The sequence below is a fragment of the Meleagris gallopavo genome, chromosome 2 (genome assembly GCF_905368555.1).
Source record: "Meleagris gallopavo chromosome 2, MGAL_WU_HG_1.1, whole genome shotgun sequence".
Classification (NCBI taxonomy): Eukaryota; Metazoa; Chordata; class Aves; order Galliformes; family Phasianidae; genus Meleagris; species Meleagris gallopavo.
Window position 1 is genome coordinate 76,346,596 of NC_139405.1, and position 144,179 is coordinate 76,490,774.

The following is a 144,179-nucleotide window of genomic DNA, read 5'->3' on the forward strand; positions in this document are numbered from 1 at the left end:
GGTAACCCACTGTTTCATAGCTGCTATGGTGATGTTGTTGCTGAAATGCTCAACTTGCTGTGCTCACATCTGCTGTTTAGTCTCCATAAATATTCAGTTAGCATCAATGTATGTCAGTGTGTGCAGTTCAATCCAATGAAGGAATCTAATGACAAATACTTGTTTAATATGCGCTTCTATGTCAGACACCATTCTGTCAGACTGCTCCTCTTCTGCCATCTGTTGCATGGCAACAAAATATAATGGAATATTGGTGGGAAGGCTCAACATCTGCTGCCGTACCACCAATATCCATCTCTGAAGATGTGGACCAGTGTAATAAAGCAGGAAGCATTACTTTCTAAGCAGTAATATAAGGACGCATTACTGATAAGACAATCATGGTAATATTTTGTGGAAGGACATTTGGGGAAGAACGGAGAATTAGGACAAATAGATTACCTTCTTTCTCTTACAGTTTTGCTGTTTTCCATTTACAAAACTACATGCAAAAACTCTTTTGCATCATTTTGAAGATTTTGGAGGCTCAGGCTTTGTAGTTGAAGGAAAAGTATTGCTCTTGACTTTTAAAAGTGTATTAATGTTTTTCTTCTACCTCATTCTTTGGAAAGCTATTTAAATTTAGAAAGTATCACATGGAAACAGAAAAATTATTTTGAAATTGTTTTTCAGGTCTCAGTGTTGTTGTGAACATACTCAATATTGGTTAAATCCAACACTTTTTAACATATTAAAGTGACATGGCATGCCATGACATTGTGGCATGGACATGGATGTCTACATATAACCATAACTCTGGCAGAGCATAGGCAAATACTGTACCATGTAATGAAGACTAAAGATGTGTGGAAAAAAGTGCTGAGGTGAAAGTCAGGAAGATGTAACTTAAACAGATGATTTCTACAAGGTTCTCCAGATTAAAAAAAAAAAAAAAAAAAAAAAAGTTGCCATTTTGCCACACATTACATCTTAATTCTAACTCCACAGCTCCCATAATCAAAATTACCTACATTTGTCCTAAACATGTCTGGAACATTATATATTCGAATCATGATTATATGATGAATATTTGATTTATGTTCATTGTATACTTGGGGAAAGTATTACAGATTCAAAATGCACCTAATAGCAATTTAACTTACTGAAGACTTAAATGAGTGTGCCAGGAATGTGAAATATGACCTAATGGTGGCCAAAGGGAAAAATCAAAGACTTAAGAAGTTTTACAACATGAAGTATATGATTTTAAAAATGAATGGGCTGGAGAACTTCTCTCAGAAAATTGAATTTTTCAGGACTTAATTAGTTCGCTTCATTCTTTCAAAAACTACCATTTCAGCTTTTTAATGAGGGCTTAGAGTTCCCTTGTGTATTCTGGGCCTATTTGTTTACCCACAGAGAGGATCATGAGCTTGGCATGAAGAGTCACTTGCAATATGAACAGGCAAGTAAAGCGACATACATCAATAATGCAGAATGTGAGCATCAGAGAGAAGTATTACTTGTTGCTCTGCGTTCAATTTGTGGAGGCAGGAATAACAATGATGCCATCATTTAGAGTGGATTGTCAGACATTCACAGAATGGCCAGGGTTGGAAGGGACCTCAAGGATCATCAATCTCCAACCCCCCTGCCACATGCAGGGCCACCTATCTCCCCATTTAATACTAGACCAGGCAGCCCAGGGCCCCATCCAATCTGGCTTTGAACCCCTCTAGGGATGGGGCATCCACAACCTCTCTGGGCAGCCTGTTCCAGCACCTCATCACTCTCATAGTAAAGAACTGACCCCCGATATCCAACCTAAATCTTCCCATCCGTCATCTTAAAACCATTTCCCCTTGTCCTACTGCTATCTACCTTTTCAAAGAGTCGATTCCCCTCCTGTCTGTAGGCTCCCTTTAGGCATACTGAAAGGCTGCAATGAGGTCACCCCGCAGCCTTCTTTTCTCCAGGCTGAACAAATCTAGCTTCCTCAGCCTGTCTTCATAGGGGAGGTGCTCCAGTCCCCTGATCATCTTCGTGGCTCTCCTCTGGACCCTCTCTAACAGCTCCCTGTCTTTCTTGTACTGGGCTCCACGCTTGGACGCAGTACTCCAGATGGGGCCTCACAAGAGGAGAGTAGAGAGGGACAATCACCTCCCTGTCCCTGCTGGCCACCCCTCTTTTGATGGAGCCCAGGATACCATTTGCTTTCTGAGCTGCAAGAGCACACTGCTGGCTCATGTTAAGCTTTTCATCCATCAAGACCCCCAGGTCCTTCTCTGTGGGGCTGCTCTAAAGGACCACTCCTTCCAGTCTGTATGGATGCCTGGGATTCCTCCGGCCCAAGTGCAAAACCTTGCACTTTGCTGTGTTGAATCTCATTAGGTTCACCTGGGCCCATCTTTCAAGCCTGTTGAGGTCCCTCAATTGAAATTGATGAATCTTCTTGAAGATGTGTGAATGAGAATATACAGTGGGCAGGCTGAAGGCAGGCTTTTCTGCATATGGACTTAGAATGAGAGGCACATATGTAACAGTGAGAAGGTGAAGAAAAGCAATCAGATATGGCTGAGTAGTGACTGTCTGAAGATGATGTTTTGTATTAGTAGAAAAAGACCTACTGAACAGATGTTAAAGTAAAAATAGGTTAGAAACATAGCAGGAGGGGAAATATTCTTCCCAGTAACAAGCTAGATTGTTTCTTCAGATTGTTTTATATGCAAGAGAGGACATGAGGCAGAAATTTCTGCAGCAGAGAGATCAGATATTTGAGTGAGAGGACAAGATGTGGGATGTTAAGAGACAAGTCAGCGAGAAGTGATCAGAGTGAGAGAGAGAGGAATAAAAATGATTGTGGCTAAAGCCAAAAGGCATCACTGTAGTCGCAATGATATAAAAATTAAGAGCAATAGTTTATGTAGATCCATTTACCTTTCAAGGCTTTTTTTCTGTTTTCCAACATTGGAATTTCATCCAGATGAATCCGCAGGGGTTGCTGTATCTGTATGATAGCAATTTCTTCAATAAAGTTTGAATTTGATGAAAGACAAAATAATCTGTCATTTTAATTTCCAGCGTTTCCTGAAGATTGACAGAATCTCCATCCATTCAGATTTTTCTGGAAGGCTTGGAAGGTTGTCACACCTGGATAAGTTTATTGCATTTCTGAAAGTAGTCAAATCAACCATCATATGCACAATGCGTATCATAGCTGCCGAGAGGAGGAAGCAAGTTTTTTTTTTCCCATGTGTCTGTACCCCCTAAATAAGATCTTCTCTATTACTTTTAAGAGTGACAAATGCTCCATGGCAGTCCACAGAGTGCAGAATAAAACCCAAATAACTTACTATCACTCCACTCAAAAAAGCCTGAGGGATTTCAAGACCCTGAAACCTTGAATCTCAAAGTCTTCTCAGACCTACTATACCTAAGCCCTACCTTGCTCAGGACACAGCTTTGAATACCCTCTACTGACAGTGCTCTCCCATCTCCTTTCAGTCCTCTTCATCCTGCCTTGTCCTCCAGTCATTTCCCTTTCTCTGATCTCTATCAGATGGCTTCATAATTCTGCACATCACATGTTGCTGTCGTGCCTGCCTGTTTCCCCAGCTCCTCCAGAACTCAGAGTGTCTCAAGCCCATGACTTCACCTCCCCACCATATATCCACAGATCACCAGCACCTACAGCTGACTTTCTGTTGTCTGCCTCTCCTTTCAGATAACACTTTAAAATCAAATATTCTCCTGAATTCAAAGAACAGGATAAGAGGACATGTCAAAAAAACAAACAAACAAACAAAAACAGGCAAAAAAACCACCCATCCCAATCACTGTACATATGGTAGCCCCAGCCTTTGCTTAAAAAATGTATCCTTTGATTCTTAACCATGCTTTAACCATAACTTCCTTGTTTCTGTGAAACACAAGGAAGAAGAAACCACTGAATGACTCTGTTATCAAGGCTTGTTTTGCTCAAAGATTGACACACTTCAGGCTTTGAGAGATTACAGCATACAGAGAACAAAATCAGCAGGGAGGGTGCCGTTGCCATGGGAATGTGGTTAGCAGGGTATGTCCAAATTATTCCAGTAGGCAAATCAGTATTGTGAAGAATAGAAGAGACAAAATATGGAATCTGAACCTATCCAATGGAGATAGCTCTCTTTCTCATTCAAGTGTACAATCTGATCCTGTGAGCTAAGCAGCTACCTTCCCAAGGATCTGCCACGCCACCTCAGGATGCTCATCCTGTCCTGGTGTATCATGCACTAGCTCTGAACTCAGCCTGCACTTACAGAGTTACCCGATTTTCCAGAGCCATTCCTAGGCTCTGTGTCACCAGAGCCCTGTAATTGTCCAGCTCACGCTATCTCAGAAAGGCCAATACAAGACAGGGTCACTACTGTGAGAGGCCTGACCCCTTGTTTCTTCAAAAGAAATCAGAATAAGAGTATTCCCAGGTTTCATCCAAACCATGACCTGTCAGGCAGTCTGTTTCTGTCTACTGGTCATCAATATAAGATTGTCTTAATGAAGAAACACAAGCATTATGAGACTGTTACTCCTCCACTTTGAAAAACTAGACCCAAGCTGCTTTGTTTTCAGAAGTGAGATAAAGAATAATCCTTTTTAGAAATATACCCAAGCTTAATATAAAAAATCCAGATGAATTAAATCTGCAGTCTTCTGTGGTAAAGTCCTCCCATACCTTATTACCTTCCCAACTTAGGGGAACAAGGCTTCTTGTTCAGTTTAGGTTTGACTGTCAAAATCAGTCTCCTCACTACTGTATATCGTTATGATTTTGTCAACAAGTCTGAAAGTCCATTGTCTCAGAGGAGTGAAGCTATCACAGTCATTTACAGATAAAAACCCAGTCTTTGATGTAGCTTGGACCTGAGCCATTAATTGTGTCAGAAATTAGCGTTGTGTCATGAGAATGACTCTGGAAGTTGATGGGAAACCACCAGATAAATTTGAATATGAAATGTTGTACATATGGTAGCCTGAGACATAGAGATAACATATGTCTCCTTTCTATATCGTCTAGAGCCTGAGTATATTATATACATTTAGTTCAAGACACATAAACCACAGACACCCAGCTTCAGAGAGAGATTGGACTTTGCTCCTACCTGACAGGAAGGGATTTCTTTTGTAGGAGAGGTTCTGATACTAACAGTGCCTGGTCTAAGGAGCTCAACAAAGTTTGGATTTGTCTTCAGACCAGAGTTCTCCTCCAGGAGTTTGTCCAAGTCCATCCATGTAAGAGTGGCCATTGTTGAGGAGGTGGAGTAAAACTTTGACTCCCCAACCCCACCTACCTCATTCCTTCAAGTGGAGTTCCTCTTCATAGTCAGCCCAACTGAGCTGAACCTGAGCATGTTCATCCAGAGAAGTGAGCAGAAACCAGGGCAGAAACTGAGATGCAAAGGGCAGTAGGGCAAGGAGAGAGTGGCTGATGAAATTTTAGCACTGAGATGGTAAAAATACCTATGTGATCATTTTACAGTATTAGGGAATATCAAGCAGAAGAAAGTGTCCATAGGGAGAAACCCACAGAGCCCTCAACAGAGGAGGGAGAAGAGATTAAATCAGAAAATAACCTGAAGGCCGGGAATGGCTGCTGACTGTTGATCTCTCTAAACAGTCTTTGAATCAGGCTTCTATGCAAGCACTGTACTTTTTAACTTCCAAGGTCTTCCTTACTTCTAAATTCTAAACTGACAAGGTTGCAGAATGGATCCAAATGATTGAACAGGGACTTGGTCTTTCTCTAGCTATGGATGTATTGATTGCTGTGCTGAAAAATCAATCCTTAATCCAAAAAACATTTTCTGGGAAGTGTGCAGAGCAGAGAAACAGAGAACAACGACTACAGAATGGCTGGGATACCAAGCGATGTCTGAGGAACTGATTAACAAAATACTTCACTAAAAGCTTAGTGAACTAGTCAATAATCTAGGAACTTCTTATCTGATAAGCATGTCTTGGGGGATTTGAGGGGATTAGCAAGAAAGTTTATTGTAGCACATGTAATCTATTTTTGATTTCCAGAAAAATTGGGAGGTATGGGAAATTTTGAGAAAGAAAGAGTAAATACAGTAGTACTCATCCAAAGAGGAAGAATGACTTTAGCTATTATTGTCCCATGGGAAAAATTTTTAAATGCCTACAGATAATGGACTCCTGAGCAATAACAGAGCCTGTTATACAGAACAACTTTTGATAGATATACTTGACCATTAGAGGAAGGAAAACAGCAGCTATCATACTTGGAAATATGTGTTTGGACCCCATGTTTTTCAAAGTAATAAAGCTGTCTAGGGCATATCTAGCTCTCATGGCGACTGAAGACTTGACAAAGGGTAGCAGATAAATTCAGTAAAATGGCAAAGTATAGATGATAAGGAAAGCGTCTAAAGAGTTCGAACCAAAAGAACAAAGCACTCTACATTAACTTATTTGAATAGTCAATGGGCACACATTTTCAGCCTGCAGGAAAAGCCAAGTAATTCAGTTTAGCACTGACCACAATGAATGTGAAGGTCCCCCCATGAATGATGGTAGGTCCAGACTTGTAAAATACTTTCCTTCATGATTTAGGGAAGTGAGATAGAAATATTTTATAAGAAAGAACTGAAAAGGTTATGACTGCATGAGGCTCTCTGCAGTACGGATGTAAAGAAAACAGGAGAAGAGAGCAGATGTTTGGAGGTCAGGGAAATTTCTGGGAATCAGATATCTGTAGAGGTAGCCACCAGGCAAGGAAAGTTGAGCTCCTGTTAATGACCTCCAAACATCTGCTCTGCTCACTCCCCTGTTTAGTTTCCACTATGATTTGGAGGTTGTCTTATGCAACCGTGATTTGTCATCGACAGTTTAGGAGGCTTGGCTGACTTCCAGTCTCTGTTTCAAGTGGATGTCTCTGCTATGAAATTTTTGCTGTATTCTTTGCAAATGGTTACCAATATCCAATCTCATCTTTCTTGAAATAACAATGAATTGTGCTCCTGCATCTGTTTCCTTCTCCTTGTATTATAACTTTTCTCTAAAAAAAGTTTTCCTAATATCTTAATCTAGTAAAGCAGTATACTCCTGGAAAGGTAGGTTTTACTTTTGAAAGTTAGACAGACTGTCTGACCCAAAGCTCATTTCACTACAATGACCACCAACTCAACTCTGAAATTATCTCAGACTGCTCTCTTGTACTGCTCACTCATTTGAACATAGTGAAGCTTTACATTATAAAGCAGTGTAAGGCTCACTGTCCTCTGTTAGTTGTGACTTCTGCATTTTTTTCTGCAGGAAGAAAAAAAAGAAAAGGGAAAAGGAAAAGAAGAAGAAGAAGAAGAAGATGAAGAAAAAGAAAGAAGAAGGAAGAAAAAGAAGAAGAAAAAGAAGAGAAAGAAAAAGAAAAAAAAGGAAGGAAAAAGAAAAAGAAAAAAAAAAAGAAAAAAAAAAAAAAGAAAAAGAAAAAGAAAAAGAAAAAGAAAAAGAAAAAGAAAAAGAAAAAGAAAAAGAAAAAGAAAAAGAAAAAGAAAAAGAAAAAGAAAAAGAAAAAAGAAAAAGAAAAACTGCTCAATCTTTTCAATGTGTAATATTTAATTTTATACTGGTAGAAATTAGTAAAATGGTGGAAGAGAGGTGGTTTTTCTTTAGTGGTTTAGCAAAGCCTCGTCAGTCAAGGGATTGGCTCTGTGAAGTATTGCAATGACTTGTTTGAATAAAATGTCCCTCAGCTGACTGGGAATGGGCAGGCAGGTTTGGTAAATTGGTCTGGTTCTGAGGCAAGCTGGGCTTTTTTTCTACTTTCTTTTATATAAAGAAGGAAACGGAACATCAGCTATGTCTGTTTTTAGCCTAAATTACTTTCTATGCCTAAACAAGAGGAAAACTCAGTAGCAGTCAGATGGAGATTAGATGTGAGGAGACAGTCGCATAAAATTGCAATAGGAGAGCACAAAGCAGTAACAACCCTTTGGAAGATTCAATTGCAGTGAAAGCTTGTTCCGTGTGAGTAAAGCTATACAAACTCAATTTTCCATAAAATATTGCCCTTTATCCCTTCATATATGGGACATCCCTTCATCTAAGTGACATGACTTAGTGGGCATGGTGGTGATGGGTTGATGGTTGGACTAGACTCACAACTACTTCTCTTCCTAGAGAAGTGGCAGCATGTACTGTAGCAGGTTCAAGGCTAATGCATCGGGCCACACATGCCCACTGCAGTCTGATTTCTGTTTACTTGTGTCTTGGCAGAAGCAGTAACTAAGACCTCTCTCTTCTGTTTAGCTGTAACATCTACAATGTTTTAGGGCACCTGAGATCTCTAAAAGAGTTCTTTGGAGGAACCGTCATCCTTGGAGCATCAGATTAGTGACGGGCACAAGTAGATGCTAAGAATTATGTGTAGGTAAGCACAACATACTTACCTACGTGGTAACATTCATGTGAACATCCTAGGCAGTTCAGCTAAATATGTTTGTATATTACATAAGAGAACATACGCAGCCGGAATAAGAGTATATCTTATTATTCTGTATGTTTAGAAACCAGAAGCATAAACTGTTTTCACTTTAGTTTTTAATTGGCCGTTTAACAGTGAGAGAATTTCAATGTTCATCATATAAGGGCATAGTCAGGATGGCCGAGCGGTCTAAGGCGCTGCGTTCAGGTCGCAGTCTCCCCTGGAGGCGTGGGTTCGAATCCCACTTCTGACAGCTCACTGTACTTTTGAAAGCATGCTTGCATATCATCCTGAACAGCCTGCTCTGGGCTATTCTGCTTGAACAGGGGCTCACACTCAGGGCACCTTTCAGACCTTCTGAGAGGTCCCCTACTCCTGCATACCTCAACCATCCTGGGATTGATAAGACTTAAAGGTAGGGAAGATTCAGTTGAAGTTATACATGTCAGGCTCCAGATAGTCCAGCTGAAATCAAACAATTGACTCTTGTTATAACCTTAGATGGTATTAAACCTTGATTAATCTTAACCATGATTCAGAATGTTTTAAGTTACAACCCTCATCATCTCCCAACGAAGAGCCAGCCTTCAAGAGACTCTGGAGAGGTGGCACAGAAATTACTCACCTGAGTGGTTAATGTCACCCTGGCGACCTGTTTTAGTGTGGGGTGTGATACTGGCTGGAAGAGCATCTTTCCATTTACAGCTTAGACTAGACAGCTCATGTTCACACAGGTATAAAGCAAAAACTGTTAAACTATCCAATAGATTTCCTGAAGGAAATTCTATAAAATGCTGCCATTCTCTGCAATGTATTTAGAAAATGTCATCTTGTATGCAGTAAGCAGTGCTGAGTTAAACAAAACCTGTGGAACATAGAGAAAGGCAAATTATAGAGTCATAAAATCATACGAGATGAAAGGGACCCTTAAATATTATCTGGCCCAACTCACCTACAAAGAACAGGGACACTCATAGCTCTATCAGGTAGCTCAAAGCGACGTCCACTTTGACCTTGGATGTTTCCAGGAACAGGGCATCCACCACCTCTCTAGGCAACCTGTTCCAGTGCCTTACCACCCTTACTGTAAAATACATTTTTCTTATTATAAAAACCACTTACTTTGGATATCTTATACGCAAAGAATTGTTTCTGAGAGAGATTCAGAGCTCTGTGTCACTGGGTCAATCACCTTCCTGTATAATCTTTTAAGCAAAAGATCGTGGCATGGAATTATTGTGAGAAGTGCCAAATTTTATATGCTTTGAAGGCTGGATGGTACAGCAATCTTCTCTTCTTCATTAACAATGTCAAATCTTGCCAGAAATGACTGCTGTGCAAATGGAGAACACTCTTTGCTATGCTAAAATTAGCTAGAATAGGGTGTTTCCTAATCAAATCTTGTCTTGGATTGCCAAATGATGTATAGCTGTTTGTGTTGCAGATAACGCTCCAGTGGGGACTACGCTTAAATCCCTCAAAACTCATATTGAGCAAGACCTCTGGCTGAACTTTAACTTTGTGCTCAGAAGTGCGAGACTGGTGCTATAAGCCACCCAGATCTGCATCAAACACTGTGACTCTAATTGCACACTTAGCTAACAAAGATCAACTTAGATTAAGTGAGCAATAAATTCCTAGCTGTACAAAATGAACGAAACTACATTTCAGATTAGCATAATCTGTATGTGGGGCCACTTGCAGAGGTAATGATGGCAGCAAAGGAACAAAGTGGCTATCTAAACATTGGTAGGATCTTAGTACCTCTTGCATTTGCGTGCAACAGATGTTTCCCTGAGTTGGTCAGTTGTATTGTATAAGCTATAAAATGAAGACAAGAGGCTTAACAAATGATTGGCACAGACCCAACACTTAAATCAGCTTCAAGTAGTATGAGAAATGATGCCGCTTTGAGGGCAACTATAAGGAAAATCTGTTCTGATGGAGTGTACCTATTCCACTTTGGCTGATTGCTGTTTGAACTCCCCCTGCTTACAAGTACATCAGGGAGTATATATTTCAAAAAAACATTGCACGGCATTGTTAAGCACACTGCATGTATTTATACTGTCTAAACGTTTGAAGTTACAAGCCACATATGAGTTTCTAATTTCTTTCCATTTTTAATATGCCCCATTGGAAAATGTCAGTGCATCCACACGTTGCACTTGCAGTGCCATTCCGAACCTCTGTAACCTTTGCAATACATATCAGAGTCAGAGGCTGGAGTCTCTGAAACCTCAAGAGCTGAATGTTTATGGAAATCACCCTATGTCCTCTCTGTTCTTTTCTACAAAGAACAGAGATCTACAAAGCCTCTCTCACCAGGCTGCCATGGAGTCCTGGCTCATTTCTATGCACAGGTCAGTTAAAGCATGCTCCCCTGGTCTGAGGATTCCTGTGGTGGAGATCTCTGAGAAGGGTTACACAGTTGGATCTAAGAATTGCACTAATTTCCTCCAGCTATCTGGTCATCTGGAGAGGAAGGAACAACAAAGGGGTCCCCATGCATTTCAAAATGCATCTTTTCCTCCTGTTGAGGAGAGGCCCTAGTACCCAGAAGCGCTTCCTTTCTTGAATCTCTTTCAGAAAAAAAAGGCTGTTCCTTACACCTCTGGAACCCAGGGGTTCCAGACAACCTGGGTTGCCTGCTGTCCTTAAGGAAGGACAGAGCGTTACTTCTGGTGCCATGTGACAGAATTATACCTCCAGAGAGCTCTCTGCAAATGTCATCATTTTAAATTATAATGGTTTAATGCTATGCATGTGTTCAGTCACACCTCACACCCTGCACTCGAACCACTGCCATTTTTAAAGTATTTGCATAGAGCAGGAATCTCCTCAGACACCTCTCCATGCTCCCACCCAAAAAAAATTTTAATACAAACAGAATAAGATTGAAAATTGGAACATCGAAGAACCCCAAACAGATTTTGTGTATTCTCATATAGTGATTTTTTTTTTCTTTGAGTGAGATCTGTCAGCCTTTAAGACTGGACTTTAATGCAACAACAGTCTCTAGGTCCTAATAGAGCTCTCACTTGTAACAATACAAGCCATCAGAAGTGTTTCATTCTCGTGACCTAATCCTTTCACTCATAATTGCTTTTATAAACTATTACTTACTGTATTATTTATAATACAGTTATAAAAGTTATAAACTATTATTTGCTGTATTATTTGCTATCTTGCTTATTGCTATTTTGCTTTTAATAGAGCTCTCAGATCCAAGACAGTGGAATAAATAACCTTTGTGGTCAAGCAAACCTACTGTGTAAGTAGTAAGTAGTTTTTTGCAAGAGTTTGAAGTTGAGACAAAGCTCCTTCAGAACACATTGCAAAACTTGTTGTCTCTCAAAATTTGCATGTATGAAAATTCAAGTGCATAGAGCATTTCCTTCACATTCCTGCAACAAAGGAAGAAAGCATGAAAAAGACACCACAAGGCATATTAAACATCTGGGAAAACATATAGAGGCTGCAGAGACAGGCAAAGAAAGCTCTAGGTGACATGAATGGAGCAGTGTCTTTGAGTTGCTTTAATGAATGGGTCAGGTATTTCCTTTCTTATGAGGAATAAGGATTAATTAAAAAGCCTTCACTTTTTCTTGGTAAACAAATGTATTTCTTATTTAAACTCCAAATGAGGAAATGCAAACCTTCCCTGGCGGATGCCTACACATTCACAAAACACCCTAGGTGATGTACTTTTCTTCCTCAGCCATGGTTGGAAGATCAGATGCCATAGCAGCATGCTCTAAAAGCTCATGGAAATGTCACAGATGTAGAATGAAAATGAGCGCAACAGATACTACCTCTATAACTCTGTTATTCAAAAGAATCGTGGACAGTAAGGCCAGATAAAACCTGTTTTATCCACAGGTCCCATCTTCTTCTGCTTGGCATCAAAAACAGAGCTTCACATTCAGTTGTAAGATAAATGACCAATGTGGGTTGGAATTATGGCTTCCGCAAATATTTTGATGATTACTCGTAGTTCCAGAAAAAGCATGGTGAGATAAAAACAGGGGTATGGTGGCAGTGCTGGTTAAGAGAGCTCAATGTACTTCCAAAAACATGTAGCAAGCCTGGCAACAGATTAGAAACCAAGGCCACCCCCAGTCATCCCTGCTGTAAATAGGATTCTGCTAACCTGAACTGGGGAATCAAAGGCAGTAGCACAGAATGCTAGCCATGCTCGTGCTCTGCTGATCAAGGAAAACAACATCCATTTATCCTGCCTGCCCTGTAGACACTGGTCCTGGATAATGTCCCTAGCGTCACCTGGGTAGGTGACACTGATTGCCAAAGTGCCTTAAATGCAAGTTATGTGGTATATTATAACCACATCATGATAAGTAAAGAATCAGTGCAAAATGCTCTTACTGTAGTGTCATCAAAGAGCATTGTCTGCTCTCAAGCTCCAAGTATGTGTATTTATATCCTGAAAGGATATAAGTATTTTATTACCCAAAGATCTATCACCTCCTTATTATTCCCACACAGATTCCTTCTTCCATTGATTCACAGGTAACTGATATTGAGGACATTACTTTCCTCCAAATGCTTGGGAAAGGAGGAGTTAATACATCACGGAAAATAACTTTGTGTGAAAGACATTCATTTTTATGAATCTGGCTCTGAGACTCTTTCTCTCATTTTAAAATTACTATCACAGCCAGACTGTGCATCAAAAGATCCCTCTTAGCAGAATATATGATCTCAAAAATGAATATCTGTTAGATTGTTCATACAGAGTGCTCTGAGAAATAACTTCTCACAGATGGAAAGCTATAAAAAGGGTGTTCTGCTATCTTGTTGTTTGAATCAATCTCAGAACATATGAAATATTGATATTGAATCAAGCTGTACCTGGTTCCCCTTGAACAAATTCTTCCAAGTGCTTGACCTCTGTTCTAGTACTGTTTCATTTTAGGCTGGAGTCCAATGGAAAAAGAAGAAAACGCACCCTTTTGTCCATGAGCAGAGGCAAATCAGGAGTGACGTGCTGTTTTCTAACCAATCTATGTGATATTTTATGCTATCTTTGAAGAGAATCATTATAGTAAAGTGTAATGACATGAATGGTCCCACACATGAACATTTACTTGGTGTGAAGTGTTTTCACTGTTCTCCCTACAGAGTAAATATGTCTTGACAAGGAGAGATTGTATAGAAAACACTGCTGACATTTTTAGGTGACAGAATAATGAAAATAAATGCTCGTTACTGATGGCTTTTACTGGAGAAGATTCTCTACTGACAGTAACGTTCGCACTGAAAAATCTCAACATCATCAGCAGAGAGGTCTATCTGTGAACAGGGAGTCTTGCTCTTGAAGTCTCTTCATGCACCACTTCAGTCCTGGCTCGGTTTCCGAAGTGTGCTGTTAAGGATGTTTTCAAGCACAGTGCCTGTAAATCACTACTGAGGACACACCAGAAGTACCCTTTCCTGGAAAATTTACACTGCTTCCTCCATGTGTCCCTAACTTTCCAAATTACTGTAGTTCAGAGCCAAAGACCCATTTCTTAACAGAGGGATCATTTAACCATTTGCAGAAAGAATCTAGCACTGTCCTCAAAGATCCCTGCTTACCAAACACAGCCTGCTGCCTTGTCCTTTTGATTTCAAGTGACAGTTTCGAGTGTGAGTTGTTCTGAACAGCAACTCAACACCTAACATCTCAGAGTCTACTTTTAAGCTAAGGGACACCCTAGAAGAACAGATGGAGAACCAGAGCATCAGTGGATGAAAACTTCTGCTGTCTACCACAGAGCTTGGGATCATGGGGATCTTTATACCTCGCTCTTTTTCCATCTTTATTTTTTAATAAGCAAGTAACTTATAGGGAGCAACTTGTCCCAGTCTTGCTTAGTTCAGCTCAGTATAGTAAATCGTTTACAGGTTTATTACTTTTATTTCCCATACTTTTATTTTCTTCATATTTATTATCCCTCACATAATAAATATTTTATCAAGTTAGTCATAGTGACTGAATTGAAAAAGTGCTGTGACAAGTTCTACAGATGAACATCACAAAAGTGCTGTTTTATCACAATGGGATATTCCATGTAAGTGTTAGTATACATTGGTCCTTCCCACAGGACTGTGGTGAGCTGAAGGGTGCACTGTGAGGGCACTGTGGCCATTTCTCTCAGTACAGCCTTGTCTAGTTCAGGACTCATCAGTCTGCAAGATGCTCATAAAACTTGACACAAAAATGGATGATGCTCCTGCAACCCTCAATGATGGCAACAGCAGAGCTGGTCACAACAGGTCTACGTGTCTATGTAGCTCCACTTTGGCTGATGGACCACTGAAAGCAAAAGAAAGGACTGCTGGCCACCATTCACCATGATAGGTGGCCATGAGGGCTGTCAAGAGTCATCTAGGCCTATCCCCAAGGAGAAGCCTGTGAGCAAGTCGTTTGCACTCCTGTTAGATAAAAGTCAGAATCTAGAATCAAAGAATTATGGCTGGAAAGACCACTAAAATCATCTAGCTCAACTGTCACCTCACCCCCACCATGCCCACTAAACATGTCCCTCTGATGAAGGGACACCTGAGATATGGAGAGATGAAGGGCTGCAGCTTTTCCAAGGACAGTCAGAAACTTTGAAACCCAGTCTTTGGGCTCTACCACACAGCCATGGGGTCACACTTGAAAACAATGCACTGAGTGGGTCCTGGGTATGGTCAGAACTCCTCTCTGTCTTTCATGACAGACAGCTTTGCAGAAGGAGAAAACAGGAGATAGAGCAAAACCAAAATAATAGGAAATCAGATGCAAAGGGAGCCTGCTCTTTCTTTTCTTCCCATGGAAATACAAGGGAGAGATTAGGAATAGCAGAGAGGGAGCATTCAGTACTGACTTCTTACTCTCTTCAGTTGTTCTTAGTATTACTGTTTGCATGAAAAACATCTCTTGCAGTTCCTGTGCAGGGGGATCTTTTACCTTTATGTCACAGTTTTGCTGCTTTGTCTGAGCACGCAGGCAACAGCCTTTGGGACTGATGGTCCAGTTGTGCCCAGGCAAGCCTTGGGAGTCACAAGATGCACTGGAGCTAAGAGCATATTTCCCTATAGGCAACAAAGAAGGAAAGTTGACTTTAGAGATTACTGACATCCCAGATGGGCTGGCTTCCTGACTCAGTGCCCTGAAAATACAGGGAGAACATCATGGCTTCATTATGTGCCCATATTTGACATTTATGCTTCCAGTGGTTTTCATTGGACTGTAACCTAAGATTAATCTGTCTTTCAAAATACTAAATTAAATGTGTGATCCAACTCCTCTCAACAATCCCATTGGAAATAGGGACTGCAGTCCCAGCCAGGAAGGTAACACCACCTGCTTATCAAAATAACTTCAGGAGACCACTAAACAGACAGAAAGGAAGAGAGGGAAGTCCAGAGCTGTTCTCCTGCAGCCGAGCCATTCTCAGAAGCCTGGAGGGCCTGGAAAAGCAGTGGATGAATCTCCTCCCTTTCCCCAGACATCTGTGGCTGCCAAGGCTGTTACCTGCTCCGGCACTGCTAAGGGAGCAGGGGACGTGCCCTGCAGCTCAGGGCAGCTCTCAGCTCCCCTGGGCTGCGAGTTCACATCCACACGGCTAGAAAAGGATGTGAAATCCAGCCTCACTGAGCTGTCTGGAAACAGAGCTGTCTGGAAAAGTATTAAGGAAGGGCCTTAAAACCTGTCCACTGCATCAGGTTTACATTAAGACAGGTATGTCGCAGGCAAGCCCAAATTCACAGCTTGCACAGATAACATGCCTCATGCTAAAAGCTAGTCCCGGTGCTGCTGGGCTCTCCTCTCCACTCCAGGTTCCACCAGGGCTTCTTGGAGCAGGTGGCAGCCATTTGGTCTGCAAAGAGTGGTGTGTTCAGCCTGCTAAGGAATGAGTCATACATTGTCATAGATAGTCTTCTTCTTCCTGATGACATGCAGGTAGGCAGTAATTCCTCTGCCTGGTACCATGATGGGAGCCTTGGTGATGACCCCATAGCAGTGCCCACAGGGAATGTTTTCCCACCCATGTATTAAAACATCTCCAGTGTAGACACTTCCATACCCTCTTGTGAACACTTTGCTTTTGTTCTTTCTTATTTTGCTTCCCCTCATCTAAAAGAAGTTACTCAAACTGAGAACATATTGTTGCTCCTTGTGTGGAAAAACATAACATAGCAACTTGTCTTAGCTTTCTAATAGTTTCACGATGTGCTTTTAAACAATGTCAAACTTGTTCAAGGCTCGTGACATTTGAAGTTGGCAAGTAAATCAGTGTTCATTTTCTTTCAAAAGCAAAACTTTTTAGAAATAAAATGATTGCATAAATACTTGTCCTTTTTTTTTTCCTGCTTTCTTAAGAAAAAAACACCCATCACAACATGAAGTGCTGTGTATGCAGGATTATTTTTATTTTGTATGTATGTTGCAGTGCTCAACATTTTAATTGCCACTTCCTCAATAAAACTATTGGAAATCTTCCATCTTGCCATTAGCACTTACAAAATAACTGTTAACAATATGTTATCCAGACACAGAAACTTTATAATTAACATTGGACTAGTCTTCAAAGTCTAGTGACTAAAATATATCCTATAAAATTACTGGACTTCATTCAATGCTATTCTGCTGTTTTAATGTTCAATAAATGTGTTGAGGGGAGATATTTGGCAACACGAGTTAGTAACTCTGGCAGGGAGAGTGATTACAATAGGGTTTGCTCTCTGCTGTATGGCAAAAGCACCAATGCTGTACGAGGCTGCAGCGCAAATGCTGAAAGTTTGCTGCTGGTGTGAAATAATGTAGCTCCCAGACACACTGCTGTGCAATCCTTCAATGCTGCACTCCTCCCTTGTCATCTGACAAGGAGTTGGACAGTTTTCACATGAGCAATAAAACACAACAGGCAGTGTATTTCTGGACGACTACAGCACAACACTGGTAGTGTCAGAAGTCAGGAGGCTGAAGGCCAAGCGTCTCAACTACAGGAGAAATACAAGATTGGCTCTGAAGCATCTTAATGCTATCCTGAAATGGAATTTCTGCAGTACATTAAATCAAGAGAAACACTTAAACCTATGCTTTTAACACAGACATGGACATGACATCATTGGCAGCTAATTAAAACTTCTTGCAGCCAGAACTTACCCGCAGCCCTAGCAGGCCATTCAGCTGCTAGAGACTTCGGAGAACAGGATGAAAAGGTCTGGAATGTACTTTCTTTTGGATTAAAACACAAAAAAAAGTATCGTAAGAGTTTTGCAGGATCGTGGTAATTTAAAGCAGCATCTCCAAATAATCCAGCCATGCAAAGCTCTTACCCCATAGGAAACATTTGAAAAAAAACTTTCTGCCTACTTTTTGAGACAAACAAGACTAATGGACCAGTATACATGTGGATACAGCCTTGGAATTTATTTTTACTAGGATATACATCTGAATCAAGCCAATAGCACAGTTGTGTTCAATACATTTGATACCCTTAAGCAGTATTAGTCACTGTCCGAGTATACTTCCAGTTCTTTATAAATATGAAATACTTGGCATGCCAGGTGGTGATTATGCTGGAAGTTGCTGTAGACAGGAGTCAGGCTGCCCATGGCTCTCACCTCACAAGAAAAGATCAGGAGTCAGGAACAAAATTGTTGAACTCTCCGGGCTCCATGGGGGGCACCAAGTATCTTGTGTAAAGCTGAATGCAAGGACATAAGTGCTCCAAGGGACCATTGCCAGATGCCACTCAGTTCACTAAGGTGTCCTGGGTGAGCCAGGAGCAGATAGCTGGGGAGTAAGGGTACGCAGCTCTAGTAGACCAGTAGTTTCTCATCTGAGGAAATGAGAATAAAGAAAGATACTTAGGTAAATAGTATAAATATTAATACAATCTCGCTAAATCTAAAAAGAGAAAGTACATAGGCAAAAAAACAGAAGTACCTGGCTTTCCAGACCGTTTCACTAACTCTTTGTAGTCAGATAGCAAGCAATGTAGGAGATACAAATGCAGCATCTGTAGCAGAATTTTCTTCAGAAAAGAATCTCTAGAAGAAGCTGTTTCCTTTCACTCCCTCTTCTCTGCTCACAGGTCATTTGGTGAGGCCACAGGTCAGAGCAAGGGCTTTACTGCAAGAAGAGTGCCAGGGAAAGGCTTTCATCTTCTGCTCTTATTGCACACATCACCATTTCCCTTCTGTCAACAATTCGGACACCCGGTCAGACCAGTTATTTTCAAATTATTTGTCACTGTCTGAGGAGGTTTAGTCTCTTCGCGAAATGTGATTTTTCAGATCTGTCACAAGCAGGAACAGTCATTTGAGCAAATGGCTGTGCTGCTGAGGGGGCCTATCTAAGCACAGAAAAGTCCACTAGGATGTTGTGCAAACTCGTATCACCCGAAGCTTTATGTTCATTGAATCAGTGGTCTCATTTTGTTCAGCAATAATATTATAGTCTAACAATACACTTTTGATAGCAAGCCACAGATCCTTGAAAGGGTGGTTGAGTTGTGCCAGTATAACCAATATACTATAACAGTCAGGACTCAGATAAAAGACATTGAAACATTTTAAAGGAAAAAGTCCTTTGCTGATTGTCAGGCATTCAGGTAAGGAGAGCCACAGGGTTTTGGAAGGCATCTTTTCTGCATGCTTTTTGCCATTCACCATACAGTCATCAATCATAAGATCAGAGAAAAGAGTTGTGTAAGAAACTAAGATCTTTTCTAATCAATTCATCTCAGCCACAGTAGGGCGTATAACTATACGTACATCGTTCTTTGAATTTGATTTCCTAACATGTTCTTGGGCCATTGGTGATTGGGCAGCACAATTTCCCCAGAAACTGTCTCAGTGATTCTTTATTTATTGCAATAATGACAATATTCTTAACATTCTGCTACCTAGGGAAATACTTCCCTGTTTAAATTACTTTTCCTTTTATGCACAAAGGACAGAAGAATTTCTTTTCTTTCTTCTTGCTGCCATCTTCATGCATGTGATGACTGCTATTGAAAATCCTTTTTATTCTGCTGCAGACTAAACAAGTAAAATTCCTTCATACATTGCTTGTAAAATATAATGTTAGACCTTTGATCATACAGATCTCCCCTGGTCTCCATCTATCTGTCCACGTCTTTTGGAGTGCAACACCTAATGTTTACCCACACTAGATATTAGGAACATGTCCTAAAGTCTCAGAGGTGATATTTCTGTACACACACACAGTACAACTGCCTTCTTCTCAGGTCTGATATTGAGAAACAGGGAGAAGAAATAGGAATCTTTCATGCTGTAACCAAGTTAGTCTCTTTTTTAAGACAAAACATTTCTGTGACCATCATGCAATAAGACCATTTCCACCTTAAAATATATTTATTTTTTTTTAAGATTTCTTTGCTCACATAAATTGAATGCAAATGAGGCACAAAGTAACAGATTCAGAAAAATATTCTTAAAACACATGGAGGTACAGTCTAACTTTGTGTTAACAGAGACATTCTTTCTTAGGACAACATGAGATGGTAAATTATTCTTCAAGTTTGATCAGAATGGTGACAGATACTCATTAAACTGGTGATGGATGGATATCATCTTATTTTGATGATTTAAGAAACGTCAAGCAGCAATTTACAAATAAAGCACAATACCTCTCATGCTGCTCTAATGGAGAGAAAAAAAAACAACAAAACAACCCATAATAAAAAATACAAATAACAAGCTGCCATGCACACAAACTGTCCTCAACATATAGACCTATCTTGGGCCTATGAAAGTGGTTTTGACCCTTAACTGTTTTTTTCCAATTGTATTAGTCATCCTAACAAAAGAGGCTACTTCTGTCCATACATGTTGTTTCTCTGGTAGTTTTCACTACAATATTTGCTGCCATAAACCCCTAGGAATTCACAGATCACTTTGTGTCTCTGTCTATCACTCTCCAAAAAAAAAAAAGAAAAAAAAGGTGAGATGAAATCATACCCCACTGCAGAGCTGTATGACTGCGCACAAGAGTAGCTGAGGACTGCCATTGGATTAGCTGACAGGTTGGTGCAGCACAGTGTAGTGCTAGTAAGGGATGCAACCTTGTGTCTCAGAGCTTTGCTGACACCAGAGCCCAGCGCTGCACTGGTGCAGTTGCACTAGTGTTGGTCCTGCAGAGAGAGCCTTCCCAGCACTCCCTGCTGCTCCATTGCAAGCCACAGATATGTCCCAAACTGCCTGGGAGACTCCAGTTCCTTAGGTGCATTGTGGCTTTGGAAAAACATAATCCCTATTCACAAGCAGGAGAAAATCACCAAGTGATTTGTTACAAATTATTTGCCATGCTCTAAGAATAACCAACTTATTTCATTTAAAAGAGGGCAAAGAGGTTCTCTGCGAGCTCATGAGAACTTTTCCCCAAGGAAAATTTCATAATGGTTAATATAAGCAGAACTACAGTAGTGCATATGGTTAACAGCTGCTTTAACATGATATGGCATAACAACTATCTGGAAATCATTAGCCTTACTTTTTTTTTAGTATTTGGATAATTAGCTAACAGACAGAACTATTTCATTTTATCAGATAATGCATAGATATGTACTTTTTTCTTTATTATTTACAGTATCTATAGTCCCTTTTCTCAAAATAATGCATGAAATGATTGCTGAGTGGATGAAAAAAATGATAGGTCTCTATAGATATTTAACAGCTATTTAGATATTTCCAAAACACTGAAACATTCATGGCTTCCAAAGAAGACTTTCCTTTAAGGAAATTAAAACATAAAACTGTATTACTGTTAAGATTGCTTAGAGACTAACAAAAGCCTGGAAGACAGACATTTACATACATATAAATTTAGTTCTATAAATTAAACCATAAAGCAGATTTCTCAGGGATTTTGATAATGTAGATCGTCTTTTGATTCAAGGATTTTCTGGTGTGCTTTTGTTGCTCTTCACAACTGCCACTTGCTCTCTCTTTTATATGCCCTTAACAATTCTGTTGAAAATACACCTACCTTTTACATTAAACAGTGACACTAGGAAAGTTTTTAGATCTCATAATGTTAAACAAAGCCAAAATTGAAGAGGAAGAAAGATCAGCACCAAATAAGAAGACAAAAAAAATCCTTCTGGCTTTGTGTTGATCTGCAGAAAGTTAGAACCCACTGTCATTTTACATGAAGAAATGCAGAAACATGTACACAGCCAACCAATTATATGAAAGTAACCTGAAAAACAGAATAATTAAACCAGCCAACAACTATAATTTGTTAACATTTGTTGTCCAGAAGTTGAGTTGCACATTCAAACTTCACTCAGTCTTCAGAAGAACTAAATTATAATAACAATATGATTACAAAAAAATCTTTGTTAGGAAGAAAATACAGTCAAAGAAATCATCTACAATTGAGACTATAAGTAAGTAGCAGAAATTAATACTTAAAAATTGTATGACTAGATTTTTTGTCACTTTCCATGAGTCCAGATAGAAGGGGGTTAAGGAACAACGATGAAAAGTTTTCCATGCTGCTTCCCAGGGAATTAGCATGTGCACCTGTACTTCCTTGAGGACTGCACAAAATTCATGCTGAATACTCATAGAAAGCTAAACTTATGCCTTGATGCAGGTGCATCTCATGTTCTTTGAAATGAGGAGGTGGAATGCTCTTAATGGTTTGGGAATTAAGCTTTGGGAGTGGGAAGGGTGAAGGGACATGACTATGATACAAGTGGTTACCCAGCTGCCTGAAAATAAGCCTAAGTGTAGTTTGACCCAATTGGCTTTTCTGTGTCTGGTACTAATTGCAGTCTCACTGTAGCTGTCCCATAGCTTATTTTCACCTTTTGAACCTCATGTATTCACCAAAGCACAGATTTCTTTACACCAGAAAACAGAGTGGTAAATGGTAATCCTGCTATGGATATTGAAGCAGAGGTGTGTTCTTGCTTTATGAAGATAAATTGCATTTCAACGGTAGGAAATATTTGTAATATACTGCTGCCTGAATCTGTTATATCATGACTTTTCTAAGACATGCTCTCACAGAAGTCAGAGACAAAAGACTTACTAGATATCAGTAGCTTTTCCACAAACTGACTGCTGCTACTAATTAACTGTGTGTTAATGAGTGCAACATGCTTTCTAGAGTACAAATAATGTGTTTGGTTATTTGTAGGAAATTCAGCAACAAACCTGCCATACTCAAAACCTTTGATAAGCTACCTAAATGATGCCTATCTATAGCCTTGTGGGATAGTATCATCAGTAAAGGTATCTGATGGCATTTCTACAAGTATGATTTCTACACGGTTCATGTTCAACATGAGTAATAACTACAATTCCTCTAGGGTCATGGAGTAGGCATACCTGATGGTTTTTGTCAGCAGAGGCTTCTGTAACACAGATGAAGAGCTCAATTAGTTGAGCTTAATTGGAGCCATTTTTGGAACATATGCAACATATGAAACATTGAATTTGCTTCTAGTTTTGGTTCCATGAGAGACAAAGAACTGAAAAATTCCAGTTTCCTCAGAAATGTTATGTGCTGAGACATCCCTCCTAAATCACCATATAGCAGGGTATACTCGAGGTTCTTACAATCTTGCACAATAGTGGATGCTTGGCACTTCAATCACAAAAGGACAGTTAATTGCATTTTGTCTTCTTCAGATTTGACCCACGATCCTTTTAGAGGCAGAAGAAAATCATCCTGTGACTGAGAGGGACCTTTCAAGATCAGTCTTACAGTTGAGCATTCTTCTCCTTGGGGAGAACACCAGGACAGATTTGCAGTATGTACCACCAACTGCCATAAGCAAGTAAGCACAACCTGTGAACCAGATCCTCAGCCTCGCCAGTGAGTTTACAGGAGTGTGATGTGAGCCTTCAGATGCGTTACTATTGCTGCCATCTTTGCTCACAAGTAGACAAACAGGCATTCACATATGATATGTCGCTGGAGAATGATGCAGTAAACAAGTTTGTAGGAATCTTGTGAGTATGGAAGGATAGGAACTCTTACTAAGAGAGAAGGTTTTTTTACCTCACTTGCCCTTTTTCTCTCTTATATGACAATAGCTAAAGTAAATCTGCACAACAATAGAGTCAAATTTCTAATCACAAACTAATGTCTCTGTTCTCAGCACATTGGCTGGGAAAAAAAAATCAGTTCCCTTTCCCATTGTTGGCTTGTGACCGAGTTCCATGTGGGTCTAATACTGCAATCCTCATTCAAATAAGAAGAGATTTATCAAAGTGAGGATCGGGACTTTTGTCTATAAAATCAGCTGGTTCCTGTTAGAAGATTCATTCAATCATGATGACATTTGTGATATCTCCACCAAAATCAGCAAAACTCGTTCCTTTGGTTTTGCAAGTTTCATCTCATTGTATCTTATCAAAGTCTTTTTGTTGCTTGGACCAAAGACTGTAAAAAATTATCAGAAAAGGATTCTGGAACTGCTCAAGACTACTGATTTCATGCGGGGGATGGGATGAGCACATAGAAATCTCCTTCTATTTGAAACCTGAAACAAATGTAACACAATAAACTTGTCTTCAATGTAACAGTAAATTTAATGAGCCTTAGAACAATTCAGTCCCAACAATAAAACACAGGATCATGCAAATGACCCTAATAGTAACAGACAAGTCTGAAGAACAAGTACTGCATCTATCTGACAATAATTTTAAGAAGATGAAAAATGAAATCAAATTAGAAAACAAACTTTAATTGAAAGCTAACAATGCACTTTATAATTTAAATATTTCTAAAATAAAAGATGCAAGAAAATTCTAAGTATCCTACCATACTATTCAAACAAGGTTTTTTTTTTTGTTTTGTTTTTTTTGTTTGTTTGTTTGTTTTCAGTATTGCAAAGTTTCATGGGAATGCTCCTCATGATTAACTTCCTATTTATCATTTCTCTTCTGTGATTTTCTCCCGGGAAATGCAGAGATGACAATAAAAAGAAAATAATGGCTCAGTGAAAGAAAAAGAGAGAAAATGTTATTTAATTTGAATCTCAGTTCAGGTACTCTTCATTTGTGAAAAACCCATTGCAGTTCCTAGGTGCTGTTAAATCCTGAATCTCCCAGTCCATGTTTGAAGTATTCCAGCAAAGTTTTTAGAATTACATTTGCCAAAGAATAAATAATATCTCCACTTTAGGAAACCTAATTTGTTTCCTAAAACCTTCCCCAAGAAAAAGGAGAATATTACTCCTCGTCTTTACCAGTTCCTGAGTACACATTTAAATCATGACCTAATTAATTTATTTTAGATTTTTAAAATGTGAAGGTCTGCTTAATAAACTCAGAGTAGTTGGGATACAGTTGTTTCATCTAGTTATTAGTTATAGCTTAAGATAAAACAATGATGGCAAATTATGTCTGAGTTTTATACCGAGTTTTATACTGTGTACTTACTAAATCTCTCCTCTATTTATGATCTTATCCAATAATATGTAAGAAAAGCATTGTTGCACTATATATTGCACTATATATGCACTATATATTCCACACAAATACAGCCAGATAGATTACATATGAATAGTACATTTGTGCTCTCCTTTCACAGGAGAAGCAGTTACTTTTGTAATGTGAAGCACTCAACCATTTCATTTTCTTAATTTCATTTGATACAAGAGAGGATGTCACTTTTTTTTTTTCCCCACAGCAAAGATGTAAATCTTCTCTTGTAGGTTTTTTCCATTATATCTAACAACAAAGCTGATGCTACTCAGCCCTCTCTTTGCAGAAATAGAAAAGCTCTCGCTTGCTACTGACTATTGGCCACATTAGACCATGACCTTTGGAAATGGTTCAGCATTAGCAGTCTTACTGGTTTTTATTGATGTGTATTAATAATTAGGACCTGACTTTTTCATGCATATCTTGCAGAATTCTTCCTGTCCTGAATAGGCTGTCCACAGGCTTGAGAAAGTTATTTTATTCTCAGATGCAGAGGCTGGTGCAAACTCCTCTCCAAAGGCGATGGGACATCTCTTGGCTGTGAGCAAGAGCACGTAGCCTTCAGTTTCCCTGCAGGCTTTCCTCTTAACTGCTGCCCACTAGTAGGTTTTACTTTCTTCATTTTTTGCCGTGTAGCTGTTTCTCCCTCCTTACCCCCCTCCTTCCCCCCTAGTTCCCTTTCAAGCCCATTGCTTTTCCCCATAGGACTTATTAAGCCATCAAGGGTTTATATTTAGTTCTGGAAGAAGTCAGAGGGTATGTGTCTGCTCCCACCTCCGGTGATGTAAGGCTAACCCCAGGGTTTGCACTTTCAGCCAAACCTAGTGCTTGGTGGAGGAAGACTCAGTGCACTGACTTTCCCATGCCCTCAGAGTTTGTCTGTCAAGACTGCAAAAATTTCAATCCAAGTATCTTTCCCGGTGCCAACTGCTACAGTAAATAATAAAAGCAAATTCACAATGGTCATTTCTTTCTTTAACCTTATACATTTAGGCTCAGATTTTAGCCAACATGAGTCAGAGCAGCCCCATTGGTCATGGCAAGGCTGTGCCAGGTTATGTCACCTGAGGACCTGGCACCTGCTTTCTCTTGAAGTTCACAAGAAGATTTTCAGCCAAAGAGCTTCATATTTCCTTTCCAACACCACTGCTTTTTCCAGCAATGAGAGAAGAGTGCTCATAAAATATGTAGTCATGTTATTATTATGGTACAGTAATGCTAATATTATAGTAGTACCCAGAGAGCTGGAACGAGGTACCATCAAATTATATACTGAGCAAATACAGCCATGGGCCTCGGCCAAAGAATCAGCAAGCCAAGCGCAGGACCAGTCACAGCATCAAGCATCACCATGCAATGATGGTGCACCAAGCAGGAGGAGAACCCAGGCACTACAAGGGTGGATGCACACTCGCCATTCCTGTTCTCAAATACCCATCCCCTCATGATCTGAAAGTGGTTTTTCACTATCCATCTCACAACCTAAAGGAAACTGCAGGAAAAGAAAAAAACAACAAAATTTTACAGAATGCATCATAAGACTGAGAGTGAGACAAGAAAGTTGCCATGTTTCTTAGAGAAGAAATGAGAAAATACCTGATCTGTGTACTGTCCTGGACTTAGTCGGTTTGTTTTTCAAGAGAAGTAGTCTACTCATAAGCTGACCAATCCAGAGATTTTTAATGGATTAGAATAAACAATAACCTTTATACTCCCTGTTAGCGTGCTGAGCTTACCCTTTCAAATTCAGAAAGGAGAGAGAAGGTACAGGCTTTGAATTTCTGGCTCTTGGATATGCCTTTGCAAATTCTACAGTCCCTTGCAAGCAAGAGGCTGAGTGATAAAGGAAATATCACCAAACAGCTAACCTGGAGGAAACTTTCCATGTTTCAGATACATTACCTGTTGGAAAGAGAGGATTCCACTATTTCTTTGTTCATGTCAAGGATTCAAAAAAAAAAAGAGAAAGAAAAAGAAAAACTTTGTTAGCCTTAACATAAATGTTAAATATTTATGTAAGCATGAAAAAACTGTTGTTACTTTTTCAATTTGTTTACCAGAGAACCAATTATTCATAATTAAAATTTACTATTTATTGGTACTCTTTAAACACTACACTTCAACTGATAGGGCATTTCTCAAGCAAAATTTCAGTAAAAGTTTGCTGTTTGCTCCCTGCCTTGGGGTACCATGAGGTTCTCTCCACTCTGCCATTCTGTGAGGTACTCTACAGACGCACAGTGTTTCATAGACCTTATTTCAAAGACTTCTAAAAATGACGTTCACAGTTTCTGGACTGGATTCTCTTTTAGTTTAGATTGGCAACCCCACATTGACTTCAGTGGAAGTCTGGTAATTTACACCAACTGCAAATTTGGATCTCTATTTCTTCTTCTCTTTTATTTCTGAGGACAGATTGGTTTATTTTAAAAGTTGGCTGCTGACTAGAAATGTGTGAAATAACTTTTTTTTCCTGCATAAATATTTTTAAACAATATTTTCAAGGATTTTGCAATGAGTTACATGAAGCTGGCAAAGCTCTGATACCCCCTTCATCTTGTGCAAACAGAATTATGTGAAGAACAGGCCTATGGGACATTAACATGTTCAATCAAAAAGAACATTAAAAAGCAATTTTTTTTAATTTTTTTTTTTTTTTTCCCAGAGACCCATAACCTTTCCTCATCCTGGCCCCTGGAGTGACATTCCACTACCAGAGATTTTACCTGAATTATCCTGACTAACCCTAATAGACTTTTTATACCTTGTCTAGGACCAACTGGCCAATTTATTCCTTGTGTTTGCCATCACTTTAATGAATAATTAATCTCATGTTGTAAGTCCCTCCACCTATAAAGCCTACTCCAAATTCAATTAAATTTGTAAGAGTAGGCACAAGGCCATCTAGAACTTTTTTTCCCTTAATTTTAATAGGTTTTGGCCTAGAAGATTGGTCCTCTACCTTGGTAGTTTCTCCCACATAATGTAGGCTTTTCTCATTCCTCAGTTTTTAGAATTACCTTGAGATCTTCCTAGCAGTAAGAACTGATTTAGCTATACACCTCCCCAAAAATTTGAAATTTGATGGAGCTTCTAAAGCATTTCTGATTATAGAAATATCTATTTCTATAGAAATACCATGCTGTAAATGGTTTCTGTATCCTTCTTAGTACTGTGAAAGGCTGAAAGTCAAAGAATGAAGTTTAAAAACTTGGTAAGAAAATCTTGGGGCATCTGGTCTTTGAAGGATAATTCAGCTAATGCTACAGGAATCCCTTTCCTTTTCCAAAGCTGTCCCTCACACAGCTCTGCCCTTGCTCTTGGCGTCCTCTCTCCCATCCAAGGTTATCACCAGTGTCCTCTTCCATGCAATACCCCACTTGTCCCCTGTTGACTACTCCTATTCCAAACTCTCAGCTGTATGCTAATATCATCAAAGCAAAAGATAATTATTTGGGCAACAGAAAGACACAGACACTACCAAATGCATGCACACATGTGGGACAACTTCGTTCCCACTTTTGAGTTTGAACCCTTCTTCATCTGAAGGGTTTCAAAATCCAAGGCCATTGGCATGCAAGGCTGAGTGGAAGAGAAGAAGAGCTGCTCAGGCCCTGGTACTAGGAGCCACTGAAGTTCTTTAGTCATTAGGTTGTTCATGACTCCTCTTGGAGCTGCATTCTTCACCCCTCCACTTGACAGCAGCTTACACTGTCGTGTGACCCTTCCCACCCAGGTTCCTGCTGGCCAGCCTAACTGATGTTGAGCCCCGAGGCTTCATTCTAGTTCCTCTCTCTTGCACCCCTTTGACACACATGAGCACACATATAAGCACAGTTTCAAGTTCTCCGCAGCATGGGCTGACTGGGAAGAGAGGTAGAGAGCACGAGGCAGTTCAGCCTCCCACTTCTCCTAGAGATGGAGAGCAAGGTGATGGGGCCAGACCTTCCTCCCAGTGGCAGAGCTGAAATTTATAAAAGAGCTGGGCTCAGCCTTCAGAGCTTTCCTGGCTCTGCTCCTAAGGAAATCGTGTCAGTGAGGAGAGCTGGCAGCCACCCCATCTCCCCAGCTCCTCAGCCCACGAGAACCTGCCCAGCACTTAGCTTCTGAATGACAGCAGAGCTGCACGTGGGTCAGACCTGAGCCTTTGCACTACCTCTGCATGCACCATGTCTATGAATCACAGGTGTTGTACATTTTCCTCAAAGGACTGAGAGGACTTTTCAAGAGCTCCAAAATCACTCAGAGTTAATGGGAGCTGGGAGCCCAAACAGTCCCTGAGGAGCCATGTTGCCCCAGCACTCTTCAAGCCCTGAGGTTCACTGCAACTGGGATTCCTACGGCACAGGATAATGTGCTTTTAAATAAATGTTTTGCTCTTTCACACAACTGGAGGCCAAGAGCTCACCAGCTCTGGTCTTGCTTCTTCAATTAAATTCTTCTGAGGCTTCTAGGCAAGTCACAGTCCTACTGAGCCTCTCTTGCCATCTTTAAAATGGAGATAACAGTATTTAATATCCTTCCCAAGCAAACACTAATAAGGCTTTGGCAGCTTATGTCTGCATAGGGTCTTGAAGATACAAGGAGCTGGGAGAGCATTATGTGTTGTTGTTACTAATTGTGAATATCCTTAGCTTTAGTTTGTTGTCAATTATTATTAAAAGTGAGAATTTGTGATCCAATGTAATATTACTCTGAGAAGATTTAGTATCTTTCACAGCCTGTAAATAACTTCGTTGTATTTGTCTGATGCAGAGATGGTAATAGGAAACAGATTCCAAAAGTGGTGCAAAAAAAAAATGTGTGGTTATTCTGACAATATAGTTTTCTTAAATTTAAACCTGATAAATCAGCTTTGGGCTCATATTTTCTCTGAGGAGAATATTTTTAAGGGAAGCAACATAAATGTGTTCCTTAATTAGAACATAAACATTAGCACGATGTTTCTACACTTCTGTTCATTCTGATGAATAAACAGACACATGTCAGGGCTTTTAATGACATTTGGCAAAGGAGATATAGGGAATTTGTTTGCAAACTGCAGAAGTCTGAAGAAGGTCTTCCTACTACCAACTTTTTGACCCTAACAAGTAAAAAGCGACCCATGGATTGCAAGGCTAGACACATTCATGCCACAAGGGGCATATCAATCTTTTATCAAAAACATATGTCTTCATTACCACGTGGTACCAATCTGAAGCCCTCTAAAATTTTGCAAATGAAAGTTAATTAGGCTGCAGGAAAGATGTTAGATGAACTGGCCGCCTCATATAGAAAGTTGCTCAGGTACAGGAAAACCCTACTCTTTCTTTCATCTTGTTCCACTGTTCTCTCCTTTCCTCCAGAACTGCCAGGCTCTAGATATATCTACTCAGGCTCTCCATGAATGTTTTTTTCTCTCCTACACTGTTCATTCCTATAGGTTCACACTACTATGGACTTCCCTCTAGCCCTAAAGATCAACCTTAATGTAATGGGCTGAGTAGCTCTTGACTGTTGTGCCATGAAGTCAGTCTAAGAAACACAGAAATATTCAAAGGATACAAGACTGCTCATTTGGGTTTTCCTCTTAGAGATTTCTTTCCCCAGTTGAGTGAACCTCCATCTCTGAGTACCAAAGTGTTCCCAGACATAGATTGTGGTGCACCAGATGAAGGATGTTGATGTTTCTATTCTTCTTCTCGTAGGTGTCAGGAAACACATGAGTATGGATCACTGATGAGAAGCAGCCAATTTGTCTGCAGAAAAGGAGGTCTGGACTCTCTCTTCAATGACTGGGGTTTCTCTAATGTTCTCAGTCCTCATAAAGTCACTGTGTAGATCCAGGTATATGTATATTTTTTCTGTGTTGTTTAATATAGTTTCTTAGATCCTTTGGATAAAAATAAATAACTTTTTTTAATATAATAGCAGTTAAGGAAGTGTCAGATCTAATTATTATAGTTGGTAGTGTATCTCAGAGTATATAGATCTTAAACAGAACCTTGACTTCTCTGCAGTTAAAGCAAATATGACATTCTCAAAAGAACTGAAAGGAACAAGAATGCTAATCTATTCTATATTTCTAAGCAGGCAGTTATTTTTGAATCTACTGCAGATGTATCCCATTAACTGTCAAGTTACTTGCTAAATCCACCAAATTACTGCACACTCAATAAATGTGCTAGATGTAAAAAAGAGCAAGGAAATTCTCAAGGCCTTGCCTTGCCTTGCCCTCCCTCCCCTCCCCTTCCCTTCCCCTTCCCACTTCCTCTTCCCTCCTTCCTCTTCCTCTTCTCTCTCTCTCTCTCTTTCCTCTTTCTCTTCTCTTCTCTTCTCTTCTCTTCTCTTCTCTTCTCTTCTCTTCTCTTCTCTTCTCTTCTCTTCTCTTCTCTTCTCTTCTCTTCTCTTCTCTTCTCTTCTTCTCTTCTCTTCCTTCTCTTCCTCTTCCTTCCCTTCCCTTCCCTTCCTTCCCTTCCCTTCCCTTCCCTTCCTTCCCTTCCTTCCCTTCCCTTCCCTTCCCTTCCCTTCCCTTTCCCTTCCCTTCCCTTCCCTTCCCTTCCCTTCCCTTCCCTTCCCTTCCCTTCCCTTCCCTTCCCTTCCCTTCCCTTCCCTTCCCTTCTCCTTCCCTTCCCTTCCCTTCCCTTCCCTTCCCTTCCCTTCCCTTCCCTTCCCTTCCCTTCCCTTCCTCCTCCCTTCCCCTCCCTTCCCCTCCCCTCCCTTCCCCTCCTTCCCCTCCCCTCCCTTCCCTCCCTTCCCTTCCCTTCCCTTCCCTTCCCTTCCCTTCCCTTCCCTTCCCTTCCCTTCCCTTCCCTTCCCTTCCCTTCCCTTCCCTTCCCTTCCCTTCCCTTCCCTTCCCTCCCTTCCCTTCCCTTCCTTCCTTCCCCTCCCTACCCCTCCCTACCCCTCCCTCCTTCCCCTCCCTTCCCTTCCCTTCCCCTTCCCTTCCCTTCCCTTCCCTTCCCTTCCCTTCCCTTCCCTTCCCTTCCCTTCCCTTCCCTTCCCTTCCCTTCCCTTCCCTTCCCTTCCCTTCCCTTCCCTTCCCTTCCCTTCCCTTCCCTTCCCTTCCCTTCCCTTCCCTTCCCTTCCCTTCCCTTCCCTCCTTCCCTTCCCTTCCCTTCCCTTCCCTTCCCTTCCCTTCCCTTCCCTTCCCTTCCCTTCCCTTCCCTTCCCTTCCCTTCCCTTCCCTTCCCTTCCCTTCCCTTCCCTTCCCTTCCCTTCCCTTCCCTTCCCTTCCCTTCCCTTCCCTTCCCTTCCTTCCTTCTCTTTTCTTTTCTTTCTTTTCTTTTCTTTTCTTTTCTTTTCTTTTCTTTTCTTTTCTTTTCTTTTTCTTTTCTTTTCTTTTCTTTTCTTTTCTTTTCTTTCTTTTCTTTCAAAGCACAGCCAGGGAAAATGAATGTTAAAAAGCAAGCAGCACAAAATCAGAGCTTACATTTCCAAACCTCAACATACCACATGTGCCTATAAAATACAGGAAATGGGTACAAATGTGAAGCTGCACACAGGATTAGAGGCACATGAACACATTTAAAGCAGGTGGAAATAATGTCAGCTGGAGCTATAACATTAGATTTGTACCGTAGCAAAGAAAAGATGGGGCTATGCTGCTATTACAGTATTCTTGATACAATTTTCTGAAAATAAATCATAGACACAAACAATTCCTGGCATCCTTAAACAAATGTACAGATGTTAGATGCATCTCTTCCCACTGCTTTTAAAACAGGAAAGCCTCCGGGCTTTCAGCTCAACTGCAACATCTTACATGTCCAGTAAGCTACTTTGTCAACAAAAGAAGCCTTGGGGAACATCACTGAAGTGACTTTTTTGTCAACTGGCATTAAAGTATCATGCAAGGCCAACACACTACATCAAGCTATTGGGAAATGTGGCCTGGTGCGAAATTCTTCTTGACTAAGTATGTCATGCATTAAAACAATTATGAGATGTACACAAGACAACTAATAAGATGGCCTGTACTGCCCCCACAGACTCATCCCTGCAAGATCATCATGTGGGCATAACTGTCCACAAAGCTGTCTCCATTTTCTCCTACTAATTCTCTGCAGGACACTTTCAGGTACATTACATCAGAAAGAGCCTGGCAGGATTGGCACAATGTTCACAGAGGAACACCCTTTTCATGTCTTTTCAAACAATCCTCCCTGCGGTGAGGTAGAAGTAACTTGTCATTAGCTATGCCCCAAACAATCATCTCCACTCTGAAGGTCCTGAGGGCAGCTGGATCTACCAGAGCCAAGGAACCAGCAGGGAGAGAGGTCAGACCTGGCACAGAGGCACAGAATGGGATGGTCCTGACTCAGTTTGCATCCTCTGGGATATGAGTTGCTCTGTGTACACAGTTGGTAAAGTTTACTGCATCCTGTGCCTCTCCTGCCAAAGTCTCACTCACAGTGAGGATCCAAATCAAAGGCTCTCCTGCCTCTACAGCCCTGCCTCCTCGTAAGAGGTTAGGTTACACATTTTCCATGGACTAGAGGAGTGCCCACGTCCTACAGCTTAAAAGCAAAAATTAAAGAATTGACTGAATCCAAAGAAATTTTTGTTTCCAAAAAAGACTAAATATGAATGATTTCAGAGTCTGGAATCCTTTCACTCAGTGCTTTCCGAAACCCTAGCCATGGTTCCAAAATCTACTGAGAGAGAAAAAACAAGCAAATCTTTCCCACTTCTGAAGATACGGCATACTTGCTTCAGTGCCCATTAAACAAGACAGTAAGTTTTTCTCCTCTTTGCCAGGTTAAACTATAGATATTCCTTCCCATTCTCTTGTACTGTCTTCCAGAGCATACATAAAGCACCATCTGGCCCTTCATTAACTCTATTTGATTTCCTTTGATCCCATGTAAATGATGAGAAAAAGATCTAAGACTCTATTCTCCTCTTTAGACATATGCATAACTCACATCAGTGTCAATGGGAGTTAAATATCCCTCTGGAGAGGAAGAAATAGAAACCACTGTGTATTTCGCTGAAGCATCTTTGACTTTGCAAAATGGAAACAAAGTAGTCCAAAACCTAATTCCCAGAGCAAATTCCTCCAAGTTTGAAAGTGGACCTGTGTGAGGATGTAGAAATACCAGATGCTGTGACAGGACAAAACAGGGTAGCTGATGTTCTTATTCCTAATTCAAAACACCTCAGTTGCCGTGAATTCAAGTGGTAGCAACTCAAAGAGAAAAATAATAAAATTTAAAATACATCTTCAGGTTATGATCAATTTATTTAATCTTTTTTTTTATGTACAAGATAAGAAATATTGTGAATTAAGGTATGAGGTCAGAGTCCCTCCAAGGAGCCCTCTTCTTTCCCCACTAGAAATGAGGATGCTCAGCGCTGTATTTTTTTACTGCCAGTTGAGTTAGTAATAGCAAAAGATGCCTTGTGAGTTTTGCACTGGCCAGAGGTTTGTCAGATCCAGAGAGCTAGCAGTCACCAGCTAACACCACACACTTCCCAAGGCACCTGGGGAAGTTTATGCCCATGTAATGCTGAAAGCTGAGTGTGTGCAGCCCAAGGAGAACTGCAGCCGTCCAGTGAGGCATGGTGAGGCATGGAGGTGGCAATCCCAAAGATCCTATTATATCCCTGGGATATATGAGGATAGAGGAGTAGAGCCCAAACAAACACTGTACTGAAGCTCACCCTGGCACAGAGCTTCTTGCTGTGCCCTACTGCCAGGAGGGTTCTCAGTCCCCTTCCATTCCAGTCTCCCTTTAGGGAGGCTTCTAATGGATCAAATGGTGGATTTATGGTTGACTGTTGAGGGTTGACGGTTGTGGTTGGTTAACCTGCACATAGCAGGGGAGTTGAAACTAGATGATCATTGTGGTCCCTTTCAACCCAGGCCTTTCTATGATTCTATGATTCTATAACTGAGTGTGGTGAGAACTAATAAGATTTTATCCATCCGAATACATGCGCAAAGTTCAGCACTCACCCCCTCCAGAAAACCAAGGTGCACGCTTATGTGTGCATATCTGTATATTTACAACTCTATACAAAAATTGTATTTCTGCTTTCCTGGGGAGGGCCCTGTGGGGCCCCAGGAGCACAACACAACAGGCAGGCAGGAGTTGGGCCCTCCCGATGACGGCTTTGCTTCACTGGCATTTAATGCGGGCTCTGATCTGGTGCAATAATCAATAACCATCCTTCAGTCTTTGAACACCAGGGGGCTGAGAGGACTTTTCAAGACAAATTCCTCAGGCGATGATGTATACTTCACACTTACTGTGCACTTTCCACTGAGAAAATGAGTGAGAAGTAAGGAGGGGAAAAAAAAAGAGAGAGAGAGAGAGAGAAAATAAGAAGAAAGAGGGGGAAAAAAATTAAAAAAAAAAAAGAAAAAAAGAATTAAAAGGAGGAAAAAAAAAAAAAAGAGTAAAACAACAAAGGAAAGTATTGCATTTATCTACGGAAGTCAACGACTGCAAGAATCCTGACCACAAGGCGTGCCGATGTGTAATGGGGAAGCTTTCATCGATAAATATGCATGCGCGTGTGTAAGTTTCTATACACATACACATCTATCTAAATACAATGTATGGCTGTACATGGTTATGTATATATGTATGCTTATGCACGGACACATTTGGTTGTTTTTAGAAAGGCGCCGAGGGGCTCCGCACACGCAAAGCCGAGAGGCGAGGGGCTGCAAAGCGCGGCTCTGTGCCACGCTGCGGGACCCCCCCGCGCCGCCTCGCCCCGCTCCCCGGGTAATTACAAGCAGAACGCTCGCACCGTTTTTAATAACTGTCTCCCTTTCAGCACATCGAAAAAGCAATATATTCCAAAGATATATTATGTATGCAACACTTGATAAAAGAGCTCGAGGGAAATGATGTCCTGGATGTTCCTCGGCACGTATTTTGCTCTGTCTGATTTAGGGGGAATTGAATTTCGACAGCCAGAACCCCTTCCTCCAGGTGATTCGGGGCTCTGCTCCTCGCTGCAGCGGGTGCTGGGAGCCGGCGTGCCTGTGCCGAGCCGGTGCGGTGCTGCCCAGCTGGAGCTCGGCTTCCTCCTCCATCAACGTGTCTCCTCGCCGAGACGATGCGGGCTCTGCTCCGCGTTCTGGGGCCGAGCTGAAAATCCGAGCGGGGGGCTCCGGGCCGAAGGGTTGGGGTGAATGTGCGCTTCGGGCAGCGCGGCGTTCCGATTCCCCCCGCCTATAAACAGGGGAACGGCCTTCCGAGGAGCTCGGACAACTTTGTAAAACACTCTCGGCTCACACGTTCACACCGAGAAGAGCAGTAAAAGGGGATGAGTGTAGGGTCTGGATTTTATATTTTCCCGTCCTCTGGGGTATGGTTTTAGACACAAGAAATTGTCTCGGTTTTTTTTTATTTCGGGATTTCTTTTTTTCTTCTCATTGTGGGGAGGGGTTCAGTTTTCAAGCCGACACATACAGGTGCTCCCTGGATTCCCCCCCCTCCCAGCTCGGCGAGGACGACAGCGAAAGGGAAATCACAGCGCTCAGAGCTCAGACAAAAGGCTCTCAGCTTTCCCCACCGCCCGAGCCCTCGGCGAGTGGAAACCGCGAGCAGAGAGGCGGCCCAAGGCGGCCGGGCGGGAGCCGTCGTTCAGCAATCGATCCGCTCTCAGAACACGGGAAAAAAAAAAAAAAAAAAAAAAAAAAAAAGAAAAAAAAAAAAGCGACTTTTTCCCTTCACTTTGCGATGATTTCTGTTTCTTTCCAGCGATGGGGAAATGCCATCTTTTCCCTCCCCTCCCTGGAAACGGGAAAAGCTCTGGGAGCGTTCTCCTGGAGAAAGAGAAGCGCTTCTGTCTCTCGCAGAGCCGGGCCCCCCCCCCGTGTGCGGGAGCCGCGTCGGGGCAGTGTGGGAAAGGGGCTCCGTGGTGCCGGCAGCTCTGAGTGTCCTGGAGGGAAGTGGAGCTGAGGGAGCAGCCCGCGAGGCTGGTCCGGGGCCCTAAGTCCTTACGTAACCTCGCATTTTAAATAAAATAAACTATAATAATTAAAAGAAGCTTTCTTCGGCGTGGTTCGGTAATAAAACAATCGGGGGGAAAAAGGAAGAAAAAAAGAAAAAACAAACCCGAAACTTCTCCCATCCGAACGCTCTAAGAAGTTGGTAATTAGCTACAAAAATCCCTCTGTGAGCTAATGAGCTGATCAGTGAGGAATACAAGCACTGTCCTTCCTTCTCCTTTTTTTTCTTTCTGTTTTTTTTCCTTCTTTTCTTTCTTTCTTTCTTTCTTTCTTTCTTTCTTTCTTTCTTTCTTTCTTTCTTTCTTTCTTTCTTTCTTTCTTTCTTTCTTTCTTTCTTTCTTTCTTTCTTTCTTTCTTTCTTTCTTTCTTTTCTTTTTTCTACGAAAACGTGTCTATTCATTTGCTCACAATGTACCAAAGCTCTGATCGCGACGCTTTGCCGCACAGTACGCAAAGAAGGGAACCCCCTCGCTCGGATACGGCGGGCTCTGTAACTATCGGCGTTGCCAATAGATGGCACAGTGGCCTTTCCCTTGCTCGGAACCTCCCGCTCTCCGCTTATTTACCTCGCTTGTTTGTTTGGCTCGCAGCAAGTTTTTTGACGCATAAACGTCTCTTTGCGTTTCCTTCCCCGGGGAACAGAAACCCTAGGTATCTTTACAAAGGTATATTGCAAAAATTAAAATTACAGATGTAATACATACTGTGAAACCTATAAAAATGCGTTTACAATGGTTACTTAAAAAAGAAATTTATAACTTTCATATGTACCTTACTTGCGCAATATGCAACTGCCATATGTTTCCTAGTGCCATAATTCAGTTTTTCCTGGACAGCTGGAGCAGGTAGGACTTCTGAAAGTACATTTCGTGTAATATGAGAACCGGCCCCGACTAAAGACCGAGGGCTGCCATAAAAAGACACAAGCCTCGCTTAACGAACGCTGTTTAACTACACACCGTTTCTTACAATGGTTCGATATAAACGTTCCCGTAGCCCCGCGTTATGACAAAACGGGGATACGCTGTGTCTTTTTACTGCTGAAACCCCAGCCTTGCAAACATAAATATTTCCAATTAGTGGCTCTACTCTAAACTACGGTGATTTAAAGCTACCTAATTTAATTTAATTCCATACACGTTTTCATATTTTTCCTGAGACAATAGTGAAAATACGAGTTAAATTTATAGGAAAGCAATAAAGAAGTAAAGTCAGAGGTTTCTTCAGCCCTCATTTAGCGTTTGCAAAGTTTTATTCTGAGACTGCGGCCATGAAAAGGTTCTTTTTAAAAATCGTTTGTCTGAAACGAGCAATGAATGTAAGTGGGAGAGTCATATTAAGGGCTGGAGATTTTCGTCAAAATGATTCATGTTCGTGGCTGCATAATTCCGAATTAAGGTAGTAATTTAACCGCTATAAAGCACGAACACCAGAATATCTATAATTTTAACACGGGTGCGTTTGAACTGTGTTTTCAATTCCTTCATGCAATTCCTCAGCATTTTCACCCGTCTGGAAAGCCGATCGGTCGGCTGCACGTTTATTTCCGTACGCTGATTTTATTTACCCTTCAGCAGCAGGAGAGCGAATGTTTCTTTCCGCAGTTTTAAAACGAGACCTGAGGCTGCGGGGCAGCGGCCGGTTGAGGCGGGCTGCCGAGGGGCTCAGCAGAGAGGGCAGGGAAAGGCCGCCCGCCCTCGCGCCGGGCGCGACGCGCAGCTGCCGCCGAACAGGGAGCGACGTCGTCGGGCAGCGCGGGCCGGCCGCGACCCGTTCGACCGCTCCCCACCCGGCCTCCTCGGGACAACATGTTCCAGCAGCACCGAGATGCCCTTTTCTAACCTCGCTCACAGAATCTGTGTGAGGGCCACCGTCACGCCGCGGTGGCAGCACTCCCGGCACGTTGGGCTTGGTTTGAGGGTGACAAGGGATGCCCGCACAATTGCACCCCGCAGCCGCAGGATAACCCTGGGGTCACCGCAGGCGACTTTGGGCTTCATGAGCGGTGAGAGCGATGAGGTTTCCCTCGGACTCCCTCGCACCCCCTGCCTGGTTCCCAGTTCTAGGCTCCCGGACTGGGAGCAGCGGCTTTAGGAGCCTGGGATCGGGCCGCGGATTTTGGGATGCCCCCCAGGTGCAGAAAGCGGCGGGGGAGGGCTGGGCCCCGGGACGAGCAGCGGGGGCTGCGCGGGCCTGAAGCCGCCGCAGCGCTGGGTGAAGCCGCGCGGTGCGCGCCCGCGGAAGGTGATGAACGATCGTAGTAACGAAGAGGAGCCCTGCGGCCACTCCGGCCGGATTTTAGCCCCTCTGGAAGGCGGCTGGGGACTATGGTACCCCGCCACGTCCGGCGCCGCGGAGTGGCTTCCGTTCAGTCAGAGCCACTCTTAACTTTATCTCAGGTCTGTTGGGACAGAGAGCTGCAGCTCCTTGAGAGCCACTCCAGGTTCTCTGCTCATCCCGGCAATGGGAAATCTGCGGTGCTAATTCAGCCCCATTCCTTCCTCTCACCGGCTATGGGCGAGAAACGGACGGAGGTGCGCTCGGGACGCGATTTACACGCGAATCTCTCGCTACTGTACTCACTGTACTTTCTCTCTCTGTTTGGCTGAGCGGCCCCGTCAGCTGCCCGCTGTCAGTGAGAAACCATTGGGCTCACTGGGAAAAAAATGGATAGTGATATAAATATGTTTTCCTCAGTGACCGCTCCTCCGCTCCCCTGCTGGGAAGTTACAGCACACAGGGCTTTAAAGAGCGAAGCGCTCCGCGAACATTCTGTCCCTTTCCGAGTAACGCTCGGAAACATTTGCAGAAGTCGCACTGCGAACGACGATGCACGGCCGTAAGGATCTCTTAAACAGCACCCGAGATTCTCGAAGGCAGAAGAGGAAAATAAGTATCCTTATGGCGAAAAACGGCTTCAACATCTTTTTATTTTCGAAAGCCGCGATGTGCGGCTTCCCTGTATCAAAGGCGCAGCGCCTCACCCGGGTGTCCGCAGAGCCGCACCGCATGTCACCGTCCGGGAGGAAAAGTAACCCCGGAAAGGTGCTTTGAATATATGCATTATTCCATCAGCAGATCGCTAGATAGAAAGATTCTTCCCTATTTCAGCATCCCATAAGAAAAAAAAATATATCTCACAGACATGTGGACCGCACGTTGTTTGGTACATTTAATTTTATCCCGTTCGGGTTTGTTTAAAAGAAGAAGAAGAACAACAACAACAACAAAAAAAAAAACAAAAACAAACACTCAAAAAAACCCACAACAACAACAAAAAACAACAACAAAAAAAAACCCAAAACAAAACAAAAAAAATCAAGAAATAAAAACAACGCCACAATGAATCTACAGAAATCTGTCTAGAAAAAGATAAGCCAACAGCAGCCAGCGCCCAACCTCCCGGCGTCACCACCACCGACGCGAAATAAGGTGATGCGGCCATTCTGCGTGATGCAACCCGCAAGGCCCGGCTCCCCCCGCGGCCACCCTGCCGTCCCCGCCGTCCCCGCAGCTCCCGGAGGGGTCTCGGCCCCCCCATCTCCCCTCCGTTCCTCCGCGCTGAGTCCCTACCTGCTCCACTGGCCCCGCCGGTGCTGCAGCAGCGGAGGAGCGGAGCCGCGGAAGGCGCCGTCGGAGCTGGACGGGCGGGCGGCTCGCGGAGCGCCCTGGGGCAGCCCGGAGCCATTTCCTTCCTACCTCCCACTATCGATCCCAGCCCCAGCGCGAGGGCGGTTCAGCTCCTGCGGGATCCTCGAGCTTAACACGCTCCGACCCCTCTAGCACATGTGATTTCCTTCGGATTCGGTTGCGGCGGGGCCCGGCAGCTCAGACGGGCTTCAGCCCGCGGTGCGGTGATTGCGTCCCGGACGGAGAACGCAGAGAGAGAACCCCGCGGCACCGGGAGCTCTCCGCAGCCCCACCGATCCGCAGCGGGATTTTATCGGGGTGTAGGGCACAACCCTTCCACCGTGGTGGCTGTTTTTGGTTTTGTTTTGTTTTGTTTTTCCTTTAATCGATTATCGACCTGACACTCCCTCGCGCTTCGAAAGAGATGTAAACAATTTAATCGCCGGTAACGCTACGTGGGGTAACTCATCTCTGAGTGCGTTTAGTACTCAGCCCTTCCCCGACGAAGCAGCCCATCCGCTATTGAAACGGGGCACACACCGCGCGCAGGGGATAGGTGAAACCCTATAGTGCATTTCACGCCTCCCCTACGGCGGCTCCTTCTCCCCGGGGTGCCATCACCGGATCCCGTTTCGCAGTCCGGAAACAAACGAACAAACCCCCCAAATGCAAACACTCAAAGAGGAACGAAGGGAAACAAAACAAACATCCCAATAGCTTTTCCCTGGGAACGCACGGCAAAGAGCGACTGCCCCAAATCTGCAGCTTTCCATCGTGTTGCTCACGGGAAGGATTTCGGAAAGGCTTTCCCCGTGCATACGCCGTGCACCTGAATGTGGCCGGTGGTTACGTCCAACGATCGGCGTCGGAGCGGCTGCGCCCAAACCCCTTTCGCAGCACCGCGACGGAACCCCGACAGCCGAGCGGCGCTGCGACCCCCCCTATCCCGAACCGGGCCCGAACGGAACGAAGTCCCTCGGCAGACCCCCCAACCTCCCCCCCGCCCTTCCCGTTGCGGGGGTCGCTCCCGTTAACCCCCATCGCAGGGTGCCGCGATACCGGCCGGGCCCCCCCCTCTCTGCTCGGCGCCGCGGGGCCCCGCTCGGGCCGGGCCGGGCCGGGGCGGTGTTGCGGCGCTGATTGGGCAGCGGGCGGCCGTGCGGACTCAGCCCCCGCCCCGCGGCCCCGCCCGGCCCCTCCGCCCCGCGGCACTAATGAGTGGTCCGTCCCCGCGCTCTCCTGCCTGGAAGTGCTGACAGATCAAGGCAACAAATTTCAATTACAAGCCCTAATTTGTGTCCGCAGAGCGTTTGTTACCCATGTCAGTCCTGTTGGGCCCATCAGACGGGGCAGAGCGAGGAGGAGGAGGAGGAGAAGGAGGAGGGGGAGAAAAAGGGAGCATCTGCAAAAAGGAATAGAGGGTTTTTTTTTTCTCCCCTTGAAAAAAAAAAAAAAAGAAAAAAAAAACTTGGCTGATAACTCGGATTTAAAAAGAAAGGCGAGGAAAAGCCCCGGCCCCAGCCGGCGCGGTCGGGAGGACGGGCGGGCGGCGCTGGCTGCAGGGGGGGCATGGCCGACAAGCGGCGGGCCTCGCCCGGCACCACCATGAGCCTGAAGGCTCACGCCTTCTCGGTGGAGGCGCTCATCGGGGCCGAGAAGCAGCAGCCGCCCGCGCCGCCCCCGCGGCAGCCCAAGCGGCGGAAGGTGGGCGGCGAGGACGAGGCGGCGGACGACGAAGGGGGCAGCGGCTGCTGCGCTGGGAGCCCGGCGGCCATCAGCGGCAGGAACGGCGGCGACATGGAGCCGGGCTGCGCCCGCGGGCCCGCCGGTGAGTGTCGCCCCGGCCCGGGGAGGGGAGGGGGAGCGGTGGGGAGGGCGAGGAGTTCGTAACGTCTGCGTGCGGGATGCGCCCGGCTATCGGTATTTCTCTGTATAACGCGTAACGCTCAGCGCGTGGAGGGCTGAGCGAAACGCGCCCGAACGAAACCCGTGCGACGGAGCGTCCGGCGCGGCCCCGGCCCCTTGGCTTCCTCTCCTCTCCGCTCTCTCCGCAGGCGCCGATGAGGGTTTCGCGGCGGCGTCCCCGCCCGCCTCGCCCGGCGGCGGCTCCTCGAAGGGCTCCGGGCCCGCCTCGCCTCTGCCCGCGCCCCAGGCGCCGCGCGTTGAGCTGCAGGGCGCCGAGCTCTGGAAGCGCTTCCACGAGATCGGCACCGAGATGATCATCACCAAGGCGGGCAGGTAACGGCACCCGGACAGCCGAGTAGCCCGGGCCGAGCCGGGGTGTCTCCGCGGGTGGGATTGCGCCGAGGAAGTGGATGTACGGCGCAGGGAGACGGCCCCGGCTGTAGGCGTTCGGGCTTCCCCACTCGTTGGGATGAGGTCTGCGCGCTTTGCCCTTCGGAAGGGAAACTTTTCCCCTTCCCAGTGCGTACAGATGGCCAAAATCTGGATAGTATAAGCGGATCTGAACTTATTAGAAATTACAAAAACATATTTTATTGGATCCATATGCTACCTTCTGAGTGTTCAGAGGGGCTTTATTAATGATGGAAACGCAGTCTCAAGCAGCACAAAGCAACATTTGTCTTAGGGAGCCCGGGCAGTGGGCTCTTTTGTACCTTACAGGTGCATCGCAGCGGCAGTGCGCTGCCCGACGGTGGGCAGTTACCGTCGGGGTTTTCAGAAATAAAAGACACAGGGCTTTCCTTTCCAGTACCGACTTCTAATTGATTTTTTTTTTTCTTAAAGAGCTGCAAATAATAAATCAGAAAGGCTTTCGGGCTGATAGGGCTCATAAAGTCATTCCCATTTGCTTGCAGTCAGTACAGTGTTGCAATGTTTTCTTCGTTAGCATCAAGAATGAACTTTCTTGATAAAAGCCGTGTCAAGCACAGGCTGAAATAAGAAATGCGTTTTTGTACTGAAACGACAACACCAGGTAATTACTCCATTTTCTCTCCAGAAGGATGTGGATTGCAAACGTATTTTTTTCAGAGTTGCCCGTACGCCCGTTTCTGCTTCCAATAAAGAAGTTTTACTGTACCTCTCAAAGGCAGAGCAGCCGTTGCGCTTTACCTTAGCAGGCTGCAGACAGGAAGTCCGTCTCAATAAAGACCATATTGTTCGGTTATGGCATAGCACATTGGGCTTATAACTGCATCCTCACAGCGTTTGGGCTGTGTCACTGCAGACCCTGCTTTGCAGTGTGCTGAGGTCCAGTGCGCCGTTTGCTGCTGTCAGTTGGCACAACTGGCAGTTTGCACTGCTGTGAGCTGCGATGCTCCAGAAATACATTTCTAGCTAACGGGTATCGAGTGTGCGCAATGCTGAAATGCAGCCTCAAAACAAAATGATTTACTGTCTAACAATAAAGCTGAAATGATGTGGTAATAGTTGTACTCCCAAAGCGTATCCCAAAACATACGGAGCATTGTTCAAGTGAATGCACTTCTGAAATCTGTTTTGACATATCGAATGGGCCGTTTCATGGCTGTGTAACTAGAATCGGCAGAAAGGACTCAGTGGGCTAAAGGGAAGAACAAGGAAAATCCCACGAAGCAGTTCCTTGTCCTAAACAGCCCTTCCCCACTCTGTTTTGCATTAAAAATGACCTTTCTCTTTCCATGTTCAGGCGGATGTTTCCCGCAATGAGGGTGAAGATCTCAGGTTTAGACCCCCATCAGCAGTATTACATCGCCATGGATATTGTGCCAGTGGATAACAAAAGATACAGGTACGGTGGCTTTCAGGTAGAAGACCTACGATGTGCGCCTTGGGGATCCTAGCTATTGCAAGGCAATATTAACAGCATATAAATTAGCAGAAAGTGGCGTTCAGCTCTCCTTCAGATTCCTGTTATCAAACTGGGATGTTTAAAAAAAAAAAAAAATCAATGTGCCAAGTGTGCAGAATTAACTGGAGTGTCGCTGGAGCTCTGTGTACCTTTGGCTCATGCGGTACATGTGCTGTGGACAAGCACTCCATCCTTTGCTTTTGCAGACCGTGCTTGTGGTACGGTTATCCTGTTCTCTTGTGTTATTCCTCATCATGTCACTGGAAATTAATTCCTGTTAACACATAGATAGGAAAATGCTCCATTTTCTAGCGTTAAATGGCAATAACAAGAAAACATTCTAGCATTAACCTCTGACTGAATGGCGATAGAATGTAATGTGCACGAGCTTTCTTGGTCGTGCTTTGAAATGATTCTTTTGTTTACTTCAGTAGCAGTTTATCACTGAGATATTTGTCTGCTTAGATTCACAAGGGGTAGTGTTTCCAATTACTATTTAAAAAAAAAATAGATGGCATCTGAAATATAGTATGATGAACAAAAGTAGTTGTTCTTCCAGCATTTGAGAGTAGGAATGATGTGCTAACGCTGTGACTGCTGCGAAGGCAGCTGTAGTTCCAGAGAGTGTGTTGGGCTGTGTTGAAGCCCTGCTCCTGTTGCAGTGGTAGCAGGATTGGGCCCGCAGTAGTCACTGTGACTTGGGGATATTTGTGTGTTGTGCTTTACAAACGTGCTCCCACTCTCCGTGCAGCCAAGTGGTTCAGTGGAGACAGAAGTGGGCCCCTACTAATGCTGTTTTGATTGTTTCAACCCCATACTTAGTGTAATTTATGGGAAACCACTGCTGATTTAATTGTAGAAGTCAGAATACTTCAGACTAAAACTAAAAGGTTGGTTCATCAGGAATGCCTCGTTTCCTAAACAAACAGCACCCTATGTTTTTTGCATGTCCTTACCTCTCCGACTGTAATTTTGCCCTTTTCTCATGCGGTATATAAGCAGTTTCTTACTACTGCTTTTGATTTTGTTTTTCAGCAAGGTGCAGGTAGAAATGCTGAGCATGTCCGTGCACAAAACTTTTCTGGCTGTATTGTAGGGGAGAAATGGCTTTTTTATTTTTTTCCTACCCTTGGAACAGAGCGGTGCAGCTGAAATAAAAAACTTAGTGTTGCATTTACTTAGTGGTCTAAGGACCATTTTCTTCCTAAAAGGTCTGAGCACCTTCTTAACTCAGAGGAAGAGAAAGTAAATAGTTCAAATTGAACAAAAATGTTCGTATTAAAAAAAGTTATGCTGTGTATGAGTTGTTTAAAGTGAACTGTGTTTAAAATCAATACTTTCATGCTGGTCTGCACTGTCTGCACAATGAGACATGGGATCCCCAGATAAGTGAAGAAACTTAATGTTGTGCGCTGGGCAGTATTGTTGTAGTTGGCAAACTTAAATTTCTGCAGTCATATTTGAGTACCATGTCTTTAATTTTCCTACTGGATGTTACTGTTTTTCTTGATTCCCATTCTCATTGTTTGGTATGCAGTCTATACATTCATCTATTTCTACCTTATTTAACTTGTGCTGCTCATATGGCTTTGAAAGCTGATTGTCTTGCAGATGCAATAGCAGCCTTACTCCGAGCCTAGACTTCAACTGTCATAGCAGATAGCAAAACTACACAGGAATGAAGAAAATTGAACCTAGGTCTAGATTTCTAGCAAAATTGGACCTCACTGTAAATATTAGGAAGTTTAACCTATTATCATAAACATAAAATATTCAGAATATTATTTACTTTTGTAGGAAAAAAATATATATATTATAAAACAGCAAATATAAAATAAATGGTGAAATGTCAGAACAGTTGACTGCATGGTTTAGGATTGAGAGCTTGTCTCCAGATAGGATCTGGGGGAGGATTTTACCGCTGTACTAGATTTTACTTTTACAGCTTGATAGGAGCTGTATGAAGGGATGTGTGCATTGGATCATTTTAACTTCTGATCGTTGTTTAGATTTTTCTACTTTGGAACCAAATTGTACAAACGTATGATACTCTTTCATGAATTTTTAAAAAAATGTGACTGATTCACAGGAATTTTACTGTAGTTGGAAAAAGAGACCTCAGCATTTTTATTTAGCGCTTTTTTTAATTGCCCTATGAAGTATCTGCTTTCAAAATAAATTTTTTACCAAAGCAGGCACTCCTTATACGAGAAAGAGATTTGGTCAGCACTGGCCTATCAAATGAAATACAAGCTGTATTTTTTCATTTTCAAGACTTTCTGTGATAGTTTTCAGGAAAAATAAGATGGTCTTGCAGAAATATCTAGAGCATAGTTTGATATAGCTTCATTGTTTTTCATAATCATAATGTTCTTTCCCTTCAATGTTTTTTATTTATAGACTCCTATACTAGACTCAACATGTTAAATCTTCCAAATATGGAATTTCTACTTGATTTGATAAATGAAGGACTGTATTCTGCCCTGTTTGCTGATGCTTTTTCAGAGTGGAGCTGTAGTAGTCAATGACTTGACACCAGCTTAAACCTCAGCATAGAGGCTAGCGTAAAGGCTATTACGAGCTTTAGGAAGACTGATTTTCAATGACAGCACAGTTTTTTAACCTTCCTCTTTCACATAACGTACCTGTCCTTTGGAATTAAAACAATCGCGTTTATTTTGCTTTCATGCTAGTTAATTGATGGGCTCTTGCTGTAGTTGTATGGACCTTAATGTATTAATTCAGACTGGGTCTGATAAAAAATTCCAGGTTTTGTGGTGATAGATGTTTGCTTTCTTTTTGCAGGTATGTTTATCATAGCTCGAAGTGGATGGTGGCCGGCAACGCTGACTCCCCGGTACCGCCTCGTGTTTATATTCACCCTGATTCACCTGCCTCCGGGGAGACGTGGATGAGACAAGTGATCAGCTTTGACAAACTAAAGCTCACCAATAATGAACTTGACGATCAAGGGCATGTGAGTACTTGCTCTTTTACGGTATGATATGTAGATGCATTGCTCAGCCCTGCAAGACTCTGACATACAGCTTCAGGGTGCCAGAAATAGGATTGACTTTTCAAAGCTGTTTTGGAACTTTACCGTCCAGATCTGAAATCTGCTTACTTTCTACTCTGATAATTAACTGCTTATTAGAGCCTGCTGTTTTACTCCCCCCTCAAAAATAAAACTCCTTCTGCAAAGTCAGACTTTACAAGGCTAAGTTGCCTAATACAAAGGGGCAGAATTGCTCTCATGTTTTCCCACCAAGCGTGTTACTTGCAACTTCTGCTCTGATCAAAAAGTACGTTTAAATTCACAAGTGGCTAGGAGAAACATTAATAGTGTGTAATAACTTCATGTGAATAAAAATACACTTAACTATTTTCTTAACCTAAACATTTGTGTGAAATCCCATGAGGTGTTAATAATTGCAGTCAAAAACGAACAACATGGGAGCTGGGTTCACTCCGATAATGATTTATTGCATACCTTATGAAGCGAGACCCTTTCACAGCTGAGGCTCATTACTTCTGAAAAACTGGCGAAGACGTATGCAGTATGAGTGTTCTGTTTGCAAGTTCTAAATTGTTTAGTTATGACATTATCTAATGTGACAAAATGTGTTATGTTAATATTTCCTTTTCTCTTCAAAACTGTTGAAACATGACAGATGTAAGCCAGTATCTTTCCAGCAATCCTTAAAATAGTTTCATTTGACACCTTAGGAAATAATTAAAAAATGAGAAATGTTTTTAGTCAGAGCGAGGTCTTTAATTTTGGAAAAATCCAGTAATAAATCTCAAATGTAGGCTTACTTTCAAAAGGAGCATTGAATTCCAAGTGGTAGAGTTTTGAGATCTAAGAGGCAAGTTTTTGAGACAGGATGTGGATTCCATTGCCCTTAATGTAGTGCAGTTTATTAAGCAAGTGGGATGCTTTCCCCTTCACAGGCGGGAGTGAGAGAAAACATACCTGGCACAGGGTGCAAAGATACTGCACGCATCTTCCAGTACAGCTGAACTCTGACATTAAGCCAAGTATTTAGTGAACGCGTATTCCGAATATGACACTTGTTTCCCCATTTCTGCTTGCAAAGGAGATTGTCTTGAAGCTCTGGTCAAATTGTGCAGGAGTTAAAACTTTTAAGTTACATACCCAGGAACATGGGAGATAGGCTAGACTGAGTGAACTTGTGTGATAGTGAGAATGAAGAGTCTCCCTTGCATACAGTGCTGTTTGTAATTGTGTTAGCCATATTCATCTTAAAGGAAGAGCATATTTATATCTTTTGAGCTAGTGGCACTTTTGTTCACGATTGTAGAGAAGATATTGTGCATCGCTTGTTTCCAGAGTTGCAGTTAGGGAGTCTCAGTTGGCAGTGTTTAAGTCTTCACACAGATAGTCCTGTTAGTTTTCCAGTAACTGTGTATTTGAGACCTTCCTTGAGTGAGAGTTGCATTCTCTGAGTCCAGAGTTCGTTGGAAAGTCTTCACAAAAGGAAGCAAATGCGAATGGGTAGAATGTTGCGTCTCCAATGGAGAGCTGGTCTTTGTACTCGGTGGTCTCCAAGCAGCAAAATATGGATGCAGGAGTCTACCCATGCATATGCAACCGCGGAATACTCCATTATGAATTCTAGAGTAAGTAGAAAATTGCATTGTTATATGCTTCCATACCAGATCTTAGCTTTATTTTTCTTCAGAACTGAAACCTGCATAGTGTACACAGCACGCCATTATTCATAATGCAAGGGAATATAAATTTTCTGGTCTTTAGTTAAGTGTTTCGATTTGGAAATGAGTGAAGCAAAGTTCTAGTGCAGTGATTTGGGACACATTGAACTGATTCAAAGCTACGGCAGTGCCCCTCCTCCTCAAAATGGAAATTTAAGTATTAAAATAAAAGGACAAAAGAAGGATGACTGCGAAATAATTTCATATTTCTTAAATCTGGGAAATTGCAAACATGTCATTCATAATTACCAGAAAAGGCAAAAGCAGAAAGCAGAAAAGTGTCTTTTCCAATGGGTACATATTTTCTTTTAAAGCTATGGTAGTGTGGAATGCTGTATTGAAAAAGCTATGTAGACTCCGAACGCCTCCAGCAACAATGGAAAACGAATAATACTATTTTGTGATGAATATAAAAAAACAATTGTTTCTCATAAGCAGGAAGGAACCATTTTTCTCAAGAGGGTACCAGAGGAGGGATGGTGGATTAGAAGAACTGGGGTCAAGCCCATACTGTCCCTAGAATATTTGTTTTTACATCAGGTGCTCTGACTCTCCCACCTCTATTGTGGGAGGTGAGGTGTGTTTAATGTTACTAGAAAGCTTTTTTTTTTTTCCTCCTACTTAAACAGAATGGCTCAGGGAAGCCTCCATGGGTACTCTGCACTCTGCCTTCCTTCCTCCAGTGATACAAGTAGTATTGGGATTTAGCTGCTCTTTTGGTATACGTTCCGTGCTGCCTGGTTCTGAGATTTAAATCCTTGCTGAAATCTTTCCTTTATTCTCCCTGTGCTCCCTGAAGGTGTCAGTTTTTGCGGAGAGTTTGTGTTTAAATCCTGGGGCTTGCTTTTGACCTTGCACGTGAGAATTTCCATTGAGGTTAGGAGTTCGTGTGAGCTCAACCCAGAGCCCTTTTACCGGAGCATTAACTCCCAGAGCCACTGACAGAAGTGACTCATGCTCATGTGAACGGTGGCTGTGTTTGCAAACAGATGCTCAGGTAGTATTTCTGTGTGGTATTTATATGGCAGTAGTAACTGATAGCAGCCAGCTTGCCTCGCGCTGCGCGGGCCCTGCGGCAAATGGCCCGTCGGCCTGTTGTTAGCTTCTTGTTCAGAGAATTGGCCATTTCTGAGGCAGCTCGCTTGGCTGCTCAATCACTCTTTGGGCTTCTTGCTGCCTTCTGCTGTTTGCGTCAGTGTTTTGAGTGGGAGTTTGCGACGACAAGATTTTATAGTGCTGTTCTGTGGAGGGATTTTGGAGTACATCTGCACATAGGACGTTCTGATACGTGAGTTCCCCTTGCAGGCTGAGGAGATCAAGCAGGATTTGTAAGGAGATGTTTTCCGGGTGTATTTTTGATCTCAGAAGAGAGGCCCAGAGTGAATTCCTACTTTGGAAAGATTGTGTGCCTGTACAGATGTTAAAGCCAGATCAGATCATTGAGACACGTACAGTATGGCATTCTTGTCTTTTGTCTGAGTTGTTAAGATGTAAGTAAAAGAAAGTAAAGAAAAGTAAAGAAAGTAAAGAAAGAAGAGTAAATCTGTGTCTTGCAGTTGATGTTGAGATTGGGTCGCTCACGGTTGGGTGCTGTTTGTTTCGTGAGTCAGAGCCTCTTGCCTCCAGACTGGGGAATAACTGCTGTGTCGTAAAATGGGTCTCTGTCTAATTTGAGCTGGGCAATTTTTCTGTTTTAATGAAGCTTTATGGCTGAATTTGAACACAGGGCAAAAGTCACTATTTTGGTATTGTTTTCTGTGCTTTTCAACTAAATGCTTTATGATGCTGAAGAACATCTAACTTTGAGTGAAAATGAGGCCGTTAGTGTGTTAATTGTTCCATGCGAGTTCAGTAGATGTTACCTTCTCAATTTGAAAGTGGGATTAGGCTGGAGGCTGTGGTAGGTTCTTGCCCTTCCTGGCTGTGGCTTTGAGCACTAACCTCTGCTTGCTGTCGTTGGGTCCCTGTGGCTTGTCATGGTGAAAAGCTGGAAAATATCAGCACTTGCAGTTCCTCTTTGAGGAGAAAATTGTTGTTCCACACATCTCCCTGACTGCAGAAAGCCTGACTACGTGGGTTTTGCTTGATAAAGGAAGATTTTTGGAGACCACAGCAGTGAGGTGAAGACAGTGCCACCATGCCATAGGAGAACTGAGCCCACTGGTGCTGGTTGTGATGTCTGTCTTGTGGCAGCACCTAAGATGAGAGCCAGCACTGAGGCCTCATCGTGGTAGCTCCTTTCCATACATCTACTGTGAGGTGACTCTGGACAGATAAAGTTTTGTGTGTTCGTGAGTGCTGTGTTCATTACTCTACGCTGCTTCCGTATTATTGTGGCCTTCACCCTGCAGGGCTCCTGCCTCCCCCTTGAGCCCAAGCCAGTAGTAATGTCAGGGCAACTGCCGTGGTCCAAGTGCCACAATTCTGAGGACTTGCACTGTCAGAGAGGTTTACTGCCCTGGGAAGTGATGGCACGGTGCCAGTGGGCAACATCCCTCTTGGCTCTCACTGTGCTGTTTGCCCACACCTACTGAGGAAAGGTGAAGGGCTTGAGTGTAAAGCCTTGACATACGTGGGAAAGAATGGCTGCTTTATAGCAGTATGGGAGTGAAGCTTGTGTTTGATAAACAGGAATTTTGCTTGGTAAGTATTAGGGCACGTTAGAAAACAGCCCACTTGCTGTTGCTGTGTGCTTAGGGAAGCTGCCAACCCCTGAGTAAGGGGTAAAATGTTGCTGTGCTGCCTCTGGAGCAGCTCAGAAAAGAGCCTGAGACAAAGCCTTTCCCTGTGCTTGTCCTGGGAGGGAGGAAGCCATGCTTAGCGTCCCTCAGTTGTGGTGGTACAGCTGTGGGTAAGGCTGGAGGGAGGGAGCCTCACAGCAAGGGTGCAGGCACTGCTCTGCTCTGTGCTCCACCTGGGCGTCCACTTGGGCTCACCATTGCACCCGCTTTCCTTCCTCACCCTATCTGCACGGTGTTATTGCTCTCCACGTTGTGTTCATCCCCCTGCTGCTGTAACTTTGCCTGTTCTGATACATGAACCAAGTTGTTCGTAGCTGCCTGGATTATCACTGCATAGGGCAAGTGTGCATGCTCGTTTGTGCACGGGTAGATGGCAAGACACAGAATAGTGATGAACTCAAATGTTGGAAAAGGGTTTCCTTGATGGATTTTTTCTGTTGCACCAGTACCTTCCTGATATCACTGGGTATTCACAGGAAAACAGGATCAAGAATGTGTTACCCTCGCTACATTTTCATTTTGTTGATCTTTGCCTGCAGAGAACTGAAAGTGTAGTTGTAGAAAGAATGCACATTTGCTTATGCAAGATTTCAGAAACTAGGAAAAGGCCTCTTATGAGAACATCCACAGGGCACTCCCTGAGCAAATTAATTGAAGCCTGTGATGTCATTGTCAAAGCCTTACATGAAGGCTAATAAAAAACATGATTATCCAGAAACTTGGTGTATCTAAAATGGGGTCATGTCTTTTGGCCAGGACCAAGTGTATTAAACTAGCCAAACCCTAGTTTAGCCAAATGAATGCAATGTCCTCTATGTCATTTGGATGAATGAGCTTCCATGGTATCTGGCATTGAGGCATAAAGGCTCTGTCAAGTGCTTGAGCACATACATGTTCTGAGGCTACTCATGGAGCAGGAAATGAAAAAACTTCCCCTGAATTTTGATTAGGGGTTGAACGGGACAGTAGCCCTAGGGCTACTTATTTATCAAGTTATTAACTTATTAGACCTTCCAAAAATGATAGCTGAGCTTCAGTTCTTTTTTTTTTTTTTTTTTTTCTTCTTGAAATCTTTTTGGTGTTTTTAGCTGGAAGTGAAATAGAAAAAATAGAGGAAAAAAAATGTGTATGTTAAATCTCCTCTACAATTTGGGAACAACACCAAGAACTATTTTTGCTTAACTTTACTCACTATGAGTTCGTGTAGTTCTTGTTTATCCTTTATTCTTATTTGAGCTTTTATATGCTGGGAGGGATTTGGGTATTGATGTTCATTGTCTGTATTAAGTATTACAAACCCAGGGTTACTAATACTTTAGAGTTCTGGGTTTTGGTGTTGTCTTACTCTGCATTTCTGCTGTTCCAGAGTATGAGAGTCTCAGAGTATGTTCAAAACAAGACACATTTCCAACCTTCTGGATATCAGGAAGAAAAATACTCTGAGCATGACCTGAGGGCTCTGCAAACAAACGGCAAATGCTGCTGTTGTTAATCGTGTTAGATCAAATCCAGGCTCAACTGGGGGAAAAAAAAGCAATGAAACTTTCCTAATTCCAGTGGGACCAGGGCTTCACTCCCCCCACTTTTTTTAAGCCAGTTTCCTGATTTTGAAGTTCCCAAGTCATATTTTTTTAAAATGCTTGGAGTTGGCAATAACATAAATGCACACGGATTAGACTACTGTAATTAGAACCTTCAGAGGTTAAAGAAAACATTTGATTTCCAGTAAGTGGCATGATAAACACATGCCCTAATCTGTTCCAAAAAACCATTAGTCCTGGAGCAGCAGGGTGTTCTTTCTAATAAATGTTATCTTTTCCTTTCATTTTGACTGCATAGATTATCCTTCACTCTATGCATAAATATCAGCCTCGTGTTCACGTCATCCGAAAAGACTGTGGAGATGATCTGTCCCCGATCAAGCCTATCCCTTCGGGAGAAGGAGTCAAAGCATTCTCCTTTCCAGAGACAGTTTTCACCACTGTCACAGCATACCAAAATCAACAGGTAACTTGGACTTTCTGCTTAGCACTTGACAGGCTTTTCAGAGTAGACCAGAGAAGTGTGAGACAGGAAAAAAGAAGATATGTTGCTTATATCACCAAGAAGCATTGTCTAAACCCCTAGTTATATTACAAGCAACTTTCACTTGTAGTATTGCAGCAGCGCCCAGAGGCAATAGCTGAGACATCCATATGGGCTAGATGATGCGTATAAGAAGTAATTTTAATGATGATCTCACAGTTTTAAGTTGACAGCATTAAAGTTAATAGGGTCTTAATTATAAATGTGGCACTGAAACAGAAGGCGAGGAGGAGTCTGAATTTTAAAGGTACTTCTGAATGTAGATAAGTGATCAGATGTTCAAGAATTTTGAGCCTGACTCCAGTTATGTCAAAAGTCTGTCTGAATAGGCTGCCCCACAATCTTAAGGGGGGAGCTGAGATCTGAAAAAAGCTGCAGTAATTTTCATTAACTGGATTCAGCATACATATTATTAACATATTATTTATCTGGGTCCGTACGCACTCAAAGTCAAAACTAAATTGCAGTTGGCCTGACTGCAGGCTCTTATTACTACTTGTTTAATATGCAGAGTGACACTATGTTTAGTGCTGTGATATTTATTAACTCCGTATAAGAAATTACAGTATATTTCGGGAAATTATGTATGCCTTTTCATCTTTGCAAAGGGATAACCGTGTAAATAGACTGAAATAAATAATGAAACTTAATTATTTGGCATATACGCTGTTTATTTAAGTAAATTACAAGCATCTTTTTTTTTTTTCTTTTCCTGTTTTATTTTTTTAATAGAATACAGCAGCCTAGTGATAATCTCTCTTTCCACATTTCCTTCTTGACCCACATGGAAATAAAATTTAATTTAAATTTTATTGCAATTAGGCAATGTACTCTCTTAGGTGAAGAGTGACATTTGCCAGAAGATTTTCCTTGAGAATTCCAACCTGCCATTTAGTAGCATTAAATACCTATTAGCTTCTCTGGGGATTTGCAAAAATAATGGCCAGAAGGCTTGGCCTTATTTTGCTGCCTTTCAAAAGACCTGTCTTGAACTATGCAAATGGTAAGATGTTTCTGCTTTAAGTGTCCGGAGCTAGGATATTTCACTGTCAGAAGAGTCATTTTTTGTATTACTTACCTGAATTTGCAGATGTTAATTTCTTTAATCATCTTCACAGATAACTCGTCTGAAGATTGACAGGAATCCGTTTGCCAAAGGGTTTAGAGATTCAGGACGTAACAGGTAGGTGCTGGGAAAGGAGTGGGCTTCTTGTTACTGACAGAAGGCTGGTAGTAGATGTGGCTGGTAGTAGTTGTGAAGGCTGGTAGTAGATGTCCTTCCTACCGAGGGAAATACCTGTATTTACAGACAAATTAGTCTGAGGACTTGGGCTCCCTGAGGGAGCACTTAGGCTTCCCATTAATGTTCTTAGTGATGGCTTCCTGTTCCTCCTCCTCTGACCCTCTAGATCATGAACTGATTGGTGTGTGGCTTGACACACGTACTCGGGTATCCTTTCATTGGAAAGTGCAGCATACTGTGAAGGCTGAAAATCGAATTAATGCAGACTGAAGTCTGTGATTTTTGAGGTTAAGACCAGAGTGTGCTGCAAGATAGGAGTAGGCAAGTATGTACAGCCAAGGGAACTGTGTCACTGTGTTGCTGGAAGCTGTGATCTTTGGGTGTGGCAGTGAACGTGTAGGTAATGATACTGACCTAGGCACGGCAATTCTCCAAAGCCAGGAGACCAGGGTAGGGAGGGAGTGTGGCTGGCCAGCAGAAGAGGCTGCTCCTGAAGTCTCCCTCCTGGCTAGAGACACAAAATGAAGATATGAATATCCATCTCCTGCCTGTGAGTGGTGGTAGGATAGAGTGGTTCCTTTTCTCTTAAAGAGGGAGAGTCTTGTTCCCCTCCTGCAATAACCTGATGTTTATTATGCATGCTTAGGAGGCTGGAGACGTGTGTCAAAGTATTTCTTTTGCTTGAAGAGTTTTAAATCTACTGCCCAGGTGAATGCTTTTCTTACTGGGCTATAGACGACCTTGAAGCGGACCCGGTTTCCACCTTTTCTGTTGCAGTTGGACTGATTAATTGCTTGCTCTTTCTTGATCCACTGTTCTTTCAAAATAGCAATAGGGAATCCGAGCAGTGCAAAGTGGAGGCTTAAGTCTAGCCTCTGCTGCCAGAATTGATGAGGTATTTTATGCAAAGATTGTTCAATGCAAAATACTTAAGCCTGTTATGAATTGCGTGTTCAAGCATTTCAGCTAAAAAAAGCAGCATTTAATTGCGGTGCATAGTATACATCAGTTCCAGTGACCACTTTGCGTTTGCTGTCTACAGCTGCTATATTTATGATCTAGCCTTCCAGAGAAGAGAGCAGACTGTGCTCTGGTAGGAATGTTCAGAGAGTATCTTTTGTTGGCTGCTTTACTGAGCTTTTCTTTCAGCAGAGGCTACAGCTTTAAAGAACCATTTTGTTCTTCCACCCGAATTAACAGAATACTGAGGCTGGACAGCAAACAAGATTATTTTCTAGAAGATTAACATTTTTAGAAGAGATGGGGCTATAAAAATTTACAGGAATCCACTGCAAGTATCTTCTCAGTTTGCTGTTCATATTTGCTGCTTTCTAAGATTTTTGTCTTCTATCAAGAAACAATTGGCCATACCCTATCCTGATGCCTGGAAAGAATGTCCCAGCCCCTGGCATAAACAGACATTCATTCCTCTTTTCTTACTTTCTATTTTGCATTTAAATTAACAATAATTTCCACATAAATACAGTGACTGAAGAAGCAAAATTTGGTTTGCGTACTTGGGTAAGAAAAAATTGCTCTGCATCTGCAACCGTGCAAATCTAGTTATTGTACTGAGGCTGTCCAGAGATGTTTTTTTGGTTTAGGTTCTAGGAATCGTTTGGGTTCAGGCATTAAAAAGAAATGTGTTTTTGAATGGAAGAACAGTTATAGTCCATTTCTGTAAACTACGAAGCCTGTGCTGTAGAAGTGTGTTTTGGAATTGGCTTTAGATAAGGTCTGAAAGCTTTTACTCATTATGGAAGTGTCTCTGCATACTCTGTTGCAAAGAAGCATTAGTTTGCTGAAATCAGTACTGCTATTTTCATTGATAGGCTTCATAGCACTGAATAAGTATGCTTGCGCATGCAGCTTTGGTTTCGAATTTTTGAGGAAAGCACTAGTTTACTCAACTGATTGATAGTTTACTCTGTTACCAAACACAGAAATTATGAGGTCTGCCACAAAAGTAATGCCTCCTATTTCATTATGTTGACCCATGATGTCAGAGCCAATGGTGGTGGTATGGCATTAAGGCTGAACCTTCCCACCAGTATTCCATTGCATTTTGTTGCTCTGCGGTAGATGGCAGCAAAGAGGCAGTCTGACAAAATGGCATCTGACATGGAATTATGGATGAAGCGAAGGTGTGGAGTTGAATTCCTCCATGCAGAAAACATAACACGCATTGACATTCATTGGTGCTTGCTGAATGTTTATGGAGACCAAACAGTGGGTGTAAGCACAGTGAGGTGGTGCATTTCAGCAGTGATGACAGCAGCATGAAAGTCAAGAAACCCTTTGGGTGGCTGTCATGCCACAGAATGGAGAGCATCTCGATCAGCTCATCCATACAGATTAGTGGGTTATGACCAGACAACTGTGTATGGAGCTGAATATCGCTTTCAGTGCTCTGGAAACAATGGTGGCAGTGATGGAATATCACAAAGATTTTGCCAGGTTGGTCCCTGGTGAGGCTGAAGGTGACAGTTTCCTGAATTGCATTGTTACCAGTGATGAGATGTGCTGTTACCACTGTGAACCAGCGTCAAAATGAAAAAGTCCACGGAGTAGTGGCATGAAGATGTTCAAGATGCAGCCCTCAAGGGGTGAAGTGATATACACTGTTTTTCTTGCAATGGGAAAGAGGTGATCCTTCCGGATTTCCTGGAACCCCGGTAAACGGTCAACTCTGACTGCTATATCGTGACAGTGACTCTGTTGAAGGCTTCAGCTTCCAGTGTAAGGCCAAAGAAGAAGACAGCCTTTCTCTTGCAACACAATAACACCAGATCCCATTAAGTCTCAAGACCATATAGCACATTTCTATTCTTGGCTGAGCTGTCCTACCTTACCCACCATATAGTCCAGATTTGGCACTTTCCAGCTTCCATCTGTTTGAGCAGAAGAAAGATGGACTGTGTGGGCAACATCTTCCTAGCAGCTATGCCGTCATAGCAACCATGAATCAGTGGGTTACCTTCACTGGTGCAGATTTGTATGAGCGCAGCATGCTGGCTCTTGTTCATCTCTGGCAAAAATATATAGATAACAGTGGTGACTATGTTAAAAATGGTGTTTTGTAGCTGAGAATTTTCTCTAACAAATAGTTTTATTGTGTTCTTTGTTGTAATTTTCATGGAAATAAATAGGAGGCATTACTTTTGGAGTGACTTACATAAATATTAAGATTTCTATCTTCGTAGATCTAGCTGTTCTACTTCTCATCTACGCATTTTAGTTTGCAAGAAAAGTAGGAAGTGCTGCACACCACTATATTTAACTTTTCAAAGTTGCTTTAGTTATTATGACTATCTTATTTAATTAAAACTATTCCCTTTCAGGTCATTCTCTTTTAGTTCTACAGGCTTTTTTACAGAAATCAGTAGCTTCGCCTTTTAAAAGTGTTCCCTGTACATTTGCAAAGTGCAACAGAATTTATGTGCTGAGAACTGCTTCATTCTTTGGTTAGGCCTTACATTTGACCCTATAAAAACTTTTACTCAGGAAAGGTCCAGAATTTCTCTCTTTAAATGCTTCAGGAAAAACATAACTGTTTTGTTAAATAAACTTGGCTATTTGATAGCGCAAATTAGAGTGGTGATAAAATGTGGAAATTGTTCGAAAGCATCTTGTATAAATTATCACCTTGGCTGCACTCCTCCAGGAGGTGGCTTTTATCTCCACTTTAACTAGAATTGAAAATTCACCATTACTGCAGAAAATGAAGGCTATCTTTTTAGTCGAGGTTAAGCTAATAAATGCTTTATAACCATTTCCTGGAATACATTTGTGATCCTGCTGGAAATGCAATGTGGAAGAAGCAGAATCAGAAGAACTTGTTGGTAGCTTCAAATTGAGCTGTTTGCATAATTCTAGTTTACAAAGTTTTGCTGCTCTAAGGCAGGCATTCATAGTTGGTATGTACCTGGTGCTGACACTTAACAGGCCTTTGGGGCTCAAAAGCCAAAAATAATTGCAAGACTGTAACTTGCAGCTGCATTATGTACAAAATTCTGCAAGAAAGCATATGAGCCTTTACTTTCTGGACATAGAGGTTCTTCTAAATATGATCTGCCGTGACTGTGTAGGTAGTTATTTTTGTTTTGTTGTGGCATTGTTGAAGGAAAATTATTCAAGATCTGAAGGCATTTTGCCCAGCGCCTTATGACTGAAAGACAACATTGCTTTATATATTGTAGTTGCAAAAGAGCTGTACGCCCATGCATTGCTCACAATGTGTGTATGATTGTCCAACTCATCAGAAAAGACTGTAAGTCCAGTTTCAATAATTGTCAGTTGATCACCTCTGCTCTTGTCAGAAGTAGGAGATTGCTTCTCTGGCAATTAAAGCAGATGCTTTTAAGGAAATGTCATGGTAGGAAAAACTTTAATATCATTGCAGCCAGCTCCACTCAAAAAAACAAGCACTCCAAATAAAATCAAAATAGAGGAGCAGACTTGTGGAAATGGGAAACTCTTTGCAGGCTGTTAGTACAGTGATTGCAGATCACAACAGTCTTGTGGGTTAGCATGTAAGACTCTTCTAAAAAGCAAAATGAACTTGAAAATAATGAACTTATTCTGAAACGCTGGTCATTTTTCTGTGTTTTTGAGATAAAGTATACAGAGGAATCTGACAAAATACAGCTTTCTATCATGATGCCATGATATTTTTTGTTCTAAATAGAATGGGACTGGAAGCTTTGGTGGAGTCTTACGCCTTCTGGAGACCTTCACTTAGGACACTTACATTTGAAGATATACCTGGGATACCTAAACAAGGTAATAGTCTTTGTGTTTTTTTCCAAAACAAAAGTGCATAAAGATAAAATACTTTATGTCCTTCATTCCTTACTAAAATCAAGATGAGTGTGCCACCTACATAAAAAATGGCCAACTAACCCCACTGGCAGCCATTTCCTCTCATTGGAATTAATTGAAGTTACCAAAAAAGTGCTAACTTAAGCACTGTGGCAGTAAAAGTGTTAGGTCATAAAGATAAATCGGATCACACATGGAGGAAGATGACAGTTACTTAAGGGCAGAATAAACTCTTATTTAGGATTATGCTCTAGCTATGTACACAAGGCAGAGTTTATTTATGGGTGACTTAGATTGTAAACATCCAAACTCAAATGTGGGAATTACTTGTGTGTTTAAGATTAAAAAAAAAAAAAAAAAAAAGGAATGAAAGAATAGGTATTATCTGTCTATTGAATAAATACTTCTAAGTTTAATTGAGCTCTTTGGAAAGCCTTGATTCTTAAAGACCAATTGTTTAGTGAAAGTCCTACAAACTTTTTTTGCATCTTAGAGCTTGAAAATTTTGCTTTTTTCTGCTCTCTAGTCCATAGTCTCTTGGCTTCATCTTTCCTATCATAGAGATAGTGCTGTGGAGGAGAGATGGGCTTTTAAATGGCTTGTTTGGACACACAGAGGTGTCTGTACTCTTTTCTGAATTCCTTTATTTCCAGGGCATACTTATGCATATATAAACGTCTCAGTTTTTTCTCACCTAAATGAGATTTGCTCTTGGTTTGTAACTATTCCTACTATCAAATTTACAAACATCCTACCTACTTTCTTCATAGTATATGCCAGAACATCGTCTGAAGAAAAAAAAAATAATAAAAAGAAAAAGAAAATACAGAAACACACAGAAAATCACTTTTCTCAGCTTCTCCTTAGTCTGCTGCTTTGATGAATCTTCAGCATAAGTGCTTGATATTAGCAGTTAAAAATAACTTTTTGTGCGAAATCACAGATGCTTGGGATGAATATGGGCAAGTTTTTAGGCAGAGGGTGGGGGTGAGGGTGCTTTTAAAGAGTGCTTTTAAAAATGCCTAGGAGACAATAATATCAGACCTTGTTCGACTGTGTAAGACTGATGACCAACTCACTGTGAAGTTCTCCTGTTTCTCCTGTCTAGGGGCAGATTGGCTGTGTTGCCATCTGTTTGCACACAGTAGGACTTTTGGAGAGCAGGCAAACTGCAGCCATGGGCTTTCCCTTCTGCTGTAGCCTGAGGTCATGGACCTTATTGAAGTATTCTCTGCTGATCAGAGAATAGAAACTAGAATCCTTGCAAAATCTTTAATGTGCCTTGGACAGTAGAGTGATTTAGAGCTTAGGCAAAAAGACTTGGTAAAAGACCCCATTAGAACTTTGTCCCAGTTTTAATGTGGACATCTTCAGACAGGGGGGTTGTTGATGTAGAATCATTAAATTTGGAAAGTACCACCACGATAAGCTGTCAACCCATAACCACCATGCTGACTAACCATGTCCCTCAGTGTCACATCTCCGTGTTTCTTGAATCCTCCAGGGACAAGGACTCCACCACTTCCCTAGGCAGCCTGTTTCAGTGCATTCTCTTTCTGAGAAGAAATTTTTCCTAATATCCAACCTGGGATTGTAGGATTTCTGGGGTGTGGAGCTATCTCATAATGCTTTGTGTTTTTCTGTTTGTTTGTTTGTTTGTTTGTTTTGTCAACAGAAAAGCAAGCAGGAGGCAAACTTCACTTAAAACTTTTCCTTTTTTAGCTCACCTATCATGAAAACCTGTTAAGTTACTGGCAGCGTGTATCTCTGCATCACATGTTGTCTGATTGTTAATGTGAATCACAATCAAGAATGTCTTCTTTGCTATGTGACTTTGACCTGGGAAGCTGTAAAAGATCCAAAACCATTTTTCTACATTCCCTTTCCCAGGACATATATTTTCTAAGACAAAGGTTTTCTTGCAGCTGGGAAACTTTCAGACCTAAGAAGAGACTTCAGAGACTTCACCTCTTGCAAACAGTTCATTCTTAGGAGCACTCAGTGCTTGTGTTTGTCATGTAAGAAGTTCTGAAATGAGTAAATGAATAGTTTGTCAACATTTTGCTGCCAGCAATAAAATAGCAATGCATAATACACAGCCAGTGCATCTTATGAAGCTGTTTTAGTTGTGGGATCTTCTGTCATTTGAGATAAGGATCCGATCCCTTATGTGGTGCTCTGACAGTGGCAGACACATAGGGATGCTTTACTCATCATAGCAAGGGTTGAAACCCACTCTGGAGCGTACCAATAACAGAGACCACACAAAATTCATAACTTTGAAGAAGGCTTATTGTCGTGTGGTACTTGGATGGCTGCATTGTTGCTGCTAAGCAGTTCTCTTGCAGGGTCAAGTGAAGTGTACTTAGCCTTTTGGTCTGGAGCTGAAAGGCTAGATGTATTGAGTGATGGTCACAAGAACATAGCTCGTGTTCCATTCTAGGACAGATCATTTACTTAAAAACATGCATGAGCCACGTGCACACACCTTCACATGTATGCACTTACATATTTTGCACAAATTTGTGTCAAGTGTTTCACATCAAGGGTTATTATAAAAGACAATGGTCTTGATCTGTCACCTAGAAAATGAGCCTTCCCAACATGCTTCTTACACTGTCATATTCTCTTCCAGGAAATGCAGGTTCTTCTACCTTACTCCAGGGATCTGGCAGTGGAGTGCCTTCTACCCACCCTCACCTTTTGCCGGGTTCCCCTTGCTCATCTCCAGCCTTCCATCTCAGTCCCAACACTAGCCAGCTCTGTAGCCTTGCTCCTGCTGACTACACAGCTTGTGCCCGCTCAGGTTTGACCCTGAACAGATACAGCACTTCTTTGGCTGAAACCTACAACAGGCTCACAAACCAAACCAGTGAGACATTTGCACCCCCAAGGACTCCCTCTTATGTTGGTGTGTCAAGTAGCACAACTGTGAATATGTCAATGAGCGGCAATGACGGGGATGCATTCAGCTGCCCACAAACTGGCTTATCTATGCAGATTTCAGGGATGTCTCCACAGCTCCAGTACATCATGCCATCCCCTTCCAGCAATGCCTTTACCACTAATCAAACCCACCAAGGCTCCTACAACACATTTAGACTGCACAGTCCCTGTGCACTGTACGGATATAACTTTTCGACATCCCCTAAACTGGCTGCCAGTCCTGAGAAAATTGTTTCTTCCCAAGGAAGTTTCTTGGGGTCCTCGCCGAGTGGAACCATGACGGATCGGCAGATGTTGCCCCCTGTGGAAGGAGTGCACTTACTTAGCAGTGGGGGGCAGCAGAATTTCTTTGACTCTAGGACCCTAGGAAGCTTGACACTCTCATCTTCTCAAGTGTCTGCACATATGGTTTGATGAAGCCTTTAAGTAAAAGTACAGTATGTTTGGTGTCTACAATGTATTTCTTTTGGAATATGAAGGGACAATCAATGTAGCTTGTAAAGTGTGTGTATATATAATATGAGAGGAGGTTTCACTGAATTTTTGACTTGTTTGCAGCCAGATTATTCTCCTTTTTTGAGCTACATGGAGTTTTCTGTGGTGCAGACTGCTTTAGTTTTCTGGTATAATACACTTAGTTGTGTAACACGTTGGGACATATGCAACAAATTAAGTAAGACTTCCTCCCTTTCCCCCTCCTCTGTTCTAAGCCCTTTAAAGAATTAAATGACACTTAGAGTATTAAAGGACACAAACAAGCCCACTTACATTGCCTGTAGTACTAGTGAGATTCTTTAAAACGTTCATGCGGTGTTAAGCTGATGCACCAAAGGCATTTTACAATCTTCTCTGTTATAAGGGATATGAAGGGTATTTGGACTTTCAAGTGTTAAGTATCAAGCATCCAGCCTAAAATAGAAGTTTAGCTAATGGATTATTTACAAAGTAAACAGAAAGATTAGTTTGCCTTCTCATGATACGCTGTTTTTAGCTTATCAACGGCACAGCATTCTTACTAGGATTTTTTTTTTTTCTGCATTAGTCTAGATTTATGATTAGGAATTTGAAGACGAATAATGGTATTCAAATTGTTCTGATGTGAGTGATTTAAGTGAACAGCCAAAGAAATGGCATTCCTTGGTACAGAATGAACTTTGGGGTGCTTTATTTTTGTCAAAGGAAGGGCTTGACGCATCTTTTTTCCATCATAAATATTGCCTATAAGACATTTACTGAACAGTAGGATATTCTAATGTATCTTTGTTTTTATATTTTTACTTTTTTAAAGCAAATGCAGATTTGATTTAGAAAAAGCGTGCAGGACAAGAAATTCCGTTATTGATTTTTACCCTTTTTTGTGTGTTGTGATCTCCCTTTTTTTTTTTTTTTTTTAAATAAGAACAAAAAGTCCTCAGTATCTCATAAATTGTATGTACATTGCCTGCAGCCATTTTTAGGTGAATAATCCAGTTTGCCCACAAGTATTACTGGAAGCAGAACTTTCTTCTAGCTGCCTCCCAGTAATGTGGCCAAGTTGGCACCGGGATTACAATAGGCAAAAAATTCCTTTAATAGTTTACTTTGAAAGGTACTGCGTAACACCTACCGCCTATTTCCCTCCCTGCAGGGAGCCCTCTGTCTTCCGTTGTTGTTCCTTTCCGTCATGGGGCTACCGCTGCTCTGTTTCTCAAACAGTCTTTGCTGTGGAATTCCCATCTCTGGTTTAACGCGTTCGCAAGAACGGAATTCAGATCAAAATCTGCTCCTGATCAAGCTTCTCCAGAGTGAAGATACTGGTCCTGGGGATGCTTCTGCCCTCATCTGTGCCTGCACCTCTGCGGTGTACACGGCTGCGAGAGCTTCCTTTCGGCTGCGTGCCTGTTGGAGCTGAAACACTGAGGGTATGGAAGCGATTTTAATGCTTGAGAGAATGAGTCATCTTCAACATTGCCCTAAACCTCCTCTGTATTATGAAGGTGATATAAAGGTGTTATGAAGTGAGTACAAATGTAATTGGAAATGCTTCCCTGTTCAGCACTGAAGGAGAAAAAGGCCTTCAGATTTTACATTTTTTTTCAGTGAAACCGAATTGTTACATTTTGCAAGAGTTCTAATGTCTTTCCTGGCAAACAGGGGGCTTAATGTTTCTTCAGTAGATAAGAGCGCATACAGAAGCAGCCCTCTCTCTATCTTTTTTTAGTACTTAGGAAGAGAAGAGAGACCGCGACTAACTTTAAGCTGGTGCCTGGAGAAGGCTCTATTTCTGTTAGTTATATTTTGTTTATGTTAAAGAAGACACTTAGAAAGTTCTCACTAAAGCTGGAAAGATAAGAGGGTGAGCCTGCCAAGGAGGAGATGAGTTTACTTCTTTGTTGTCACAAGCTTCCCAAGTGAACTTGTGCAATTCACTCAGCTTTTTTTTTCTTCTGTAAAATGTGTTAATAGCACTTCTCTGCCTCATTAGGAAATGCTGACTGTTCATGAAAGGTGAAGATGATCTTTACAGCTGATGTACAGTGGGCAGTCCATTCAGGATGAATGGCTGGGTAGTGCCCATGTGTGAGGATAACAAAGAGCATTCATGTACTTTGGGTCTGTTGCTAGTTTCTGGCATTGCAGTGTCCTTTGATGCAGACCTACAATGCTAAAAACACTATTCAAAAAACTCCCAGTAATAATTTGTGAAATGGTTCTAAGATGTGTAGAAGATGGGCAGATTTTCAGTGATGTGAATTGTCATAGCTCTATTGGTTTCAGTTAACAAGAGTTGTGCATAGTAATTTCTGCTCCAGCCAAAACTTTGAAATGTTGCAGGTGGACATAATGCTAAATGAGAGGAATTGGTACAATTAATCTGTACGTGGAAAGGAATAAGCAATATAATTATCCATGCCATCTTAAAGGCAGTGACTGTGTAGAAATGTGGAAGAGCTAAGTCATGCAAGTTCCTACAAGGAGGAAAAGTCGATTGTGCATGGATGTACACGGAGGTGCCCCCAGCAAGAGTATGTACTTTGTCACCTGGAAGTTTTTTAGAACTGTTCTCATATTTTTCCTGAAATTATTCCTTTCATATAACCGCACAATATGTTTTGAAACATTTGTTCCTTAAAATTTGAATCATATTGTAAATACTTATTGGTGTGCCATTGTGAAAAGTCTAGCTTTTTATTAACATAGTAAATGCTATATATACCTTATATCTATAATTATATATCTGTATTTTACAAAAATGCCACAGAAAATATATTAAAGTGTGTATCTAAACACTTTTTTTCTACATTTGGAAAATTAAGGGACTTAAGCCTTTTTTTTTCCCTCCACATCTCCAGTAAAAGCGAAGTGACTCTGAGGCAAGCTTTGAAACTCAAAAACACTTCAAGAAGCTACAGAGATCTAACTAGCCCACAGTCCTTCCATGTTTCAGCTGAACTATCATGGACAATGTCATTTGCATGAAAAGGTTGGGGCAGGTGTTGCACAAGATAGCTGGGGCTGTAAGGAATAGGGAGGAGTGAGTACCTTGCCATGCTGATTTTTCATAGCCCAACACATCCTGGCTGTCAAGAAAAGTTTTGCTGCCCCTTATCAGCCAGATCTGGGAAGTTAACACTTCTGTAGGACCAAGTGCTTGCATGAGAGCTTGATGCCTTGCATATCTTCCCTATGCTCTTACTTTGGTCGTTGACTCTCCCTTCTGTTTATTCCAAAATCCATGGATTCCCAAGGCAGAGTTTACACCCAATAAACAGCTGGGTATGCTGTGATTCTATTCAGCAACAAGCAACATTTATCCCCACAGAAATACTGCTATCCATAGAGGCCTTATTTCCCATTGTACTGCAGTAAATGATTCCATGTGACATAGGGCACAGAGCCTGAAAATATGATTGCTTTGGAATACTAGGGTTTCGTAGTCACTTAACACCAGCATTGTTGCAAATGACCAGAATTAGGGCAAAAGAAGTAGGCATGAAAATGCTTGATCATAAATATCAGGCGTCTGGAGAGAATGAGAACTTCTGTTTTTAATAAGAGAGAAGTCTTTTGGAATGGTGTAGTCACACACTGAGAAGCCTCATTTCTGCTTGAACAGAAGGCAACGGGAGAAAATCAGACAGGAATGGCATCAATGTTAGCAAGTCTATATTGTGAGCAGCTCAAGATGGGGAGCTTAAGTTATCGTGAGAAGTAAGCTCACAGATTCTGTGGGTATTTTTTCCTGTAAAGATAATAGATCTAATTAGTCTGTACAGCAGATTGCTTGTAAGAGCTGGAGAGTTTTAGAGATTTATATATCCGCTTCAGAGATTAAATTACCATTGTTTCACTCTTCTCAATATGCTGTCAGACTGTCACAGCATTATTGTTTATGGTTACTCTGAAGTCCAAGTTTTAATCTCAATAGCTGCAATTATCGTAAGGGAGTAAGTAATCTTTGTGGGCTTTCTTTTCACTTCCGCTGCCAACTTGTTACTTGAGCTCTTTGATAATATGACCGCAGATACACTGTTTCTCCTCGTCTTTAGCACAGTGGTGCCGATAGAACAATTTAGTATATGCAAAACTGCATTAAAATTCACGTTCTGCCTCATTTTCCACACTATTCCTCATTTGCCTGTTCATTCAGAACACTAACATGCCCAGATGACATGCAGTTTTAACAGATGGTGACATGCCAAGGAAATAACATTTCTAGAGCATTCAACTTGGTTTAAATATTTTTCATCGGTGTTGTTACGTTCAGACACTGAACAAGTGTTTGTTACTCAGAAAAGGAGGTTTCCTATGCAGCCACCAATTATTTTTGCATTGTGATATCAAATTGTCCAAACTGACAACAGACAGACTCCAGACAGAGCAGTTCCAACAAGTAAGAGTCTGAATCTTCTGGATGTACATGGAAAGAGAGATGGGCCTGAATTGTGAATAGTTTCTATCCATTGCTTATGTTAAACCTGAATCCCCTTCATCTGAAAAGGTTCAAGCTAAAGCTTTTAACAGAAGTTTTCTTTAACTTTTCCTTGCCAAATAAGCAGGTTTGAAAGCCTGTTTCTTCTTGAAGTATTGTCACTGTTTGATCTGTTCACACTCATTACCTACATGCTTGTATCCGTTGGCTTGTAGAAGCACCAGATTAAGTTTACAGGGGTAAGAGTACTTGGTACACTATTAACTCTTACCCCGAAGTGGGTTTCCACAGTAAAGACTCATTACGTAACCACAGAGAAGTGTTTCCTGCCATTTCCTGCCTTTTCCCCGCTCCAGTTCTGCTGGAGATAGAGGAATGGAAAGAGCAGAAATGGGCATCGCAATCCTACCACGCGCTTCCGCAATGTATTATTTTAATGTAAGACATGCATGTGGTGGGGTGGCACCTATGAGTCTTCGCTCTCTCAGAATATATCTCAATGCATCTCATGGGAGAAGAGTAAAGTATGATGTGAAAGTACTTGTGCTACCTGAATGCTGGGCTGCTGCAGTGAATGCCCAGCACGGACCTACCTACGTCAACACTGCTGCAATTTTGGGTATGCCTTGCCCTGATGTTTGCATACCACTGGGTTTACTTGGATGCCAAGGGAGCCAAGACTTAATTCAAACGAAACCTGCACTCCACTGTGGCTGGTGGTAATGCTGCCATTAACTTGAGAGAGTTTTCACCCATTGTGCTTTATGGATAGCACATTTTCAGACCCCGAGCCATCCTGCCTTCTGCTGCTGAGTGCGTTTCCCATGCAGCAGCTATATTTGTACTGTACATTCTTCTAGCTCTTCAAGGTGTTCTGCAGGTGTATAGCTGTTAGGCATTTCACATGACCATATTTTGTTTTCAAATCCTGCCGTTTCTGAGCCACAGTCCACCCCCCACAAAAAGATAAGAGAGGCCTGAATGTTGGTTTTCCTCTCCAGACCACTGCCGATGGATGTTGCATTTGCTTCCACTGCAGATAATTGACTATATACTTCCCACAATGTTTTTATTGTATTTTACAAAGAAGAGTAATAAAAATAGAGGCTATATCGCACTCAAAGCAGTGTTTCCATTCCTCAGGCAGTATTTTTCACTAACCCAAAGAAAAACACCTCCCCACCCTTTCCTGGTTACTATGCTTGGTGTATGGTTCTCAGTAAGAAGAAAACCAGATGCCATTCTTAAATGTAAGATGGTAGAAACCAGAAAAGCAGAAATAAAATGATCTTAATTCAGAGAAATGTTCCTGGATAGTCCTTGTATTCTTTGAAGTGCAGTATAGGCACTAATGCTACCAGAGGCATCTGCAGAGGTGCTTTGATGCATCACCAAGAAGGCAGCAGTTTGTGTGTGTGATACGTGCCATGTTAAAAATGTATTCCATACTTATTGTCACTGCTACACAAAGATATGTGAGCAAATGCCGTGTAGGCGGTTTTGATAATCCTTCAGATAAGTTTTGCTTCACAAGTGTTAAGCAGACCCCAAAACCGTGTTAAGGGACCCCAACTCAGGCAGAATTACAGTGCCAAGCCCATGCAACCCAGTACGTCCTTGTGGTGTTAATTAAATAGCATCTTACAGTGAATATAAAGCAACTCATCTAGGCAGGCATTTATTTCACTTTGCTGTAACCGAATCATAGAATCATAGAAGATACCTTAATTTTCTCAACATTTCAGAAAAAGACCAAATACCTGGGAACTCTTATATTGAGTGGTTTAGCTCCATGAGATGATGATGACTATTATTATTATCGAAAAAGAAGGGCCTTGGAAAACAAACTTTAAATTGAGTGAAGGCAAAAAAGCTGGTATATGAGCAAACAACCTCTAGACATCACAATATGCAACCTCAGATGCCTAGAAATGATCTGCCTGGCCTCGTGTCCATGTACTTTGCAGAGAGAACTGTTGCATTAAGTAGAGAAGTGATCCATGGAGGTACCCTTAACTTATGAAGTGTTGGTAGTACGAGGGCTTTTGTTTGGTAAGTAAATGCTGAACTTAAAATATCTAGGTTTGAATATCTGCCATTTTAATCCTTTAACATTCTGATTTGGTTTTTGTTGTTGTGTTATTTTTTGGAAGATACTCTTAGCAAAGATGAGATGATGCTTAAAAATTTCCAGCCAGATGTGTTTCTAAGCTTTCCCAGAGATGAAGGATATTCAAATATAGTTTGAATCCAACCCATTTTATAGATAAGTTTGTTTTATAGCTGGCCACAGCTGTGAAGTTTGGATGCAGATCTGTAACTCTTCTAAACTTTGAAGGCCAGTCTGTGGTTTTGGATTTGAATCTCCAGGGGCTTGTTGCATCAGACTGCCATTCACATCTGTTTCACCAACAGCTCAGTGCAAATCTCCAATAGTGGTTTCAGATCCTACAGAGCTGAACATCAGAAATGTCCGTTCTCAAGCACGATGCAGCAGATGAGCAGTGACAGCAGCGCCTTGCAGATCTGCAGGCTAACAACACTCTCCATGCCACCTAAGAGCCATCAGTGATCCACCAAAGAGCATGGCTGGTGGGTCACAGATTGCTGGCTTCCATTCTACAAAGTATGATGTACGTACTTTCTTCATATTATGCTTCCCTGTAAGCAAACACTGCAGCTTCTCACAGTGCATTACATGATCATGTAGAAGGTGAGAGCGTCTGTGTAATTGCAAATGAGATGAGGGCTGGTCCTTGGAGCACTCTCTGAGAGCTTATCCACGATGAGTAGTTGCTAAGAAATGAGGTAGAAAGTGAATTTACAACACCTCATCTCAACAGGTGAGTGGCTCTTGCATGCAGTCAGCCAGAGGGAAGGTCCTCCTGCTGAAATAAGGGGATGCCACGCCACAGAATGGATGCTCCTGCAAAGACAGTGCTGCAAGGCTGCCTGCCGTTTCCCTCTTGTTTGCTCTACAGGCAGATTTCAGCTGCACTGTAACAAATAGCAAGCCACAAACGTCTATCCGTGAGAGTGTTACTGGTTGTCACTGTGGCATGGACTGCCTCACCCACTGCAGTGACAGAGCCACCCATGGTAAACGCCGGACAACTCCTCTGACCTGTTAATAGTTGGCAGAGTATTTGATGACAGTTGCAAGAATCTGATGCACAGCAGTATCCTTTACAGCAGTTTAATCTTTGTCATCAAATCCCCCAGCAGCCATGATTAATAGCAGCACTTGAGCTTGTTTTGAAAGTTGTATATTTGGCAGCTATGAACTTTGATCTATGGTTTTGCTTTAAAGAATCATGACACAAACTTTTCCTGTAATCCTTCCATCTAATTAAACCACACACAAATACTATGTGGGGAAATATGATGCTATTGATATAAGCTGTGTGTTTATTACAATATTTTAGGCACTTTATTAAAGTGGATAGTTGTTCCCAGCAAGATAATAGATAAGGTCCCTAAAAAAAATAACATTGTCCAGTATGAGTATATAAGAGAATTTCCCAAGGCCAAATTTGATTAGAAAATTTCTTTGTTGATTGATACTGTGCCCTTGAACCCGGTAAGGGCTCAGATGTTTTAACCTGAGCTAAAATTACTAGCATTTAATGAACCCAGCCTACTGGTGTGTACTTTTTTTACGAAAAGTTTGCCTTTGTTTCAGACAGTTATATGACTTCAATGAATAATATGATAGTGTCTGTCTTACAATAGTAGGCTGTTTAATTTCCAGTTTAATGGAAATGTTTTCAAAGAGCGAAGAAAATGTATCTTTGTATAAATATGTAAAACCATGAATCTACCTTCTGTTTGTAGCTGGATCAGCTATAAGCCAGACATTTCTTGCTGTCGTGAAATTCCAGTCAGGTAGATAAAGCTTATCTTTTCAAGCCAATAATATGAATTCTGGATCAGAGTCTGAGCAGAGATTTTTCTGGGTTGAGGTGGAGGTCTCTGGAATACACACTGAGTTGACGTTGTTGTGCATTGCATCTCCTCAACCTTGGAGTTTGTGCAGAATAGAGTTCTTTACTGTAGGCCATGCAGGCTTTGAGGAGCAGTTTTATGGAACTGGTGGGGAGCTCTGTAGTTTCTCCTAATTGACCCAGGTGTGACCTGGGTATCATAAAACAAAGATAAGAGAGGTGTAAATCAACAGCTTGAGGTTCCTGCTGCTGCCAGGTCCACCAGTGTTTATATTTGCTGATCACCATCTTTCTCCTGTTTTCTGAGTGGATTTCCAGCCAACTGGCTTTTGCCTAAAATCTGATTCCTGTCAGTACTGGTTAAGCCTGGTGACCATGGTTTCTGATATGAATGAATTGGAAAGGAGGCAAAGTATTGCATGTAATAATTTTCCCAAATTGCCTCACAAATTTCCAAACTTCATGTAAAAGTAGGGCTGGTGTAGCAACATAAATGATCCCTTAGGGAACTCACAGTTGGGCACCCTCAAGCAAAAGGAGCAGATGCCCATAGCCACTGTCTGGACTTGATCATAAAGGAATAAACAGTACTGCCCTAATGCAATTCCATTTCCTTGTGCCAGGTTCTTTGCTCTTTGTATTGATCCCCTGTGACCTGCTATGTCCAAGACTGACCAGAATTAGCAGGGACATTTGGCATGTGTCCATTGTCATGAGGGAGGTTGAGTCAGTGTCCAAAAATGGCCTTGACCTAACCTGCTACTGAATGACTGGATGCAAGTTACTTGAGCAATCACCCTCCCTCTAGTGTAAAGCAATGTACAAAACTTGTTCGGGGATCCTGAAATCCTGCCTGCATCTGCATAACCGGGGCTTTGAGTGACAGTAATTGGCTGGGCAGAGTGAAGGTGTCACATTATTCTCAACCAGCTTCAAAGTCTTGTGGGTAGATATAGGGTCGAAATGCATTTCATATACAACTGGAATAAAGTTTTGTGTAAAGACCTTATAAAACCTCATAAGAACTTTTTACTAGATCAGAGGCCTCCTATTTTCTTATTGAACTCAATGGGAATTTTGCTACTGACTTCAAAGAAAGTTGAAAGGAGTCACGAGGGCTTGATTTCTACTAATACATGTGTGCTTCTGCACACCAAATTTGCATCTGGAGGAGACTGTTTTAGTTGTTCTTTGTTGCTGTAGTTGTTGGGTGTTTTTTTTTTGCTACTTGAGAGTTTCTGTAAGCACAAGATCTGGTATATGTAAATTGTCTGCACATATGAGCAGATAAAGCTTGTTTCTTTGGAGAAAAGTCACCCATATACTACACATTGCACACATGCTTTGAGAAAAAAATGGATTAATTAAACTATCTCATCTAAGAGGCATCCTACTCCCAGGAGATCAAAATATTTCCTAAGCACATAGTGGCTGGTGAAGCAGATTCTGTTCTTATCTCTATCAACAGCATACAACCAAATCAAATATAAATGAATCCTTTTCAGGTCTTTTCAGAGGCTATAAAATTGAAGGCTTCAGCTTCTGTTCTATAAACAGTAGTAGGGCAGCGTAAAGAACAGATTTAAGAATTCAAACAGTTGTCAGAATGGTTTAAAACTTACTTTGACTCACACCGCTTTTGAGTGCAGATTTGTCCATTCCTTTTCTGCAGCAGTTTGAAAATAATTAGTTTTATCAAATACACCAAATCTAACACTACATTAGATAAGAGGGCTTCTTACAGAGCAGTACAAGTTAAAACTTTGATGTTTCAGAAATAGGCATGAAGCTGTAGACTGGGAGCACAATTTGAAAAATAGTGACTCACTGTGAAAAGGAGAGTGGCCCTGCAAATGCCTACAAATTATGTACAAAATTGGTACATCCTAGAGATTCCCAGGGACCCAAGTGAAATCAGACTGAGCTCATCTCCCTGTCATTAATGACATGCTCTGTCTTCTTTACTGTTGATTGAGACCTTGCTGCTGAGAACTTTTCTTGAGGAATGATTTCCCAAACATCAGATCTTTGTGCTAGGGATAACTCTTGCATTGTGTGCTTCAATATTTATCATCCTATTCTTGCTAGTTATACATTCTCTGTGAGTCTAGATAATTTCACTATTTTCTAGATTTTTATGTACTCCAGATATCAGAAATCTTTATCTTAACCTTCCTCAGTGATCCTGTTGCCAAGTCTTATGCATTTAATTCCTTCAACTTTCCCTGAAGGATGACGCCAAAGAGCCCAGACGAAGAGTTGAGGCTGTATCTGCATTTCTGAGTAAGAATAGAGCAGAAAGCAGAGAGAAGAAAACTGCTCTGCATGCACTTTCCCTGATGCATGATTCTTTCTATGCTATGCGAAGGTTGGGAATGGAGCAGAAGATTGCTGAAGCTTCATAGAAGGTTAGTTTAAATTGGTGAGAATTCAGGGAGTTGTAAGATGTAGTAGGTAGGAAGAGACTGTAGGGAGTAATAACAAGTAGGGAGTTTTGGTGAAAAGCATTTGGGTAGTCCCATAAGGTATCAACACCTGATTGCTGATGGAATAAAACCAGTTTTCTAAGCTGACTGATGTTTGTCTCCTTCTCGAAGAATATATACTTAGGATTCACACTCTGAAACTAAGCCAGCCAACTTTCCAAAATAGGTTTAATATCTTTTGTTATATTTGAGGTCAGAGGGCTTTGCTGCAGCTGCAGCTGAGCCAAATAATCCGGACTTGCTGCAGAAGTTACTAGTCAGAGCTCTGATTTGTGTCAGGTGTAGGTTTAAACCAGATGTGACAGGGATACTTTCTGGTGTTGAAAGCTAAGGAAGGTGTCCCACACTTCCTGGGAGATTAGCCTTGGGCAGTCTATACCGAAGAAAGTAGCTTTAAAAGGCAGACAATAAAAAAGTGACATTGGGAACAGAGATATAATTCATCCAATAAACAGTAACATCCAATAGCATGGCTGCAGTGGTACCTAGTGTTGATTTCTTTATGCTTTCTGGAAGACTTGCTTTATGTTCAGGATTAGCTTTTCAACATCCAGTGCTGATAAAGGCTTTTGAAAGGATGTAGGTAGCAAGCCATGAGATAAAGGAACAGAACAGTTAACAGATCTCTTTTTGTTAAAGCTATCATAGCTGCCAAACCAGAGAAGGACTGGGGACAGGGGTAAGCCTGATTTGGAGATCCACATCTCTTAAAGGATGGAGTCTGGACTATGAAGAAATCAGTTTTGGTCAAGAGGATATGAGTAGATTGAAGGGATATCTGCGCATGTAAGTCACTGATACAAGCAGAGTGGAGCTGATGGGGTGACAGCTGTGCTAGGCTTGCCTACCATTGTGATCTGCAACCCTTGTTGCAGAGTGAACAGGAAAGGCTTTGGTGCTGGTTTACACCAGCCATTCTGACCCAATAAGCAGATATTCTAGCCATAGTGTTCCATACTGTTTAATCACGAGGTTTATGCTCACAGGTCCTGATCGGATCTCATAGCTTCTCACTTTGCACTGACAGTAGTGCTTCAGTGTACAGTAATCAGCAACTGAGAATATGCTGACAGACAGTTTAATTGTGATAATTAACAGCAATTTTCTCACCTTGATTAACTCAGATTCTTTTCTATTCTAAGCTGTTCAGGCCACTTGCCTTTCACTGAGGGTCCAGTACTGCACCCTGTTTCCCTAAGTGTCAACAAAAACAAGTGTGTGAAATACCTATGTGTTATCGTCTGCTCCTTGGAAACTCAAAATACTCTCTACAGATGCAAGAGTGCAGCACAGCTCTCTTCAATAAGCAAAACGACAACACATGTATTTAAATATCAGAGCCTGAATGGAGTCTGCTTCTTTTCCCACACCTCTGTAAAATCAAAGTTTGAGACCCTGTAGGAGCTCTTTTAAAATATCCTGGCTTCCTTGCTGCAGACCATATGTTGTTTCAAAAACCAGGGCTGCAAACTCAAATAATTGCATGACTTGCACTCTATCACTGCAGACTGTGCTCCACTGGCTTCAGCTGGCACGGTTTGGTAGCTGTTACAGATGCCACAAGTCATTGCTTTGAAGTTTGCACATTTAAAAAAAAAAGAAAGAAAGGAGGAGGGGGGAAAGGGGGGAAAAGAAACCTTTCAGAAGATTTGCCTGACTTTCTGCTATGAGTAAGTCGACATTTTGCAACATCTGTCATAGCCCTTGCCACTTTAGCTTCCTCCCTCTGATCCTGCTCATGTTTTCCATGCTCACACTGGAGAAGCTGTGGGCTCCTGCCTTCAGTGAGGTGCAGTGGGGAAGGCAGAGAAGCCCTGAGATGCTGTCTTGCTCCTGGGAGCAAACTGTCATAATGCTTTGCAAAAGCCTGTCCCTGTGGAAGGGGCTGAGGTCTTCCTGAGGAGCCTATGGGGGACCCAAATGTTGGATATTAGGATATTTAGATATCAGGAAAAGTTTCTTCTCCGAAGGAGCGGTGAGGCAGTGGCACAAGCTGCCCAGGGAGGTTGTGGAGTCACCATCCCTGGAGGTGTTCAAGAACTGTGTAGATGTGGCACTGAGAGATATGGTTAGTGGCATGGTGGGGGTGGGCTGATGGTTGGATTAGGTGATCTTAGAGGTCTTTTCCAACCTTCCTGATTCTACGATTTTGTAAAAGCACCTCCTAGCAGTGATCCTTTCTGCTGTTCTGAGCAAAGTGCTGTGGGTCCTGCATCAGGGGGTCCTGCAGAAGTACCCACCTCCTCTTCTTGCTGTTTGGAGGCCCAGAGCAGTGGTTCTATGTCCTGTTCAGGTGTTAGCATCAAAGAAAATAAGTTTTCCCTGTTTATTTGGTTATCAATTCTCATCTTCCTAGATGCAATCTGTATAAACTCATTCAGATGTTAAATGACAGCGCTCAGAGTGAAAAGTGCATCCTCAGTGGACTTGCAACCAGCTTGTTTTAGTTAGTTTTTGGAAATAAATATTGCCAGCAGAAGACAGAGGTGATACCAGCGATAAGATCGAGCTTTGACTTACAGTACTCTAACATTGAGGAACAGCACTGGGTGCCTTCACTTTGGCAACTCCAGCTGGCTGTACAGAGAACTCACAGCAGAGTATCATTTTGCATGCACCATGAACCCGACGCCCAACCCTCTGGCACACGGCTCACAGGGCTCAGCACATAGTGCTCATGCCTGCAGAGGTGCCCTGACCATCCTCATGGCTCTGGCTATGCTGAGCACTCGCTCCCTTCATTCAAGCTCTATGGAGAATAATTCCACCCGGCTTGTTTTCAGGTCTGAATTTGGGGCTGGAATTCATCACCTTGAAGCTGCTTCCCCCAGTTCAGTGGCGTGCTGAATCGCAGGCATCTGTAAGCCTTGTAATCCATTTCACCCTGCTTGCCTTTCACAGAGAGGACAGGATGAGAAGCGGTCCCACTCCATAAAAGCATGCAACACTGCCTGTAACCCTTTTTAAAGGCCAGAGAAAGGTGTCCTTGAAACTATTAAGAGGAACTATGTGACTACTCTTTACAGTATTATTTAAAGTATCTGCTTCAGCTTCCTTATTCATTTCCAGCATTGTTTTGTTTTGTTTTGTTTTAATTTGGTAATAATATCCTGAGCACAGCACTCATCTGGTTTAGTCAAGGTGGTGCTACTGAGGGCTTTTCCCCCCCCTCTATACTGTTGTTCTGTTTTATAGAACATGGGAAAAGGGTCAGGGCACAGATAATTAAAATGCCAGCACATGAGCAGATTTTGTCCACATGTTCTTAAGATCTTCTTGTTCTCGGGTTTGCCATTTCTATGCACCAGGTGTTAAGATCAAGTTATGTTAAAGGAGTTTCATATTAAGAAAGTATATTTGATGTGGTATATTATTAAAGTCAATGTAGCTGGCAGCAGTGCTGTCATCTTACTGAGGTGAAATGGAAAAGTTTGGCATAGAGCTGCATTTTGCAATCTTTTACAGTGCAAAGCATTTAGGTTTTGGGAAAATGGCTGCACTTTGGCAGACACTGTGTTCTCTTTCCCCTGCTGTCATGAACTGGGAGGGTTTCTAACCTTTGCCACTTGAAATCCCATTAAGATGAAACTTGCCCCAAACCTGTCAGCCATGTTGCTTTTCTTAATATGCTGTTCATTAATTCCATATCCTCTGTTGCACTAATAAAAAGTGGCAAAAAAAAACAAATGCAAGGAGAGGAGAGGAGAGGGGAGGGGAGGGGAGGGGAGGGGAGGGGAGGGGAGGGGAGGGAAGGGAAGGGAAGGGAAGGGAAGGGAAGGGAAGGGAAGGGAAGGGAAGGGAAGGGAAGGGAAGGGAAGGGAAGGGAAGGGAAGGGAAGGGAAGGGAAGGGAAGGGAAGGACATTTAAAAAACTGCTAAATGACACAATGCCAACCAGTGGTAATTTACAAACTTTGCAAAAATTTTAGCTACACTGAACACAGAAATATATATATTACTTTGATAATTAACATTGTTAATGAAAAATATTGTGAAACCTTGAGATACTGACATTTGTGAAAATTAATTGGAATCAGGTTGTATTTTTCATAAAGGATGTGATTGTCTCTCATAGTACTTGCAAAGAGTTCAGATTTAAGTTTCCAAAGCATTTATCCAGGATGCCATAATTAATTAGGAGTCAATACAAGAGGAAACATGAATGGAAAAGCAGTTAGTGGTAGAAAGGTGTGTTTTCCTCATGTAAAAGTCTTGAGCAGAAGCCACCTTTGCTCTCACTTTGCCCTTTTCAGTTATCAGGATGTCTGGAATGGAGATCAAAGTGCCACATAGAAGTGATGCTCTGGGCAGCCAGAGCTAGGGACTCAGCTGTGGCATTGTTGCTGTCTTTCCTGTACTTTCCAGAACACCTTTGAGTGCAGAATCCAGGCAGAGAAGGAAGGAATGAGGATGGAAAAATGTAGACATTGAGTGAAATGAGAACGTACCACGCATGCCTGAATATATCATGCCTAGCTCACATCACTTTGTACAATGCAGGATTTAACTAAGAAGGGAAACATGAAGTGAGAGGCCACCATTTCATGAAGACTGGAGTCTGTGTATATACATAGGCTTTATTTATATTCTTCGCAGAAATCCACAACTGGCTGCCCAGTTATTCCTTTATAGCCCACAGCAATCTTGCATTTGTAGGTTTTCATTCATCTTTATTCCCCCAGCATGTAAACATGGTCAGACAGATTACTTTTTACAAGCACCTCTAACTCTCCCAGAGATGCAAAGCTTAGGTGTCTGCTCAGATGGAGCATGCAGATGTGTGCAGTTAATTAGGGATGAATCTTACTTAAGATCACCTTGCTAAGGACTCTGACTCCTCTTTATGCATCTCTTTGTGTACCGGCAAGCATTGTGTGCAACACATGGCAGCCCTTTCTCACTGTAATTCTGATATGCTGTAATGGCTGTTCACAAGGATGGATAGTGATAGAACAACGGGGAATGGTTTTAAACTGAGACAGGGGAGGTTTAGGTTAGATATTAGGAGGAAGTTCTTCACACAGAGGGTTGTGACACACTGGAACAGGTTGCCCAAGGAGGCTGTGGATGCTCCATCCCTGGAGGCATTCAAGGCCAGGCTGGATGTGGCTCTGGGCAGCCTGGTCTGCTGGTGGTTGGAGACTCTGCACATAGCAGGGGGGTTGAAACTTGATGATCATTATGATCCTTTTCAACTCAGGCCATTCTATGATATGATTCTATGATTATCATTTTTCCAAGTTTTGTTCCTTCCAGCCCTCTGGTTGCTCCTCTGTCACACTTTGCAAGGTGCCATCCATGTGGTTGGGTGACACCAATACCAGTGCTCAGAGCTACAACCTGAAGATGAGAAACTTTCTGTTTCTTCCTCAAGCAACTCTGAAATCATTTTCTCTCAGGGCTGGAAGTGCAAAGCATCTGCTTAGAAGTGGAAAACCTGAATATTTTGAACATCAACTGAGAGTTAATTCTTCAAGCACACCTCTGGAAAATATGCTGAGAACAGGACAATCTCAATTCTCAAAAATGTGCCTTGAGAGCTGAGAAGGGCCAACATTTCAGCAAAGTTAAATTCCCTATCCTTTGAAAAAGAGCTCAAAGATCCTTAATATAACAGAAAACTAGGTGTATGTCTGTCCCTCTTTGCTTTTTTTTTTTCTTTCTCTCTTTTTCAAAGAGCCATGTCCCCCTCCATACTGACCCTGCATTGTGTTGTTACCAACATCATGAAAGTTAACAAAAAGCGGAAACGTGTAATTTCACCTGAGCTGAAATAACACTACAGCAGTTAGGTCTGTCATAGCTGAGACTGGAAAGAAACGTACAGTTACATCTCTATCAATTTTTATATCTAATTATAATGTTCTTAATCTCGTACAATTTTTGCTTGGCTGAAACATTGTATTTGTACTCATTTGAGAAAAGCATTAATGGTTTTATCAGTCATGAGTAATATAGTCACTTCCATTTCATTCCAATATCCACACAATCATGCTTTCGTATTATGTTTACATATATAACTTGTTATTATTTTATGTAAGTATATAGATACATATTTATACACACACGCACAGACACATAAACTGATAAGGCAAAGTATTTCAACATTCGGCTTTCAAAGAATTATGAAGTTAGAACAGAGTGAAAGGTTCACAATGAAACTTAAAACTTTACTGGCTATAATATTTCATTACTAACACAAAACTCAGTTCAATACTTTACTCAGGCCAGGTCAGTTTATTTTTAGCAGGGAGGATGGTATGTAGTTAAAATTAAGGTTAAGGTTTGATTTTCATTGCAAATGGTTTGCACTACTCTACAGAGTAACTCCTCAGAAAAAAAAAAAAAAAAAAGATATATATACCTATATTTATATAAAGAATTAAAGAATAATGTCTGCTGATTGTAAAGAATGTAAGCTTTCTAGATTTCATGCAATGACTTCTGATTTGCCTTGAGTTGCTGTGTATATGGAAGGGATCTGAGTTTGCACCTTCATGTTGTTTCTCCCACTGCACAATACTTTTTCTGACACTGCAGGGAGGGATGAGGTGAGTGCGAGCTAGCTCCTAAATGCAGTCACAGTGCACAGCTAACTTAATTTAACGGACAACAACACAGCTTTGAACAACAGTAAACTAAGGAATCAACTCCAAGCAACAAAGTCATTTCTAAGCTTTATTTGAAAGTAGAACCTACTTTCAAGACATGTAAAAGCATCAGGTAGTTATAAACACAGCAGGTCAGGCTGTCCAGAGAAACTGTGGATGCCCCATCCCTGTATGCGCTCAAGGCCAGGTCGGGTGGAGCTCTGGGCAGACTGAGCTGGTGGGGGCACCCTGCTCATGGCAGGAGGTTGGAACTGGATGGGCTTTAAGGTCCCTTCCAACTCAAGCCATTCTGTTATTCCATGATTCTATGATTCCAGGTCATTGAAAGGCAAAAACTGAGGAGAAGCAGGTATCTTTTCCCCTGTTGATTACTCAGCACTCTTGACCAAATAACTTATTGTTATGAAAAGAAATATATAGAGCTAATAAAAGTTGATGATTTTGCTGAAAGACATGTGAAAATTGAGAAGGGAAAGTGTGTCAGTATCTGTCATGCAGTAAGGTCTCAAAACGTTCATAAGCAGGAACTAGGTTCTTGCATCTCTGAAGCTGTTGCATGGCATGGCCCAATGACATGTTCCCCGTAAAGATTTTGGAAAATAAAATACGTGCACTGAAATTGTACACCTGCCACCAGTTCCCTCTCCTATGTGCAAGGAAAACAACGCTTGTGAGCAGAGACATTTTAAGGTCCTTTTATAAAAAAAACCATCATGCCCTGTATTGTACTAATATTTTCTTAATCTGAGCAGATGTTTAAACAAAGTTATAAGACTGAAGCATTCATAGCTGCTGGGAATTGCAGTTTACATCCCTGTTCCAAGGCGGAATCATGGAAAGTTGCCACAAGGAATTATTCCTCTGAGAAAATGAAGCTTAGGTTTGGAGGTGACAGGCTCCCCATGAGGAGAAACAAGGAACCCCTGGAGAAGTTCTTTTCTTTGGCACTCAGCTTTATACAATCAGAAGCCCCCCTGGATCTTCTGCAATTTTTCCAATGGGTGGGAAACGCAGTTAATATTTAGGAAAAGCAATTTCTGACTGCCAAAACTGCAGTGTCTGACAGTTTTGCATCCAAGCAGAACTGATGAAAATCCAAATATTTGTGGATTTTGCTTCAGATGCAAATATTTTGTATAGCTTGAATCCCAAGTCAAAGTCCCAAAGGATTTTTGATTAAAACTCCTGATAGTCATACTTCAGTGTTTCCCTCATTTCAAATAATATCAAGCTGAATCTTTCTTAATAACTTTCTGAGTGGATATACATGTCAAAAATGTTTTAGCCTTGTACATGTTTATAAAGCAGTATGTGTTTTCTCAAAGCCAGTTTCAGTGAGGATTTTTATGCAGGGTGTGTTTTATGGCTAAAATAACAAGCAGAAAAGATGATTATTTGCCAGGAGGTATCATTCAGACAACCAAACCGCACACTTATTGGCCATGGGTCAATTGTGGTATTGATTGCCTTCCACAAAATCAAATTCTGGAGCAAAAAATGTCACTGCTTAAAACAATGGTCAAGCTTGTGATTATACCATTTGGAAAGGGCACTGCGAAGGCCAAATATATACTGCTGTCTTCTGTCAGTCAAGCAGACAGAGCAGAACTGTTTGCTGTAAAGAGAATTGTGCGTGAATTGGTCTCAATTTTTCTTTCATATCTCTGTATTTTGTTTGATATATTCAATGACTCCAGATCCAAGCCTTCTTATCAGTTCTTGGAAGCACACAGATGAGGTAGATGACTGAGCTGTTTTGTCCTAGTCAAAATCTTTCAGCAAGCTTTTCTCATCAGTGCCAGCTATAGAAACTGAGCTGCCACTCGATGGGAACCAAAACTCTGACATGAGTAATAACTGATTAAGAGGTAGGACAGAGAAGATTAGGAACAAAAGGTGGCGGGAAGTCATGAGTGAAATCCTGCAGGATCTGAGTTCTGGCCTGAGCTGTTCAACATGTTCATAAGTGATATGAAACAAGGAATGAATTATGAGGTGACAAGGTGCACTGATGATAGTAAGCTATTTAGGGTGGTAAGGATAAGGGCCTCTTCATGGTTGAAGAAGGGCCTGACTAGATTAAGAAACTAAGGAAAAGACAAGATTAAATAACTGTGTGAATGAAAGATACCTACTTGAGGTAGGTAAACATGCGAATATATACAAAAGAAAGAAATAGTTTCATTTTTACCAATTCAGTGGTCTGCCATCACTGCCTTTTTTGAGTGAGATCTCATTGTCACAAAACACACTTCCTTGAGGATAACGTCCCAAAATAGAATAACAGTGAAGAAAATAAATCAGATTTTGGGCACTGGTGGGCAAGAAGCCCACATGATTACAGTGCCATACGGTCCATGGTGACCCAGTCAAGCCTGAGCAGTGTAGGCAGTTTTGGCCTCTGTCTCTGCAGGACTTTAGCAGAGCTGGAATAAGGTCTAGTGAAGAGCAGAAAGAACTATTAAGATAGTTCAGCTTTCATGAGGAGTGTGGATTGAGTAGAGCAGCAGACAAATGATAAGGTACAGTACTGCTCTGTAAAATCATGCTTGTCCTACAAATAGCAAATAAGAAATAGATACCCATTGTCTCTTCCAACACAGAGCTAATGAAAACAGAATGAGTCCTTATATGAAACTGATGGATGCAAATGTCAAGGAAACAAAGGAGGTTTTTTCTCCATTAATCATTAGTAAACTATAGAAAACCTCATGACTGGGTAATTTGGATGATAAAAGTTACTGATTGGACAAAGAAATTAAACAAACCCTACTGAAGGCATGAAAACACTCAAACAGGAAAAAGAAACACAGAAAAAAACCCTCAAACAACTACGTATTCAAATACTCCCCAAGCTGCAAATAACTTGGGGCTGAGGTTGTCTTTTGGGCAGCTATCACTGCAGGCTGTTTCTGTTCTTGTTGCCTACCTTACATGTCTGCTACTGACACACTGGAGATAGGATGCTCAACTGGATTAATTTCTGGTGTGATCCACTAGAATTACACTTATATTCTTGTATTCACTGCTCATGATGTGAGTTTTTTTGGTTACAACTTTGTGGACAAGTAAACAGTAGGAAAAGAGAAAAATTGTTGTCTTACATACCTACTCCCCCTGCCCAACTCCCCCTCAAAAAACAAAAACAAACAAACAAAACCCCAAATATTCTGATTATCTGAATAATTATTTACAGTAAAAAATAGTTTGATGGTTAAAATTGCATTTGAATTGCACATGGAAAAACAAAGTCAACTACTGTGAATCAGTCCTTCTCTGCTTAATAAACCCACTGTAGTATTTCTGTTCTGAATCAAATCACTCCTATGCCTTTAATCTTGCCCTAGGATAAGACCCAGGAATACCTCCATGGGTCACTGTAAAAACTTTTGTTTCTTTCCTTTTGCTTTTTTTTTTTTTTTACTAAAATAAAAATGTCTTGTATGTCAGACTACTTTGAGATGCACTGTTTAATCACATCACAGAAAGCTGCAGCAAGGCATTAGTTAGGCAATTTTCCTTGTCCAATCTCTACAAGCCACTCCCCTGTAAGAAAGGAACTTGACCTGGCAGTCACAGAGCACACAGAGATGACTCAGTCCTGGAGAGTGCACAATAAACAGGAACAGCAGCACTGCTGTCAATCCTGACAAAAATAAGAAATTCAGAGTTGTTGAAATGATATGGACACTGTTGTTGCAGATGAGATAACAACTCCACCAACCAGAAAGAAGAGCAGTGAGCGCAACTGTTGCTAAACACAGGGACTTTTGACAGGCTGTGATGATAAGGAGTTCTCAGCTGGCAGGCAGACAAAATGCATCCCTGCAGAATGTCTTGGAATTAAGGGAGCCAAAGTGCATGCAAAACAACAGTGTGATGCGAAATAAGAGAGAAAGACAGAACTCATGTGGCATAAACTATAGAAGATCAAATTTAAAAAAAGAACATTATGTCACTGTGAAGTACGCACTTGAACTTTTCTCAATCAAATTTGTCTGTTGCAGAAGAACATGTTCCTGGCATTTCTGATGTTTCATTTATGCTGACTGTGCTGCGACTCACAGAAGAACTCTCAACAATTATTAAGAAACCCTGGGTTTTGAAGCTTCACTCCACTAGTTGTAATTTCACTGTCATCAATGGGAGACATTTGCATGTAGTATTTTTTCAGCTGCAAATGCCTTTTATTGCAGTTGAACATAATCCAATACCATTTTCTTTCAGATGTTGATTGAAGAAAAAAATTATGATATTCAGCTTTTTCCTTCTGCATTAAAGTGAGACAATAATTTGAAGATCTTGATATTTTTCAATATAAGAAAGAGTGAGAAGAAAAAGAAAAAAACTACCACTAACAGAGTCACTTGATTACAGTCCACGGGGAATGTAATTCTAGTAAGATATAATGCAATTCAGTGATGGAAAACTCAAATAAAATGTCCTGAAAGAAAAAAGCCTAGTGACTGACCACTGAAATAATCAATGTGATAAAGGTTATCTTCCAGAAAATTCTAAAGCAAGAGTAAGTATTTCTCTCAAACACACATTTGATTCATTGCAAGCTCTTGAGCTTGAAGGAGGAATTCAGTCAGGAAAGTCCTATATCACCGGGGGCCTGAAAAGCATGGTTATCCTCCTACAGCCAAAGGAAAGTAAAACCCTGAAGCAAGTCACATTTGAGATCAGGAATTGGCATCCAGCCAGGAATAACCTGCTCTTAAATTGGCTTTCTGGGAAGAGGCCATCTTGAGCCACTCCTTGGGTTCTCAAGCAACTCCGACTTTCAAAAACCACTACCTTATCTCCTCTTTTTCAGGCATCACAAGGGCAACCTTCTGGACATCTAGATATCAGCTTGATCAAATTGACATGAAGAACTCCCTGAAATCACAGGAAATTGGAGCCCAGATCCTCTTTCTTGGAGAAAAAGGTATGTAATGTAATAGGTATTCAATGATAATGATTCCAAATTCTGCATTGCAAGGCCAAGTGTGGGACATAAATGACATATATGCTCTTAAATCGTTTTTGTTTGTTTCAGTGATCTGTGCAAGGTGAATTTGTATGGAGGACTTCTGGTGCAGAAGAATCTGTGATTAGGATAAACCTATACAATTACTTTTAGATATCTCTTTGCCTTATATCTCCTCTTCATCTTTTCTTCTTTCATTAAAAAGAAAGGAAGAAAAAAAGAAGGAAGGAAGGAAAGAAAGGAAGGAAATAAGGAAGGAAGTGAGGAAAGATACAAAAAAAAAAAAAAAGAGAAAAAAAGAAAGATGTAAAGAAAGAAAAAGAAAGAAAGAAGGAAAGAATTGAATATATTGCAAAACTCTTGCTTTTAAAAACTAAACATTTACAGAAATTACATCTGAAGAGGCCCCTGGGAGATGCCACCGAGCTCTTCTAACGTGAATAGCTGTTTGATCTTCAGCATTTATCAGCAGTTCAGTTGAATCCTCCGTAATTCTGAAGATCAGTTCACTCTTCCACTTCCCATGCAAAAAATAAGTTCAGAAAATTCCGTTCAGAAGAAGGATATGATGCTGGCTTCCTAGCATCACAGCAATGTGCTAGCTTCAGCAGGGCTCAGGCTGCTGTGCTTAAAGCATGTTGACATTTGCTGGTGCCTCTGTGTGAACAACTGGTGTGATCTGTGATCTGCTCTGTGGGCAGGTGAATGGCAGGCAAATGCAGGCTATGCACTTAGCTGGTGGATGCTTGTCCTTGCAATCTGAATCCCTGGCTGATGTAAGAGAGCCAGTGTGTTACCATTTCTGCTGCCTTGGTTTCTGATACCACCACCTTCTCAGTTATTTTTAGTTGGGACTGAAGGGAAGTGTCACAGTGAGTTACCCAGCAGGTTTGCTTATAGTTTGCCACCAGACTATTTCTGGGGGCTTGTTATGCTCAATATTATCTGTTAATTGCTATATTACAACAGAAGGAAGGAAGGAAGGAAGGAAGGAAGGAAGGAAGGAAGGAAGGAAGGAAGGAAGGAAGGAAGGAAGGAAGGAAGGAAGGAAGGAAGGGAGGAAGGAATGGGAGAGGGAGGGAGGAAGGAGGAAGGGAGGAAGCTAGAAGAAACATCATGAAATGTAACTTTTCAGATCTAGGTTCTGGTTCTCTGTACTGTAATACTAATATATAAGCAAAATGCATTTCCATTTCACAGTCAGTATGTATGACTAGATAATGTATTCATTCCTTTTCAGCAACTTTTTGAATGTAGTTGCCTTCCTTGGCCAGAAGTCTTCATATGTGGAAATCAAAGAAAGGCAGGAAAAACAGAAACAAGTATGATATGGTCCACTCCCAGCTTCATCACTTGTGATTTCTTTTGCATTCATCAAGATGAAGAGGAGACTTTGAGTTACATTCCTGAACATTTTCAAAATGTTGAATTCACTGAATCTGGACTGTATTTGGGAATTCTAAATGTGTCATAATGTGTCTGAATTTCACAGTTTCGGAGACTCAGAACATGAAATACAAAACTATGCCTAGCTCTATTAGCAATAAGTTTCTAAGGACAGATTGAGAGTCCACAGCAAGATGAGCTTGGAAGAGAATCACTATTTCCTCTGGTGCTGAAACGGATGAAGTCTTTGGGAGTAGGAAGCTTGCTATTGACATCTATTGCTGAAGAGGGAGAAAAGCAGCTCAGCCTGGCCCGAGATGATCACATATCGGAAGATGGATAGGGTTGGAAGCTGGTTGTGAGTATATACTGGTGAACAGTGGGAAATAGCTAAAACAGACCAAACTATTTTCATCTTTTTTTTTTTTTTTTTTTTTTCCCTCTGTGCAAAAAGCGCTTCTGGGTAAGAATTCATTCTGACAGTTTGTTTTAATTCGTAAGAATTAAACTTGAAGGTCAGACCATAAGAAATCTATTTACAGCTAGCTTTATGGATATAATGTTGTGTTCTGTATGCCATTTTTATCCTCCTAAGATCATCACCTCTTATTCTGAAATACTATACCATATAGTAGCACTATCTTTTCCCACCAGAAATTCAAATCATTTAAGAACTAGCATTGTGATTTCTCAGCACTTACAGTGTTGTCATGTAACAGTTATATATATACATAAATCATGGCTGTCATTTGTGAAAACACACGGGAAGGAAGGAAGAAAGGAAGGAAGGAAGGAAGGAAGGAAGGAAGGAAGGAAGGAAGGAAGGAAGGAAGGAAGGAAGAAAGGAAGGAAGGAAGGAAGGAAGGAAGGAAGGGAGGGAAGGAGGGAGGGAGGGAGGGAGGGAAGAAGGGAGGGAGGGAGGCAGGGAGGGAGGGAGGGAGGGAGGGAGGGAGGGAGGGAAGGAGGGAGGAAGAGAAGGAGGGAGGGAGGGAGGGAGGGAGGGAGGGAGGGAGGGAGGGAGGGAGGGAAGAAGGGAGGGAGGGAGGAAGAGAGGAAGGAAGGAAGGAATGAAGGAAGGAAGGAAGGAAGGGAGGCAGGGAGGGAGAGAGGAACATCACTAAATGTAACACCGAGTGACCAGGAGATCATTTTCACATGTAGTTAGTTATTTGCTGCAGCTCTCTCATTAATGCCTAATTGTGGTTTTAGTTCATTTGCCAATTTTTCATCTTTTCAGGAAGAAACAGAGACAGGAATTGCCATCAAATGCCCACTTGTAGTGAAACCATTTGTGTTATGTCATACAGTCCTTTAGTACACATAAATATGATTTCATATGCATGCAAAGAACTGTTTTCAAAGAACATCACAGCTCCACAGAGAAGGAAATCAACCTGAACATACTTCCAAACACAGACTGATCACAATTTTGTTGGGCTTGACTGAAATTATTCTCAAGTAAATAAATTTGCCTTCACTTAAATCAGGTCTGAATTTTGCCCTATGTTTTCTTGGAAAGAACAAATAAATCCCAGCAACAACAGCAAAAACATGCCTGAATGTATTAAGCAGCTATTTAAACCATTAACAATATAAGTTTTCTTGTGCATCAAGAGGGATTTAAGCTTCCTGCAACAGCCCTCTGGGATGGATGGCAAAGGACCTGTGTTAGCTCAGCTGGCAGGTCCAGCACCTTTCGGAAGAGTCATGCACCTTTCCTGATATGCAATAGTTCTCGCCAGGCTTGGAAAAGTTGGAAGGGAGGAAGGAAGCTTCTCAGGTCAAATGAAGGAAGACTTTGTTTACTGCCCTTTAATTGCATAGATCTAAGATGGCAAGGCAGTGTACTCTCACCTAAACTCAGAAGAGCACCAACAGAAGCAAGGTAAGAGAAGCAGGGCATATGTGCAATTAGCAAGTCCACAGAGCAGCCAGAAGCTCAGGCTGTTCTCTCTTCTCAGCCTACATCTATTTTTTTTTAATTTATTTTCTGTGTCTAATGAAGTTTCACTGTTTTTCCAAGACTAAATAAAAAGGAGTAAGTACCAATAGCACAACAGAAGCTCTCGAAGCTCGTACAGCAGGTTTTGTTAAGACTCAAATTTATACATATCTTGATGCAAAAACATTGGTAAGCCTCATTCACCGTCTTCACCGGGGTTCACAAATCAAGGATATTTAAGTACAAAACTATTTGGATTCTGTAGGAACTAAAATACAAATTTGATAGACAAAAACATCATTATATTTTGCCCTGTTGTGAAACCTTCAGACTTTCTTGCAGTCAAGTGAAACTATTCTCTCTGAGAGACGAACATATTCCTTTACAGGTACTCTGAGGAGGAGCTGCACTGCAATGTTGACAGAAGTTGACAAATTCCTTAAGTCCTACTGGTCTCCTTTGTGAACACCAGATGTTTTATGTACATGTGTTTCTATTTGTATGACATTGTAACTAGACAGTGGAATAGGAAAAAAGATCTTGGGCCACCTATGCTCTTGGATGCAGCACTGGAATTATAATGTTCTGTGTTTAATCCATTAGCAGAAGAAGATAACTGCCTCTTTATTAAAACCTAGCAATCTGTTTCATATTAATATAAACTCTGAGAAGAAGAGCATAAATCCTAAGTGAGCAGTGCTCCAAATGTGCATTTGAATAAAGTGATAACTCTTCAGAGAAGTAGATTGTATTTATATATTTTGGATAGAATGCTTATATATTTTGGCAGGCCCACACATAGAATTTGCATGTTAATATGCTAGTATGGATACGCTGTTTTTAAGTAGCACACATCAGAACTTTTATTGTTTTCCTTCAAGTCCCTACCTCAACATCACTGGCTACAGGAGAATGGGGCCTTTAAGATGCAACACTATTGAGCTCCACAACTTCTAAAACTTACTAAGTACTAGTCTGTGTAAAATTTCAAAACAGCTCAAGCATTTAATAGCCACGGCAACAAGAATGGAAACCTAGGATGGGATAAGAAACAGTGACAGATTCAGATTTGACTATCAGTTAAGTCTATAGATGATGAATTCACAGTATGTTTAACTGCCATTCATGCTACTGTCCAAGCAAATGAAAAAACATGCTCTGAGACTGATAGGATTCTTCTAGTGGCATGTTTATGAGGTATCACTTCTTATATTTATTAATCCTTCTCATTAAACTCTCAAGTTTTATTCTTGGAGACCATTTTTGAAGTTTCTATTTCTGAAGACAAAAGGATTCAAGGGATTTGAAAACTCAGAATATAGATGTATATTATTGCTTTCTCCAGAACTTACTGCAATATATTAATCACAGCTATGTTGTTTTTTTTTTTTTAATTTGCTCAGATATTCATTATTAATAAAACTAACAGTGAAAACACTCCTAGCTATCTTCAGATCATTTACACGTAATCTTGGCAAAAAGGGAGATTTTGACTGATTTTGACAAAAACCTGTGAATGTTCTGCACATGCTTCAGCCTGGAATGCTGAATTTGTTTCGTAGAATACCTTTGAGATCTGCCCATCAGAAAAGTTAGATTTAGAAGGATATATTCAGAATGAAGAAATTAAATCAGCTACTTCCTGCAGGTGCCTTAGAAGCGTTCTGTTTTTGAACCAAGCCACCATGCCTATGAAGTTCATGATCACACAGCTGATGCTTTGATGCACTGGCAAAGAGCATGAGCTTTGTTTTGTGCCAAGTACCTCACCTGAGGAAGAATTACACAAGAGTCAGAGAGAGCCAGTTCTTAAAGCAGTAGCTTCCACTATAAGAGACTGTTAGGAGTAATATCTGAGAGATGTAGTTGAGAAGGCATACCTTGTTAAAGGCAAACAGTGAAACATTCTGAAATTAGGACAGGAGAAGGAAAGGAAATTCACGACATATCCGAGGGCCAACATTTTTCTTAAAATATATGCATGCAGTTTTGAATTATTCAATCAGACCTGAAAAGCTCTCATTTAAGAAAGGTAAAATTCAGGTATTAGAAAATAAGCACCAAACTTCTGAAAGAAATGCAGTCTCCATAATCAGGCACAGTGGAGAGAGAAGTGCTCAGTGGTTACAATTCTTTCCCCTTAGGGGACTGGTGAGGGGTTTCAAGGAGTCCCCTGGGACCTCAGGCAATGCTTGGCTCCCTTTCATACAGTGGAACTCTTAGATGCAGACACTGAAAAAATAAGCAGCATCTTCCAGCCCTACCTGCCTGCCTGCTACCAAAGTCCTTGTCCACAAAGTAGAAATTGAATGCGAGGTTCAGTGCACTTCTCAGTCTTCATGAATTCAAGTTTCCATATCCCAAGAAAGCATCCTGATCATGTGCAGGGAGGGACTTATAAATGTGAACAGCTTCTGAGTGAGAGGAATGGAGATTCTGGACCCTAATCTGTATGACTCCAGTTGTGATTCATATATCATTGAGGGAGAAAGGGAGAAATGATACTAAGGTGCTCTCATCAGCAGGAATATACACACACTACTGGCCTTATGGAGGTGATGTGCTTGAGTATGCAGGGTCAGAATGGAGCAGGAAAGAGAGATGATGCAGGTCTTCAGGGTCCTCCCACAAAATTACTTCTATCCCTGTGCGATGTCAGAATGAATTGCCTCTCACAGTAGATTGTGCAGCTGTTCAAACTATCATTGTGCTGCCCTTTGGCTGCATGCAGCTTGGCTCTCTCTCATGCTGAACATGCCTCTGAGCAAAAAATTCCCAGATAATAGTAATAAGATAACATGTCAAAGTAGCTGATGCTATTTTTTAAAAGGTTTTATCCCTCTTCTCCTCCCTTAATCTGGTGGCTAACATCTTAGATATTGAACCACTTGGGGCAAGGCCCATGTCTTCCTATTTTTAGAATGTACCCAGCACATTATAGGCCTGATGCAAGCCAAATATGTTATTATAAGCCAGTATTGGAAAAAGGCTGTTGTTAAAAGCAATGTACTTTGGAGGTTGCCAAGCAGGCTGTGGAGACTGCTGGATGGTATAGACATGATTCACCTCCTTCCACCCATCAGCCTCTTTCCACCTCTCAGAAGCTTTGACAGTTGCACTCTGCTGAAGATATTTGTTATGTGATTTCATGCCTGTAAAACTTTATCAAAGCACTTATCCCTTCCCATCTCCTTGAGGCTAGAGCAAAAGCTATCACTGTGTTCTTCTTAGAATCTTCTTTCTTTTCGTCAACCTGGCAACCATAGATTAATTGCCTGTGCGTCCTTTATGTCTGTGTGTTCTCTTCTAGTCATTGACATTTGTTCAGGGAGTTGCTTCAAAAATTACTTTACGAATTCTATTCCTTTAGAATGTCCTTAACAGCGAACCAGCAGCTTTTCTTTTTTCAGTAAACTCATTTTAGACTAATGCAAACCCTCTCTCAACAGGAAATGGATTTATTTATTTTAAATTCTTTTCATTAGGATTCTATCAATTCTATCTATCAGCATATTAACAGATATATTGTTATTCTACATATCCAAAAGCTTCTGAGAAGCAACTCTGACCGTTCTTAATAGAGGAGACTAATAATGATCTTTTCCAGGTCTCCTCTCTCACTGTATCACACAGTGTTCTCTATTTTGTACTTAGATACACTGAAGAAAATGTACCCGAGACATTTTTAAGTGGAAGAAAGAAAAAGAAGAATAGATACGTTCACACGCTTTTAATTTCTTATCTACATCTTTGAGCCAGAATAAGCTTACAGAGCTGGAAACTACTTAGTCAGCAATCTCCATAGAAGAGGAGAGAGAAATAGAATTGTCATTTCTACCTCTTAAGGACATTGCTTTGTGAAGTCTGTAAGACGTAGCAATGTACTTCTAATTTTCCTAAATATTCCAAGTTCTACTGGCTCCTCTCAAAAAGCAAAGAGAAAAAATAATCAATTAGAATTAAATTATATCTATAAGTTTTTAATATTGACACTTCTCTGAAGTTATGTCTGTGATATCCATCTCTTTTTATTTTCTTTTTTTCTTTTTTTTTTTTGCTATCTTTCTCTTCATGCTTCATAAGATATGCTTCATCAGGATGAGTAACTGGTGCTGGTTTTGGGACTGTGTTCATTAGTATTTCCATATCGTTTTAATATCTCTTATACTGGAATTCTAAAATGTGCATGTGTATATATATCACATGGTGTTCCACTTGGCTTTGTTCTGTTACATTTTCTCTGTAGCAACTGGACGTATCTGGTCTACTTTTACCGTGTAGATCTGGGATACATTACATCTGAAAGATCGTTGTGTGAAGACAAAAGCCAGTGAAAGCCACTATCATTCATTCTAATTTCTCTTTATTTGCAGTTATATTAAGTGTAGTTCATCAAGAATTAGTAATTTCCTAGGATCTAGAAGTTGAGTATAAACCTAAGTAGAGATACGTCCGCAAAGTATTGAAATAGTATCTTAATCTCACTCTAGAATAAAAGTAAAATTAGATTTTTAAAACATTGACTTCCAAGAAAAGCAGAGTGTATCTGCTATATATATTCCACGTTTCTGTTGGATATGATGGCCACAGCCACTGAAATATGTAGGAATTGAGCATGAACTCAGTATATCTGTGATAGGATCCGTTTGACTTCCTTTCTTCAAAAGTCATTTATATGTAAAAAAATGTAGATGATATCCCAAGGCAAAGTCAGCTCTGCACTGTGTATTCTGGAATAGATCTCAGTATAAATAGAAGAAAAAATGAAAATAAAATTCCAGCTGAAATACTTGTCCAGGAATAGTCTACCCAGATTTAAAGGTTATAAAAAGCCAAAACCAAAGACGTCTTTTCAACACTAATCTTATTTTCAAATTATTAATGTCTATCCAATAATAACATTGGTTTAAAAATAATAATAATATTTACCATCCCCGAAGTGCCAGAAATCAAACTCTTTGGGCTATTCATTTTTAGTTCCTAAGTGACATATGGCAAGATAATATTACCAGCCAAAATTTTCTTGCCTGGGCTGTTGGATCAAGTATGTCTGCACTCTCGAGACCATTGGGAGCTGTCTCTGGGATGTGCCAAAAGTTTGTTACTCACTGTTGTTTCTGTTAGATACTGCTATGTTGTGCCACTGTTTAAATACGTCATTAGCACATTATAGAAGTGAAGTAGAAAGACAAGGCAGGAAAGGTTTGGGGTCAAGGGTAAATACATACCTTGGAAAGTATCCATCATTTCTTTTTCCTTCATAAATGTAAGTTCTACAGTTCCTTGTAAAAATGAGTCTGGGATTTGCTGCTCAGATTCATTGTGAAACAACAGGAGGCTCTGAGAGTAGGCATTTTTGGTAATGTGAATGTCACTGTTAGGAACTGGGAGCGAATGGGGATGTGTGTTGTTGCAGATCCACATGTGACCTCCATGTTTATGAACACACAGAACTACAAGAAATCCTTGAAATCTGCCTTGCTTGTCCAGACTTTTCTGCAGGGCAAAAGCAGAGAATAAATGCATTAAGCTTGTCAAGATGGGAAACCTTAATAAGGAAATCCTCTTGGAGTGAAGACTTGGAAAAATCCTTCCTGTGGATTTTGTAACATAGCTTTTTGTGATTCAGTGGCTGATTCCAAAGCTTCTGAAACAGCTTTTCTCAGCAACACTCAAAGCAAGCCGAATTTCACCAGGAATTAATTCGGCTTATGGCATGTTTGAGAACGGCAGCTAAGTGGAGAGGAAATTCTCTTACATCCTTGTAAAAAAATACCTGGAGTGGATCTAATAAAGAAATAAAGGTAAAGAAACTGAAACTGATAGTGGTTTTGCAGTAAGCACTATAACTTGTAGTTTGTCTTTATTTGTTTGTTGTTTCTAAATATCACAGAAACTGTCATAGTTGTGATTTCAGAGTGAATGGTGACTCCAGTTGTCAAAATCAGAAAACAAATGACTAACTTAATGTATTTTTTCATGTTTTACCTTTACATAAAGGTCTGGGACAATCTTACCTCATCGTGGTACTGGTACTTCCAAAAGGTACAGAAACAAGTTCCTCTTCACCACCCAGGTAGACAGTTGCTATGCTGACTTGCCAATCAAATAGAACTGGCTGCCCTGAAAGCTGGGGAAATTTGTTGTAGTTTACACTTGTGCACTGTCAAGTGATTTCAGTCATTGTGGCTGGAGATGATGTGAGGAGTGATTAGCACGGCACTTGTCCAAGACACAGCAAGGGTTATGGCTGCCCTTATGGTCAGCAACTGCACAAATATGAAATGGGCTGAGTTGGTGGAAGTAGGTTCCCACAAATTATTTGAAGTGTGAGGCTACCTCCTATCTCTATTTATTATTCCAGTTCTTGGTGTAGCACTGATGAAAAACTCTGTTTACTTTAAGCTGTTTCCATTATCGGAACAGTGTTAGAAGGATTTCTCCCCAATGCTGCTTCCACAATAAAGCGCTGGCAAATGTGACATTGTGACAACCTTGTTTAAAAATATTCAGCTTAAGACGAGGAGTTGTATTTGTTCTGTAAACCTCTTGGTGTTTCAAAAACAAACTTGTACGTCTATCACCTTTTGGGCCTAAACTATCCTGCCATAAGATCTAAGGCAAATAAATATTTGTCCATTGTGTGTCATGGGTTGGGCCAGAGCTGGGAGCAGATATGAGCCCTGGAGGACACTAAGAATGACCCCCAGATTGTTGCAGCGTCTCTTGCATGTGTGCACTATTTGGGAAAGTGGTTCCTGAGAGTTTCAGACAGTACGAGAGCTCCCATCTGGGAATCTCTTTGTGCAAAGTTATGGGTAAGTCTAACGTGTTCAGCCCTTGCTTTCGTTTCAAGCAATACTGGTGTCAGATGAAGACATACAAAGAAACTCATTTAGACAGGCTTTACTACTCCAGTGGTCTGATGTGCCCCCTCCCCCCAGTCACGATAGGCTTGGCAGACAAAAAAAAAAGGAGGTTCAGAGAGATTTTACTGGTTTGTTGTCACTGTCAATAAGTAATAGCTCTGTTTTTAATAGCCAGCCTCTGGGTAGTGCAGCCTCCACCCGCCGCCCAGCAGACATCTGAGTAAGCGCTTTTCACGGAGGCGGCAGATGGATGACTGTATATTACATAACCAGCCGCTGCCAAGTTCTGCGCAGTTCCATGTGTGACACTTTAAGCAAAGTTTCAAGTAAGTCCACAAAATGTGCATGCTTGCGGATTTGGATCTGGCTGTAAATTTTGCCAGATGCTTACTGTGCCCTACCACAAGCAATGCCTTTGCTCGTGGTGCCAAGCTGTGGTCAGCATGGCGCAAGGCGCAGTAGAGACATCTCTGGCCTTGTTGAGAAGATGGTCATGTGTGGGCCTTGCTGAGGTGATGACCACTCCCCACCTGGAAGTCCCTGGGGAGATGGCCTGGCATAGACCTCAGTGAGGCAATGGCCACACACTGATATAACTGAGGAGATGGTTGCATGTAGGCCTCTCTGAGGAGATGAAAACATATAAACCTCACTGAGGAGATGGCCACATGTGGATGTCTCTGTGGAGATGGCTGTATTTAGACCTCCCCCTAGGTCTGTCTGATTCGTGGAGTAAGCTGAAAAGACATGCATGGGTAAGGAACTATTTGTAAAGGGAACGTCTCCTCAGAGCAACTCAAAGGAAGAGAGAGTGGCAGTGTTGGATTGGGAATTTTCTCAAGGGTAACTCCTCACTTACTTGGGAAAGGAGATACTGCCATCTGGAGAAAGACAGAAAATGATTATCAACCAGGAGTTGCCTGAACCCTTGTTCAACTGGAAAAAATATGTAACAAGAGCTATCTGCCAGGGGCCACCAACTAGTGAGAGCTGGGTCACATCTTCAGCATAGGTGGGAACCTAGCTGCAGTTGCTGAAGGTGCAACAGGGTGGAACATCTCTTGATTAAATTAATTAATAGATAAAAAAAATCTTAATGTAGAGTATCACATTAGATATACGTCAAGACTACAGATTTACCTGAAGAAAGTACCTGGCCCTTACAGAGTCTTTAGATAGTTTATAATGAGAGAGGAGGAAGAGGCAACCTTTCAGAGAGTCCCTGACAGTCGTGTTACTGCTCTAGGAAGACTACTCTTTGAACAATGAGTACCAACAACTGTGGACTTTGAAGTGACTGTAGATTTGTCTGGTTTTATGTCAGTCCTACTTACCAAAACAAATTCTGAGAGGGAAAGTGGTCTTGTGTTCATCTGCAAGTTTCATACAGATACTGTAACTTCTCTTGGATTATAAAGAGTGCTTCAATACCATGCTGAGGATGATGACAGAGGAATATGAACTAACTAACAAATTCAGCTAATGTACAGGACAGAGGCTAGGATAGCTGAAAAACAAGTTGTGCTGGGTTATGATTACAGCACTGTCCTACACAGCTCTTCACACATGTATTTTAATGGGGATACAAATAAGTGACTCACGCAATGCTGTAAGTCACTAGATCGTGATCATGGCATAGCTCAGTTTCCAGCTAAGAAACACTTCATTCAGCAGTCAAGTAAGCTGTTATCTGGCAGTCATTATATCTGTGATTTACAAGGAACATACAGATCTGCATTACCAGTGTCAAAGACCACCAATATAAAATACAGCAAATGGGATTTTTATCTTTCAGCACGCAGCGAGAGTGGATGCATGAGCCACACTTTCCAGGCTGTATGTAATCAATCTAGTGTAAGACATTATCTTCAAAACAGAAGAGTAAACTTAGGACTGCTTTACATATCTTCTTACCTTTGAATATATTTGACAATCTGCTCCTCCAGTACCTTACAAGCTCTCTGTGGCTGCTACAAGATGTTCATCACCAACATGAAATGGTTATTGATGTGAAGTTAAACTATTAAGTCAGAGAAGACTGCTGACAGGCTAAGGAGCCAACACTTAACAAAAATCAAAGTCCGTTGCTACTTAGTATTTTAAATCAGCTTCAGTAATCTCTCAAGATGAGAAAAATATGCACAGACTAGAAAAGCAGGCAGGGAGCAAATGAATATCTTACAACAAAAAAACAGTAAAACCAGAAAGTTAAAGAACAAATGGAAGATTTAGTAGTGACTCTGTATCTTTCGTATTTATCAGTTATTTTCTAATAAGGAAGAATCTTGAGAGAGGGGAAAGAAAACTGTGTGCCTTAAATTTTCCATCTGGAGCAGATATGGGTATCCTTAGAGCAAAAGATTTCGAAGGCCATTTTTCAGAATGTACAAAGCTTCGTAATTGTGTTCAGGAAACCATCATTAGTTTAAAATTTCGGCCAAGGCTGCTCTCCCTCAGTTTCAGACCATATGAACAATCAAGAGACTCTCAGACCTGCTGGGCACCCTCAGTGGGAAGTGAGAACTCAAGACCTAATGACACTTGAATCATTTCAGTCACTTAGGTGGGCTCCAATCTGGCAAGCACTTGGGATGTAATGATTAGGGCTGTGTAAATAAATGGAAAATTATAGTTTTGCTATTATTTCATAATTTTGCTTCATAAGGAATCTGAAAAAGCACACTAAATAAAACATATAATTATGCAAAAAATACTAATAATTCATCTCATGTACATGCAAGTAAACTATAGGAAACAGAATGTGTGAAAATCAGAATAATTATTATCTCTTTCTTTTCTACAAAAAATCAAGCCAGGGAAAATATTTTCACAGACAAAACTATTCAACATTCTCTTCCCTCTTCTCTCAACTTGCAAATGGACATGAGATGACCAAAACCACATGTTCTGGAGTTCCCTTAAAGGTTGTTTTTAACCAAATTTTTGTGCCTAAAATAGCATTCAGACAGTTTATTTGAATCCAGTGTGGCTATTCCGACATAAAAGAAGTAAAATATTTGCCATATGCAGCCTGTACTTGTGTATTACAATGTATACTGAGATTTTGGAGTCCATTTTATTGTGAGTAATCATATGGATATTAAGAAAGTAATTTTACAGGAATAATTCCTTCTGGCTTTGCTGTGTTTATTGATAATAATTTTTCTCTATTTGTTAATGTGATAGGACAAACTTAGAATCAAATGGATTTTAATTTTGGATGACTTGGATTTAAATGTTCATATCTCACGCAGATTTTTCAAATGTTTAGTGCCAGAGCAGGAAATTAATGTGTCCTGTGATCTCTCTGCTGTGTATTTATTACTTGGGTTAAAGGTGATATCATAAACCTTCAGAAAGTCCTTGTATGCAGAAAAAACAGTGAGGGGGAGATGACTGCTGACCTCTCATTCACATTGAGAATGCTCAACCATAAAATAAAAGGTTGGTATCAGTTTTTTTTAAAGTCACAAATTTCTCCATGTGGTGATTCTGATGAGATACGCAGTGCTCTTGTTTGGAGATAAGGGATTAAAATCCCTTGTAGGCGCGGGGATTTGATGCTATTGTAAATAGTTCTCTCTGCAGAAGCTTGGGAAGAAGAAAGGGATGAAGATAATAGAATTCCTTCTCAAACAGTCTCACATAGGTAAGAAAAAGAGAAATTCGCTGTCTGCCTTCCAAGGAGACAAGCTGTGGGACTTGCTGTAGCCCAGCAACTGGGAAGTCAAGGTCCTTCATTCCTTGTATGTTTACTCCATGGCTCCAGTAGCAGTATAAAAAAAGGTATGTTATCTTCCTCTGGAAAATTCAACAAAAGTATACATACGTATGTGTGGGCCACTTCTACCATTTCCCAGGAATGACCTGCCCCACTGTTTCCCAACACACTCTTCTCTTTCTCCCATTTTTCCCCAAGTTAACAAGTCTGGAAATAATTAAGAAATCCAGTCAGCTCTCTAGCACTATATAATTCAATTTACTGCTCAGTGTGTGAAAATTTGAGCTCAAGGCAGTGTTTATCTGTTATAAAAATGCTTTCTTGTAGGGGGAAAAACATTCCTCCTGGTTGCTTGTGGCTCAGAGCCACTTACTTAAATCGTTAAAACTGCAGGACTAATGATTATATATAACCTCTTTTTTTTTTTTTTTTTTTTTTCTGTTGCTGTTTTGGAGTACATGATGCTTTATTTCTTGAAGCGCAGAACACACACACATACAGAAAACAAAAGCAAAAACAAAACAGAATGTTGACAAGCACTTTTGCAATACCTTCATTGTCATCCTGATGATGATAATCAGTCCTGATTTAAGAACAGCCATATAGTAATAACCCCCCCGTGTTAACATGAATCAAAATAGCAGATTCTTGAATATTATTCTTGAAGAATAAGGAGAGGAGCTTAAGAAGAGATGCTACCTCACAATATTCTTCGACCCATGCAGTGATCCATGCAGACCTCTGAAACTTTATGAGAACTGAAGAAAATCTTTCTTTTTTAAAGAAATGTGCTATGTCACAATATTACTATTTGCACAGACTTCTGCATACTTGATGCTTACACAGTACTGAAACTAGAAGCACATGAGTGTCAGAGCTTGCTAATACACAGTAGCATGCAGGGAAGGAAAGGAATGATTTAGAAAGGATTACATGCAGGCATCCTCCTGGCTTTCCTGGTTAGAAAAATAAATGTTTTTTTAGAGTAATACATTCCACTTCTTCTGCTTTCATTTCTGGTGGGGCTATTGTTAGGACCGCCCTCACTGGCCATGTCCATGCTAGCAATTTAAATGTACCTGGGATCATTCCCTGGCTGTGAGGCCAGATGGCACAGAGCACTCGCAGCCATAATTATTAACATCCTTCTGGGAATCATAGCATCATAACATCACAGAATGGTTTGGGTTGGAAGGGACCTTTAAGATCACCTAGTTCAACTCCCACACTGCTATATGCAGGGACACCTCCTACTAGATCAGTTTACTCAAAGACCCATCCTGCCTGGCCTTGAATGTTTCCAGAGGGAGGACATCCACAACCTCACTGGGCAACCTGTTCCAGTGTCTTACCTCCCTCAGAGGTGGTGAGACAGAATGGTCTCTGGCCTATGCTAACTCCCATTCCTACAAAACACAGGCTGTAACTATGCCTTGGATCATACAAATCATTTAAAATATAGACTATTGAACCTATTGAATTTATTTTAATAGTTAATAGACTAATATTTAATTTACTAGTATAGTTGCAGAAATTGCATTGTGTGCACAAAAGAAAATGTGCTTCTTTCTTGTGTGTCTCCATAATCTTCTTGATGTGCAGGACAAGTAGGACAAATAATCAGTATGTGGAACAGGAACAGCCACAGCTGAAAGTGGGTGGGATGTTGTTTTCTTGCTTGAGATCCCCAGGGCTTATAGAGCTGTGCAGAGTGGCTGCAGGCCACTTGACATTTGTAGGTGACATAGAGTAATTCAAAGTACAAATATTTACTGGAGATGGCTTTCTTAAAGCTGTAAATACTAAATTTTGAAAGAAACCACATCTAACCAAGCAAAAACATCTTTCTTTTCCTTCTGCTTGGTTAGTCAATATTTTTTTCATAACTTCCAAAGCTGCTAAGATATATAAGAGATGGTAAAAAAATAATTTTTGTATAACTGTTACCTGTAGAATTTTTCTGTTTTGCTTAGGCCATTTTTATCTGTCTACAGAGTTTGCACATTTAACAATAAGATTTCAGGTTGCAGTTCATTTGTAGAATATAAATATTCCGAGGAACTCGTGCTTTTCAGTGTCTCATTCAGCAACGCTGTGGCCTCTCTGAGGGCTGTTATAGTATGAACTGCCTGACTACAGAATTTCCTTCTAACAGTTGGACAAGATGCCTATGTTTTTTGCACTTTGCTGTGAAGCAGTAGGAAGGATGAGATGATAAGCCACTACTAGAAGAATTGATAGGCTTAATTTATTTTTATTATTTTCTCAAAACTTTTGAAGGAGCCTGAAGCCTGGAGAAGAATGAGCTGGGAATATTGAAGTCTTGATAGGAATCACAAGCAATCCATGGACTCATGAGCTATGCAGTTGCTGTCTGGGCAGGGAAAGACAGTCTGTCTTCATAGAGGTGAACCTTCTGAAGGCACTTACTGCTCTTTCGTATGCTCTCAAACATAAAGCTTTCAGAATGTTGTGAGCATGACACTGACACCTCCAGACATCAAACCCACTCTTCTATCACCACTGCTGTTCTTCTGGGGTGCTGAGTAATAGCCAGTCTTGTAGTGAGGGTCATTAATGGTAAGACAGTCTGTGTTTCACTCACCTGCCTATCAATCAAATTCCTGAAGGCCAGAGTTCAATTAATTGATGACACCCTTGAGGCAACCCAAGCAGTTAACAAGTCAGTGAGACTTGGTAGAAAAACAAGCAGTAAGTTAAAAAAGAAAGACAACAAACCAACAACAAAACCTCCCATAACTCTCATTTGCTATTTTACCTCCTCTAATTTGTTTTTCCACTGCAACTCCACTTAATATGACAATGCATAATTTTCTTTCAGAAATCACACACTAGACACAGATAAACAAGATGTATTTCAAAACCAAACATCCTCTGTGCCACAGATAGACTAATGACCTTAATAATGCCAAAGGGAACTGACAAGAGTTTGTCCCATTCCTACTAGCCAATTTCAGCATGTTTTTATCTTAGCTGTTTTGAACTATTTTGCCATACTTGCGAAGTTTTAGAGAGGTATGTTTTGAGTCTCCCTTGTGTAGCATTTTTTTTGTGTGTATGTATTGCTTTGTTTTAATATATTTGTAATTTGACTTTTGATAAACTCTGATGTAAAAGTTTATGTCACTGTTATGACTCTTCCAAGAAACACTGAACTATGTAAAGACTCCTCCCAAACACAAAATCACCTTTTTTTTGCAGTAATAAATCAGAGAAACATGGTTTAAATGACAAACAAATCTAAAACAGTGATATCAGCTTGGTTTAATCAAAACCATTTCAGATGTCCTTAACAAAATGATCTTGCATGCTGGTATATAATCTAGATAATGTAGAACTTACTGTTTTTGCTATGTAGATGTGTTTAAATAATGTAATTAAGCTTAATTGTGCCACTTTGCACCAAACTTTGCTTTTAGCTGAAAAGAAAGGTTTCATTGGCACAGCAGAGTTTGATATGGCCTTATATTAAAGTTACTCAAATCTGCTTTTTTCTTCTGTTATGTATATAACCATACTGGATGACTTTGCTAGAAAATGTTTCAAATAGAAGTAAATCTTCTGACAGACCTGGTCTGGCCTCAAATTTTATAATCAAAAATGAACCTGGCAAGTTCTCCACTGTTTGTTCTTGCTAATGTTAGAGTGTACGTTGTCTGTGCAACAAATAAAATATATTGGCAACGTACCTTAGCTAAGGCTTTGCTTCTCACAAATGATTTGATTCTGGCTTCAGGTTGATGAAGGAGCTGGAATCTCTATTTTTCATATTTTTTGTGTAGTTTGCATCATGGACTTCATTTACAGAATGTTGTAAGGGGTGTGTCGAACCAGGAGAGGCCAGAAGTTTTATTAATTTGTTCACCAGCAAATCTCATGGAGCTTCCCTAGACTGTCTACTTTAGCTGTGTGGAAGAACCAAGTTCTTGAGTTGAGAGAGCTACTTAATATTAAATTTGTATAAGTCTAAGCTTTTAATCCATAGAACTAGATATAAATAAATATTTTGGATGTATTTCTATTGTTACAAAACTGCTACTTTGCATTTACTCTGATAAATGGGATTGGCTACCTACTTGTTTATAAGTTGAAATGCAGATCTCTATCTGACTTCAGACAGAATGAATTTTGATGAGTTCCATACATAAGTCATGCAGAATCATTGAGCTCTCTTGGGTCCCCTTCAGTCAGTGGCTTAAAATCAGCTTGGTGTGAGAGCCACAATTCTTCTGGTCCCTTATACCTGTTACATGCTTTGGAAGCTCTGCTCTCAAGAACTGAGAGGTAGAGGCCCTGAAGGCCAAAAAAAGTAAACTGCCTGAAGATCCTTTCACAAAGGATGATATTATAAGGTGAGAAGTGATACATGAAGTGCTGTTGGGATGGAGATACGGTGTGATATTTGGACTAGTATCTAGCTCATAAGACAGCTTCAGTGTTCTGTTTTATCTTAGCACTCTGTAACTGCCCATATGATGCTGAAGTTCCAGAGGAAACCAGAGTTTAGCAAGCACAGAATTATCTAGTAAGCCCCATCTTTCCCCCAATTTCTGAGTTTTCAGTTTCATCTCGTTGAGGAGATATGCACTTTTAACAGCTGTTAAATGAATCATGTTTGCTTTCAATTTATTTGTAGCAATTAAAATATGCCATGGAGACTCTTCAGACAATGTAAGATGTAAGTCCACAAGGGACTATCTGTAAAAAATTTTGAAAACTATTTCTTTATCACTTCTTATTTATAGTATCCGAATGAAAACTTCAGTAAACCAGAGGTAGATTGTGAAGACGTAAGTTTGTTACAGTACAATCCAATAATTTTTATGGTGATAACTTATTACTATATTTGGGCAAACTTCAGACAGACAAGAAGGTACCACACTGACTCCAGTCAAAATTTATTGTTTTTGGAAGACACAATAAACAGTGTTGTGGCAGTCAACACAGTAAATTTAAGAAAATTTTTTTTCCAAGGGTGCTGTCAGAAGTTTGAAATATGGCTGCAGTCCTTGAGACCCTGAATAAAGTAGAAATTAATAAAAAAGCAAGTAAACTGTATGGTCCAAGCCCCTCTTCCAAGCTCGTCATACATGGAGACATTTCAAAGAATGTTATACATTTTGAACACCATAGAACTATATCAACAAGATAGAAACAAGAACCCAGGATCAATGGGAATCATAACTGAAACTAGGATAGAAAAAGAAAAGGCAAATGCAACCTGCATGGGAAACATGTTCAAAGATATAGAAGGGGAAAAGCAGATGAGAATGTCTTCTGAGCATGCAAATAATCAGCTGGGCTGGAGTCCAACCATCTTTATGGAATGAGGGATGCAAGAGCAAACACCATTTATCAGTGAGACAGGAATCCCAAAATTTCCTCTCTCCTGGATCTAGGGCAACAATTTTGATACTACTGAAGAAGAAGATAAATACGTAAATAAACTTATCACAAGTTCTTCGAGCTGGGAAGGAAGGAAGCTGGTGTCTTTGGATAACCTGGTGACAATCTGCAACCTGAATGTAGTTAATAAGACTTTGTTTTTTTGAACTGCAAAAAGGAATACTCAAAACCACAAGACCAAAGTGAAAATAATTCAGAGTCTTTCAGATAAAGTTCATTGCTCTGATACAGTTTGATAGGTCCGTCTGAGAACTTACGAAGACTAATAATAGTAATGAGTAATAAAGGTAATAGTGAAGAGAAGACTCAGGTAAGGGAAAATTCTCTAATAATTAGACCTGGCACAAGCAAATGAGTGAGGCAAGACCATGTATTGATATGGTACTTGCAGTGGCTTCTCAGAGGACTGCTGATGTGGGACTACGTAACAGCAGTGGATGACAAGTCTCTTGATCTCTGAGTGCAGCACATGTGTATGAGTGTGTTAGTGAATATAAGCAAGAGCAAGCAGATTCCTGGGCTGCTCCAAGAGCTTTCTGAAGACTTACTTTAATGAAATGTATTGCTTTGTGGCAGAAAACCTTTGAAGAATTCTGTTAATAGCAGACATGGTACATGGCTTAGAAGTGATAATGTATCTGCAGTACATTTTCCTTCTGCTTTCTCACTTTCAGGAATACATCATGAAATAAAACTCCTGAATCTTCAAATTAATGAGAACAAATATCCTGGACTGAAATATATGGAGGTTTTTTTCCTGGCTTTCTTGGGGTCACACATTTTTATGAGGCAGAAGATCTCATAAGCTTGTTAGTGTACCAGATGTGGGAGTTTGCTTTTGATTCAAAACAAAATCATTGGGTAGAGTCCAGCTCCCGAGTTGGGAAATGGCTGGGTTTGTTTTCTCTGACAGCTTTGAGTGTTTTCAGTGTGCTACCTCTACTACAGCCTAAGAAGGCTGGCTTAGGCACTGACATCTCTGACAGCACAGAATGGAAAACAATGAACTAATACTTTCCTACTTTTTTTTTTTCCTTCTCATTTATGAGCTCATCTGCTTTTACTAGTCAGCTAATTTGCTACACACAGGATGAATGATCAGCTCCATCCCTAGATATTTATTCCCACTCGACTGGCATCTCCAACTCACAAACTATTTGGCATATATATAGTGAGTCACTGTGGCTACCAGGGAAGACAGAAATGAAGAATTTACTTCTTATTTTCCACAGGGTGCTTATGATGACTTTAATATTGGCTTTATTCAGGTAAAGTCTGCATACCACTTTGGGATCTCTAGTCATTCATTTTGTCCCTGCCATTAGAAATTGCATTTCTTTAGGAAAGATATTTCTTTAGCTAGATATATTTAAGGTTTGTTTTTTTTTTTTTTTAATTTAACTTTATCATCTTTTTTTTTTATTATTATTTGCACCTTAGACCTAGGTGCCATCATTTCAGCTCATTGTAGGTCAGTTACAAAACACATCTAAACATGAGTACTTGCAAAACAGTTATCCCCACCCAAACAGGTTACAGTATATTTAGTAGATAAAGCTGAAAAATAACTTTGGAATAGGCAACTAATTTCTGAAGCTTTCTTAGCAAAATTCAACCCTATGGAGAAGAAATACAGAAGCATAAGAGCAAACTGTACAACATGAGAGCTGAGAAGATCAAAACCGTGTGTTTCTTCTTTTATCTTAGAGAAAAAACATACAATTAAATGAGTTGCCCTTTCTAAGTATGTTCAGCGCCCTACTCACAGACTGCAAATTTGGCCCAGCATGACCCACTTACAATACAACTTTCCTGAAATACAAGTCATTTCTGTTTGTGGACAAGGTCAATGAGGCTCTATCCCAAACTCATCATCCTGTTAAGTTCCCATAGACTAGCAGCCTTGACCAAGAAAATCAAATCAAAATATTTCCTGATACTTTCTTGCACAATTTAATTTTTAAAGCACTTGCACTAGATGATTGTGCTTCATTTTAGTTCGTATAGTCCAGGTATTGCATATTGCATTCACTTTCCTATGAGTGGCAGGCAAACATATTTCTCTGCTCATTACTACGAACAAAATGCTACAACCATAGGTACTAATCATACCTCCGAATATTGTCATTTGAATTGTTTTGTTCACTTTTGTATAATGGCAGGAGAGACTATTAATCTAACTCTCCATTTATCATTCTCATTTTCCATGTTCTTTAACTAGGACACATACTAACTTATTCTGAGCATGTTGTTTGTTTTACAGTTCCACTCCCATTGCCAAAATTTTATCCGCTTTTACAGAGTTCAAAGGTAGACTTTCTTGGCGCTGTGGAAAACAGAACCTAAAAACTAACAAAGGCTTTTTCCACTCAAGCAATGAGCGCTTGTACCTTCAACTGAAACTAAAACAAAGGCAATTTCTTCTGGGTATACCAGGGCACAAATAATCTTCCTGTCACAGCAAAAAGTAAGAGAACCAAAGCAGCATTTGTTTATGGGACAGTGTCTGCTTCAGCTGCACCTTGGCAGGCTGAGAGCTGCATGGGACAACCTGCCTGCCTTTGCAGCAAGGTGCAGTCATTCGGAAGCAAGGATAATTTGTTCCTGCAAAAGGTCAAATTTACTGGGAACAGAGAGGTGTAGCACTGAGAAAATGGAGATTCTCAGGTTTGTGAACCACGTGGAGATGGCCTAATTTTTTTTTTTTTCCTCTGTACATTTGTTAAAAGAAAATTCATTCCATCTGTTTCATTAAAAACTTATTTTCTTGGCTTTGGAAATAAAAATTAAGGATGCTTTCTTTTAAATGATTCTTTAATTTTGCATTTGAAACATGCTTAGTTTCTGAAGATCTTGTTTTGTTTCTTCTTAATTTTCCTCTTTTTTTCTCTCTCTTATGATGATTTTTAAATGTTGAAATAAGTTATTATTTTCTTTTACTATTCTTTTAAATTCATTTACATTTTTACTTATCTTTATTTCTAATATTCCATTTTGATTTTTATTATAACATAATTGTGTTCAAGAAAGGGATCCAACAGAAGAGGGGTAGAGAGTTTTGTTTCATTTTTTAAAAAGGGAATGTTGTTTCCCTAATAATTTTTAAACAGTTTGTTACATTTATCGAGGAACAAAAATAAGATTTAAAAATGTGAACTATGGAATTTCCTGATATTTCATTAAAAAGTCTTCCATGCGAATAATTATTTGCCATTATTTTCCCATTTTAAAACAAATTTGCGCAATATCTATCTATTTATCTATATATATCTATATATAATGCAGCAGTTAGTGTGCAGCTAAACCAATGCTCAAGTATTTATGCTGAAGTGTTAGCTAACTGTTCTGGACTTTTTAAAATTCTGCTCAAAGACTATTCTGAGACTACTTAGGGACTGTTCAATTAAAACATTGTTTCTTCCTCATTTCTGCTAGGAGAACTGTATGTCTTTGCCATGTAATGAAGTAGAAAAACAGATGCTGCTCTTTTATCTTGTACCTTCCTGCCTGCTGACCACTAGAAGCAGTGGAAGCAGGGACACTGTGCCGTGCTGTAATGCACTGATGATAGCACGCCATTATCTCAAAGGCTGCCTCTCAACCTGTACCCTGGCACATTAGCTGAGATCAGCAGTGCCACGCTCACTGTCAGTTCCTGAGGTCAAACACTCTGCAACTGGTGAAAGGGCTTTCTCAGTTAGGGGCCATCACTGTGAACTTTCTCATGAGCAGTGATTCTTCTAGTATCAACCTACCCTTTGTATCTGAGCCTTGGCCAGTGCTAGAAGACTCTGCCCAATGCAGCCTTCAGCTAGCTGATCTGACTCCTCAGAGCCCGTTCTTGTTTTTCAGTACATTTATACCAGTCTGCATTTTAAAATCTTAATGAACACCTGTTTTTTTCTTGGCCTGATATAAGAAGGATTCAAGTGCCAAATGGAAAGGAACTTCAGTTCAAGAGAAAACTCTCATCCCCCTGCCTACGCTGCATACAGAGAAAAATAATGTTTAAAATGACCTGACTTTTTGCTTAACAAAGATTGTGTGTTTCTTTCACAGAGCTAATTCTCCTGCATTCAGTAGGAAAAAGCAGTACGTGCTCAACACTGGGAATCCTACGCCTCACATCAGATCCCACAGTGTTTGATGCTGTCTTTTTTCTCAGGCTGAAATAGAAAGCCTGATCTAGCGGGTGGCAACCATGCCCATGGCAGAGGCTTGGAACAGGACGGGCTTTAAGGTCCCTTCCAATACATGGCATTTTATGATTTTGTGATTTTATGCTCTTGAGTGGGGAATGGCCAGATGCAGTGATGCTTTCACTAGCAGCCCTCCTCACCAGACATGCTCACTGAAAATTAGGTAGCTTCAAACTTGATTTTTTTCTGTCTTAGAAGCAGTAGAAATGTGATCATTTTGTGTGGACATCTGACACCGAATCAGCACAAAGTATCTTCATAAGGACTGGCAGCTTTTCTTTGGATCTTTTAGACAACGGCTCAAATAAATATTATTCATATTTTTAAATCAAAATGTAAATGATAATTTTTGGTAGAGATTGATTTCTTTACCCAAAAGGGAGTTGAAAATTTACTCTTTAAAAGGCAGAACAGCAGCGATTTGATGGCTATCCTTCCTTAAAACTGGGCCACAGCTTCACCCTCCAGTGCTGTTTTCTTCCCTCTCACTCCCTTTCCGCAGATACACACCCAGTCAAACATTTTCCAAATCCTGCTTTGCAAGTGAAAGACAGAAAGGCTGTTTTTCCTGGTAGCAAACACACTGCTGATGAAATGATGTTGTCAGTGGTATTTGCAGAATCATTTTACTTGGACAGTATCAGTTCGATGCATGATATTGCTCTCTGCATTTTGCTAGCCATACAGTACTGAGATAATAAAAAGCAGTAAAAAACATGCTCTCTGGGGGAAAAAAAAAGAGTAAGAAGGTGCCACTTTTATAAAGTCACCTGTGCAGGCAGAATTATACTTCAGTGTTGCTTTAAAGCCAGTTATATTTCCCCAAAGGCCAAAAAGAAATGTGTGGAATAGTTAAATATTGCAAGACCAATGAGTTTTAAGCTAGTGGAACAGAAATAATTCAACTTTTAGGCTGCAGCTCAATTCAGCTCATCTCCCAACAATTTCTCTTCCTAATAAAAATATTTTAATGTTACCAAGCTGTAGCTGTTTAGATCCTTTCCATAAACCAGAGAGTTTGAGATGCCTTATTATTGCTGGCAATTTTAGCACTTCCTTCCTTCTGCCGTAATAGCAGTCTGTAAGGTTCCTCATTAAGAGACGAGTGCCAGATACTGACAGAGTGCAGAACTCAGCCCCAGGCTGCTGAGGCTTGTCCCTCATTACTGAAGCAGAATGGAAGTTGTGAATTCTCAAAGATTTACTTAAATAGTGCTAATGCAGTTGAAGTGATAAACTTTCCAAAGTGGAACAATTCTCACTCAGCACACTAGAAATTAGGGAGAACAGGGCAGTGTTAATAAGTTCAATTACCAGATGTAAAAATGCCCTGCTTTCCTCTGAGAGAAGCTGCAATCAGATTACTTTTTCCTTGCAAACAGGAAAGAAAAGATTCCTTCTCTTATGCCACCTCACATATCACGCCCAATGCAGTAAATGACTTCCCCTTCTGTCTGTTGGGGCTTAGCCTTAAATGGGTTGATTAATATGAAGTCAAATGCAACAGAAGTGTCCCTCCCTTTGCCGTAAAATCTCACCTTGTGTCTCACCAGTGTTAAAGAAGGAGGTTGTAGCTGACTGTAGGGGCTTCTCCATATTGCCCTCCCTGTACTTTTAGGTACTCCCCCAGACAAATGAATTTGAGAACAGAAATAATCCGTATGCCTTTATGAAACATATGACCTAAGGCTCTTTGATTTAAAGGATACAACCCACGTATGCCCGTAATCTCATCTCACTCACAATTTAAAGTGTGCCTCATCACACACTCATGTCATGTGTTAGTGCTACAGTCATGTTGCCAAGGTCTAATCCATTCCACAAATGCCCTGGGAAAAATCCCTGCAGACACTGAGGTAGTGGATGTGTAAGAGATGATGGCACACCAGAAAATGCATTCACTTAGCATTTTTGCGCAGTGATTTTGAGCAGACCTGGATACTGAAGAATAGTATTGTAATAAACTGTCAATCCAGCACATCTCCATCCCGGTTTGAAACCGAAAACTCTTACCATTAAGGAACAGCACATATTAGATTGGTAGGCCTACATGAGTATCTGTTTATAAATAAAGCATTTTGTCGACATTTTGCCCACAATATGTAGCACTGGAAAACAATGTGACTACTTTGTTTGGTGATTATTTTCTGTTTGTTTTTAATGACTAACATCTAAAACACCCCTTATTCGTTTGCATAATCCACCATGCTCCTTTCCTCAGAATGGTAAAGGGTATTAATGAAAGCCAAAAGACGAGAATCTGTAAGCCCACAAGCAAAAGACTGCACTGGCAGGCACATTCCCTTAACCAGAAGGGTTAAGTAATGTTGTTGGTTGGATATTGACTGATGGACCATGGAGGGTGATGATTTAATTAACTTCCCATGAGACCCATCAGACACTATTCTATTTTTGTCAACTGTGAAATATTATTGCTTTATATGGGTTTAGTTGAGAGGTTTGCTCTTGGAAACCACTCCTCCTTATTCATCTCCTCATCAGGATAATGAAGTTGACCTGCTTGTAATAACAGCATGAGAAGAACATTTATTCACTATCTACTGTGAAAAGCTTTGATGAACAAGTTTTTGCAGAGGCTGTAATATATCAACTGACTCAAAAGGGGATTCTTTACATGTCACAAGCAGCTTGATCAGACCCTCACAGTCAGTGACTTAATATGAAAAATGTACTGCACTCATCCTACCAGACCACCAGCAGTGTTATGTTAGAGCAGACAGAAGAAAATGCGGGATGCCTTCCCGAGCAACATCCGTCTCCCCTGTGGAAGTAGGACAATTAAAGTTTTCTAATGACTACAGTCAGATTGGGAACAGTGTTGCTAAACTTCAGCAGAGAAGGACAAAAAGAACTACAACAGATACGCAAAGTGCTCAGGCATTCCTTATAATTGTACAGTTGGGATTCAAGCTTTAAAATGGACATTAAATAAAAGACAGGAAGATCGTAGCAAGTTCCTTCATAACAGATGATGAATCATTATGTTCTGCCTTACTGTAGTGAGGGGCAAGGTGATGTATGAAGGCCATCAGCCTTACTTTCTGCTTTTGATTTAGATTTTCCTGCAGATCTCCTCAGATGGGAGGGATCAGAGAATAAAAGAAATTGTCACTGCCCGCTTATGACTTGATTTGTAATACTTTAAAAACAGCAATCCATTCTAAACTACAGTCAGCAGAATGAGCTGAAAGAATTATCTGCTGGTTGAGGTGGGTTTTTTTGTTTTGTTTTTTTGTTTTGTTTGTTTGTTTTTTCCTTTTCATTTAATGCAGGGTGTTTGGCACAAGGTTAAGCATTTTTAGATCAACACTGGACAACAGGCTGAGGCTGCCACCATGCTTCATCCGTCTCCTCGTTTGTGCCAGCAAATACCACTGCTCTCCTGTCTCACGGAATAAAGGAGAAGCAGGCAGATTCCTGCCTTATTTACACAGAGAAGTCAGAGGTGTGATGAGACCCTGGAACTGGCATCTTGCCAGGGGAATGCTCTTCCCCATGACCTAGGAGGAATGGCTCCACAGTATCTTTATCTTGTGCACTTCAGAAATAAAAGAGCCAAATTAGAGGGTGACAAAGTAGCTCTGCAACTTGTGAGATGGGGTAAGTGGCAGTAGCAAGTAGCTCATACTGATGGCTTTCAGTATCTTTGGGATTTTTGTCTCTAATATTTTATGCTAATGGCAGTTAATGTAGTCTAAGCAAAATGCAGCTTTCCTTTAGCATAAGGTATCTCCTTCTACCTGTACTGTATTTGAAGACTTTGGTCACATAAAACAAAGTTTTAGATATATTTAAGTCTTCTTGAATGCCCTTCTTCAGATTCCTACTTTAATAACTTTGAGATTTTTTTTCACATTCCTCTTCTGGTTTGTTCTTTTCACCTCTACCTATGGACAACTTTTCCCAGGAATTCTGGGATGATCCATTCAGCATATTTTCAAGTTAAATATTTAGTGGAATATTTTTCCCATCATAATAAACTATGACTTTAATATAAAGCAAGTACTACTGTTGGCTCATTCATAATTCAGGTCAAAATCATTAGTGAAGTCAGAAGCTACTTAAGTCTCAGGTTGGGTTCTTAGTAACTTCCTGCTTGTGGAGATGCTCAGGAAGTAGTTTCAGCAGTATTTGTGTGACTGATTCCTAAAGCAGGAAAATCATATAAAATACTTGGTCAATGAAGATAAGGCATATATTTAAAGGCCTAAGCATCTCTTGTACAGTATAAGAGCTATATTACAGTGCCCATGTAATGCATGTATGTGTGAATTGTGCTCTTAACAGATGAGCTAACTGCAAGCAGCAGGACCATTTGTGATGTGTCCATTATTTTGAGTGAGAGTGATGCAATCTAGTCTGGAAGGAAAGAATGCTTTAAGCAGATTACCAAGAACGTATGCCTAAATATTATAGAAAGACACCCCTGCCCCATGTTAGCCAGAAAGAAACAGTACTTCCTCACAGTATGTTATTTAATTTCAGTAAGAGGAGGCAGTGATAACAGGATTCTATTTATCTTAATTTCATTTTTAATATGTTTTCTTAGACTTCCATTAAATCCAGAGGAGATAAACTTATTTAGTTCCTTAAGATAAAAATAACCATAGTGAAAGTCCCTTATCATTTGAAGTTATGGTTTACATCTTAACTAATTTAAAAGAATTTCAGATGTAAATAGGGATTTATAATCCAAGCAGAGAGTGTGAGATGCCATTCCCAGCCAAAACTTGCAGCATTTGTTCGTAACAGCAGAGCTGAGTGGACAGAGTGGCGTAAAATATCTTTGCTCTGTTTTACTAATTACTACATGGCTGCCAAAGATACACGCAGAGAGATAGGACTTCAAGGGATGTGCTGGTGTTAGACTGCAGAGACTCTTTCTGAAATTAGTGAACATGAAAGGAATGTGTTGTGAGTTCCTATCTACTGTTTATCTATGAGAGCCCGACAGATAGTGAGCTTGACAGTGAAATTCTAGCCCTGAAACTGATGAAATGCCAAAGTTTCCTTGGTCCCTGGGACCGCTCGGTGTATCTTTTCTTGCTTCATAAGGGAGTGACTGGTATTTGAGCACTGATAACAGCAATCTTTCTGGTGGTGTCAAGTTAGAAAAGACATTCCACAAAAATAAACATCAGAACAACTACAATTTCTTTTTTTTTCCATGTGAGTGGTGACCCATGCGGGAGCCAAATAATGCACCAGTTGATGGAGCAGGACAGTGAACACAGTGCAGGTCGGAACGTCCATTGCAGGACAAGCAAATTTCATTCACCATGTATGCTCAAAACCATCAGTAAGCATGAGAATAGGAGGAAAAATATTATGAAGATTTGCTATAAAGTAACTGGTGTCTATGAGTGGCTTATTTTCTATGCAATTTTAAACAGTTGTGTTTATTTATCATTTTGTGTCATTTACGAAAATCAGACCTAAGCTCTTGTCATAATTAAAAACAGAATAAATGTAGCAAAATAAATGATATATAAAACACTTTTTTGTATCTTTACTACTCTTTCTTTTTCGCATGCACCTCCATATATAAAGAATTTCCTGTTGGGAACTGAAATTTCTCATCATTTCTACCTCCCAGAATTATTTTTAGGAGAAATGTACAGGTACCAATAATTATTTTGAATAATAATAATTAAAAGTAATAAGAAACAGTAAAATTATTCACACCCATCCATTCATATAAATAAATTAATATTTGATATTTTGCTTTTGAGATACATTTTCCCTCAAATACTTCCATTTTCTGATCTGACAAAATGCAATTTATTCCAATAGTAAACAAGTTTTAAATTCCTTTAACCTGGGTTCATCATTCTATGGCCTCAGCATCACACACAGACTGTGAACACTTGGATGAAAGCTCCCGGAAGGCCCTGCTATAGCCCTGACTTCAACAACGCGTCACCCCAGGCCCTGAAGTTCTGCTGAGGCCAACAGCAAGAGGCTGAGCTGGATGTTGGTTGCAAACCTAGCTCCTCACCTCCACAGGGAAGCAAAGGGTCTCTGGAAAGTTGCCATCATCTTCCTCATTGATCTACATCCCCAATTGCCCTGGGTACTCTGGCTCACGGGTAAATGAATATCACTGGACAGATCCCAGAGGATCAGTTCTGATTTCACAGCTTCTAGATGAGGAAACACAAACTGTGCTCTAGCTCTTAGAACATCTGGTTCATGCATGCGGGTACACCAGACCATCTAAGTCTATTTTGCCAAAATGAATGATGATAGCATATCTCAACCAAACTCTTGTTCTGGGAGGAAAAACTGTCATTGGTGACAGCATGATCTGTAGACACTGAAAAATATGTCCAGATCAAGGATATACAAAGCACTAGACCCTGTTCTAGTGAAATGTTTAACGGAAACATAAAGGATGACAGTAGTGATATAGTTTACTTGAAAATGATCAGGATACTTTCATTTTAAAAACAACTATTTATTCCAAAAGAGTCCTAGAACAGTCTTCCAGCTTCCTATATAGGCATATCTGTCTAATACTAAAACATTAATATGCATACATTTACTTGAAGTGTATAACTTTGATAGGTGTTTCAACTTTTACCTATTCAGTGCAAATAAACAATACCTTGGCAAATAAACAAAAAATTTACTTTCATAATGTAAATAGAATTCCCATAAAAGAAATATTTTTATTTTGCTTGTTTACCTTTAAAGTCACATATACAGAATATTACTTTATTGAATAATAGGTCTGACTTTATTGAGTTGTGGCCAGAAGATGCTATGCTTTTCAGAATCCTTCCCAGGGATGGGATCCATTCTCTCTTACCCATTCTCTGATTTGTGTTTAAATCTTAAGTGTTCCAGTACTCTTCCTACAGCAGGAGATCAATGGTTTTAGATTGGTACCTTTGAAAGCTTGTAGAAGTCTTAGAGGTCTTTTCCAACCTTAATGATTCTGTGATTCCATGACTCTTTTCTATTAAGCACTATTCTGGACAATGAAGTGCACACCATCATGAAGGAGAAATATTTCTGATATATAGGCTGAACACATTTGGAATCAAGCCAATTCTATTTAATGTAAAGATGTTTTCTCATACTAACCTCATAGCACAGTAGAACTTCATTTTAATTGGAATTATGTGCATGAGCATGAAAATGATTTGACAAATGATGTATTATTACAGTGCACAAACACTCACATGCATATCTAAGGAAAGTTACACATAGAGCAATATATGTGTATATAATACATATATGCCCAAATGTACAACTCTGCAGATGCTGTTGTTGTTACAGCTGGAAAGATTCACTGGGCCAGACAAATATATAACCAATGGAGTTTGGCAACCAGAGATAATATTTCTCCAGATTATAGAACTTTCTTCAAATGCCTAAAAAATATGAGTTTATCAAAGTTATAAAAACCTTAATGACAGAAGAGCACCTTCAAAAAATATCTGCACTGGTGAGCATTTATCACTTTCTGAGTAATGTAAGTCTCATCCCCTGGCAGATTCAACTATGTTTTCAGGCAAAAAGCATAGCCTTAATGCGCTTGCAATTTTGCTGTGAGTTCTCCTCCTCCTTATTGATCTGTAGGTGAAAAGCACAATGATCTACAACAACATGGGCAGTGATAAATGTCGTGCACTGGTTTCTTTTTACTTTTTATATTTAGAGCTTTGTATTTAAAGCAAGGTTACAGAGGAAATATTTCTAAAAAACATTAGTGTATTTATACTCATTAAGAACGTTACCAACACATTCACTTTGCAATTTGGCTATATTACAAGCACTTTGTTATTAAACTACAAACAGAGCAATAGATCATCAAAATGTTGACCTAAAAAAGATCTGCATAGAAAAAATTAGTCTTTCAGAAAACAGTTGCCATAGTAAAACCAAAATACAACTATTACAACTGTTACATTTGAAAAGTCTAATCCTGCAAATACAGTAGTAGAGTAAGCCCATTGCCTTCACTGCAACAGCAGTGGAGTTGACAAATGCTTGTGATTGTGCAGTTCTGATTCATTGTATTTGTGCTGAATTCGCTAAGCTCTCCAGCTATAGAAAAATGTGGGATGAGTTAAACACAATGGGCAATGGAGTTTTTCTAGAAGGATGGGAGTGTTGCAGAAAAGAGGCTGATGTTGGTGCTTTCCTTGGTATTCATTTTGTGTCTGCAAGCAATGATTCAGTGAAAATGAATCTCTGCTTCAGAACAGCAAACTGCAGCTTGGCCTTACTCCCACATTCAGGGACATGGTTTAGTGGGGAAATACTGGTGGTAGGTGGGTGGTTGGACTAGATGATCTTGGAGGTCATCTCATAAGGCTTCTAACCTTGGTGATTCTACGATTCTTTGTATGGGCAGTGTTTTGACCTACCTTAAGATAAGAAGACAAATTGCCCTCTTGAAATGCATTTTTCTCTTTCTCTCCACAGCAAGTCTTGGTGACTGCCCAGAAGAACTTCTGTGACCAAACAGTCTGAGATGGATCCACTTTTTCTGGGGTTTGCAGTGTTTGTTCACTGCATTCACTGCCCTTTTTTTTTTTTAGATTGCATTATAAAAGAGTTTCAGCATATTTTAGCATCAGTTTTTTTTTTCGTATTGATTCATATGCCATGAGGCAACGTAACTGAGGTTTACTGCTCCCAGTAGCTGCAGCAGTAGACACTGAAATGATAATTTACCCTTTTTTTTTTTTTTTTTTTTCAGAAAGGAAAAGCTGTGGACAGACAGCTATGTAAAGTATTTTATAAGACAGTAATTCTCCAAGGGATCCTTGAAATGGCCACCATTACCAGACATAGATTAAGATTTAAGAAAATTACTTTGCAGTTCCCAGCCTCTGAGACTGCAAATTATTTTCCCTTCCACATTTGGAGTAGAAGATAAGAAAATGTGAAACAAAGTAAACATAATGAAATCTCAGGTTGTGAAAAAGAGTAAAAACGAACAGATTTCTTACAGAAGATGTCAGGTGTTTCTAAGAGAAAAATAGTTTGGGATAGAAAATACAACCTGAGCACTAGGGAAACTTGTATACTATTTCCTGCTCTGGCAGAGGCTTTCTGATTGACCTCAGAGACGTTTGTTGTATACACTTGACCATTGTCACAATCTTTGGCATTTTATTCAAAAAGAAAGGTTCTCAGTCAGGATGACTATTGGAAACCAAAATGATTTATTAAAAAAAAAGAAAAAGAAAAAAAAATAGTTAATAAGCTTCAAGATTGGTCACAACTGTTTAACTTACTTTTTTTTAAAACTACTTCCATTAAAACTATTCTAAAGAAATGAAATTGTATAATATTATGAAACTGTATAATTGTATTTAAGTGTTATCTTTGAAGAAGAGTAATTATTTTTAGTTTCTGCTTGTTTCTAATTATTTTTAGTTTCTGCTTATTTCTAATTATTTTTCTGCTTATTTCCTCCACCATGTTAATAAATAAACATTATAGCTAGGGTGAGAAAGACATATACACATGCAAGTACAACAGAGGTCAACAGGAGTCCTTTTGCGTGTGAAAAGTTAAACAGGCACCAATACTTTACCTGCATTCATTTATAAGAATTTCTTGTAGGTTCTGTAGAAGTGCAAGATTCCTGTTGGCAGGCCTTCACAATCTGCTTTGCCAATTAAGAAAACAGAGCGCTGTACTTTTAGAGTCAAGCATTTCTTCCTTGAAACCGGTAGCAAGGAGAAGCTGTTTCTGTTTGGCTTTGCTAGTTAAAAAGGAAAGTATTCAGTGTCATCGGCATTTACTGTTGGCCACTGAATGACAACACGATGAAAATGGAGCACCTGGCCACCTTCACTCACATTAGATGAGACACGGTCCCCTGCTTCCTGCACTAGGAATCGCTTAGTGTTTGTCTGGGCAGATATTCCCAACATAGCAAGATCTTTCTGCTGACCTTTTAACTGACTTGAAGTAATTTTTCTTTTACATGGATCCAGGCTTAAACTGTTTGATTAATCAGTTCTCTTGTACTTTAACCTTCAGGATTGTTTTATCTCGTGACATGCATCTCATAAGGCTTCCAGCTGCCAGTAATAGATTTACAGTGGAGAGGAGATTTAAAGGGTTGTGGTTCTTTTCCCCTAATTTGCTGCCCCTGCTCTGGTTCTCCCACCCCTTGAACCTACACAGTAGTTTACCTCTTGAGTAAAGGTGATGTATCAGGTGTATGCTCTTCCTTGTCCAGAGCCTTCCTCTTTCTCAGGCCGTAGGACCTTCAATCACATCAGGACTCCATCAGCTCCTTCCAACTCTCTACAGTAGTGAATACTAGTGGAAAGGAGCAAAGTTGCTGGAAAGCATTGCCCATCTCCCTTCTTGGTCATATTTAGCATTTCTTACTTCATTTTCATCTCTGTTTAGATTACAAACTCCCCTGTGCTAGAATTTTGTTTGCTGTAAATCACTCAATGCATTTGCATTAGTATGTAAAAAATCAAACCATTGCACATGTAATCAAAAGGAATGTTGAATAACTTTCTGAAGATTTGGCAAAGTTGAAATATATGCTTTCAAACACCCTTTAGATTTCACTGAAGCCAAGGAATAGGTATTTCAGAATTCTGGCTTTCATATCTGTAAGTAGAATAAGCAGAGAAGTAGTGCATTTCCATTGGCACCTTATGTCAAATCTAATGAATCTTCAGAAGCAATAATTCTCCTACACTTAGAAGAAAAATAGTTATAATGGTAACTACATTGTGAGTGTTGTCTTGTTTAGGCTCAGATATCTTGCATAATCTTGTTGACGAGTGTGAATTTAAGTTCATTTCATCAAAAAGAGATCAAATATTAATATCCATTAGTATTACTGTGTCACTCTCAGCCTCTCTTTTTCATGATAGCAGACACATCTTCCGCATCTCAGCTATGGTTCTGGGACTTGGGTTGCTGTCCTTCTACTGTGTGCCTTCCTATGTTCCCCTATTCAGATCCTGTATGGCATGGTGCAGCCCAAGGGCAGGATACTGGAGATAATTTCATGGAGGCAGCTCCTCCTTGAGCAAACTGAATGTTTGCAGCCTAATTCTGTACCATGCATCTTGATCTTTTATTAATTGCTGACTTTTCATTTCTTCTTAATTAAGAGGAAGGTGTTCACCTCTTCCTCTCTCCCACAGACTTTGACAAAACATTCTCAATGCCCCTTGAAAACTGTGAAAATGGACTCCATCCACTTAACTCGCATGGTTTCTGACTTTACGTAATACTTCATCATTGCGCTTACAGGACTGAAATTAGCCAGCAGTTATTGTTTGCATTATTACAGGCAACCCACAACTAAGGAATCAGTATGTGGTAGCCAAAGTATGCACTTTGCCACCAATCACAGGTGGTGACAATACAGTGTACACTTCACTGCCTGCTGTCATCACTCTCAACAAGACATTTCAGTGGTGTTGAGCTTTGAAATCAGATTTCAAGGCGACAAGAGCCCTCAGGATTGTGGAATTTAAAGTCAGTCTTTATCTTCAAAGCAGCCCGCTCAGCTATTGTGCCGTATTTTTGTATGTGCTAGTGCTACATCTGTAATCTGTAAGATTTGCCAAACTGATTGCAAGGTAGCCACAGGGGAAGGGAAAAGGAAAAAGAACAGAGAGATTTAATCAGGGCTCTATTCCCTATATGTTGTCTATTAAAAACAATCTTGCCTTCTCTCCACGAGGACTGCAACATGGCAGAGTTCTGCCTAGTGCTCTTGTGGCACTGACACGTTGAAAGCCACATCACAAGCATGTCAGTTCCCCCTCTCCACAGGGGAGTGAGTTCTTCCTTCAAATATCCTCTCCTTTTTTTGTGTGTATGTGTGTGTGCATGTGCTGTTTTTAAAGGCTTTCACCTCTACTGCTGCTATTTTCGAAGAGTGGGAGGAAAGATAACGTTACAAGTCAGTGTGGGCCATTGTTATCATCTGGTCTCTGGTGAACATGCATTAGGGCATGGAAAACCAAGGTAGGGAAAGGGAAGGGAGAAACTGGGGCCAGGTGGAGCCATGATTTTGGAAGTAGTCTTTACTCACACTTGTGAGAACTCATACACTAAACTCAATCACACAACAACCATCATGAAATAAAAGTTTGAGAGGGTTGCATGAGAAAGAAGTAACTGCACTGAAAGGACATCCTGGATCCTTATGGGAGCACTTCTGAAGTACATTCATTTTTGCTTTGACAATATGGTGTATCATATTGCCCATGAGAGGAACTGGCCCAATGATTCCTGGTGATGTATAGATCTGCAGTGACGGTATCCTCATTGGATCATGCTATCTGGGCGGTGACATCTAATCTGGATGACTCTGTCAAGGGTCTAACCATCCTAGAGTAAATCACAGGCTCAGGTGCTGAAAGATGAGTTACATAGTAAGGAATAAAAATACTATAAACTTTATTTTAAACACCAACAGGTCATTTTTGCTCGGGGTAAAAAAGTCTATTTTTAGATTTTAGATAAGAAGTCTATTATCTTTTTTTTTATGACACCCCAATTTGGAATAACTTGGAGTATTATAAGGCATTTTCTTTACTCTTGTTTTACTTTTCTACTGTCCTTTATGGGACTGAGCACTGGAGCTCAAGCTTTTAGACAGAACGTTTCACCCTATTTCGTTGTGAAGCCTAGTTCAATGAGCACATCAGCAAGAGATTTTGCTGCCAGTGAATTTCACCTACATATCGCTAAGGCCAGAAAGATTTTTCTATTAGCAGTAGTAATAAAAATTAAACTTTAGCAGCAAATTAATGTATACATTTCATTGGGAAGTTAGCCAAGGGACAAATAATTGAAGAGCCTGGGCTGTCAGTGATGCAGCAAGACAGAAGAAGGTAGTCAGCAGCTGCCAAAAATTTTACTGGAGAAAACTCGCAAAAGTGTGTAAAAAATCCCTTTATCTGAAAGAGACAAAAAGCCTTGGCACTTTGGCAATGCTGTTGAACACAGAACAGCACAGTGTTGTCCTTCACTTATCTCTGCTTCTAATTCAGTCATTTCATTTACTGTGTATTTGTGTACTGTGCATTTTTATGGGGATCCAGAGGATTTAACTGTTACTGGTTTGGCTGCTGCACTTAGTGTCATGCAGCAGCACCTCACACATGGGAATAATTTCAGATATGCTTTTTTTTATACAAGAGGATTTGGCTTTTTTTGTTTGCTTTGTTATAATCTGGTTTGACTCTGAGATACCAAGATAACTGGTAGCCAAGGAAGAAGTCAATCCCTCTGGTCCCTGCAGGCAGAGCTGGGCTCTGTGGTGGCCACTGGAGTAACTGGTCTGCCTTTAGGAAGCAGACAGCAGATAAGGGGCCGTGTTAACTATTCCTCCCTGAGATGCTTTGATGCACCATGAGCTCTTAAATGGTTCTCCCTAAGAAACAGAGAAATGCCCCATTTAAGTTGCATTAGGTAACATAAAGCTGACTAGTTGCAGCTTCCAGACTCAAAATTAGGCTATGCCTTCCAAGCATGACCAGTGTCCTCTTGTTCAATGACAAATTATACTTGCTTTTTTTTTGGCCCTTGGCTGGATGGATGAAGCTAAGCACTAACACTACAGCCTTGCAGCAGCTCAGTGACAGCAGCCAGCTCTGCAGTGGTCCCAGACTACATTTCCTTGCAAGTGACCCTGGAGGTGAGGGCAAATAGTGATATAAGAGACCTGGTGCCAGGTTTAAAAGGTTAAGGAGGCATTTTCACACTGTCTCAGGTTTGGCTATTGATATAAATAGCAGATATAAGCAGCAGAGTTAGGCCAGCACAGGGTAAAAAAGTAACACCAACTTCATGTTGCCATTCAGAAAAGGATTCCATTCTTTGCTTTCCATATGGCATACTGACTTGGGTCCTGTGTGCAGGTGTCTCTGGCCTCTGACAGTCTCACCAGTGACCTCCTGTCTCTGGTATCCCCTTCGCTGCCTTCCTATGTCCCCTGGTGCCTGCACTCCTATGGAGAATCTTGAAAAATCTGGGGTGAGCAAGGGCCAAGTCATGCATTTAGAGAATGGTGAACTGCATGGCATACCTTTTAAGGGAATGCCAAGGAAAACTGGATTTGACCTCATTGAAATCAGTGAGAGTTTGCTGTTGACTATACTGGGAAGTGCATTTTATGCTGTTAACGTTCAACACCTGCACACATCCACGGTCTCTATGAAAGATTTTGCCCTGAGATAGGAAGTGGCATCTGAAACTACAGGAGAATTTTATTTATTTGGGAAGAGACAGACAAGAGGTTAGAAGTCACAAGAATTGAAGGAAATGCCATCAGACACTTTAATGACAATTTTCTCTTGAGTCTGGATTTGCAAACTAGGTTCTCACCTGTGAGAGGCACATGGCGACTGTTCGGTTAAATGGAAAATGGTTAGTAGGAATCCCTCCACAAAACACACCAATACAGATGCTCTCAAAGCAGCTACATCTGCTTTTTTGAAAAACACTTCTTCGACATCCTCTGCTATGGTGCCAACACACACTCTTGGGAAATGGATAAAAGCACACTCCAGATTTTCACATGCCAAAATGGGAATAATGATTCACTAACTAATGCCTCCTTAACAAAACAACATCAGGACTTAAAGAAAAAACAAACAACAAAACAGTAAACACTATTAGACTTTCTGAAATATTAGAGAAAAATGGGAACTGTTTTAAAATTAGATGCATGTGTGCAGGGGAATAATATCCTACAGCACTGTGTGAGATGCTCATGGGATGAGCCTTTCTTTAATCGCGATTTGACTTTTGCATGTAATTTATTAAATTAAAAAAAAAATGAACTGGGCACAAAAATTTGCTTTTTAGCAATGTGTTTATGTTTATCCCATTTTTTTGAAATTGCTCAAGACTTACATTATCTGCAAGAAAATATGACCTTTATAATTCTTCGAGGGTCAGTGATGACGATCAGCAAAACGAATGCTGGTTGCGCAAATTAAGGACCTGGAGGCACTCTTAACTGACTCGGTCAAGTTTCTCTTCAGACTTCAAAGCATTCTGGAGAGCAGAATACATGCAACAAAACTGTTTGGGTCAGTGCTTCCTTTTTTAGTATTAATTTTCTGTCCTTCTTTTACTGGCTAATTTCCAAAGTGTGGGACAACATCTTGGAGCCTAAACACAGACTGCAGAAATCAAGCCATGCAACCCTTGCTTGTTTTGGTGTAATAATAATGAGTTTTGTCTGGAAAAAAGAAAAGGAGAGTCTACTTACAGCAGCGTCTCAATCTATCGTGCACAGAAGGAACAAAATAGTCATCCATCTTATTCTAACATATATAATTTATAATATATTTATGCTTTTTCTTTGCTGACAACTCTAATAAGTAGTTACCCTACAGTCTTAAACAAAAAAATACTATGGCTTTGGGCTCAGGTTTAACCCCTTCTGTCCAGCTTTTCTGTGACAGCTTGCTTTTGGAAAAGAGGGACAGCTTGGGATAATCTCGTCCATCATCTTGTTGTTGATATCCCTACCTGATTACAAAGAAACCACCCACCAGTGTAGGCCTCTCTGCACACAGAAATTACTGGCCTGTCCATCCGTCCAGCAGAGAGGGCTGACAAGACATACTACACTCAAATGTAAAACACATGGCTGCAAAACACTTAGTTTCCTGGCAATAATTAAGAATGCTACTTGGCAGGTTGGCAGCCACATAAAACAACTGTTAGTCAGCTTTAAATTTATTACTTTCCCAGCTTATTGAAATGAAACCCATATTATAAACGTATGTATGAAACGAGGCCTCAGATGATGAAACGACATGCACATAAAGTCAAGGCAGAACTAAATTGTCTTGGGAGAACTTTAAAAAGTCACTGTGTCCTAAAGCAAACAGAGCCAAGTACGGCTCCTGGGGTAAGGCACCTGAAAGCCCACCTGCCTGTTCCAGCTGACTTCCTTCAAGCACCAAATACTTGGTAAATTTGATATGGTAAAACAAAACAGAGAAAACCAAATTGCCCTTATGTTTGCTTTTACCTTCATAATAATCTAGGGAGATCCTTACATTTCTAACTCCACAAAGATGCTGCTGACTGGTACCAGACTGCAGAGGAGTGCAGAGATAATGACAGGACAGACTTTCTAATCGAGTGTGTTAATCACCACAGCAATACTGGAGATCTTCCAGGAACAGACTTTGCCAGGTCAGGCTGGTCCTCCTCTTTGCTGTGTTTTTGTGGAGCATAAGACCAGGGGACACTCTTTGCCTTGGTTTTGACCACTGTCACAGACCTTTCATGACTCCTGTCAAGCTCAACCTTTGCTTACTTTGTCATCCATTGCTTTCCTTTGCTGATAAACAGATGTCAGCTCTGTTCTCTTGTATCCTTCAGTTTTTTCTGGGTTCAAGAAATAGAGCTCTTCCCATCTCTCCATGAGACATTCTTCATCCTGTCTTAGAAAATTGTACTCCAGATTGACTTTGTTTTTGTTGAACTTCTGGGGGTGAAAGCAGACTGGAGAAAAAATGGGGTCTTCTCCTGTCCCACTCATGAGCAGCACATGGGAACCCCCAGCATCAAACACGGATGGAGAATCCAAACTCTTCTGTGTGTATGGACAGTGGACTCAGTTACAATGTAACATCATTACATAAATGTTGCATGGAATAAACCTCTTTGTTATTTTTCTGCTGGAAAACAATGGGGATTTATGATTATCTAACGCCTATTTATAAGGGTCCTGAAATGGTTTCAAAATGTAAGTCCAAATCCTGTAAACACTTTGCCATATGACTGACTTGACTTGCATGAAGCAACACCAGCAGGCTCTTTGAGGTTTCTCGTAAAGGAAAGCTGTACATATGCTAAAGTGTTTGCAGAATCAGCTCCTTGGAGCTAAATTCTTTTTCTAAATAGCTGCATGGCTCTCCCTCTAGCTCCAGCATCTCAGGGACATTCAGATTTCCTCTGGGATGGAAGAGCTTTGTGTGTTTGTGCTGCAGTGAGCTGGTGTCACAACTTTCTGCTCTGCTAAGAAGATCAGAGCAAATCCAAATGCACCAGACTGATTTTCCCGGTGAGTAACTACTTCTCAGGGATTCACTGAGATGACATCACCAAGAACCTACTTAAATCACAGTCTAGTATCCAGGAACAACATTAAGGATCTGTTTGATCACCTGTTCTTGGTGATTATTTACGTGTCTTTGTCTGCACATGACCGTAATGGCCATTCTGGAAAATAGCATATCAACATTATCAGAAACCAGTACGCTTTTGTTGAATGTCTTCCCTTCAGAGCAATATAGTATTTCAAATAGAAATTGTTTCATAGATATCCTTGTATGATCATTTCCAAACAGCGAAGCCAACTATGCTACATTTTCCAGAAGACAATGAGCAAATCAGCATAACAGAAACAGAATGGCAATCATTTTCTCCCTAAAAATGTGTGATTACTGTCTCTTGTAGCTCATGCTGTTACAATATGTACTTTATATAAACTTACAGTTGGGAACTGAAAGTGAGAAGATTGAACATTAAAAGGAGCAAAGGAAAAATTATAGGCTTGGGGAAAAGGCAGATATAGAAGGAAGTAACAGTAAATGAGAAAGGAGAAAATAAGTTTATGGGAAAGGAACAAAGGAGAATGTAAGGTTAAAGTGGAAAAGAAGGAAAAAAAACTTGAGCTCTCAAAGCTGAAGGGCGAAAGGAACTGCAGAATAAAAGAATCACTTGAGAGAAGAAAAAGAAGGGGGGAAGCACAAAGGAGTCGTAAACTGGTGTGATTTTTTTTTTTTTTTTTTCTCTCAGGAAGCTTAATTCCAGGATGTTACAGTAAATAAAAAATACACAAGCATTTTCTAAAATGCATGTATATATTTTTCTGTTTAGATAGATACACTTACACCCAAACGGACATCTTGAGCAGCCTATAAAACCATACCACAATCCCCTCGGAAAAACCGCAACTGTAAACTGTGCACATGCACACATGGTTGTGGTAAATGGAGAGCAGTCATGATAGACGTCTCTTGATTGCTTAAAAGATATTGCTCAGACGGCTTCCATCCCTTCTCATTGGCCTGCTGTAGCAGTGGGGACAGGCACAAGGAAGAGGACACAAAAACCCAGAGAGAGGAAAAGAGACCTTCGCATTGGCATTGGAGGAGAGAGCAAAAATCCATCTGGAAGATTTGTAAGTGAATTTAGCTACCTGGAAACAAACAAAGTGATGCAGAAGGAAGGATAGACTTCCAGAGTTAGAACAAAACTGTTCTTCTACTCTGTGTGCAAAGAAACACAGAAAGAGACACAAGAGATGAAAAATATTTTGGGAAGACCTTATTTTATGCCAGTATGTAGAGCCATACATTTCGGCGATGCTGAAAAAGCAAACAAACAAACAAACGCCAGAGCATAATAAAAATGAATAGGGGAGAAATAAAGGAAATCAAAGCAGTATAAAACCAGACCACTTTCACCCTTTTTAAAAATTTTTCTCAGATAGCAAATTCACAAGACAGTGTGGTGATATAAGGACTGCATTTCTGTTGCAGTCATCTGTTTTGATTTGTGAAGGTTGTTTGCAATTTTGGCAATTTGTTCCAAAATTTCCCAGTATTCCCTCTCCATCCATGAAATAAAAATGTACGTCTTTCTGATGGAAAGCACTGAGGCCTCTCTTTTGAAATGATGGAACATAATTCCCACCATGAATATTTTCTTGTGAATCTTCATTTTGCAGTAAGAAAAAAAAACAGTTATCATTAAAACTTGTCCTCCCTACGTTATCTAATGTAGGTATCAACATTGTTGGTTTTTTTCTTTTTTTTTCCTTCTTTTTTTTTCATGGGATTTATGGATGTTGTTTTGATAGAGCCCTTTTGCTATGGGGGAAAGGAGTTATGAAACCTTCTCACCTCCTGAAATTTCTGACATCCCTGCATCTGACACAGACTCAAGGTCTGCTTTCTGGCAATTTCCCGGCTGCCAACTGAAGTCCCAGTCGGTAATGGCATTCCCTTAAAATATGTCAAGGGCAGAAGTTTTATGAAGTAGTGTATACACACGCTACTAAAAATTTGCAGCAGGGCAAGTCATTTGTAATGAACTTTTTTCACTTGTGAATTATCTGCAGACAGATTGCCATTTTTTTTTCTTAATCTGATTTATTATTTGCAGTTTGTTTTCAATTTCCACTGGTAATTTTTGATCTGCACTTTTTCTGTCCCACCATCTTTTCGTTATGAAATTCTGATCATAAAGATTTGAAATTGAACCTTTCAACTGGATGTTTGCTTTGCTTTTCTGTGACCTGATGGGAGAAGGGAAGTTCTGAAGTTTTGTAATTCTGGTGGACACATCCACAAATATGACATTGGCTTTCTGTATTACACAAAGTCTGCTTTCATCTAAGAAAAGAACAAAAGTACCTCATAGGCTCAATCAGGACCTGTGCTCATATTAGAAAAGAGCTTTGAGCTTAATTGTAGATGCAGACAGACTTTTCACAAATTGCCCAATGGTACCTTATCTCCTTTTATCTTTAGTGGCTCACAGGAGCAAATATCTCTGTTCTTCAGAAGCAGGAGAGGACTGCCAAAAACCTCAGGTGATAGCATTTTTTGTGATGACGTTGCAGCTCATGATGATGGAAATGTGTGGAGAAAGTTTGGGAGCATCCCATTCTCCTTATTTCAGCAACACCTCTAGAGATGCAGAGATTGTGCAGGGTGCAGTGTTCCCAGGCATTGAGGAAACATTTAATGCCAAGGCATGTTTTGTGTCAATCAAACACATAAAACACTGTTACTGTTGCTGTGACTGCGTAAGCCCATAAAGATGCACTTTTAAACCTTTAAAAGTAAGGTACCGTAATTACATCTAATAGAAGTCTCTGGGTCCCAGGAGTGTCTTTCCTTTTTTTAAGATACCCAAGGTAGATGAGGTAAAGGGGGAAAAAAAGCCTTCCTTCAAGATCTGAGGGCAGAAAAATGCAAACGCTGTCCAAGTCTACATGCAGGATCTCTCAAGACGTGATTTATTGGCTTTAATAACTGTGGGACCTCTCTCAGTGTTTTGGCTTGAGGGGCTGAAGCCATGAGGCTGTGAGAATGATTTTCTTCCAGTGGCATCTTCTCCCTGCCAGTTGCTTGGGAAAGCCAGCTGCCTTGCTTTATTCAAGCTCTATGATGATGCTCTTTTAAACCTCATTTTAAATCTAAATTCATTCTAAATCAGCCTCACAAAAAACAGGTCTCTTCTGGGAAGCAAAGATTACCTGTACTTTGCAGAAAGGTGTGAGGCTAATGCCATGTAATGACTTTGAGATGTGGCCTTGCTGAGTAAGAAATGGCTGAGCTTTGAGCTGGCATGCTCCGTGTCCCAGAGCAGCTCAGAATGAGTCAAAGTGCCAGTTTTTGGATCAAAATAGTCATGACTCCTGACTGGGGAATAAGTGAAAGAAAGAATTTAGACTCCCATGATCTGATTCCTGTTGGCTGCCATGTGGCTGGGGTGAGAACCTGCAAAACTGCACTTCTGCACTTTAAGTGGAGGGGTTGGAGGCTGTGTTAGAGGCATGGAGAGTAAAATGTTGACAATGCAGCTACTGGAGCCACTAGAATTTTTTCCAGGTATATTTTTAAACTGAAACAAGCCTCAGAGGTCAGAGCAGCACTTTTTGAAATTCCCTATCAAGTGCAACTGGCAGGGAGCCATGTACCAGCTCCACAGCCTGCATGAAGATTTCCAGTGTGGGCAGTCAGCACTGGTTGGGAATTTTTCAACATAACCTTCCTTCATTATAAAATGCTGATTCGTTATTCTTGGTATTTTTGTAAAACGAAAGATTTCTAAGGCCTGAAGTGAAAACTCTGGACAAACCAAGATAGAATATCCTAAAATAACCTGCTAGTCAGGATGCTCAATATGAATTGGATGAAGATGGGCTTGGAAACTGCATTTTTTATCTTACAGGTGATTTTTCACATATCAGGCTATTGTAAGACAGATGCTGACTTCTCTTTTATAGGAAAATGTAACTGGTAGGTCTCAGTTTTGCATTCAGTAATACATGGCTCTTTCCAAATGAGAAAAATTTCCTACCAAGTTATCTAATAAGCAGTTTCAAAAGCAATTACAAAAACAAAACAAAAAAAAAAAACAGAACAACCCCAAAACCTTAATTTGCACACCATGTGTAATTGTTTATCAGTGTATATGAATATCTGTAAATAAGGGAGAGAATAGGAGGAATAAACCCTAGTCTGGCTACACATTGTGTTAGGAGTAGTGAAATAAAAAAGCCAGGAAATTCCAAGCTGGGGCTCCCAGTTGACAGTACATCTGTCACTTGCATCTTGATATGCTTTTTATTTCCCATGACGGCAAGAATTTCCAGTTATGAGAATCCGCTTTAACTTCGAATTTCCTGATTTTTGTCAAGACGTGGAGCAGTTGTAATGTTACACAAAAAAACGAGCAATTTTAATCTCCTAGGTGGTTATTGGAGACCAGCCCAACATTATTTTATGTATCTCCCTACCTTTCCAAGTTTCAGGGTTCAATCTAAAACTAAACTTTCCTGGGCTAGCACTAATATTTTCAGGAGAGATCAGGGTGCACCCTACATCTTCACCCCTGGGGGAGCTCCTCTCTGCCTATTGGTCAGGTTTCCTCACTCCCTGCCTGCTCCAGCTTCTCAGGGTTTATTTGCAGTGTGTGGTAATCTAAATTCCTCATGAACACCTTCCATCACTCACTTGCTGATCCGTGTCCTGTTCTTCTGGCTGAATTACATTTTAAAGTCCCTCCTGGCTTCACTCGGTTGGGTCTGACACTGGCTGCTCTGAAATGACCCTTGTCTGAATGACTATCATTCATGTTTGCCCTAAAAAAATACAATGTACCTATAGTGTTAAGGCAAATAATCCACATGTCATATTAGCAAATACGTGCAGTTAAAGACCAGTAGACCAGAAAGGGTCCACCTCACATTGTCTTATGATTCATATTTAAATATTTCTTCCCTCAGAGGTGGGAACTCAGTCAGACACAGTCTGTGTGGCCCTTTCCCACCAGTCCTGAGTGACCAATAATTAATTTATACTGAATGTAATTACTCCCTTGTTAACAGTAGTTTTTCTGCACTTTCTCTTGGTTGGCTCTGGAGACGTACATGTTGAGTGTGATGTATGACTCCTGGCACAGAATGAAACCCTAGTCCTGTGAAAAGACATAGATAAAGTGAGGTTGCTCCATTACCCACTAATGAATTTATAGGCTTACCACTCTTATCTGAAGTGCAGCAGAGAAAAATTCTTAGAGGCTATTAGCGTAGTCTTGAAATAAAGATATTCGGACTTGGACTTAGCCATCCTTCTCCATCCTGTCACTTCAATGGGCACTTCAAAACAACAACAACAAAAAAAGTTTTTAATCTAAATGGAGAGTGAGACAGACAGCTGCTGTGGCCCGGGCTGCACGTTCGCCAAGAAGCTCCAGTGCTGGAAGGGCAGGGGATAATGAAAACACTTCTCACATGATGATTCATTAATGACACATAGGCGTGTGCAAAGCTACACAGTACAGCAGGAGATGAATTGCAGATACTGAGCTGCTGCAGTTATTGTGTTTCAAAGCAGTAGTCATGCTAATGTGGTGCTGGCAGGCAGACGTGAGCTGTTTTGGAAGGCCCTATAATAGTTTCCTAGAAATTAAAGACAGAAAGAGGCTGGTGAATTGTATACCCTGTCCTCCTAAATACCACAGGCTGCAAGGATCAAGCCCAAGGTTGTCAGTAAAGGCAGCTTTAAAAGCTGACCTTCGTATCAGCAGCAGAAAAATGCCAGGGCCTGGCGCCTCCTGAATGTTAGTCCCTTGTAGCAATGGGATCTGAGATTAGTTCAGCAAGCTCTGGCACTCCTGTCAGACAAACCAAGCCCCTGGCCTCAGAGATGAGCCTAAAACTCTCAAGATCCAGAAAGCTCAGTCTGAAAGAAGAAACTCTTCCTCAGCCCGATATGGACATCAGAGTCCCTCACCTTGTCAGCAAGGCTCAGCAATGGTGCTGGGAGTTTCACAGGTCTTGCTATGTCCACAACCCTCCCATGAGCTAACAGGGACAACTAGGTGAGGAGTAAATGAGCAGCTCAGGAGCTGAAGAGGGGAAAAAGCCTTTCTGATTCTACTATTTGGAAAACCACTTGTTTTGGCATATGTATGGGAAGTTTCTTGAAGTCCATTTAAAAAATTAGGTGTGTCAATAGACAGCTGGTCATTGTACAGAAACTTGTGTCTAAAAGTGTAGAAAGTAACAAAGGCTCTGTTACAGTCTAGTGGGTAAGAAGGAATTTATTCCAGTCAGCAGACCCCAGAGAGCTTACTTGAAACTTCCACACACCAGACAGGATGGTTGGTGAGACCCTGAGAAAGGCAGTGGGAAGAGGCAGGTGACAAGGACTGTTAGTTTCCATGTAACAAGCTGAAGAGGGAAAACATCAGAAAATATTTGCAGATGAAATCATCAAAGTGATCGCTGAGTGGTAATACAGGGGACTCCCAGGAAAAGTGTTGGTGGCTCTGAGGGTAGCATAGCTTCCGGGATGCTGGTGTCTAAGAAACTGAGGAAGAGTGGGAAGGCATGCGGTCAAAGGAGAATGGTGGCACTGGTCTGCTTATCTCTATCTCTCTTCTCTTGGGGAGAATGTGTGGCACAGTTAATTTGACAGTTCGCTTTTCAGAATGTAGGTCAAAATTCAACAAGTAGAGTGACATAGAATGGCCACATAACTGGTCATCCTCCTCAGAGCCATGCTGCAAACTCAGTCTCAAAGAAGCTGGGCATATCTGCAAAGAGGATGAAAAGGGAAAAAGCTTACATTTCCACTTGCAAAATTGTTGTTTTACCCCATTTTGCCCAGGTAGTGTTTTTTTCTGTCCTGCAAAAGACTGTTTAAATCCATGTACTCATCCACATACTAAAGCATTGTCTGTGACCATGACTCCCTGATCGGTCAGGCCTTCAAGTGTATGAACTCTAGACATGCTTATGAACAAGTCAGTCATAAATATGCCAAAACTCACCCTACCTTTCTGCAGATAGAAAAGCCACTACAGTTATATTTCATACAGAGTATTTTACACCCTAGAAGCATTCTCTGAATTCTCAGAGAGTCTGACTATGTGGCATGTCAGCCCTGTAATGCTCAGCTCTGTTTCAGGTCTGTTAACTCTCCCTTTTTCTCACTGTGTTCTTCCTCCTGGTTTACCTTGAAGAAAACAAGATTTGACTCCTGTATCCACTGCTCCAGCTCATGTCAGGCTCAGGCTGGTGGGGCAGAGGATGTTAGTGGCCAGAGGTCTGAGTTCAGAGTCCAGGCAGGGCTGGGTGCATTGTAGTGGGATGCTGTGGACCATGTTTCCCTTTCTTCCTCACGGCCCTGCTTTAGTGTGCAGGGCTCCTGACTGCAGCCGCGGCTTTTTTCACAGAGAACAAAGCCCTTTTTATTTCTTTTTTTTCTCCCTTGGAGTTTGCTCTTGGGAAGCAGCTAGAAACTATTTGCACCAGGAAACACATGCTGATGAATGACTGTGTAAGCCCAAGTCCACTTGGCACAAAAATTTTTGCTGCAGAAGGGAGACAGCACTGTGTCAGGAGGCCTGCTAATTGTCAGTGAAGACAAAATGAATAGCTGTTAATTAATTGGATGCTTCTACTATTGTTTTTCTTGAAGAAAACTTCTTTTTTCTAGGAAAGAATTGGGGACGATGCTTTTGCTCAAGCACACATCTTTATTGGGGAGATGTTCATTAGGTCTTCTGGGAATGCAGAAAAAGGTACAGAGATTTGCAGAAATGTCCCTTGCCAATGAATCCTTACCAGTACAATCTCAGACTAATCATTTTGCTTTTGGTGACTGTCATTATTAAGTAGCATGCAAATAAAAACATTTATTTAATGTAAAACATGAACACAGTAATGAATAGGGTATTTAGTAGAAACAGAACTGACTTTATCTGTTGAAAGGAAAAGACTTGCTGTAATGGATTGTCTCTAGTGGGCAAGGAATTACAAACCACCTCCTGGAAGAAAGTGGCAGACACAAGCAAAACGTTGAGGACCACCTGCTCCTCAAAGCTTAGTTGAAAGTTTTATGCCATCTTAAGTAAAGATCAAAAGGTATCAAATTTAAAGAAGTGCAAAACCTCTTTCACTGATGGTGAAGGCCTCTGCCAAGAGAGTGCTGTTTAAAAGCAAAAATTCAAACTTTCTGCACATGTAGCAGTCACTGCACTGCTGGCTGCAAAAGATTTTGGCATCAGGATCCTAAAAGCAAGGTAGCTGCCTACAACATATGCTTTGTCAAAAGAGACCCAGTATATCTTCTTAACTATTTTATACGGACAATTGTCATTTTTTAATCTTTGCATCATTTTATATTTAGAATACCACTATTTCTGATGTGCAATTACTTGGGTGGAAGAAATGGATCATTTGGGCAACGTGGGAACCTATCTGGTGTTACTTGACATTTACATCTAATCTTAATATGTGAGGCTTTTTTAAGCATTAAATCTTAAAAGAGGAAGGAAATAAAAATTAAAAAAAAAAAGAAAACTTTTCCTTTTCACACCACACCAGATCTAGCTGAGACTGGATACATGGAGCAAATACCAAGAGTGAAATTCTAGCCCCATTGAAGTTGATGGCAATATTCCCATTGACTTCAGCTGGGCCAGGATTTCACCCTTTGAGTATTTCCAGCTCAACCAGAAGCAGGAAATACTGGAAAGCTCTTGACAGAGCCTGTTCTCATGGTATTTCCAGTCCAAATTTTTGGGCCCTGTTATTCTGCATTGTTTAGATCACACAGTAAAAATAAGAAGGGTGTCGGGAATACGCTGTGCTAGAAATACATAGGAAGGTAAATGTAGAAATAGAGATGAGATTTAAATTAAAGGGAAAAAGGATAAATGAGGTGACTTCACGTAGAAAGTGATATAGTGAGTTTGGTTTGACTTTATTAGCTCACTATTACATAACAGAATAGTTGTAACATTCTGTGGAAATGACATACGAGCTGGTACACGACATTTATATAATTTTCACTGAACATAACTCCTGCACAATGTGGAAAATGAATACACTGAAATCTTTGCCCTAAGTTGTGCTTTCATGCTGCAGTAGTGCTCAAGCAGTGCCACTGCTGCATGCTGCCTCAGGAAGAACAAATGCTGTAGAATACAGTAGTCTTTCATATAGAGGTAATTAAAAGGAAATACAACCGCTGTGGCCTGGAGGCTTTGGGCAGGAAAGGGACTCCCTCTGACACCATCTGTTGGTGAAGAGTGGAAGGAAAGTACACTGGATGTCCGCATTGGCAGGGATTTGCCCAGGCCCCAGCTGCACACACACATCCCAGAGCAATAAGTTTTCTGCTTCCAGCTGTGGTAACACGAGGGCAACACGGCAACGTGGAGATTTATGCCTGTCTGCATCTCGATTCAGAATCCTTCCTGTACATTTTGGAGGTTTCTCATACCCTCATACAATGGCTTGGTGAATGAAACAGTTCCATCAGTGAATGGAACAGGAAAAAAAAAAAATCTTTTTAAAGAAAATAATTTAAAGAACGACCTCCAGGTAGTTACTGTGCTACTGCCATGCACCCTCAAGGCACACTGTGAACCCAGCTTGATTTTACAGTGTGTCAGACAATGGCCCGTTGGGTTTGAACATGGTCTCCTATTGCCACTGTGTTCCTTTTCAACATGTCTCCCTGTCTTTCCATGGTTTTCTTCCATTCGGAGCTCAGAAATCACCTGTTTTGGCTTAGAGCTCAGAGCTGCTTCTGAAGGATGAGTGAAGTTCTTGCTTGCTTCTTGAGAGTCAGTGACCACAGGTTTGGTGTCCCTCATTCTCTCTCCTACCTCTCTCAGGCAAACCTAACAAGTGTTTGCTAGGCACAGGGATTATGCCTGTCAAAACCCACATTAGGATTCTGGCCTTGTTTACCCACTGAGAGTAATCATAGTAGAGCTTGCTGGGTAAGGACGAGTAATGATGAGGAAAAACTAAACGCTGTTCAGTCATATATGGATTTGCCTCCCTTGAGCCCAATGACTGATGCAATGTCCAGGAAAGCATGTAGTCCCAATTTAAAGATATCAAAAGAAGGACAATCCTCCGTCTTTCTCAGGATGTTTTTTCTGAAGAATAATTGGAAAGAAATAATTACTTTTTCCAGTTTACATTTTGAGCTACCATCAGTTTGCTCTGGCCATGTTTTTCTTGTCTTTGTTAGAATGAAGCCCTAAGCAGACCACAAGCTTCTCCTGTTGAAGGTATTACTCACTCTAATCAAGTGGCTTCTCAGCCTTCTTCCTGATAACTTAAACAGATTTAATTCTTTAAGTGCTTCAATGTAGGGCATTTTCTACAGTCTCTGAATCATTTTTACAGCTCTCTTCTGCACCTTCTCCAGTTTTTTCAATATCCTTCTTTATAATGTGAACATCAGAAGCCTTTACAGAGTTGTAGTATCTGGTAATAAGTTGTAGGTAGTTTCTTCTGAAGTCAATACTGGGTTGGTTTTCATCATAACTGTTTTCCTGTGCTGTTTGCCATGGGCAGAGGTAGAAAGAAGTGCAGTGTGATGCTCTGACCCAGCCACAGTAATATGCTCTGGTTCATAAACCCTGCTAGAAGCTTTTCATGTTAGCTTGGGCTCAGGTCCAGGCTAACCTGGTGACATAACTTTTGGGCAGAGCACAGGGAGAGCAAGCTTCCACTTGTGGCAAGTCTAGGGAGAATTGTTAGCTTTTTTTTTAACTGCTGTGAGTAGGGAATATCACCTATTCAGGCATTTAGTGGTAGAAGTATTTAGAAAGGAAAATCTAAGAGCAGATACTTAGGGAGCCTAAAAAATTGTGGACAAAGAAGTTTTTTACATTCTTTTGAGGATGCCAGTTTTATTATAGCTGACAGCACCTGGCAAAAATCTTAGAAAACCACATAATGTGAGAACTCTCGATTTCTGTTGGTGAAAGGCTTGCACAAAAGGATTTGTCAATCTATGGGTTCAAACTACACTGTCAATATTTTAAAATAGCAGAATGATGTAAATGTTTCTAAGGACTCCTGTAATGCTCTTCATTGCTCAGATGGCTTTTGATTTTTTTATACAGTCTCACTCTCAAAACAAGCAAACAAAAAACAAAACAACAAAAAAAAGAGCAACAGCTTTTCTTCATTTCCTCATGCGTGAAATAACAAGTCACAGAGGCTATCAAGTTTAAACAAGTGAGGCAAATCTGTTTTTTAAACTGCACAGTTACATATGGACAATTTACCCGGAGAACATTTATCTCATTGTTCTCTCTGGACGTGGGTGTAATGGAGCAGAGATGGCTTTGCATCACTTCTGTGCCCATCCATTTTGGGACTGACTACTAGCACAGTCTCTAAAGACCATGATTCCTCAGAATTGGGCTGTCAAATTTATTGCTAGAGACTGTGGACTGAAATTAGAGATTTGACACAGTGACCTGAGAGGAGACAAGGTGATGAAGCAGGAGTGAAACAGAAATTGCTTAGGTCACAGCAGAGGCAGTTGAATGGTGGTTTTGATGATGCAGGTGGGAGTTGGGATGCTGAGTGCAGAGGGTTCTCACTGCTCAACCCAGGACAACCCAAAGGAGAAAAAGACAAAAGTACAGAGATGGTGGTTGGAGAGAAAATATCTAAGAATGTGAAGGTTCCCTGCAAGCACTGGAGAGTTCTGGAGCAGCATCAGTAGTTCCGGTGTTTCAAGTTGAAAGGATTTAACAAAGAAACGTGCCTGCTCAGGCGAGCAGCTTACGGTCTGTGACTCTTGTGAGTGCATCCATTTCGTGACAACTGTAGAGATAAAAAAAAGGAAGAATCTCCTGTCCTCAGCTAGAAAAATATACCATAGACAATGCTGCAGTTTAAAATATAGCCACAAACTGTGATAAAAGCAGCTCAAAGCCAACCCCAAACTCCTTCGGATGTGGAAGCCTGTATTAACATAAAAGATGAAAACCAGAATCTCATCTGGCCAATATATTCCCCATTAAAAGCAAGTTCCAGGAAACCCCAACACTGCCCCATGCTGGGAGGGCTAGAGCTCAACATGCCTGGGTTAGGAACACAACCATGAACTCAGGAGATGAAGGTGATGTGTTTTCTGGCCCCAGACATAGTGTTTAAGATGAGGGCATTTTCTTTGACCAAGCTGGTTGCTCAGCTAATGCCAGATGACACAGGACCTGTGCCTTGCAGATGGGTTTCTCCTTCACAGTACTCCCAAAGAAATTGTTGGCTTCATGAAATCTTCCCCAGCTAATCACTACTTTTCTTCTCAGATGTTTCCTTTTCTTCTTGAAATCATGTGCCTTCCTGTTCTGGAAAAGTGTTAAATGTATTGAATTATAATCAGGACTTTCAATTTCTTGAAATGAGCCAAATACAATTTGAAGATGTTTGGTGGTATGCAAATAGTGCCAAAGGTTATCGTTTCCTTCATGACTAACTGAAAAACAAATACAACTGCAGACAAGATCTGTGGTCACTGCAAATGAATCATTTTAGCAGCTCACCTCACCCTGCAACCAGGTGATCTCCCTGGATTACTTTCGCCTCTGCTATGGTCATCACCTAATAAATGAGGTGGTGGATCTGGCCTAGCACTGGATGGCTTTAAGATGCTTGGGAAATGCCTGCTGCGTGGGACCTCCAAAGATGCGTGTTGAGAACAGAAAGTTCCAGTGACACATCATGCCTCCAGAGCAGCAAAAACACTATTATTATAAACAGCTTCATAGACTTCAGATAATAGAAGATCTCTTTCAAATCTGGTTCACTTGTTTGTTTTAGAGAGTGATTTAAGCCTAATCTCTGTCGGAGTGGACTTTAAAAGCCTGATTGTTTAGGAAAATAGTTTGTTATTTTTAGCTGCATAATATTTCTGGAAAAAAGATGGATTAAGAAACTTTTAATGCACTTGGTCTAATTTAGAAATAAAATTCAAAGACATCATGAGAGGTAGGGGGAATGCTTCTCTGTTAACAATTTGTAACTTTAAGAGATGTTCAAAAATGATTTTCTTTTTAGAAGAAAATGTTATTTTAACACTTCCTATCAAACGTCGAAAATGTTCTTCAGCTCCAATGCCTGTAGCTTGAAATTAAAAAGAAAACTTTTGTTCTCTCAGGAGAACAATCCCATTTCCTAACAGCTTCTGCAGTTTGAAAAAGAAACTAACTTTTGTATTTTCAAGGAAAAGGATTCTGCCAATACTTCAATTTTTATATCAACAAGCTCAAAGTTTAACTTGGATAGTTCTTTTTTATTATTTCTCTGAAAGAGGCCAGGTATTTTTTCCAAAAACATATGCATTGCTATGAATATTTTGGCTTTGATGCAACAGCATTTTTCAATAAAAATATCTGAATTATTCCAACAACTGTTAGGAATATTTATTTGCCTCCACTTCTCCTTCATCTCTTGAACAAAAAGCTTTCAAAATTTTCTGAATGCAGAATGACTTCACAGCTGGCCTCCTCCTGCTGTTTGTTTTTAAGCAATAACATCTGAATATTGTGTTATTTGTAAGATCATTCTGCCCCTACATAAGGCAGATTGAAATTAGTGCTGTCACAGAAGTTGGCTCCGGTGTGCTCCAGATCAACCTGAGTACCTTCACCAGCCTTGAAGGACATGTGAAGCAATATGCAAATGGAAGTTTGCTTTTCGTCTTTTGGCTTCTGTTAAAGGTAGCATTTATTTAAATACGGATCATCTGGGGAAAAAAGCAGTCTTTTTGAGAAGACTGTGATATGTAACTGGGTGGATTTATAGATAATGTGGTGGTTAAATCTGAAGGCAAAGAGGGTTTTGTGCCTTTGGTTTCATTATAATTTTTGTTTCTTGCAGTTTGTTTTTTAATATGAAGACCTAAAGACCCTGAGTTACGAAGCTATGCAGTGTCTAAGTAGTGTCAGTAATTACAGCTAAAAATTGTAATTCATCAATTTAATCCAAGAAAGGTTTCATTTTATAATTATTGTGCTCTCTTTCTTGTAGGAGTGATTCCCCCAGTGCACTTCCAGGACAGACTTTACTTTTTGTCTTCTGTTATAAAAATGGTGAATTGTTTTTTTTTTTCTTTTCCAAGGAAATGCATTGTCTTAAAAGTTTGTGTCACCAGTCAAAATAACGCTATCACTTCTGAAAATATTTTCATTTTCTGACATGTACAGAGGTGCCATAAAGCGGCGCTGACAACTTCATCTCTCGCATTCCACAAATCTTATCAAGATATATCATCAGAAAACCACACGGGCTATATCCGGGCTCTGACAAACCTGAAACATGGCCTGCCAGCCACAGATAAGGCTTGAAATGTTGGTCAGTGAAAAGGTGATAACAGTAACAAGGATCAAATGCATGTACAACTTCACCTTTAGACAGCTGTGGTTTTTGGCTGAGCTTTTATACTCAAGAAATGGCTGATCTGCCTTAGCGGGCTTGCCCACAGACCACTTGCAACCCAGCAGTGTTTGGGACAAGGCCTGCTAGGTAGCCCATGTTAGCCCATGTTTTGGGAGAAGCCTCCTGCAAATTCAAACCTCATGCATCTCTAAGAGACTCCAGGGAAAGCCTGACGCTTTGTTCAAGGGATCAAAAGGCTTGTGGCACTTTGTTGTTTCAAACACAGAGAAAAATTGCAAAACGCGGCGACAGAAAAGGATAAATACACTCCCACCCCCTTCTCCAAGCAGGCCTTGACATCTTTTTAGCTCCTAGAAGGAAAATCTGAAACAAAAATAAATCTGAACAAAGCTGCTCCACAGAACATTGAACTGGTTACATGCGTATTTTTGGTTAATCTTGGGATTTGAACATATCACTATTATCGTAAAAAAAAAGAGCAGTTCTTAAAACGGAATTTATAATCATTTGCTTAATGGTGCTTTCCCCATGCCATCCGTTTCCAAACAAAGCTTAGTTTATGGCTATCATAAGAGATTACGTTCCCTTACAGTTGCAGTATTTCTTCTATAATGATTTATTTTAAAGGGCTTCACCATGATAGCTCTCCAACTTTGTTCCTTCCTGTATATCACTGTTCAGGGTCAAAAGCTGGAAAAAGGGCTGGTCCCAGAGGCCTAACATATTTCACCAGTGGAGACTCTGGCTTTTCACTTCTCCTTCTCTCCTCATCACTTTATGCTTAAAGAATAACAGATGTGGAAGCATTTAGAAAAGAACTAATTGAATTTCACATAACACAATTTAGCATTGTTTGAGGAAGTACCTAAATCAACAGCACATTTTCTGCAAGGCCCAGCATTGCCTAATTAGAACACCAAACGTGTGACTAATTGGCCACACTTACACCAAAGGCTCTGTCGCAGATGAACTGCTGCCTATTCATCTTAGCTAAACTTAGGCCAGTGGTTTGGCTGAGGTAACTGTGGTTGTTTTAAATGAGCTGTGCCAAACAAAACGGGGAAACTCGGCAATGGTAGGAGAACAAATCCGTGTAAGAGCAGAGGAGTAATCAGGACGCTTACGCTCCGGCAGCACCCGAAGGATTACCAGGAGATTATCAGCACATAAATTATTGAATTCTTGGTGCTCTGTAATTGGGACACTTAATAGCCTGCTCTTTATCATGTCTACTCTATTGTCTTTAAAAGCTCAGCATCTAATTAAAAAGTAAACTGATATTATCAGGAAAGGCTCCACTCTGCCCAGCTCTTGCCATTGCTGGATCTGCTTTTTGCATGCAACAGGACCTTTTCCTTTCTTCCTTTTCTTCCTTTTTTATTTCTCTCCTTTCTTTTCTTTCCTGCCTGACTTATTTATGTTCTGCCTTTCTTTCTTACATTCTTTCTCTCTTTCTCTCTCTCTTCCTTTCTTTGCTTTTCTTTTCCTTTCTCTCCTTCGCATCTCTCTTATTTGTCTTTCTTTTCTCAGTTTTTCCTTCCTTTCCTGTCTTTTTGTTTCTTTCTTTCTGTCTTTTCCCTCTTTTTCTATTTCTTTCTTTTTTTTTTCTCTCCTTTCCTTCTTGTCGTGTCTTTTTCCTTTCCCTCTCTCCTTTCTCTTTCTTTAACCTTCTTTCTATTTCTCCTGCCTTTTCTTTCTTTCCTTTTATCCTCTTTCCTTATAACCTGTCTTCTCTCATTCCTTTTCCCCTCATTCCTTATACCATTTCTTCTTTCTTTGGCAGTCCAGAAGACTGGAAAAAATGAAGACCACTGTGTTAAACTCTCTTTTCTGCTGGAATGTGGAAGCTGTGCTTTGAGTGCGTCTGGTTATGCACATTACTTCAAGGCTGGCTGCTGAAGTTTTGGATCGTTTCCTCTAAAAGGAATTATCAGCTTGAAAATAAGCACAAAAGCAGTGGGATTTGGGGAGTAGGATTAGACGGTTTCATGCATACCTGCCAACAGCCCAAATTTTAAATATAATCTTTGAAAGTTTTACCAGTACGTCCTGAGAAATCCCAGCTCTGGCACTGGTCCCAGGACTACTGGCATCATTTTTACTGATGCCACTGAATGCTCACCTCTATACTTTCTGGTAACTCCGAAAAACTGAGGGGAGCTGGCTGGCAGCTGCATGCTGTAGTTGTATGTTTTGTTTGCCTGGAGGCTCAGAACAGCTCTCATGGCCTGTACAACCCTTTTTGGCCATAGTACTCATACACTCTACTGAATTAAAGGAAATTTATTTCCTTAACTTGTATGTCACATAAATAAAAGAGAGGGTAGTTCTGCAAGTTTGCTGGGGCCTCGGTTTAGCATTTCTTGAGTGGTAAATTGTGAATTACTGTTGATGGGATTGCTCCAGAAAAGCTGAACCCTCCAGAAAATATGCAAAAAATGTTCTGCAAAATACTGGTAGTTTGAGATCAGCACAATAGCTGCCTTCCTCTGAGACACTAGACATGCTCCACCACATCTGCTTATGTCTCTGCTTTTTCTCATGTCTGGAGTTCTTTCTTCACACTCCTTCCCTTCCCCACACAGATTTAAGGACAGTTTGTCCTTTCACAAAAAGTTGCTCGATACAATATGAAGGCTGCCCCCAAAATAATGCCTCCTATCTCACTGTGTTGGCCATGATGTCAGAGGTGGATGTTGGTCATATAGCAGTAGAGGCCGTACCTTCCCACCAATATTCCATTACATTTTGTTGCTGTGTAACAGATTGGCAACAGAGGGGCTGATATGGAAGTACGTATGGAGAAAAGGTGTGCAACTGAATTCCTTGATGTGGAAAATATTACACCAACTGATACTAATCAACTCTTGCTGAACATTTATGAAGACCAAATTGTGGATATGAGCACAGGGAGGTGGTGGGTGGTGCGTTTCAGCAGTGGCAACAGTGACATAAATGTCAAGCCATATTTCAGGCAGCCATGCACAGCTGTCACATTATGAAATGAAGAGTGTTTTTATCAGTTCATCTGCACAAATCGGTGGATTACAACCAGGGAATTGTGTATGGTGCTGAATATTGGCTTCAATTTGTTGTAAACAATGGTGCCAGCACTGGAATTCTACAAAGTTTGTGCTAGATGGGTTCCATGAATGCCCAGACAGGAACGGAAAGAATACTATATGCAAGTTTTTCAAGATGTACTGAACCCACATGAGACTGAAGGTTATTACAGCTTCCTGGATTTCATGATTACTGGTGCCAAAATATGGTGCCACCACTATGAGCCTGAGTCAAAACAACAGACTATGGAGTGGTGACATGTGAGTTCCCCATTAAAGAAAAAGTTCAAGATACAGC

The 144,179-nt window shown here is 40.8% G+C and overlaps 1 protein-coding gene, 1 long non-coding RNA gene and 1 other non-coding gene across 5 annotated transcripts; 2 read left to right on the forward strand and 1 right to left on the reverse strand.

Annotated features, from left to right (window-relative positions):
* Positions 1-8,628: 8,628 nt before the first annotated feature.
* On the forward strand, positions 8,629-8,711 carry TRNAL-CAG (transfer RNA leucine (anticodon CAG)). The gene has a single exon. It is a non-coding gene; the product is annotated as a tRNA-Leu (tRNA).
* An 8,155-nt stretch (positions 8,712-16,866) lies between these two features.
* On the reverse strand, positions 16,867-41,478 carry LOC146545041 (uncharacterized). Of its 2 annotated transcripts, XR_014881490.1 has the most exons (6): positions 40,455-41,478; positions 30,473-30,800; positions 26,831-26,858; positions 22,823-23,982; positions 18,405-18,590; positions 16,867-18,297 (listed from the first exon to the last, which is right to left on the reverse strand). It is a non-coding gene; the product is annotated as an uncharacterized LOC146545041 (long non-coding RNA). The 2 variants fall into 2 exon arrangements; XR_014881489.1 differs by having other exon boundaries at positions 18,405-23,982.
* A 218-nt stretch (positions 41,479-41,696) lies between these two features.
* On the forward strand, positions 41,697-88,022 carry TBX18 (T-box transcription factor 18). Of its 2 annotated transcripts, XM_085217685.1 has the most exons (9): positions 41,878-42,339; positions 42,566-42,749; positions 44,143-44,244; positions 47,110-47,281; positions 53,619-53,786; positions 54,983-55,047; positions 59,795-59,889; positions 85,646-85,759; positions 87,042-88,022. In XM_085217685.1, exons 1-9 carry the CDS (start codon positions 42,081-42,083, stop codon positions 87,050-87,052), a joined length of 1,170 nt encoding a protein of 389 aa, XP_085073811.1. In that variant the 5' UTR covers positions 41,878-42,080; the 3' UTR covers positions 87,053-88,022. The 2 variants fall into 2 exon arrangements, with proteins under 2 accessions (XP_085073810.1, XP_085073811.1); XM_085217684.1 differs by lacking the exons at positions 85,646-85,759; positions 87,042-88,022 and adding an exon at positions 62,564-64,281 and having other exon boundaries at positions 41,697-42,339.
* Positions 88,023-144,179: the final 56,157 nt, after the last annotated feature.

Excerpts from the sequence above, each read along its gene's own strand:
- TBX18 (XM_085217684.1), top strand. The coding sequence starts at position 42,081 with ATGGCCGACAAGCGGCGGGCCTCGCCCGGCACCACCATGAGCCTGAAG. Across the intron at positions 42,750-44,142 it reads ATCATCACCAAGGCGGGCAG|GCGGATGTTTCCCGCAATGA; the intron begins GTAACGGCACCC and ends TTCCATGTTCAG. Across the intron at positions 47,282-53,618 it reads AACTTGACGATCAAGGGCAT|ATTATCCTTCACTCTATGCA; the intron begins GTGAGTACTTGC and ends TTGACTGCATAG.